At 38.2% G+C, this 106,603-nt stretch overlaps 5 protein-coding genes and 2 long non-coding RNA genes across 16 annotated transcripts in view; all 7 read right to left on the minus strand.

Moving 5' to 3' along the window:
• LOC148129934 (uncharacterized) overlaps positions 1 to 8,840 on the minus strand; it is a 14,079-nt gene extending 5,239 nt beyond the window's left edge. Inside the window, exons 1-4 of one of the 3 annotated variants that reach the window (XR_015750497.1) lie at positions 6,335 to 8,826; positions 3,081 to 6,032; positions 2,490 to 2,769; positions 1 to 702 (exon numbers count right to left, since the gene is read on the minus strand). The exon at positions 1 to 702 is cut by the window's left edge and continues 1,647 nt beyond it. This is a non-coding gene — a long non-coding RNA (uncharacterized LOC148129934). Of the gene's footprint in view, positions 703 to 2,489; positions 2,770 to 3,080 lie in introns of all 3 variants that reach the window. The other 2 variants (XR_015750496.1, XR_015750498.1) reach the window with 2 other exon arrangements.
• A 26,505-nt stretch (positions 8,841 to 35,345) lies between these two features.
• On the minus strand, positions 35,346 to 42,440 carry LOC113423278 (uncharacterized). Of its 5 annotated transcripts, none has more exons than XM_087970999.1 (5): positions 42,333 to 42,440; positions 41,227 to 41,283; positions 37,877 to 37,927; positions 35,785 to 35,825; positions 35,346 to 35,561 (listed from the first exon to the last, which is right to left on the minus strand). In XM_087970999.1, exons 1-5 carry the CDS (start codon positions 42,389 to 42,391, stop codon positions 35,422 to 35,424), a joined length of 348 nt encoding a protein of 115 aa, XP_087827125.1. In that variant the 5' UTR covers positions 42,392 to 42,440; the 3' UTR covers positions 35,346 to 35,421. The 5 variants fall into 5 exon arrangements, with proteins under 5 accessions (XP_087827125.1, XP_087827124.1, XP_087827123.1 ...); XM_087970998.1 differs by lacking the exon at positions 37,877 to 37,927 and adding an exon at positions 40,956 to 41,006; XM_087970997.1 differs by lacking the exons at positions 41,227 to 41,283; positions 42,333 to 42,440 and adding exons at positions 38,148 to 38,204; positions 39,253 to 39,359.
• A 3,105-nt stretch (positions 42,441 to 45,545) lies between these two features.
• LOC148129935 (uncharacterized) lies at positions 45,546 to 52,441 on the minus strand. 2 transcript variants are annotated; one of them, XM_087971002.1, is made up of 5 exons: positions 52,302 to 52,382; positions 51,439 to 51,492; positions 46,998 to 47,153; positions 45,893 to 45,949; positions 45,546 to 45,672 (listed from the first exon to the last, which is right to left on the minus strand). In XM_087971002.1, exons 1-5 carry the CDS (start codon positions 52,352 to 52,354, stop codon positions 45,618 to 45,620), a joined length of 375 nt encoding a protein of 124 aa, XP_087827128.1. In that variant the 5' UTR covers positions 52,355 to 52,382; the 3' UTR covers positions 45,546 to 45,617. The 2 variants fall into 2 exon arrangements, 1 of the variants encoding a protein (XP_087827128.1); XR_015750515.1 differs by lacking the exon at positions 51,439 to 51,492 and having other exon boundaries at positions 45,642 to 45,672; positions 52,302 to 52,441.
• A 1,563-nt stretch (positions 52,442 to 54,004) lies between these two features.
• Positions 54,005 to 60,291, minus strand: LOC148129936 (uncharacterized). The gene is made up of 3 exons (XR_015750516.1): positions 60,162 to 60,291; positions 57,408 to 57,431; positions 54,005 to 55,046 (listed from the first exon to the last, which is right to left on the minus strand). It is a non-coding gene; the product is annotated as an uncharacterized LOC148129936 (long non-coding RNA).
• An 821-nt stretch (positions 60,292 to 61,112) lies between these two features.
• On the minus strand, positions 61,113 to 66,652 carry LOC148129937 (uncharacterized). Its single transcript, XM_087970403.1, has 5 exons — positions 66,476 to 66,652; positions 65,393 to 65,455; positions 64,793 to 64,825; positions 64,332 to 64,394; positions 61,113 to 61,226 (listed from the first exon to the last, which is right to left on the minus strand). The coding sequence occupies exons 1-5, from the start codon at positions 66,533 to 66,535 to the stop codon at positions 61,113 to 61,115; spliced, it is 333 nt and encodes a 110-aa protein (XP_087826529.1). The 5' UTR covers positions 66,536 to 66,652.
• Positions 66,653 to 70,256: 3,604 nt separating this feature from the next.
• LOC148129938 (uncharacterized) lies at positions 70,257 to 83,547 on the minus strand. Of its 3 annotated transcripts, none has more exons than XM_087971016.1 (10): positions 83,392 to 83,547; positions 82,772 to 82,813; positions 82,296 to 82,358; positions 78,547 to 78,597; positions 77,723 to 77,752; positions 77,066 to 77,089; positions 74,800 to 75,323; positions 72,607 to 72,692; positions 71,393 to 71,518; positions 70,257 to 70,490 (listed from the first exon to the last, which is right to left on the minus strand). In XM_087971016.1, exons 1-7 carry the CDS (start codon positions 83,449 to 83,451, stop codon positions 75,234 to 75,236), a joined length of 360 nt encoding a protein of 119 aa, XP_087827142.1. In that variant the 5' UTR covers positions 83,452 to 83,547; the 3' UTR covers positions 70,257 to 70,490; positions 71,393 to 71,518; positions 72,607 to 72,692; positions 74,800 to 75,233. The 3 variants fall into 3 exon arrangements, with proteins under 3 accessions (XP_087827142.1, XP_087827141.1, XP_087827143.1); XM_087971015.1 differs by having other exon boundaries at positions 82,287 to 82,358; positions 83,392 to 83,531; XM_087971017.1 differs by lacking the exon at positions 82,296 to 82,358 and having other exon boundaries at positions 83,392 to 83,531.
• Positions 83,548 to 87,102: 3,555 nt separating this feature from the next.
• LOC148129939 (uncharacterized) lies at positions 87,103 to 97,820 on the minus strand. Its single transcript, XM_087971014.1, has 6 exons — positions 97,696 to 97,820; positions 95,111 to 95,179; positions 91,787 to 92,150; positions 91,393 to 91,682; positions 88,052 to 88,091; positions 87,103 to 87,334 (listed from the first exon to the last, which is right to left on the minus strand). The coding sequence occupies exons 1-5, from the start codon at positions 97,701 to 97,703 to the stop codon at positions 88,079 to 88,081; spliced, it is 744 nt and encodes a 247-aa protein (XP_087827140.1). The 5' UTR covers positions 97,704 to 97,820; the 3' UTR covers positions 87,103 to 87,334; positions 88,052 to 88,078.
• Positions 97,821 to 106,603: the final 8,783 nt, after the last annotated feature.

Here is a 106,603-nt window from a genome sequence, read left to right on the forward strand (position 1 = left end):
TAAATAATACTTGATTTTACAACATTTTGTGCCACCATTGTTAACCAAATTGCTCTTGTTTTTAAGTGATTGTTCAAGTTAATTGGGCTTCCCTCGTTGACTTTGCTTGTTGGAAGATGGCTAGGAAAGTTGCCCATGGTAAACACATGACACCAGGATACTGCAACCATCATAAATACATACCAATTAGCAAGCACCCAAATCTGGATCTAATGATTGTGGTGATGTTTTGATGATTATGAGAGCGAGTATTGATTGTAAGTCACCTTTTCAATGCCATTGTAACCAGTAGCTGTAAGTAACCAATAGCTGCCTGTAGTCATCCACAAAATCTTAACACTAATTTGCAGCTCTCTTAAATCAAAATAGTTTGCTGATTATCTTATGTGTGTAAGGCAAAACATATTCACACTCTGGTGTCTGTTCAGAAACATATCACAGGCTAATGTAATGAAAGTTAAACTTTCTAGGCAGCTCTGGGTGGCCTTGTAAGCCACTCAGAGCTGCCTCTAGGTGAAATGAGCAGCAAACAAATCTAATAAATAAATAAAAATCAATAAAATTTGACACATGGGAATGAGTATTTAATTTTAAAATGAAAATTCAGGCATATTTGTTACACTCCCAAAATATACTGGAACCTTCACATTTTTTCTAAATAAGTAGAAGATTAGCAATACTCACTGGGTTGTCGGTCTGAGCCTAAATTGAATTATAAAACAGTACAGTTATTCATCCATGCAATTGTTTCTTTAACTTTGAGTCATTCCCAAAAATGTAACATTGTTTTGCAGATCTCTTAAACGAAAGCAATTCGACCAGATCCCTTTTGTTCCTATTTAAGGACATGTACAGTAAACGAAATCCTGGGGTAATATAGAAAACCTATTTGGCATTAACACCATTAATTGGTAAATAGACACACTTAACTCTTTGTTTTCTAGGACCTAAAGTAGAAGAAAGAAATAGTTATATTTCTTCTAATAGGTTACTGGGTAGAATAGATCACTGGATCTATAGGTTACTGCAAAAAGCGATCATAGAAAAAAAAAATGGAAATTGGAAAGCTGCTAACCAAAATCATGAAAAGAAAAAGTAAGTTATTCCATGCTTATTCTCTAATTAACTTGAGAAGGTATGAATTAGTAAATCCATACCAGAATCAAAAAATTGATAAATTCTTTAAGCAGCTGGAGAAACCCAAGGATGCTATAAAGATCAAGTGTCTCCTGGTAAGGAGATTCCAGTGGGTAGTATATGACTACAGGTCATAGCAATGTAAGGAACAGATATATCTATTAAATAATCAGATTTCAAAAGTGTTCCCCTCCACCTTTGCATGATTATTAATCCAATTATGCATGCAAACATTAGGAAACTATGAGGAAATTATCCAAAGTGTGTGTGTGTGTGTGTGTGTGTGTATATATATATATATATATATATATATAGAAAATCTATGAAAACACACACACACACACACACATGGTTTGTTCAGATATTTTCCCACGTCATTATAGTTGTGCTTTTAAAGTTGTAGCAACGTTTCGGCAGAATCTCAACTGCCATCATCAGGCTTCTGTATAGTGTTCGTCTGTTCATAGATAGATAGATAGATAGATAGATAGATAGATAGATAGATAGATAGATAGATAGATAGATATTGTGTTCGTCTGACTCACAGACGAACACAATACAGAAGCCTGATGATGGCAGATGAGATTCTGCCGAAACACTGCTACAACTTTAAAAGCAGAACTATAACGACGTGGGAAAATACTCAAACAAAGCCGAATATCATACATGTAAGTACCTGCAAAAACTTAAGAACGTATATATATATATATATATATGAACACTATACAGAAGCCTGATGATGGCAGATGAGATTCTGCCGAAACGTTGCAACAACTTTAAAAGCACAACTACAATGACGTGGGAAAATACCCGAACAAAGCTGAATGCCATACATGTAAGTACCTGCGAAAACTTAAGAAAACACACACACACACACACACACACACACACACAAACACAGACATAAAAACAAGAGGTTTTTCTTAATTTTTGCTCCATCTTAAATCTCTTTTATTTTATTAATTTGCACACTATACTTGATGGCTGTGTCATCCAGCAAATTAGTAGTCTATCACACATTCCCCACAAGAGTCTTTCAGAAACATTACATCATCTCTTGTGGCTGCCATGTAAGTAATAACATGCAGTGTATTACTTGAACCTATGAAATGGGTTATCGTGTTTATCATTTAAACCAAGGGTCTTCAAACTTGGCAAGTTTAAGACTTGTGGACTTCAACTCCCAGAATTCCTGAGCTAACAGGAAGTCTTAAAGCTGTCAAGTTTTGAAGGCCCCTGGTTTAAACACATGGGAAAAGTGTTAGTTATGATCAGAAATCTCATCTCAGACATTCAAAGAAAGGACCCTCCCTTTTGGACAGTACCATTGCAAAATTGATAGGAAAACTTACAGATAATCGAGCACACTGAATGACCTGGAATAAAATATATATATATAATTATTCTTTTGTTTAAAAAGGTTAACAAAGAACATCAATAACTCCCTTGGAACATTGGTACAGTATATTAGGATGTAGAAATCAATATCTGGGTGATTCCTGGAATAGGGAATCCATACTCTCTTCTCTTTTAAACTGGACCCTACAAAGTTAGTTTAACAATTTCCATACAATGTCTTTCCAGCATTCCTTTTCCTAATTCTCACCTTGTTGCCCATCTCTTCTTAATTGCCTTGTGTTGTGAATCAATAAAAGTTAATAACTTAAATGCAAATCAGGGTTTGAAAACCTACACACTTGATTGGTCCTTATACAACAACTTTGGATTGGGCCAGAACTAGTCCCTGATTGGCCACTATTTGGACTATTCTTATTGGTTATTAGTTTGAACTTGTTGCTCATCTCATTGGGTAATATGCAGCTAACCCTATAAAAGGGTTACTGCTGCCCATAGCCTTGCTCTGTTCTGTTCTATTTACTGTTATTAAAGAGTTGAAGTCACTGGTCAGATGTCTGGTCTCCATTAATCTCCATACTTAACACCTTGACAATTCAGAAGTGAATAAATCCCAGAATAAGGACTCAAAGAAGTCAAGAAATAGAGAAGCATAGTTATTTTATGCTTGCTTGTCCTTCAATGTTTCTGCCCATTTATTACATTATGAAACCCAAAAAAGGATGCAAAGTTTCCCTGGCCAGCCAATCCAACTGACCTCTCCAGAACCCTTTCTTCACAGTTTCTGACCTATCTGGAGTCAGTCCCCACTTGTGTGACTTGTGAATTCTTGTTCTGACATTGAACTGCTTGAGCAATTGGGAGATGTAACTTTGCTTTCTACAGAATGTTTGAAAAAAAAATTGGGTGGTACTAGTGTCCACTAAGATACCCCATTGGGAAGACTTTCTTGACAGTTTTTCATTTTTATTGTTGTTGTTGTTGCTTGGATCCACTTGCAGACTTTCCTTGCATCCAAAACTACATACATTTGAATGTGTGTCAGGAAGAGAAGTTGTTTCAAGGAAGGCAATAATATAATTATTTTATTCCTTCCAGATCTACCCTATCTTTCAACTGTAGGAGAAAGTATTGGGTGGTCTAAGACTAATCAGAAAGGTTCATCTTCTGTAAGGATATAATGCAGTACAAAAGATATTTAGAAATGCAGAGGATTCAGCCATAATTACATGAGAACTTCGCCCATTTTTTAAGAATCTCAAGTAAAGAATTAGCAGCCATGTTGACTCAACGGGCAAAGCTAAGTGAGTTTCAACGTTGATTTGATTTTCTGATTATTATCTGTCTCTGCACATGCAACCTCTTTAGTCATTTTGTGATTCATTGTATTATTTGTCCTGCCATGGCAGTTATTAGCAGAAGTTTGCAGTACTCACTTTCTTTAATTGCTCCTTATAAATTGAACAACAAAAGAGTATAGTTATTCCTCATGGAATTATTTCTTTACCTTTTACTCATCTATAAAACTTAACAGAGCTTTGTAGATATTTTAAATCATGTTTTAAAATCATGGTTAGCAATATTCCTAAATTGAAAGACATGTAAAAAATCACCCAATTTTATGGCCCCATTAAATAAACATAAGCATTAATGAAAATAAAAACATTATTTCTCACATTCTTCTCTTCTTTATGCATGTAATGTTGTAACTGATGTCCTTATTTATTTTATCATCAATACAGACAGCTTTTTCAAATAAATGAAGATCATCTTTTATACATAAGGGAAAGCAAACTGAGGTGTTTAAAAACTTACTTTAGGTTATGGTGTAATGGTTGAACACATGAAAATATGTATACTTTTAAAATGAACACCCAATCATATTTGTTGCACTCCCAAAATACACCAATAATGTCCACAATTTCTAAGTACAAAAAAGTTTTACGATAATCACTGAGAATACTTATCCAGCTAAATTAAATAATATAACTGTGTAGTTATTCCTCCATGAAATATTTTCTTTATTTTTTGTCATCCTTAAAAATGTAACACTGCTCTACAGATCTCTCAATTCGTTCTATAGAGGTGAGCAATTTTCCTAAATTTACAGACTTGTTGAAATTACTAGGGCTTTTTTTACCATTTTTTCCCACCCGCCCCCCCAAAAATCAATCAATAAAAAACATGTTTAAGGATTATAATTTCACACTTTTTCCTCATTTCACTGCATAAAGTGTCATAAACTGACCTACATCGACATTTCATCAAGGGTATAGATAACTTTTCTAAAGCAATCTTAAGGCAAAGGATGTTCACACTACAATGTTTGTTCAAAAACATATCAAAGAAACAGTCTGTGTTTCTACAGGAAGTTTAAATAGGTAAATTCAAGAAATAGAGGTTGTGTTTGTATGTGATTAACTTGCTTACTTGTCACCTAGGATATCTTTATGGTTTGATATTTCAGGGGAATTCAAAGCACTTGATCTATTTATGGTTTCAATGTAGTATATGAATTCCCCCACCCCCCAAAAAAAATGCTTAATTCAGGAAGCAGGTTAAGCATGTGCAGTGAACACAACCCTCATGCGAATATGAGCCAAATCAATGTCTTCATATAGGGGGCCATTCATACTGGGTATTTACTTAATCATTAACTAGACACACTGATTTGGTGTGTCAATGTGACCTAAAATAACAAAAAGAAAAAGTTATTTTTGCTCTCATTTGTTCCTGAGTAGGTAATGGATTACTGGCTCTTTAGATTACTGAGGATACTGAAATAAATCACTCAAGGTTCATCAATGGGGGTGGGGAATGAACACAGAAAGAAAGAAAAAGGGCGGCTATAAAAATAAACAAAAAACATGAATTGCATGTGTATTCTCCGTTTAATCTAAGGATGTACGATCGGGTACATCCATACCAGGAATAAAAAGCTGATAAATTCTTTAAGCAACTGGGGAAACCTAAGGATAAAACTGAGGTCTGAAGCCCTAATCAGAAGGGTTCACCTTCTATATAGATATATATAGAAAGGATAGTTAGACATGCAAAAGGTTTAATAATAGTTGTGAGTAAGAGTGTTCACCCAACATTTTTAAGAATCTCATCGAAAGAAGTCGCACCCCTATGGACACAACCTCCAAACCTAACTTAGCTTTAATGTTGATGTTATTTTTTGATGCTTATCTATCTGTGAATATGCAACCTCTTTAGTTGTTTTGTGATTCATTTTATTACATGTTCCTCCATGGGAATTATTAACACAGATTTGTAATACTCACGTAGAGTAGTCCCTTGCCCTAAATTGAACAATAAAAGAGTACAGTTATTCTTTCATGCAATGCTTTTTTAAAAACATTTTTTATCATCCCCAATAACTTAAAATGGCTTTGCAGATATCTTAAACAAAGCTGTTTGACCTGATCTCTTTTGTTCTTATTTAAATCTTCATGACACATGATTTGAACATTTCTATTCAAGGCTTGGTGCATTGTTTACACAGCAGATATAAATGAAAATGGTCAAGATACTCCCTAAAATAAATATGTGAACAAATGAAAAAAAAACCCACTTTTATCTTCATACTTTTTTCCTCTTCTTGATATATAAAAGGCTATAACTGCCCTGTATATACTTATCAAAGGTATAGAGAACTGTTTAAAAGTAATCTTAAGTATGTAAAACATGCTCATGCTGTTGTGTTAATTCAATGATGTACTGTAAACTAAGGATGAAAGAGAAGATGGGGAGACCAATAGCCCATGTCTCTATAAAATGTTTAAGCAGGTCATTTCTGGAAGTAGAGGTAGCATTTGTATATGATGAACTTGCTTACTTGTCATCTAGGATTTCTTCATAGTATTTTTATTCCAGTGAACTCAAGACCCTTGATTATTTACGGTTCACTGTAGTATAATGCCTTATTCCAGGAAGCAAGCTTGACATGTGCAATGGATATAATCCTGACACAGTTGTTAGCCAAACTGATACTTTTCATATAAAGTACTGTTCGTATTTGGTTTTATTTAATTAATTGGTAACTAGAGACACTCACCATATCTCCGCCAAGCAACTAAAATAATAAAAATAAAAAGAAGTGGTTATATTTCTTCTTATAGGTTACTGAATGGGTAATACATTATTGGATCTGTACATGATTGAGGTTAGATAATTCAAAGTTAGTGAACCAAGGGAAAAAAGTGAACACAGAAAGAAAAATTGGAAAAGAAAAAAAAACTGAGCTGTTCTCCAAATCATGAAAACAAAAAATAAGTTATTGCATATTTATTCTCCATTTAATCTAAGGAGGTATGATCTGATAAATCCATATCAGGTTCAAAAAATTGATAATTTTTAAGGCAGCCTGGGAAAGCTAAGGATGCTGCATTGATCAACTTTCTCCTGATAATTAGATTTCAAGTATAGTAGATAGCTATAGGTTATAGCAATGTAAGGAATAATAATCTGTTAAATAATCTAATAATTATCCCTTCCGTCTTTGCATGATTGTTAATCCAATTTACATGCAAGTATTAGAGACTACTGAGGAAACTATCCTAAGTAAAAAACTAAACATAAACAGGAGGTTTTTTTAACCTATGTTCCTTATTAAATATCTTTTATTTACTGATTTTCACTATGATTGATGGTTGTGTTATCCAGTAAACTAGTAGTCTGTCATGGATTTTTGCAAGTCCATAAAACACATCAAATAATCTCTTGTGGCAGCTAATAACAAGTGTGTTGTTTCAAGAAATGGGTTATTGCGCTTATAAGTTTAAATTACATGGTAAAAACACATCCTTTGGGATAAGGATACAATTAGTTATTAGCAGAATTCCCAGCTCAATCATTCAAAGAAATTAACCTCCCTCTTGGGGGTACCATAGCAAAGGTTCATCTTCTAGAAAGGGATAATGTTTCATGAAAAAATAAGTAGAGGTGAAAAGGGTTCAGTAATATTTGTGAGTGAGAGGACTTTCTGCATTCACCCAACATTTTAAAGAAACTCTTATAAAGAATTAGACCCTTTTATAATTGGGCATAATTGGTTACTGGATCTGTAGGTTACTGAGGTTACGAAGGAACCAAGGTCCATCATGGTACTTGGATTCCTTACAGATCACCCCTTTCATTCAGCTGCAGCAGAAAATATTGGGAGGTCCAAATCCCTGCCTTTGCATAGAGCACTGCTAATATTTGGTTTTTATTTAGTTATATGTTAAGTAGTGACACTCACCCCTGCTCCTTTTGCGTTCTAAAAAAAGAAAGAATAAAAGAAAAGAAAAGAAAAACAGAAATAGTTATTTTTCTTCTGTAGGGCACTGAGGGGATAATAGTTTGCCGGATCTGTAAGCTACTGAGGTTACTAAAGTAAGTTACTCATGGTTAATCAATGGGGAAAAAAGTGAATCTCATATAAAGAATCTCATATAAAGAATTAGACGTAAATAAATATGGGCAAAACACTCCCTAAAATAAACTTCGGGATAAATGATAAAACCCCTTTTATAACTGGGCATAATTAGTTATTGGATCTGTAGGTTACTGAAGTTGCAAAGGAATGAAGGTCCTCCATGGTACCTTATCATGCATGAATATCTATCTATGCACAATGCACGTTCAAAATTTTTGGTTGCTTTGTAAGAAAGACTTATTCTACTCTTATAGGTTACTAAATGGATAATAGATTATTGAATCTGTAAGTTACTGGTGTTACCAAAGTAGGTTATTCAAGATTAATCGAGAAAATATCTGCAGCAGCAATATACAGTGCCGGACCAAAAAGGAAAGTTGCATGTTCTTAAAACAAAATTCATCCAGATACCAGCTTAGAGGTGGTATGCTAACAGATGGCCTAGAAGTAAATCTTTCTCCAACAGGAAGGTGTTTTTCCTAGACAAAGATTTTTCTACATCTCATTTTCATACTCCTGCACTTATTTTTTTCAATTAGAGAAACTTATTGTTATGATCCAGGAAGTACAAAGAAGACCAATAATTTTTAAGGTGCTTCCTGATTTGTTTGGATTTTTAGAATGAAATCTGCACAATGAGCTAATACTTTCCCCTTGTTCTCAGTTTTATATTCATACAAACAAACATCCACCATGAAAGTCAATTATTCCAGTCAAGCCAATTTGTTTTCATTTGTGAGCAAAACAATTCCCTGGATAATTCAGAGATTAATATGACCCAGCATGAGGATACTTTTGAGAAATACAAAAGCATAAAGATTTCACAATGCAATAAATGTGTAGAATCGTTGATCAACGATTCTGCACATTTATTGCATTGTTAAATCCAAAGAAGGGTGCCAATTATCCTTGGCTGGTCAGTCCAATAGATATCTCCAGTATCCTTTCTAAGTGACCTATCCGGGGTCAGTTGGTCCTCGTGTGTCTTGTGCAAACGTCTAGTCCAGACACAGAACTCCTTGTGCAATTGGGAGGCATAACTTTGCTTTGCACAGAATACTGGAAAAAGGGATTGTTAGTGTTAACCGCTAAGATACCCCATTGGGCAACTTGGCTTTATAGTGAGGTTTCTTTTTGGTTATTATTGTTTGGATCCACCTTCAGATTTTCCTCACACACAAAGCTACAAACATTTCAATGTGTGTTAGAGGAGAGGTTGTTGCAAGAAAGGCAATAAGATAAGATTCCTTTATTCCTTCAACTGGCAGGAGAAAATATTGGGTGGTCTGAGATTAAACAGAAATGTTCACCTTCTAGAAAGATAGAATACAGCAGAAAAGATGCTTAGAGATGCAGAGGGTTGAGCCATTGTTATAGGAGGACTTAACTGTCTTCACCCAACGTTTTAAAGAATCTTAAGAATTAGAAGCCATATTGACTCAACCTGCAAATCCTGGTTAATTTTAATGCTGATATGATTTTTTGGTGCTTATCTATCTCTGCACATGCAAAACATTTGGTCGTTTTGTGATTCATTTTGTTACATGTCACACCACTGGAAATATTAGAGGAATTTTGCAATACTTACCAAACTTTGTCCTCCCTAAATTGAACATTGAAAGAGTATAGTTATTTCTTCCATGCAATGGTTTTTTTTTTAATCTTTTAATCATTCACAACAACTTAATATAGCTTTATAGATCCCTTAAATCAGAGGTCCCCAAACTTGGCAACTTTAAGACTTGTAGACTTCAACTCCCAGGATTCTCCAGCCAGCATAGGTGTTTGGGGACCTCTGCCTAAAACCAAAGCAGTTTGACCTGATTCCTTCTGTATAGTGGTTAATCTAGTGTAAACTATTTGAATATTTAGGATATTTTAGAACATCTCATTTTCATCCTCCTGCACTTATTTTTTTAAGTTAGAGAAACTTATTGTTATGATCCAGCAAGTACAAAGAAGACCAATAATTTTTATAGTGCTTCCTGATTTGTTTGGATTTTTAGAATGAAATCTGCACAATGAGCTAATACTTTCCCCTTGTTCTCAGTTTTACCTTCATACAAACAAACATCCACCATGAAAGTCAATTATTCCAGTCAAGCCAATTTGTTTTCATTTGTGAGCAAAACAATTCCCTGGATAATTCAGAGATTAATATGACCCAGCATGAGGATACTTTTGAGAAATACAAAAGCATAAAGATTTCACAATGCAATAAATGTGTAGAATCGTTGATCAACGATTCTGCACATTTATTGCATTGTTAAATCCAAAGAAGGGTGCCAATTATCCTTGGCTGGTCAGTCCAATAGATATCTCCAGTATCCTTTCTAAGTGACCTATCTGGAGTCAGTTGGTCCTCGTGTGTCTTGTGCAAACGTCTAGTCCAGACACAGAACTCCTTGTGCAATTGGGAGGCATAACTTTGCTTTGCACAGAATACTGGAAAAAGGGATTGTTAGTGTTAACCACTAAGATACCCCATTGGGCAACTTGGCTTTATAGTGAGGTTTCTTTTTGGTTATTATTGTTTGGATCCACCTTCAGATTTTCCTCACACACAAAGCTACAAACATTTCAATGTGTGTTAGGAGGAGAGGTTGTTGCAAGAAAGGCAATAAGATAAGATTCCTTTATTCCTTCAGCTGGCAGAAGAAAATATTGGGTGGTCTGAGATTAAACAGAAATGTTCACCTTCTAGAAAGATAGAATACAGCAGAAAAGATGCTTAGAGATGCAGAGGGTTGAGCCATTGGTATAGGAGGACTTAACTGTCTTCACCCAACGTTTTAAAGAATCTTAAGAATTAGAAGCCATATTGACTCAACCTGCAAATCCTGGTTAATTTTAATGCTGATATGATTTTTTGGTGCTTATCTATCTCTGCACATGCAAAACATTTGGTCGTTTTGTGATTCATTTTGTTACATGTCACACCACTGGAAATATTAGAGGAATTTTGCAATACTTACCAAACTTTGTCCTCCCTAAATTGAACATTGAAAGAGTATAGTTATTTCTTCCATGCAATGGTTTTTTTTTTAATCTTTTAATCATTCACAACAACTTAATATAGCTTTATGGATCCCTTAAATCAGAGGTCCCCAAACTTGGCAACTTTAAGACTTGTAGACTTCAACTCCCAGGATTCTCCAGCCAGCATAGGTGTTTGGGGACCTCTGCCTTAAACCAAAGCAGTTTGACCTGATTCCTTCTGTATAGTGGTTAATCTAGTGTAAACTATTTGAATATTTAGGATATTTTAGAACATCTCATTTTCATCCTCCTGCACTTATTTTTCTAAGTTAGAGAAACTTATTGTTATGATCCAGCAAGTACAAAGAAGACCAATAATTTTTATAGTGCTTCCTGATTTGTTTGGATTTTTAGAATGAAATCTGCACAATGAGCTAATACTTTCCCCTTGTTCTCAGTTTTACCTTCATACAAACAAACATCCACCATGAAAGTCAATTATTCCAGTCAAGCCAATTTGTTTTCATTTGTGAGCAAAACAATTCCTGGATAATTCAGAGATTAATATGACCCAGCATGAGGATACTTTTGAGAAATACAAAGCATAAAGATCCAATGCAATAAATGTGAGAATCGTTGATCAACGATTCTGCACATTTATTGCATTGTTAAATCAAAGAAGGTGCCAATTATCCTTGGCTGGTCAGTCCAATAGATATCTCCAGTATCCTTTCTAAGTGACCTATCCGGGTCAGTTGGTCCTCGTGTGTCTTGTGCAAACGTCTAGTCCAGACACAGAACTCCTTGTGCAATTGGGAGGCATAACTTTGCTTTGCACAGAATACTGGAAAAGGGATTGTTAGTGTTGCTAAGATACCCCATTGGGCAACTTGGCTTTATAGTGAGGTTTCTTTTGGTTATTATTGTTTGATCCACCTTCAGATTTTCCTCACACACAAAGCTACAAACATTTCAATGTGTGTTAGGAGGAGAGGTTGTTGCAAGAAAGGCAATAAGATAAGATTCCTTTATTCCTTCAGCTGGCAGGAGAAAATATTGGGTGGTCTGAGATTAAACAGAAATGTTCACCTTCTAGAAAGATAGAATACAGCAGAAAAGATGCTTAGAGATGCAGAGGGTTGAGCCATTGTTATAGGAGGACTTAACTGTGTTCACCCAACGTTTTAAAGAATCTTAAGTAAAGAATTAGAAGCCATATTGACTCAACCTACAAATCCTGGTTAATTTTAATGCTGATATGATTTTTGATGCTTATCTATCTCTGCACATGCAAAACATTTGGTCGTTTTGTGATTCATTTTGTTACATGTCCCACCACTGGAAGTATTAGAGGAATTTTGCAATACTTACCAAACTTTGTCCTCCCTAAATTGAACATTGAAAGAGTATAGTTATTTCTTCCATGCAATGGGTTTTTTTTAATCTTTTAATCATTCACAACAACTTAATATAGCTTTATAGATCCCTTAAATCAGAGGTCCCCAAACTTGGCAACTTTAAGACTTGTAGACTTCAACTCCCAGGATTCTCCAGCCAGCATAGGTGTTTGGGGACCTCTCTGCCTAAAACCAAAGCAGTTTGACCTGATTCCTTCTGTATAGTGGTTAATCTAGTGTAAACTATTTGAATATTTAGGATATTTTAGAACATCTCATTTTCATCCTCCTGCACTTATTTTTTTAAGTTAGAGAAACTTATTGTTATGATCCAGCAAGTACAAAGAAGACCAATAATTTTTATAGTGCTTCCTGATTTGTTTGGATTTTTAGAATGAAATCTGCACAATGAGCTAATACTTTCCCCTTGTTCTCAGTTTTACCTTCATACAAACAAACATCCACCATGAAAGTCAATTATTCCAGTCAAGCCAATTTGTTTTCATTTGTGAGCAAAACAATTCCCTGGATAATTCAGAGATTAATATGACCCAGCATGAGGATACTTTTGAGAAATACAAAAGCATAAAGATTTCACAATGCAATAAATGTGTAGAATAGTTGATCAACGATTCTGCACATTTATTGCATTGTTAAATCCAAAGAAGGGTGCCAATTATCCTTGGCTGGTCAGTCCAATAGATATCTCCAGTATCCTTTCTAAGTGACCTATCCGGGGTCAGTTGGTCCTCGTGTGTCTTGTGCAAACGTCTAGTCCAGACACAGAACTCCTTGTGCAATTGGGAGGCATAACTTTGCTTTGCACAGAATACTGGAAAAAGGGATTGTTAGTGTTAACCGCTAAGATACCCCATTGGGCAACTTGGCTTTATAGTGAGGTTTCTTTTTGGTTATTATTGTTTGGATCCACCTTCAGATTTTCCTCACACACAAAGCTACAAACATTTCAATGTGTGTTAGGAGGAGAGGTTGTTGCAAGAAAGGCAATAAGATAAGATTCCTTTATTCCTTCAGCTGGCAGGAGAAAATATTGGGTGGTCTGAGATTAAACAGAAATGTTCACCTTCTAGAAAGATAGAATACAGCAGAAAAGATGCTTAGAGATGCAGAGGGTTGAGCCATTGTTATAGGAGGACTTAACTGTGTTCACCCAACGTTTTAAAGAATCTTAAGTAAAGAATTAGAAGCCATATTGACTCAACCTACAAATCCTGGTTAATTTTAATGCTGATATGATTTTTTGATGCTTATCTAACTGTGCACATGCAAAACATTTGGTCGTTTTGTGATTCATTTTGTTACATGTCCCACCACTGGAAGTATTAGAGGAATTTTGCAATACTTACCAAACTTTGTCTTCCCTAAATTGAACATTGAAAGAGTATAGTTATTTCTTCCATGCAATGGGTTTTTTTTAATCTTTTAATCATTCACAACAACTTAATATAGCTTTATAGATCCCTTAAATCAGAGGTCCCCAAACTTGGCAACTTTAAGACTTGTGGACTTCAACTCCCAAGATTCTCCAGCCAGCATAGGTGTTTGGGGACCTCTGCCTTAAACCAAAGCAGTTTGACCTGATTCCTTCTGTATAGTGGTTAATCTAGTGTAAACTATTTGAATATTTAGGATATTTTAGAACATCTCATTTTCATCCTCCTGCACTTATTTTTCTAAGTTAGAGAAACTTATTGTTATGATCCAGCAAGTACAAAGAAGACCAATAATTTTTATAGTGCTTCCTGATTTGTTTGGATTTTTAGAATGAAATCTGCACAATGAGCTAATACTTTTCCCTTATTCTCAGTTTTACATTCATACAAACAAACATCCACCATGAAAGTCAATTATTCCAGTCAAGCCAATTTGTTTTCATTTGTGAGCAAAACAATTCCCTGGATAATTCAGAGATTAATATGACCCAGCATGAGGATACTTTTGAGAAATACAAAAGCATAAAGATTTCACAATGCAATAAATGTGTAGAATCGTTGATCAACGATTCTGCACATTTATTGCATTGTTAAATCAAAGAAGGGTGCCAATTATCCTTGGCTGGTCAGTCCAATAGATATCTCCAGTATCCTTTCTAAGTGACCTATCCGGGGTCAGTTGGTCCTCGTGTGTCTTGTGCAAACGTCTAGTCCAGACACAGAACTCCTTGTGCAATTGGGAGGCATAACTTTGCTTTGCACAGAATACTGGAAAAAGGGATTGTTAGTGTTAACCACTAAGATACCCCATTGGGCAACTTGGCTTTATAGTGAGGTTTCTTTTTGGTTATTATTGTTTGGATCCACCTTCAGATTTTCCTCACACACAAAGCTACAAACATTTCAATGTGTGTTAAGAGGAGAGGTTGTTGCAAGAAAGGCAATAAGATAAGATTCCTTTATTCCTTCAACTGGCAGGAGAAAATATTGGGTGGTCTGAGATTAAACAGAAATGTTCACCTTCTAGAAAGATAGAATACAGCAGAAAAGATGCTTAGAGATGCAGAGGGTTGAGCCATTGTTATAGGAGGACTTAACTGTGTTCACCCAACGTTTTAAAGAATCTTAAGTAAAGAATTAGAAGCCATATTGACTCAACCTACAAATCCTGGTTAATTTTAATGCTGATATGATTTTTTGATGCTTATCTATCTCTGCACATGCAAAACATTTGGTCGTTTTGTGATTCATTTTGTTACATGTCCCACCACTGGAAGTATTAGAGGAATTTTGCAATACTTACCAAATTTTGTCCTCCCTAAATTGAACATTGAAAGAGTATAGTTATTTCTTCCATGCAATGGGTTTTTTTTAAATCTTTTAATCATTCACAACAACTTAATATAGCTTTATAGATCCCTTAAATCAGAGGTCCCCAAACTTGGCAACTTTAAGACTTGTGGACTTCAACTCCCAGGATTCTCCAGCCAGCATAGGTGTTTGGGGACCTCTGCCTTAAACCAAAGCAGTTTGACCTGATTTCTTCTGTATAGTGGTTAATCTAGTGTAATCTATTTGAATATTTAGGATATTTTAGAACATTTCATGACCAAAATCAATACAATTGTTTTGAAACAAAACAGAGGAATGATTGAGTCTGTCATCTGCAACCCAACAGGACAGACACAGACTTCAGAGAGTAATTAGGACTGCAGAAAAAACAATTACTACCCACCTGCCTTCAATCGTCAATACTGCACGAGTCAAAAAGAGGGCTGTGAAAATATTTATAGACCCCTCACATCCTGGACATAAACTGTTTCAGTTCCTTCCCTCAAAATGACGCTATAGAGTATTGCACACCAGAACAACTAGACACAAGAACAGTTTTTCCCCCGAAAGCCATCATCTGCTAAATAAATAATTCCCTCAACAATGTCCAACTATTAATCTTCTCATCACTCCTTATCACCCACCCCCTCCCACTTGTGACTGTATGACTGTAATTTTGTTGCTTGTATCCTTATGATGGTTATTGACTGTTTCCTAGTATGATTTGATAGCTTTTGTACCCTATGACTATTATTAAGTGTTGCACCTTATGATTCTCGACTCCTGACGAATGTATCTTTTCTTTTATGAACACTGATTCAGACCAAGACAAATTCCTTGTGTTTCCAACCACACTTGGCCAATAAAGAATTCTATGATACCAATTAATTTTCAAAGATAATAGTAAGCATCTAAATTGCAAATATTAATCTTGTTTACATTTCTTGACATTACCCATTTTAAATTACAAGCTGGGTTACTGGAATTGTTTACACAACTATTTTACTGCACTGGGCAGTTTGTTGTATCGTGCCAGGCATGTTCATGTCATGTTGTTCATTAAGGAGAACATATCACAAAACCATGCAGGTTTAAAAGTTAACACACAAAAATGGATATTTATCCCCAGACTGGAAATCAGGCATATTTATGACATTCATGAAATGTAATGATTCTGCACATTCTCTAAGCACATGGAAAGCTTATAATACTCACCAATAAGGCAGAGACCTAAATTTAAAAAGAAAATAACCCAGTTATTCTTCCATTCTGTTTTTCTTTTCCTTTTAACCATCTATAAAATGTTTTGCAAATCTCTTAAACTAAAGCCAGTTTGGTGTAGAGACTAAGATGCTGGCTTAGAAACCAGAACCCTGTGAGTTTTGGTCCTGCTTTAGGCATGGAAGCCAAGTGGGTGACTTTGGGCCATCACTCTCTTGCAGCCCAACTCATGTGACCAAGTTTTGTTGTTAAGTGAGTTTTCTCCCATTTTATGACTTTTCTTACCATACTTCTTAAGTGGATTACTGCAGTGATTAAATTAGTAACATGATTGTTAAGTAAATCTGGCTTCCCCCTTGACTTTGTGATCAACTTTCGTGGTCTCTGACAAACAACTATCTTAATTATGAATCAGTTGTCAAGAATCCAAATACAAATTACATGACTAGGAGGATGCTTCATGATCACAGGTGTAAAAAATGGTCATGTCACCTTTTCCAGTGCTGTTGTAACCTCCAACTAGCTAAACTAGCTATTGTATGTCAAGGATTACCTATGGTTTTCAAAACTTCCCATCTCCTATAGTATCTGCCCATACAATTTGAACTAGCAAAGTTAGTGCACTCCAGGTTACTTCAATTAAATGATGCCATTTATCAGGATGCCAGAAATGCACCTTGTCCTTAGCAGCCCCTGGTCTCTGGAATGAGGCTGGAACCCCCCAAAAAATCTTGGTGGTTCCCATCCTTCTGGTTTTTGAAGATCTTGGAGACTTGGCCTTTAGTGAGGATGGCTGAAACCCCTTTGGATACTATCTCTTGTTATTATTATGATTTTGTCATCTCTTGTCCCTTATTTTATAGTTGTACAGCATCATTGACTTGCAACAGTTACTTTTGTGACCATTCAGAGTTGCAATGGCACTGAAAACTGTGACTTTCCCCCCGTTTTTCATAGTTCCTTTGCAGCATCTCCATGATCATGTGATCAAAATTCCGATGCTTGGCAACTGGTTCCTATTTATGACCTTTGCTGTGTCTGAGGATCATGTGATCACCTGTTGTGACCTTCTGAAAAGCAAAGTCAGTGGGGAAGCCCCTTAATAACCATGTTACTAACTGATCAACTGCAGCGATTCACTTAACAACTGTGGCAAGAAAAGTCATAAAATGGAGCAAAACTCACTTTACAAATGTGTCACTTAACAATAGAAATTTTGGGCTCAATGGTGCTCGTAAATCAAGGACTTTCTTTATAGTTTTTATATTATTTTTCTGCATTTTTTTTACTTTGTGATCTACCCAGGAATTATTATTACTATTGGTATTCCTCATTAAAACAAAGCAAACAGGACTAAAGATGTGCATTTTATCCTTTTCTCTGCTGAACCTTTTAGAAAAAAAAGTCCAGCTTTCATGGCAGACAGGGCAACAGTCCAGAATAACATAGTCATTGAGTAGGGGTGCTGGGGAAGCCTCATACCCATCAGCACACAGATTAGCTAATTGGAATGGAGGCAGATGGAATGAAACAATATAGAGTCTCAACTGGTCTAGCTATACCAGCAGAGGGATAAAAACACTACTTTGAATGCACAGCAAGAATGTCTGGATGGAGATCACCTTCCCAACAGGCAAATGGTGTCTTGCCTTCTCAAAGCAATAAGTGACTCATCATTATGCTACGTAAGCAAGTGATAGAGATCAACACTAACTCACCCTGATACAGAACACCATTCTTCAATAAAACATGCAAAATTGTATTCCTGCATCTCTCACTGCTAAACATTCAGGACAGATATCAGAAGTATTCATTAAAAGACAGAACAGACTTACCAAAACATCATGTTGGCAAAGGAAAACGATGAGGAAAGCAGAAGCTACAGTCTGGAGATGCATCTTGGCTTGGCTTGGTTTGAGTTGACTTCACAACGATTCAGGAGTAAAGTCAATGATGTGAGGAAGGATAACTGCTAGCGTCTATATTTATAGCCAGTGTCTGGCTGAAAATTTCAAGGTTGATTGACCAAATGCAAGCCTTCTTTTGTTAAGGGGTCCAATCAGTTTTGTCAATAAGGAAAAGTCAACCTGTCTTAGGATTGTTGACAGAGAAGGAATTGCTGATGCCAAAGAGCCAGGGGCTAGTTTCAAGATTAAAAACTTAAAAGGCATTATTCATCTTAAACAAAGGGCCAACGTGATACAGTTTGACTTTTTCCATGTTTGGGCATTTGAGCTGCATGAATGAGCTTTCTCTATAGAATCAAGGGGAAACTGATCACAAAGATGTTCATAATACTGATCAGAAGGACATTCGAAATAGCAAAGTCCTAAAATTATATGCATAAGGAAGATTGATGTTTAGACATTCAAATACATTTAAAAAGACCATTTCATTTTTGTGTGAATGAACCCCCAAACAAATTTAGTTTGAAAATACAAACTAAAATTAACTCAGGAAATTACATTTGTTTGAAATGGTCTTAGGTTTCCTGCCTGAGCAGGGAGTTGGACTAGAAGACATCCAAAGTCCCTTCCAACTCCTCTTCTCTTCTCTTCTCTTCTCTTCTCTTCTCTTCTCTTCTCTTCTCTTCTCTTCTCTTCTCTTCTCTTCTCCTCAGCTCCATTCTGCTCCATTCCATTCTATTCCATTCCATATTTTCTATTCTATTCTATTCTATTCTATTCTATTCTATTCTATTCTATTCTATTCTATTCTATTCCATTCCATTCCATTCCATTCCATTCCATTCCATTCCATTCTTATTAAATTCTAATTCAGCATTGCTGAATTGGGTGTACTAGCTTGATACAATTGAAAACTAGACTTGGCCTTATTTGAACAAAAAAGTGTAGATGCCTGCTGCCTGTTTTCAACTCAGAAATGGATACTGGCAATAGTATGATGCTTGGAAATTCAGGTAGTCCTCAATTTACAACAGTTCATTTAGTGACTGTTTGAAGTTACGACGGGATTGAAAAAAGTGACTTATGACTGTTGTCACACTTATAACCATTGCAGCATCCCTTTGGCCATGTGATCAAAATTCGGATGCTGCAATGATTATAAGTGTGAATAAAAGTGGTTATACATGATCACCTTCTGTGACCTTCTGTCAAGCAAAGTCAATGGGAATGCCAGATTCACTTAACTTAACAATTTCAGTGATTCACTTTACAACTGTGGCAAGAAAATGGGGCAAAACTCACTTAACAAATGTTTCACTTAACAACAGAAATCTTGGGCTCAGTTGTGGTCATAAGTCGAGGAGTACCTGTACCTGAAATGTAAAGTGAAAGATGTATCAAAGAGAAGATGACATTTTCCTGGTCTGCTTCTGTTCCCTGCAAGCAAGATCTGCAAAAAGATCGACAATGGGCCACTATTACTATGCAGCAGAGCTGGTACTCAGCAGGTTCTGACTGGTTCTGGAGAACCAATAGCGGAAATTTTGAGTAGTTCAGAGAACCGATAAATTCCACCTCTGACTCCTCTTCTCTTCTTCATCATTCTCCTCTTCATCATTTTATACTATGCTTCCTTTGCCAAGCCCACCAAGCCACGCCCACAGAGCTGGTAGTAAAAAAAAAATGAATCCCACCACTGCTATGCAGGGTAGATACACTGCTATCGATATACAGCAGCAATCCAAAAGACAGCGGTTTTTTTATGGCACAGCGTTTTGAATACCTTACTTTTGTGGTTAGCTTATCATTCAGTATATTGCACTGATTGAGAAAATGGGTCTATTCAATGACCAGATTCACTATATTGTGTGAATGCCATCATTCTGGGTGATTTTGGTTCAGTCTGGGTTTGGGTGGCTGAGGCTTCCCAAGATGTGGCAAGCAGTCATGAATCGTGAGTTTTCTGAACTGCTTGCTGCCCCACTAGGCAAGGTGCAGGACAGTTAAAACGACAGACATTTTTTGGGGGGATGGGAGAAATAGGTGGGTGGGGGAAGTTGAAGGTAGTCCCCTAATTGAGATTTGGGGTCAGTGTGGAAACTTGGCTTGCATGAGGGTGAATATTCACTTAATGACCCCTGATTCTTGCTTAACATTAGCAATGGGGAATGCCAGAATTGTGGTCATTACGTCAAGCAGTGACATGACATCTTGTTTTATGACTGAATCACTTAGTGATGGAAATTCTAGCCCGATTGTGGTTGTAAGTTAAAGATTACCTGTATATATAACATTGTTTTTATATATCTGGATATATACCAAGGACTACATTATCAAATATAATTCCATCCATCTAATCTAATCACCAAAGAGAAAGTCTGTTGAGGATCCTGCCAAAAGATATCTTGGAGGGAAATATAATGACAGGCCTTTTCACTAATAGCCTGCATAGTCTAGAAACCTCCAAAAATACAATTGACCCTAACATTCCTTTGGTTTAGAAATGTCCTGAAGATTCTTCTACACCAATGGACCTTCATACTATGATTATCGAGCAATCATCATTTCCTATATTACAGATTCTTTTTATGTTATGTCTTTTGTGCTTTTTAAAAAGTATTTTATGATGGTAGACCACCCATAATTCTAATGATTAGGGGGACAGACAAATGTTGTAAAATAAATAATAGAATTAATGATAATTCCTTCCAGGAGCTGAACCACCTGAAACTTAACCAATGGCTCAGTTAAGTTTTATTTCATTGATTTGTTGAATTATATTACCATTTTTAAAAATGGTCCTTTATTATATTTATATTATTCATTAGGAAATTCAAGTAATTTCCTGTACTCTTTCCATAAGTTAAAACCACCATTGTTATAAGAATAATTGACTCCTTTTTAATCTCTAGCTAAAGGGTCCAGCTTTGATCAATACACAAACAACACAGGTAGGTTTGCAATTTTGGTCACAATAACCTCTCCCCAAAATATTATGGATGTGAGTTTTGTCCTCATTTGACTTGACTTACCTATCCACGTATGTGGATCATAATCTAATCAGATAGCCAAAAGGTTGAAGAAATATCTCTTATATAAGGGGCCAGGTCAAGCGGCCAAGACTTATTTAACAATATTTTCATCTTAACCCATCAATGAACCCCCTTGTCATAGCCAGTAAGAATTGACATTCTATTCATTCAAAATGGATATTAATCCTTTGAACCAACTTCTTACACTTGACATATCTTAAGATCCTTTTTTTCCAGAAACAAAAACAATCACTCATCCGGAAAATGAATATCAACAAGAGATACTAGCTTCCGAAGATTAAGCTTTGTTGACCAGACATCACATGAAAATATCTGTTATCATTATCAAAGAAAATGATGCCCCCACACCAGTTTGTGTGATGTGGCTTTTACTTCATATTCTGAAACTTAGAGGAATATGGTGGAGAGGGGAAGAAAGGAAAACACTTTCTATGTCTGCCCAATACATTGAATCATGACGTAATCCAGCAGTTTACATTCACATAGCATACAAACCCCCCCAAAGCTCATGATTTATCAAGAATAAAGCTTTCAATTTGTTAAATATGTTATATGAATACAGGCAAGAAGTGTTATATAAAAGATATATTTAAAAAAAGCTTGACCTGAAATTTTAAACAGACACTGGTGTATAGACAATATGTATATGTTTTCATAAAACATGCATTACTATGTTTCTAAGAAAGGAGCATTTGAATTCCAACCCATATTCTAGGATAGTCGCCTGGAAATATGAGATGGGTGGCAAATAAATTTGGTGGTGATGATGATGATGATGACAGACTTTACTAACCAGTCTATCAACTTATTCATCATCATCAATCATCATCATCATAGGTGGGTACGGAATGTTGCAAGTACATCAGATGGTTGAAGAAGAAAAAGGGGCTTTGGAAGAATATCTGAAGGATAGTGAAGAAGATGTACTGAAGGTAGTATACCAGGAAGGCCTACTGAGTACTGGAGAGACCAAACTGGCCTAGAAGAAAGACCAAATGAAGAACAGAAAAGAGACATGCTGCATGAACAATGTATTATATTTTTGGTAGTGGCTGCGAGATAATTTATGTTTGGAAAAGAAAGAATTATTTGTCAATGTCAATTTGGTTTCAAGAACGTTGCCAAATAGCTTTAATAAAGATGAGAAGATGGCAATATACCTAGTGCTTCTCTACCATTTCTTCACCATGGACCGCCTTTAAATAACTTCCGTGGCCACAGATTATGGCCATGGACCACCGAGACTTAACTCAGGATTGACTGATTGACTGATTCAAGGCTTACACAACCTTGAACTACGGCGGCTAAGATTGGACTTAAGCATAGTACATAAAAGCATATGTTACAATGTCTTACCAGTTAATGAATATTTCAGCTTTAACCATAACACAAGAGCACACAACAGATATAAACTTAATGTAAACCACTCCAAACCTGATTGCAGGAATACGATTTCAGCAACAGAGTGGTCAATGTCTGGAACTCACTACCTGATTCTGTTGTCACCTGCTCAAACCCCCACTCCTTTACCCTCAAACTAACCTCTATTGACCTCACCCTATTCCTAAGAGGTCTGTAAGGGGTGTGCATAAGCGCACAATCATGCCTACCATCCCTGTCCTATTGTCCCCAATTATTAGTTCCTATTACTTATATTTAAACTTATGTTTATTCTTATTTCTATTATATTGTAAGGATTTGTCAAAATAATAAATAGATAGATAGATAGATAGATAGATAGATAGATAGATAGATAGATAGATAGATAGATAGATAGATAGATAAATAAAGGACCCAGATTGTTGGGGGGTAATATGTTGACTCTGTAAACCACTTACAGAAGGCTGTAAAGCACTGTGAATATAAGTCTAAGTTCTATTGCTATTGCAATTTTAAACACTACACATAACATGTAATATTTGCAACTCTGTTCTTTATTTTGTAGAATCTGTGTGTCTGTATGCTTGTATATCTATCTGCCTAAAATATTTTAGGGCAAATTAATTCTATTAGAAATCAACAGTTGTTCCTCATTTTTAAAACTCCAAAGCAGTGTCTGATTCTCTGAAACTAACTGATTTTATTCCATGAAATGATGCAACTTGGAAAATGAACTTCAAGGTCATTTGGAGGAATGATATCTTTTCATATTTTTAGGTCACTCTCAATAGAACAGGCCTGGCAATGTTGCCTGTTTTTAATATATCAGTGTTGTTAGAGGTAAAACAAAAATAATACTGTGGTTATAGCTTATCCTTGGAGGTTGTTTTTTTTTGCTTGTTTTCCCACTTCTTCTGTTTTAGTAAGAACTGCTCATTTATTTAAGATAAGATGTCCTGGACAAATCATGATAACATTAAAGCATTAGTAGCATGATAATGTAAATGTGCAAATGCTATGCTTCACAACATCTCATGAAAGGACATAAGGTCACGGTACCTGTGACATTATTATGCTTCTGTCAAATCAAATCCAAATCAAATTAAACCCTTATCATTCCTATAGGTCAAGCAAATGAATACAGATAAAATAAAGGCGAAAAAAACTTTTCAGTTAGAAAGAAATTAATTAAACATTTCAGATGCAAGAGAAATATATGTATGAGAACAATGTACACGTTGATGTTCCCAAAATGATGCTTGAAGGTTTCTGCTCCCAGGACCCCTTTCTACTTTTAAGAATTATGGAGAACCCTCAAAAGGGCAGTTGGTTGTATGAGTTAAATACAACATACATCGTTATTTGCTATATTAAAAAATAAAATTTATGCATTCATATAATTTTATGTTTATTGAATGATTTAAAGCAATATTAAATCCACTGAATATTAAATCCATTGAATCCATTGAATATTAACATAAACAGAATCTGAAAAAGTGTTTGTCATTTTGAACACAAAATGAGAAGAGGGACACTTAATTTTTTGCCAGTATTTTCAATAACTGTCAAATAATTTTAATTTCTGTAGTCTTGGGGGACACCCAGTAATCTTTGGACCACAGTTTTAGAATCCTTGATGTAGGGGGAAAAATTTTTTGTAACACCTCAAGAAAATGACTAAAGGTAGTGCATCCAGCCTGGCCAGAAAAGTGAAATTTCAGGACTGCGATAGAGGAGAAATCGAAACTATTCCATATCCATTTGGAAAGATTGGGAACCAGATCTAGATTCATTTGAAGATCAGAATTGGTTGTGGATCCTTTTAAAAAAATCAACAATAGAAAATAATCACATTGATTCATATTCAACAGACACAAAGAACTGGAAACTCAGATGATTGATTGATCCCTTCGCTGGCTGGGAGGGAGGGCAAAAAACTTATATTTTACAAAGGGAAAACTTATACATAGATGGAAGGGAGAAAGGATGGGTAAATAATAAATGCCTTCAACCAGGGCCAAAATTAATCTTAATGAAACTATTTTGTGGTTTAACTATTTTCTATTAGCTCTTTATCTCCTCTAAAGTCCAATTTCACTATATTCTCATTCCTTTTTCTTCTATATCTCTCACATCGCTGTTTATTGCTGGCTGTTTCTTAGTCCCTCTGTAAATGTGTGTGTGTGTGTGTGTGTGTGTGTGTGTGTGTGTGTGTGTGTATGTTTATTTTTATGTAATCTATGTTTATTGACCATGTATTCTATGTTATAAAGGATGGCCCTCTGTTTTAGAAAGCTGTCCTTTGGATTTATTTAATTTAATGTCAATTTCTGGATTCAGCTCTTGAATTTCCCTTTGTAAAGCAAAGTTTTAAACACAGACAATTCCCTTTTTTTTAATCCTTCCCAATCTCTTTCAGATTTGCCCCCTTCTCAGATTTGTCCTTTACTTTTTGCCAAGAGAAGATGGTCACTGTATGTATATCTCAACTACCGCACTCAATAGAGACTCTTCCTTCCTTCCTCCCTCCCTCCCTCCTTCCCTCCCTTCCTTTTCATGCTTTCTGCATTTGTTCTGTCCAAATCTTTTTTTTTTGTTTTCCTCCCTCCCTCCCTCTCTTCTGTCTGTCTTTTTGTTTTCTTTCCTTCCTTTCTTCTGTCTTTCTTTTTGTTTTCCTTCCTTCCTTTTCATGCTTTCTGAATTTCTTCCGTTCAAGTCTTTTTGTTTTCCTCCCTTTCTTCTGTCTGTCTTTTTGTTTTCTTTCTTTCCTTCCTCCCTTCCTCCCTCCCTTCCTTTCTTCTGTCCAAGTCTTTCACCTCTTCTCTCTCCCCACCCTTCAAATTTTTGCTCCCTCTGAAGAAAGCAGACCCACCGAGAAGACCCCTTTCCCTGGCCCTCCTGAGATGGCAGCTGGTCAGAATGCCAACCTGCCAAGTGAAGACCCAGATTATACTGTATCTGCTCCAACACAGAGGCTGAATGTGTTTTGCACATCCTTTTCAAGTGCCCTTGAACCTCAACTGGCATTCAGAGCCAACATCCCTGCTCTTCAGCTTGATCAACTCCACACATGATGAGGAGACTGAGGTATTTTTTCCGAAGGGGTCAATCGATATCCCGGTATGGAGAAATTTTTATTCATAGTCTTAGCTACTAGAAACATTTTTTGTGCCTTCCATGAAATTTTAACTTGGTAAAGTCCCTTCTTTTTAGATATGTATGTATGCACTGTTATACAGCAAGCATCCATGCGTACTGTCTTTTCTAAAAAAAATTCTGGCACTTGTCTTGAAGGAAACAGACAAACAAACGTTTCCTTCATGCAACTCTGAGGTCAGGAAAAATACTCCCCTCCTTCCTCAATCTCCTCAGCTTCTGCCTCTTTTCTGGTCAACTCTTCAACTTAGGGCAGTCTAACTTTTAATTTTGCTGCTTTATTTGAGTCCTGGGCTTTGGCTCTGCTTATTCAGTCTCTTCCTCATAAGACCTGTGGTGGCAGGTCTCCCAGGCAGCCATCTTGTCCCTCTTCTTCTCTCCTCTTGCCCAGCATTCCTGCGTGTCATTTGGGCAGCTGCTCTTTGATGGACTGGTGCCATTTGGTGGACATGTACTGTTTGATGGGCAATGGATGTTTGATACGAAATGGTTCTTTGATGGGCAGGTGCAGTGTGATTGGCAGGTGCCATTTGATAGGTATATGTCATTTGATGGGCAGTGGCTGTTTGATGGGAAGCAGTTCTTTGATGGGCGGGTGAAGTGTGATTGGCAGGTGCCATTTGATGGGCATGTATTGTATGATGGGTGACAGCTATTTGATAGGCATATGCCATTTGATCGGCAGTGGCCGTTTGATGGGCAGATGCCCTTTGACAGCACGTATTATATGATGGTCAGTGGCTGTTTGATGGATGGGCACCTTTTTTTTTCTTTTTTTAAAAAAAGATTTTATTGGTTTTTAAAAACAAACATAAACAAACAAAACATAAAAAAATTAAGCTGCCTTGCATAGGTGTACATACAGTGTGCCGGTTGGTTTACAAATTGTTTTGTGCTTCCATTTCGCAGTCTTCAATTACAATTACATTACATATAACCTCATATTGTCAATCAAAAACTAAATACCTTAGTATCATTATTAATCAATCATTTGACTATACTTTTATTCATTCATGTTTTACAAGATGACCATAATTTACTTAATTTATTGTATAACAATTCATATTATCACCCCAAATCTATCCTAAAATCATTTTGTAGTTATAATAAAAAAAGAAGTATCATCTTTATGTATTTATTATTTTCTAAAAATCTACATATTTCATTACTGTACTTTGTTATCTAACCATTGATAAAAAAGATCCCAAATTTTATAAAATTGTTTATCCTCTTGTTCTCTAATTTCAAATGTCAATCTACTCATTTCAGCACACTCCAATATTTTCTTAATGATTTCCTCCTGTGATGGTATCTTCTCATTTTTCCAGTTTTTAGCAAATACAATCCTAGCCGCTGTTAATACATTTACAATCAGGTATTTCAAGTCTTTACTATAAATTTCAGGTAAAATTCCCAATAAAAATATCTCTGGTTTCAAGTCTATGTGTTTTTTTGTCATTTTCTCCAACCACATGTGGATTTTAGTCCAGTATTTTTTGGCATCCGCACAAGTCCACCACATATGGTAAAATGAGCCAGGTGTCTGATGATATTTCCAACATTTTTCAGATTTATTCTTGAACATTCTTGCTATTCTTGTCGGGGGAAAATGCCACCTGTAAAACATCTTATACAAATTTTCTTTATATGCTGTTGACATTGTCATTTTATAATTTTGAGACCACAATTTTTGCCATTTCTCTAGATCAATCCCATATCCAAAATTCTTCCCCCAAGCAATCATAGTTTCTTTAACTTGTTCTTCTAATTTAATTTCTAATAAATATCCATACAGTTTTTTAATCACCTTTTGATCAGTACCTGTCAAAATCTTATCTAAATCAGTCAATTTATCATAGAAACCTTCTGTTTTAGAATCTTTGTCATACCTTGAATGTATTTGCACATATGAAAACCAATTCATCTTTATATCTTGTTCCTCTAGTTTTTGCATAGATTTAAGTTCACCCTTTTCATTCAGTATTTCACCATATCTAACTGTTTGTTCCTTTTTGTATATTATAGGATACGAAAATGCTTCAATAGTCAATAACCAGACTGGAATTTTCAAATAACATTGTCTTTTAACCTTCTCCCAGTTTAACCACAGAGACTCCCGTATATAATGTCTTCTAAAATACCCCTGTGTTTTAGTTCCTTTGTACCATAAAAAAGCATGCCACCCCAACAACAGATCATGTCCTTCTAATGTCAACAATCTAGCATTTCTTAGTGTTATCCATTCCTTAACCCACATCAGATTTGTAGCTTGGTAGTATAATTCCCAATTAGGCAGACCAAATCCTCCTCTAATTCTAGCATCTTGCAAGAGTTTTAACTTTATTCTCGCTTTCTTACCTTGCCATATATATTTCAACACAATTTTATTTAAATCTTCAAAATAATCTTTTCCAAGCCTAATTGGAATTGTTTGAAACAGATATAAAATTCTGAGTAATATATTCATCTTGATTGTTGAGATTCTCCCTATTAGTGACAGTTGTAAGTTTTCCCATTTTGCCAAATCTAGCACTATCTGCTGTTTAAGTTTAATATAATTATTCTCTTTTAATGTACTACCTCTTGCTGTCAAATATATCCCCAAATACTTGATCTTATTTGTGACTTGAATTTTCAATAGGTCTGCCAGTTGTTCCTTTTGTCTTAATAGCATATTATCTTTGTCTTATCTTTATTTATTTTCAAACCAGCCACCTTTCCATATGTCTCTATCTTTTCTATCAATTTTGATGCTATTTCTAAAGGGTCTTCTAAGATGAAAACCAGATCATCCGCAAATGCTTGCAGCTTAAATTCTTCCTTTTTGATTTTCATTCCTTTTATATTATTTTCATCTCTAATCTTTCTGTTTAACACTTCCAAAGTTAACACAAACAACAAAGGTGATAATGGGCACCCTTGTCTTGTTCCTTTTCTTATATTAATAGAGTCTGTCAGCTCTCCCTCTATCATTACCTTTGCTGTTTGCTTATAGTATATAGCTTCTATTGCTTGGATGAATTTTCTAGCAAAACCCATCTGTTCCAACAGTAATAACATGAATTGCCAATTCACATTATCAAATGCCTTCTGTGCATCTAGAAATATCAGAGCCATTTGTTTTTCAGGATGTGCCTCGTAGTATTCCAAGGTGTCCAGGATTACTCTCATATTGTCTTTAATTTGTCTCTTTGGCAGAAATCCGTTTTGATCAGGGTGGATAAAATTATTTAAATATTAATTAAGTCTTTCTGCCAATATTGAAGCAAAGATTTTGTAATCTGCATTTAGTAAAGAAATGGGTCTATAGTTCTTAATTTGTAATGGGTCAGCATCCTCTTTAGGAATAAGCGTAATATAGGCTTCTGACCATGATTTAGGTATCTTCTTCTTTAACATAATTTCGTTCATAACTTCTAGCAATGGAAGATTCAACGATTCTTGTAATGTTTTGTAAAATTCTGCTGCAAGTCCATCTGGGCCTGGTGCCTTTCCATTATTTTGCTTCTTGGGTGCTTCAGTTAACTCCATCATCGTTAAGTTGCTTTCTCACATTTTTTCAGTCTCTTTAGGTATCTGAGGTAAATTAGCATTCTGTAAGTACTGCTTAACTCTCTCTTCATCAATATTCTCTTGCATATATAATTTCCCATAGAAGACTCGAATGATTTCCTTCTTCTCTTTGCTACTATGACAAACTTGGCCTTGGTCATCTATTAATTGCAATATTTTCCTTGATTCTTTCTCCTTTCTCAGTTTATATGCTAACCATCTACCTGGTTTGTTTGCGTCTTCAAAGTAGTTCTGTTTAGCACCTCTAATTTTCCTCTAATTGTACCAACAATTGTTCATATTGTTTTTTAATATGTACTTCTTGTAGACAAATTATATCACATTTTAATTTCTCCAATTTATGAAAGGTTTTCCTTCTTTTAACGGCTGAGTTGAGTCCATTTATATTAATTGTAATCATTTTTTCTCTTCCATGGTTATATTTTATAATTAGGTTTGGCAGCTCTCGTAGATCTTAATTCACGTTATTATTTGGCTTCCACCTTTCCACCTACTGTGCCTTCTTCTTTTTCAGTCGCCATTTGACAGTCCTCTTGGAATTCAATTAATGAGATCTCTTTTTCTGCCTCTTCCTCTTTCCTTTTTGGGCACCTTTTTCTGTTTAATATTATCTTTCAGCCAAAATTCTTGGGTTATACGTACCTTTTCTAATTACCCTGATATTATCAATTTAGTGTTGGATATTTGAACACCAGTTCCCTCGTTATGATTAATGACTGCAATAAAGTTATAAAGCATAAAACCAAATTATAAAACAAATACATTTATGAATACCTTTTCTTCATTTTTTATTTTCATTTCCAATATTATATTTAATTTTGAAGAAAAATCAAATAATCAGAATTCTTGTAACATTAATATCTGAAATTATAATTAATTTTGATAAAATATCTATATTCTATCATCTAACATACCTAAATAGTAGAATATTAAGAATCTAAATATATTATGTAAATATTATTGTATTGAAATACATTGTACCAAACCTGAAAAGATGGAGCAACAGATATCCATATGGCTTTAAAGATTTAATAATATGTTAAAGATTTAGGTAGTTCTATCTTAATACTTTATTTATAGATTTTTAATTTGTTCAAATGTAATTCATTTAATCTCTGTTCTCTATATTCTTTTCTGTTTTTATTAACACTTATTTAAATTGTATATTCTAATTATTTTATTTCATCTTTTTTTTAAAAAAAAAACACTCTTTGTAGCTTTATGATACTTTGTAGCTTTATGACACTCTTTATGACTTTATGAATCCACAAACCTTAAATTGGCTGAGGTTAAGAAATACTAATTTAGAATACTTCTAGCCTTTTCAACTAGGCCCTCCAACAAGAATCCTAGATTAGTGAAGTCAATAATCTTTTTAAAAATCATATAGACTTAAAGTACTGTCTAAGAATCAGTGTGAGACCAGACTGCCTAGAAGAAAAAAATGACTTTAGCCAAAGATTATAATTTGCCCTTCTTGCTTGCCTGCCTCTTTCCCCATGGATGCCTTTTTTCATGCAAATGTTTTATTTCCAGATTTATTTACCCTAACTGATTTCTTAACTTGTACCACAATTTCACTGCCATTTACTCTGGGTATGCTTTGTCATGTGAAGTATATGTAAAGGTGATCAGCTGGTGGTGTTCCATCTTCTCTTTTTGATATCCCTCTTGAATCTTTTTGAGGATTCACTCACTGCAATGCATGTACTATAAATTGGGGAAATATTTATGGTGACACACTTCAGTCATTGTCTACAATGATGCAAAGTTGGAAGACAATACTGTATCTTAGGAACCAATTGCAAAAGGCCTTGCTAGGAAACTCTTCTCTGGATGAATAACTTTAAATCATATTCTAGTTTCTCTTTAATTCATACAGGTCTTTTATATTCTTGGAATTATATTTGACTTTTCTTTCACTTATTCATGTACAGGCACTATCTTGCCAGTGCAACTGTGCATTTTTATACATAATGCTGCTTCTGCTTCCCTGTCATACATATTTATACTGTTCATTTACTGTTTTAGCAGGTTCAGTGCACTTTTTTGCTATGAGATTCTAATTTCTCATTTTTGGCAATTAGACAGATATGAGTAAGAGTTTTTAATTATTTGCATTGTGTTTAGAATAACGTTTCTGGATTTTGGACCCTTTTGGGATATGTGGATGGGCTTTAGGGGGTCCATAAAATATTTGCCCCAAAAGATTGTGTTTTTTTTTAAATAAATCATTCTTTTTATTGTCCTACCTTCAGGTGCTTTGGAGAAAAGGTTGATCCCTCTCCTTTGTGGCAGCCTCTTACATATTGGAAGACTTCTATCACCCCTGCTATCACCTTCTCCTTGCTAGACTAGGCATACCCAGTTCCTGCAACCATTCTTCATGTGTTTTAACCTCCAGTCTCCTAATCAACTTAGTTGTTCTTTGCACTATTTGTAGAGTCTCAACATCTTTTTTGTATCATGGTGACCAAAACTGGATGTAGTATTCCAAGTATGGTCTTACCAAAGCATTATAAAGTAATTAACACTTGACATGATCTTGATGCTATCCCTCTGTTGATGCAGTATTTGTATTTATCTTGCAGTGTGATATATTTCATACAAGCGTTCCTCTGACTTACAACTTGATGGAGCCTGTAATATCTGTTTACCATAAATAATCTTTCTTGCTGGTTCCCTTTTCCATAAACCTATGACTTTTTTAATCAAGGGAAGGAGATGCTTCATGTTTCTTCTTGTCCTCTATAGCTGATACTATCCCAGATTGATGAACATTATAATCATAGGGTCTATGTCCCCAACTATAGCAACCCTTACTCTATATCCAACAGTCCTGAGATACATTTCTGATTACACATGTATCCATTTGCTTTCCATGTTTATTTCCCTTTAGAATGTGAATATTGTAAACTCTGAATTGGTTATTGACCAAGTAGTATACTACTTGAGATTCAGAATATAGCTGTTTGCCAGTCTCATCTTCTCTATAATTTCATTCCTAGTTTTAATAATTGTGGAGCTGTTCCCTGAACTGCAAAGACTAAACTATTTCTGCCATTAAAAGGGATAAAAAGAAGCAGGATTTTATTTTAAAAAGGAGGGGGTAGAATGAAAACAGACAAATACATATGTTGTCTTGATTTGGGGTTGCTAATGATTTAGGATAACATTTTAAAAAAACATATTTTCATTTGCTTGGCATATATCTCCCTTGTCTATGGGATGCTTATGAGAATCCAAGCTGGGCAGATATAACAGAATAGCAGAATAACAAGAGTTGGAAGGGATCTTGGAAGTCTTCTAGTCTAATTCCTCTGCTCAAGAAGGAAATCCTATTGTCAATTCAAAACATTTTGTGTACACGTTTTATAGTTGACAACAGAAAGAAGGGAGGGGGGAGTTTCAAAGAGCAGGCAGCAGTGTGGAATCGAAAATACATTCCATTCATATTTTCTTCAAAGACTAGATGACTGAAGCTTCTGCCACGCAAAAATCTAATTGGAAAGCATGATTGATGACTCTTGGCTATGGACGTTTTTCATTGGATGATACACCCAGAGGGATGGTGGAGGGGAAGTAGGATCAAAGGTGACAGTGAATTACGTTATCTCAGAGTTGGCTACGCCCAGGTTAATGCCAGATGTAGAATGTTAACTTCAATTAAATCCTTTTTAGTTTTGGGAGTGTGGCTCGAGGCTCATGATTTTAATTGGAGTAACTGCCAGAATCCTGACACTTATACCATTTCAGTCAAGTAGTCTAATCTTTAGAAATTTTGGTTTGGAGACTCACAACTTCTGAAGACAAGTCATTCCATTAATTAATTGTGATAACTCTCATGAAATTTCTCCTTAGCTCTAGGTTGGTTCTCTCCTTGATTACTTTATATCCATTGCTTCTTGTCCTGCCTTCAGGTGCTTTGGAAAATAAGTTGACCCCCTCTTCTTTGTGGCAGCCCCTTAGATACTGGAACACTGCTATCATGTCACCCCCTAGTTCCTCTTTTCATTAAACTAGACAGTCCCAATTTCCAATTTCAGGTGGAAGATCTTGGCCTCCATCCAAAGCATTTGCAGACTCAAAAATGAATCCAAGCACAGCGATGTTCACCCTTAGCAAAAGTGAAAAGCACATTTTTCAGCCAGTGTGGATTTTTTTTCATTTATTATTTATGTATTGGAATTTGTCAAACAAAAATGAGAACAAGAGTAAGAGAATAAAAATATAATGACAGGGACAATAGGCACATGTGCACTTATGCACACCCCCTTTACTGACCACTTAAGTATGAAGTAAGATCCAGGGAAGTCGATTTGTGACTGAAATAGTGACAATTTGTAGCAGAGACAACTGAATCAGGTAGGGCATTCCGGACGTCGACAGCTCTATGACAGAAATCTTATTTTTTAAGCTGGGTCTCAACTATTCTTGACTATGAAAAGGAGGCAAAGAAATAAAAAGAAATATGTGTAGCACAATTCAAATATGGCTAGAAGAAATAATAAAACAACAAATTGAACTTCAACCAGGATTATTTTTATTGGGTATAATAAAAGGGAAATACAGTAAAACCGATAGGTATATTATGCTGCACATAATAACTGCTGCTAGGATCTCATATGTACAATTTTGGAAACAGGGAAATATACCACCAGAGGGAGCAGTTATAAAAAAAAATTAGAGCAGAAATGGACAAGCTGACTCTAAAATTAAAATAAAAGGAGGAATCGATATACTATATAGTCTGGGATGCCTTGTATGTATAGTTTAGGAATAGGACAAAAATAATGCTGTAATTAAGTAAAAAATAGGAAACTATATACTGTACATTGAATGTAAAATAAATGGAAAGTATATGATGAATAAGGAAAAGAATATGTAATTGTAATGTAATAGAAATAATTATGTATAAAAATAAGATGTAAATGATGTATTTGACGTTGGTATAATTGTGTATATACTTTTATTTTATATTTTTTAAACTGTTTGAAAATCGAATACAGTTTATTTAGAAAAAGAAAAAGAAAAGAAAGCTGTGTAGCCATCTCCTGGCCATGTTGAATGAGTGTAGCCAGAATTGTTACCACACAGCAATGGAATTGTTTCAGTTTTGAGAAATGAAGTATAAATTCCTGTCATAAATGAGTGTGTAAAGATGAGGCTGCATTTCCATGAAAATGAGAGTCAGGTTGTTAGTCACTAAATTATCCAGTTATTCAAGGAAAAGAAAAAAGATATTAATCTCAAATGTCACCCACCTCATGTTCTGTTATAATGAAATGTACATAGACTTTTCTTTACCTACAAATCAGGAATGAGCAATTGTCTTCTGGACATAGTATAAGAATATAATTATTCATTTCTAAGTGGTGGGGTGCTATAGCAGCAATGTACCAGGATCAAAAAAGACCTTTTTTTGTCTAAAGGACTTTAAGGTTACATTAGGAAAGTCACTTAATATATCTATTAAGTCTATAAGACATAGTGACCTAAAAAAGAAACATGGGGTTAACTATGTCTGGGGCAGTGGTGGGATTCAATTTTTTTTTACTACCAGTTCTGTGGGCGTGGCTTGGTGGGCGTAGCATGGTGGGCATGGCAGGGGAAGGATACTGCAAAATCCCATTCCCTCCCCACCCTATTAACCTGCTTTCTAGCTCCATTCTCCTGTGCAGGGCAACAAAAGAAGACCCAGCCGATCAGCTAGGACTCAATGGGAGGCAGAGTAGATGGGGGCATGGCCAGTCAGAGGTGGTATTCCAAACTTCTCCAAACTACTCAAAATTTCTGCTACCGGTTCTCCAGAACTGGTCAGAACCTGTTGAGTACCACCTCTGGTTTGGGGCTTTAAACTCAAAAGTATAAATAAATGATGGGTTTTTCTTTTATCAGAATCAACATAGTATCAATATGCCCTGAACCCCACTAAAATGATAATCTTCAAACACAGAAATAAAGACAACACTCCATGATAACGCTGCATAGGCATATATTTTTAAATGTTTATTTTTTTAGACTAATCTGCATTCACAATTAAGAGAAACTACATTAATCAACAGAAAGAAACATAATTGCTGGAGCCTTCTCCAAAGAAAGTTGCAGTTCCCCGTTGATTAGGAAAAAATTATGAAAGGTGGAAAGAGAAAATGTGGCTCCCATTTTATTCTCAGCACTTGCAATTGATGGATCTAGAAAAAAACCCAAGATGAGTGAATGTGCAATATTTAGTATAAATGTACCCATTTTACCCAAATTAAAAATACTTCAGAATTTTTGCCTTCAGTCTCCCTTTACCCTCAATGACAATGACCCTAAATAATCCACATACCCAAAAGCAAGTTATTGTAAAGCCCTGAGAGAAATATGCACAATGTAAATCTCTATTAAACCAAAAATATCTTCTATACCCACCAGAGTCCATTTTCCCTGTGAGATGCTTTGATTTACATTGCCTGGAAAAATAAAAGTAGATAAGCAGTTCAGCAAGAGTTAACAACTGGAGGATTGATTCTCTTCTGAGCAATCTTGGAGAAAGTTTATGGTTTAACTGCTACAACTGGTGCAGTGGTGGTGGTGGGGTAATTAATCCATTTCTTTGGGGGAAAATAGTTGAAAAAATAAGCAACAAACTTGAAATGACACATAGGTGTCCTTACATGGCATCTACTTACAAATTAGGATTCTAAAACACAGGTGGGACATTTGCTCCCAATGTGTGTGCACTAGATAATTTTGCATTCTTTTTTTTGAAGGTAAATAGCATCAACATGTGCTTATAATGTATATTACCCAATATACATGATATACCCAATTATACTCACCTTTTGTGGAGCTGGCATTCTAACATTGTCACAATCATCACAATGACGTAATCCCCAATTATAACTTCAAAAAAGGCTACTATCATCTTATAGACAACAATCTCTCATCCCTTGATTGGCAATCTCTATTCACTGAATGCAATACTGTTGAAGACCATTACAACATATTTTTACTTGAAGTCAAAAGAGTCATCAAACTATATGTACCAACAACAACTCCCCCCCACCCAAAAAAACAATTACCCATAACAATAAGGAAACTTCAATCCAAAAAGAGTTCACTCTGGCAGAAAAACAAATCTGGTCACATTGCCAACTTCAAAAGCCGATGCAAAAATTTATGCCACCAGATAAAAACTGAATGCACCAATTATCACATTAAACAAGAGGAAACCTTCTATGCACCAATTCCACCCGCGCTTTTTACAATTTTGTAAACAATAAGCTAAAAGACTCAAGGTCCATCCCACCCCTGATAGGACCTAATGGTAAAGACTGCAACGACGACACATTATTTGGCTCAGTATTTGTAAACAGCAATAGATTATGCCCAGTATTTCCTAGCCGAACCACAGAAAACTATAATGATCTAATACATATTGATTTTACAGAAGACAATGTTGAAAAAGCACTATGCAATCTAAAACCATCTCTATCTATTGGACCGGATGGAGTTTGTGCCTACTTCTTAAAAAAGCTATCCACTGCCATAGCTGAACCTCTAAGCATAATCTTTGAAAAATATTTCAGGACCAGCTCCTTGCCTAACCTATGGTCACAAGCCACGGTCATTCCCATCTTCAAAAAGGGAGACCCCAGCCTTGTTGAAAATTACAGACCAATCTCCTTATGCTGCATCACCTGTAAAGTCATAGAATCAATTATTAACCAATCCATTATCCTCCACTTAGAGACAAACAACCTACTCTCTAATAAACAATTTGGTTTCAGAAAAAAACTATCCTGTAATCTGCAAAACATATGGACTACACAACTCGATCAGGGCAAAACAATAGACGCAATCTACATAGACTTCTGTACAGCCTTTGATTCAGTGGTACATGACAAACTACTCCTAAAACTAATGGTATCTCTGGACACCTGCATAACTGGATAGAAGCATTCCTGTCAAACAGACAAAAATGGTCAAAATTGGGAGTGTCCTATCAAATTCTGTACCTGTCAATAGTGGTGTCCCCCAAGGCAGTGTTCTAGAACCAACACTCTTCATACGCTATATCAATGACCTCTGTGATCATATTAAGAGACTATTATTATGTGACTATTATTAAGTATTAAGATTATTGATGAATGTATCTTTTCTTTTATGTATACTGAGAGTATTTGCACCAAGATAAATTCCTTGTGTGTCCAATCACACTTGGTCATTAAAGAATTCTATTCTATTCTATTCTATTCTATTCTATTCTATTCTATTCTATTCTATTCTATTCTTTCTCCATCATGTTTATACTTTTGAAATATGGACACAAACAACTCTCTTTAGGAATGATTGCTATTATTGACATTAAGATATTCTGAGAGACTAATCCTCAAGGCAGTCATCAGAAGCTCAACTGACTTGCTGGAATCAACAGATTTTACCCAGTATGAATTCCTCTTGGGATGTTGTCCAAAGGAAGATACTACAGAAGAAGTCAATCCAGTCTTATGCAACTCACCTGGCTATTTGCAGGAGGAAGGCCTTTGTTACTGTCAGAGGAATCAGTAACCTAATAAAGAAGGAAATAGATTCTTTGAATGATCCTTCCAAGTATTTAAAAAAATAATCCTCATAGAAGCCAACTACTTGAATCTGTGAATATTTGAGCATTAAGATATTTTGCAGAATAAAATGCACGAACATCCACAATTAATATCAGTAATTAATCTAGACTTGTAGTCCAAAGGAAGATATTAGAGAAGAAGAATATCACATCTAATGGAACTTACTTGGATACTGTCAAGAGGAGGAGGAGGACCATTGTAACGATTGGAGGGGTCACCAAGCTAATGAAGAAGTAAATAAATCCTATGAATGTTCCTTCATATTAATTTAAAAACCAAACTTCATGGAAACCAAGTACTTGGGTCTGCAAATGCATTAAGCATCCAAGATATATTTTAGTCTAATATATGACAACAGGAGCAACTTCATATTTGCCCTAACAAATTTGTGGAAAGTAGAAGGAAGAAAGAAACTAATTAACTGCTGGGCAGATATATAGGTAAAGGTAAAGGTTCCCCTTGCACATACGTGCTAGTTGTTTCCGGCTCTAGGGGGTGGTGCTCATCTCCGTTACAAAGCCGAAGAGTCAGTGCTGTCCGAAGACGTCTCTGTGGTCATGTGGCTGGCATGACTAAACGCTGAAGGTGCACGGAACGCTGTTACCTTCCCACCAAAGTGGTCCCTATTTTTCTATTTGCATGTTTACATGCTTTCGAACTGCTAGGTTGCAGAAGCTGGGACAAGTAATGGGACAAGCTCCCTCCATTACATGGTGCTAGGGCAGGGGTGGGCAACTATGGTCCTTTTATGAATTATGGACTTCAACGCCCAGAATTCCTGAGCAAGCTATGCTAGCTCAGGAATTTTGGGAGTTGAAGTCCACAAGTCATAAAGGGGCCATAGTTGCCCACCTCTGTGCTAGGGATTCAAATTGCTGAATTGCCGACCTTTCTGATTAACAAGTTCAGCATCTTAGCCACTGAGCTACTGCATCCCTGGGCAGATATATAGGGTAGGTCATTTTCCCAAAAGCGTTCCTTTGGCAAAGCTGGATGGTCACTCTGGAAGATGTTGTAAGTCTCCAGAGATTAACAAATGATACCAAGATACCAGAGTAGGGCAGAAATTGAGGTATCTGTGTATATTGACGTATGGAGATTTTTCTATTATGCCGTGCTTCTGCTATGGAACTGATTCTCAAATCAATCATGAAGAGCACAAGTGACATTTTGGAATTAACAAATTTTCCTAAGTCACAGAAATTAGTCTTTATTTGCTGTGAAAAAAAAGATACCAGGGAAGAAGAAAATCCAGTGTTATGGCACTCACCTGGCTACTGACAGCAGGAGGAGGAGGAACACCATTGTAAGGACCAGAGGGAACTCCATTGTAAGGACCAGAGGGAACAACGACCTAATAAATAAGTAAATAGATCCTGTGAATGCCCCTTCAGATTATTTTCAGAATTAAAACTTCATAGAAGCCAAGCCCATAGACATGTCACAGAGTAACTTGAGTGAACAACAGTGAGTTAATTCTCTCTAAACAAATTACTTACTACATGGGAATGTAGTAAGCATGAAAACATATCACAGAGTAACATGTAAGCAGGAGAAACTTAATATTTGCCCTAAACAACTTTGTGAGAAGTAGAGCGAGCAACAAAGAAATATGTTATGTGACAGAGAGATATGTAGGAAAGATCAATTCCTTTCCAGTGGTGTATAATTTCTCCATACTAGCTCCCAACTATTCTTTTAGTGATTTAAGATCTGTCCACATTTGTATTTCTTCAGCAAAGCTGGAGCTGGATGACTCTGGAAGATGCTATAAGTCATCAGAGTTTAAAAATATGTATGTGCATTGACCTATGGAGATTTTTCTGTTATGCCATGCTTCTGAGAGCCTGATTCTCAAGTCAATCATGAAGAGCGCAACTGACATCTTAGAATTAACAAATTTTCCTAAGCACCAGGAATTAGTCTTGATTTGCTGTCCTAAGAAAGATACAAGGGAAGAAGAAAATCCAGTGTTATGGAACTCACCTGGCTACTGAAAGGAGGAGGAGGAGTGTTAGGAATATAAGTCACCTAACAGGTATTTGGGTTAGAAATATATAAACCAGGATAAACATTTTAGTACTATGTCTTTAAGAGATTGCAAAAACTGCAATTGGGTGTGGTTTTTCAAACGACCATAAGATGGAGCCAGAAACCTGGGTTGTTTTAGTCTTAGTCTCAGAAGAGAGTGTGTCTGAGTGAGTATCTCTGTTTCCTTCTGTTGGAAAGTATTGCCGTTCCTCCATTTCTTCTAATTGACTGATATTACTGGATTTAATGTAAGTCTGTTACTGAACTGTTTTTTGACACTGGACTTTGATATTTGGATTATCCCTGGATTTAAAACTGACTGATTTACTTGTGAATGACTTTGGATTGCTTATTTTGGACTTTGCTTAAACCTTTCTGGAAGTAAAAACCTACATTTACTGTACAGTGTATCTGTGTACCGTGTGTGTATTATTCAAACACCAACACTCTTCATACGCTACATAAATGACCTCTGTGATCATATTAAGAGACTATTATTATGTGACTATTATTAAGTATTAAGATTCTTGATGAATGTATCTTTTCTTTTATGTATACTGAGAGTATTTACACCAAGATAAATTCCTTGTGTGTCCAATCACACTTGGTCATTAAAGAATTCTGTTCTGTTCTATTCTATTCTATTCTGTTCTGTTCTGTTCTGTTCTGTTCTGCTCTGCTCTGCTCTGCTCTCTGCTCTATTCTATTCTATTCTTTCTCCATCATGTTTATACTTTTGAAATATGGACACAAACAACTCTCTTTAGGAATGATTGCTATTATTGACATTAAGATATTCTGAGAGACTAATCCTCAAGGCAGTCATCAGAAGCTCAACTGACTTGCTGGAATCAACAGATTTTACCCAGTATGAATTCCTCTTGGGATGTTGTCCAAAGGAAGATACTACAGAAGAAGTCAATCCAGTCTTATGCAACTCACCTGGCTATTTGCAGGAGGAAGGCCTTTGTTACTGTCAGAGGAATCAGTAACCTAATAAAGAAGGAAATAGATTCTTTGAATGATCCTTCCAAGTATTTAAAAAAATAATCCTCATAGAAGCCAACTACTTGAATCTGTGAATATTTGAGCATTAAGATATTTTGCAGAATAAAATGCACGAACATCCACAATTAATATCAGTAATTAATCTAGACTTGCAGTCCAAAGGAAGATATTAGAGAAGAAGAATATCACATCTAATGGAACTTACTTGGATACTGGCAAGAGGAGGAGGAGGACCATTGTAACGATTGGAGGGGTCACCAAGCTAATGAAGAAGTAAATAAATCCTATGAATGTTCCTTCACATTAATTTAAAAACCAAACTTCATGGAAACCAAGTACTTGGGTCTGCAAATGCATTAAGCATCCAAGATATATTTTAGTCTAATATATGACAACAGGAGCAACTTCATATTTGCCCTAACAAATTTGTGGAAAGTAGAAGGAAGGAAGAAGCTAATTAACTGCTGGGCAGATATATAGATAAAGGTAAAGGTTCCCCTTGCACATACGTGCTAGTTGTTTCCGGCTCTAGGGGGTGGTGCTCATCTCCGTTACAAAGCCGAAGAGCCAGTGCTGTCCGAAGACGTCTCTGTGGTCATGTGGCTGGCATGACTAAACGCTGAAGGTGCACGGAACGCTGTTACCTTCCCACCAAAGTGGTCCCTATTTTTCTACTTGCATGTTTACATGCTTTCGAACTGCTAGGTTGCAGAAGCTGGGACAAGTAATGGGAGAAGCTCCCTCCATTACATGGTGCTAGGGCAGGGGTGGGCAACTATGGTCCTTTTATGAATTATGGACTTCAACTCCCAGAATTCCTGAGCAAGCCATGCTAGCTCAGGAATTTTGGGAGTTGAAGTCCACAAGTCATAAAGGGGCCATAGTTGCCCACCTCTGTGCTAGGGATTCAAATTGCTGAATTGCCGACCTTTCTGATTAACAAGTTCAGCATCTTAGCCACTGAGCTACTGCATCCCTGGGCAGATATATAGGGTAGGTCATTTTCCCAAAAGCGTTCCTTTGGCAAAGCTGGATGGTCACTCTGGAAGATGTTGTAAGTCTCCAGAGATTAACAAATGATACCAAGATACCAGAGTAGGGCAGAAATTGAGGTATCTGTGTATATTGACGTATGGAGATTTTTCTATTATGCCGTGCTTCTGCTATGGAACTGATTCTCAAATCAATCATGAAGAGCACAAGTGACATTTTGGAATTAACAAATTTTCCTAAGTCACAGAAATTAGTCTTTATTTGCTGTGAAAAAAAAAGATACCAGGGAAGAAGAAAATCCAGTGTTATGGCACTCACCTGGCTACTGACAGCAGGAGGAGGAGGAACACCATTGTAAGGACCAGAGGGAACTCCATTGTAAGGACCAGAGGGAACAACGACCTAATAAATAAGTAAATAGATCCTGTGAATGCCCCTTCAGATTATTTTCAGAATTAAAACTTCATAGAAGCCAAGCCCATAGACATGTCACAGAGTAACTTGAGTGAACAACAGTGAGTTAATTCTCTCTAAACAAATTACTTACTACATGGGAATGTAGTAAGCATGAAAACATATCACAGAGTAACATGTAAGCAGGAGAAACTTAATATTTGCCCTAAACAACTTTGTGAGAAGTAGAGCGAGCAACAAAGAAATATGTTATGTGACAGAGAGATATGTAGGAAAGATCAATTCCTTTCCAGTGGTGTATAATTTCTCCATACTAGCTCCCAACTATTCTTTTAGTGATTTAAGATCTGTCCACATTTGTATTTCTTCAGCAAAGCTGGAGCTGGATGACTCTGGAAGATGCTATAAGTCATCAGAGTTTAAAAATATGTATGTGCATTGACCTATGGAGATTTTTCTGTTATGCCATGCTTCTGAGAGCCTGATTCTCAAGTCAATCATGAAGAGCGCAACTGACATCTTAGAATTAACAAATTTTCCTAAGCACCAGGAATTAGTCTTGATTTGCTGTCCTAAGAAAGATACAAGGGAAGAAGAAAATCCAGTGTTATGGAACTCACCTGGCTACTGAAAGGAGGAGGAGGAGTGTTAGGAATATAAGTCACCTAACAGGTATTTGGGTTAGAAATATATAAACCAGGATAAACATTTTAGTACTATGTCTTTAAGAGATTGCAAAAACTGCAATTGGGTGTGGTTTTTCAAACGACCATAAGATGGAGCCAGAAACCTGGGTTGTTTTAGTCTTAGTCTCAGAAGAGAGTGTGTCTGAGTGAGTATCTCTGTTTCCTTCTGTTGGAAAGTATTGCCGTTCCTCCATTTCTTCTAATTGACTGATATTACTGGATTTAATGTAAGTCTGTTACTGAACTGTTTTTGACACTGGACTTTGATATTTGGATTATCCCTGGATTTAAAACTGACTGATTTACTTGTGAATGACTTTGGATTGCTTATTTTGGACTTTGCTTAAACCTTTCTGGAAGTAAAAACCTACATTTACTGTACAGTGTATCTGTGTACCGTGTGTGTATTATTCAAACACTTGTAGCCACTGAGCTACTGCATCCCTGGGCAGATATATAGGGTAGGTCATTTTCCCAAAAGCGTTCCTTTGGCAAAGCTGGATGGTCACTCTGGAAGATGTTGTAAGTCTCCAGAGATTAACAAATGATACCAAGATACCAGAGTAGGGCAGAAATTGAGGTATCTGTGTATATTGACGTATGGAGATTTTTCTATTATGCCGTGCTTCTGCTATGGAACTGATTCTCAAATCAATCATGAAGAGCACAAGTGACATTTTGGAATTAACAAATTTTCCTAAGTCACAGAAATTAGTCTTTATTTGCTGTGAAAAAAAAGATACCAGGGAAGAAGAAAATCCAGTGTTATGGCACTCACCTGGCTACTGACAGCAGGAGGAGGAGGAACACCATTGTAAGGACCAGAGGGAACTCCATTGTAAGGACCAGAGGGAACTCCATTGTAAGGACCAGAGGGAACAACGACCTAATAAATAAGTAAATAGATCCTGTGAATGCCCCTTCAGATTATTTTCAGAATTAAAACTTCATAGAAGCCAAGCCCATAGACATGTCACAGAGTAACTTGAGTGAACAACAGTGAGTTAATTCTCTCTAAACAAATTACTTACTACATGGGAATGTAGTAAGCATGAAAACATATCACAGAGTAACATGTAAGCAGGAGAAACTTAATATTTGCCTAAACAACTTTGTGAGAAGTAGAGCGAGCAACAAAGAAATATGTTATGTGACAGAGAGATATGTAGGAAAGATCAATTCCTTTCCAGTGGTGTATAATTTCTCCATACTAGCTCCCAACTATTCTTTTAGTGATTTAAGATCTGTCCACATTTGTATTTCTTCAGCAAAGCTGGAGCTGGATGACTCTGGAAGATGCTATAAGTCATCAGAGTTTAAAAATATGTATGTGCATTGACCTATGGAGATTTTTCTGTTATGCCATGCTTCTGAGAGCCTGATTCTCAAGTCAATCATGAAGAGCGCAACTGACATCTTAGAATTAACAAATTTTCCTAAGCACCAGGAATTAGTCTTGATTTGCTGTCCTAAGAAAGATACAAGGGAAGAAGAAAATCCAGTGTTATGGAACTCACCTGGCTACTGAAAGGAGGAGGAGGAGTGTTAGGAATATAAGTCACCTAACAGGTATTTGGGTTAGAAATATATAAACCAGGATAAACATTTTAGTACTATGTCTTTAAGAGATTGCAAAAACTGCAATTGGGTGTGGTTTTTCAAACGACCATAAGATGGAGCCAGAAACCTGGGTTGTTTTAGTCTTAGTCTCAGAAGAGAGTGTGTCTGAGTGAGTATCTCTGTTTCCTTCTGTTGGAAAGTATTGCCGTTCCTCCATTTCTTCTAATTGACTGATATTACTGGATTTAATGTAAGTCTGTTACTGAACTGTTTTTTGACACTGGACTTTGATATTTGGATTATCCCTGGATTTAAAACTGACTGATTTACTTGTGAATGACTTTGGATTGCTTATTTTGGACTTTGCTTAAACCTTTCTGGAAGTAAAAACCTACATTTACTGTACAGTGTATCTGTGTACCGTGTGTGTATTATTCAAACACCAACACTCTTCATACGCTACATAAATGACCTCTGTGATCATATTAAGAGACTATTATTATGTGACTATTATTAAGTATTAAGATTCTTGATGAATGTATCTTTTCTTTTATGTATACTGAGAGTATTTACACCAAGATAAATTCCTTGTGTGTCCAATCACACTTGGTCATTAAAGAATTCTGTTCTGTTCTATTCTATTCTATTCTGTTCTGTTCTGTTCTGTTCTGTTCTGCTCTGCTCTGCTCTGCTCTGCTCTGCTCTATTCTATTCTATTCTTTCTCCATCATGTTTATACTTTTGAAATATGGACACAAACAACTCTCTTTAGGAATGATTGCTATTATTGACATTAAGATATTCTGAGAGACTAATCCTCAAGGCAGTCATCAGAAGCTCAACTGACTTGCTGGAATCAACAGATTTTACCCAGTATGAATTCCTCTTGGGATGTTGTCCAAAGGAAGATACTACAGAAGAAGTCAATCCAGTCTTATGCAACTCACCTGGCTATTTGCAGGAGGAAGGCCTTTGTTACTGTCAGAGGAATCAGTAACCTAATAAAGAAGGAAATAGATTCTTTGAATGATCCTTCCAAGTATTTAAAAAAATAATCCTCATAGAAGCCAACTACTTGAATCTGTGAATATTTGAGCATTAAGATATTTTGCAGAATAAAATGCACGAACATCCACAATTAATATCAGTAATTAATCTAGACTTGCAGTCCAAAGGAAGATATTAGAGAAGAAGAATATCACATCTAATGGAACTTACTTGGATACTGGCAAGAGGAGGAGGAGGACCATTGTAACGATTGGAGGGGTCACCAAGCTAATGAAGAAGTAAATAAATCCTATGAATGTTCCTTCACATTAATTTAAAAACCAAACTTCATGGAAATCAAGTACTTGGGTCTGCAAATGCATTAAGCATCCAAGATATATTTTAGTCTAATATATGACAACAGGAGCAACTTCATATTTGCCCTAACAAATTTGTGGAAAGTAGAAGGAAGGAAGAAACTAATTAACTGCTGGGCAGATATATAGATAAAGGTAAAGGTTCCCCTTGCACATACGTGCTAGTTGTTTCCGGCTCTAGGGGGTGGTGTTCATCTCCGTTACAAAGCCGAAGAGCCAGTGTTGTCCGAAGACGTCTCTGTGGTCATGTGGCTGGCATGACTAAACGCTGAAGGTGCACGGAACGCTGTTACCTTCCCACCAAAGTGGTCCCTATTTTTCTACTTGCATGTTTACATGCTTTCGAACTGCTAGGTTGCAGAAGCTGGGACAAGTAATGGGAGAAGCTCCCTCCATTACATGGTGCTAGGGCAGGGGTGGGCAACTATGGTCCCTTTATGACTTGTGGACTTCAACTCCCAGAATTCCTGAGCAAGCCATGCTAGCTCAGGAATTTTGGGAGTTGAAGTCCAAAGTCATAAAGGGGCCATAGTTGCCCACCTCTGTGCTAGGGATTCAAATTGCTGAATTGCCGACCTTTCTGATTAACAAGTTCAGCATCTTAGCCACTGAGCTACTGCATCCCTGGGCAGATATATAGGGTAGGTCATTTTCCCAAAAGCGTTCCTTTGGCAAAGCTGGATGGTCACTCTGGAAGATGTTGTAAGTCTCCAGAGATTAACAAATGATACCAAGATACCAGAGTAGGGCAGAAATTGAGGTATCTGTGTATATTGACGTATGGAGATTTTTCTATTATGCCGTGCTTCTGCTATGGAACTGATTCTCAAATCAATCATGAAGAGCACAAGTGACATTTTGGAATTAACAAATTTTCCTAAGTCACAGAAATTAGTCTTTATTTGCTGTGAAAAAAAAAGATACCAGGGAAGAAGAAAATCCAGTGTTATGGCACTCACCTGGCTACTGACAGCAGGAGGAGGAGGAACACCATTGTAAGGACCAGAGGGAACTCCATTGTAAGGACCAGAGGGAACTCCATTGTAACGACCAGAGGGAACTCCATTGTAAGGACCAGAGGGAACTCCATTGTAACGACCAGAGGGAACAACGACCTAATACATAAGTAAATAGATCCTGTGAATGCCCCTTCAGATTATTTTCAGAATTAAAACTTCATAGAAGCCAAGCCCATAGACATGTCACAGAGTAACTTGAGTGAACAACAGTGAGTTAATTCTCTCTAAACAAATTACTTACTACATGGGAATGTAGTAAGCATGAAAACATATCACAGAGTAACATGTAAGCAGGAGAAACTTAATATTTGCCCTAAACAAGTCTGTGAGAAGTAGAGCGAGCAACAAAGAAATATGTTATGTGACAGAGAGACATGTAGGAAAGATCAATTCCTTTCCAGTGGTGTATAATTTCTGCATACTAGCTCCCAACTATTCTTTTAGTGATTTAAGATCTGTCCACATTTGTATTTCTTCAGCAAAGCTGGAGCTGGATGACTCTGAAAGATGCTATAAGTCATCAGAGTTTAAAAATATGTATGTGCATTGACCTATGGAGATTTTTCTGTTATGCCATGCTTCTGAGAGCCTGATTCTCAAGTCAATCATGAAGAGCGCAACTGACATCTTAGAATTAACAAATTTTCCTAAGCACCAGGAATTAGTCTTGATTTGCTGTCCTAAGAAAGATACAAGGGAAGAAGAAAATCCAGTGTTATGGAACTCACCTGGCTACTGAAAGGAGGAGGAGGAGTGTTAGGAATATAAGTCACCTAACAGGTATTTGGGTTAGAAATATATAAACCAGGATAAACATTTTAGTACTATGTCTTTAAGAGATTGCAAAAACTGCAATTGGGTGTGGTTTTTCAAACGGCCATAAGATGGAGCCAGAAACCTGGGTTGTTTTAGTCTTAGTCTCAGAAGAGAGTGTGTCTGAGTGAGTATCTCTGTTTCCTTCTGTTGGAAAGTATTGCCGTTCCTCCATTTCTTCTAATTGACTGATATTACTGGATTTAATGTAAGTCTGTTACTGAACTGTTTTTTGACACTGCACTTTGATATTTGGATTATCCCTGGATTGAAAACTGACTGATTTACTTGTGAATGACTTTGGATTGCTTATTTTGGACTTTGCTTAAACCTTTCTGGAAGTAAAAACTTACATTTACTGTACAGTGTATCTGTGTATTATTCAAACACTTCTCTCAAATACGTCTCCCTGTATATGCGCTCATTCTCCTAATGGGGAATTACCTCAACAAGGAGGAGGACCATTGAAAGGACCAGAAGGAGCAACAACCTAACAAATAAGTAAATAGATCCTGTGAATGTCACTTCAGATTATTTTCAAAATTAAAACTTCGTAGAAGTCACGCTGTTGCTATAATGCATGCATTAACCATCAAGACACAACTCAGGGTAACATGTGTGAACAACAACGAGTTAATTTTTTTAACCTAAATAAATTTGTGGGAAGAAGGAGCAAAAAAGAAGTTGTTATGTGATGGAGAGCTATATAAAAAGGCCACTTCCCAACCAATAATCTATAATACCTCCATAGTATATTTAAACTATTGTTGAAGTGATTTAAAATCTTCCCACAATTTTGTTCCTTTGGTAAAGCTGAGGTTGGATGAGTCTAGAAGACATAGTAAGTTTAAAAATGACACCAAGATACCAGACTAGGATAATAATCAAGGTGTGTATATGCATTGTCCTATGTTATTTTTCTGTTATGCCATGCTTCTGAAAGACTGATCCTCAAGTCAATCTTGAAGAGCTCAACTGACATTTTGGAATTAACAAATTTTCCTAAGCCCCAGAAATTAGTCTTGATTTGCTGTCCGAAAAAAGATACCAGGGAAGAAGACAATACAGTGTTATGGAACTCATCTGGCTACTGACAGCAGGAGGAGGAGGAGGAGGAGGAGGAGGAGGAGGAGGAGGAGGAGGAGGAGGAGGAGGAGGAGGAGGAGGAGGAGGAGGAGGAGGAGGAGAAAGAATTCCATTGAAAGGACCAGAGGGAACAACAACCTAGTAAATCTTGTGAATATCCTTTCAGATTATTTTAAAAAGTAAACCTGATAGATGCCAAGCTTTTGGGTCTCTATACTCTATGATGCAGCGGTAGAAGGTCACCAGCAGTTTCTCACTCAGTTATTGTTTTCTGAGAAGTCTCAGGTAGTATAATTTCTGCTGGGCCCTTTTGACCAGGGCTGCAATGTGGGCACCCCAGGTCAGGTCCTCTTTTAGGGTAACACCCAGAAACTTAAAACTGGCCACTTGCTCCACTTGGTCTCCATTGATAAGCAAGGGCTGGGTCCTTCTGTAATCCACTATAAACTCCTTGATCTTATTGGTGTTGAGGACCATGTTATTGTCTCCACACCACGAAAGCAACCACTCCACCTCATCTCGGTAGGCAGACTCATCCCACCCGGAGATAAGTCCCACCACTGTTGTATCATCTGCAAATTTAGCACTAACATGAGTGGGAATGCAGTCATGCACATAAAGAGTATAGAGTAAGGGACTCAACACGCAACCCTGTGGTGTACCAGTGTTAAGAATAAGGGCTGAAGAGGTATGATACCTAATCTGACCCTCTGTGAGTGGCCAGACAGGAAATCCATAATCCAAAGGCTGATTGAATTAGAAAGCCCAAGGTCCAGAAGTTTAGACACTAGTCTATGTGGAAGAATTGTGTTAAACGCAGAACTAAAATCCACAAAAAGCATCCTCACATAGCCCTCCCATTGTTCTAGATGAGTCAGAGCAGTGTGAAGAGTGATGGCTATAGCGTCCTCTGTAGATCTATTTTTTCTTTATGCAAACTGGTGTTTATCAAATGTATGCGGAAGACCAGAAATGATGTGCCGGCAGACTAATTTCTCAAAGCACTTCATAATGATAAGAGTGAGTGCCATTGGTCTGTAATCGTTGAGGTTATTGATAGGAAACTTCTTTGGTAGCGGAACAATGGTGGAAGCCTTCAAACAAGATGGAATAGTGGCACCTCTAGGTCAGGGTGATAAAAGATGTCCCAATTTGTGTTCTCAAAACAATCCTGAAGTTGTTGGGAAGCATCTTCTGGCCAAGATTTCACACTCTTTATTATAGGCAGAGCCCGTCTCCTAAAGGGGATGTAAGCTGGTGCTAAAAGCAGTGACATATGGTCTGATTGTTCCAAATGTGGTAATTGTATAACCTTATAGCCATGTTTGATGTTGGTATATACTTTGTGCAATATGTTTGCTCCTCTAGTAGCACACTTAACATGCCGATAGAATTTAGGGAGCACTTCTTTTAAATCAGCTTGATTAAAATCCCCTGCTATGATATGCACAACATCAGGATACTTATTCTGCTGATTACTAACAATGTTATACAAGAATCCCAAAGCTATGGTAGTATTGGCATCAAGTGGGATATAGACTGCAGTAATCAAAACCACGCTGAATTCCCGTGAAAGATATATGGGTCTACATTTAAGTGTCATATACTCCAGATCCATGAAGCAATGGCTGTCTACAGTCTTTGTATTGATACACCAGCTTTTGTTCACATAAAGGCTTAAACCTCCCCCTTTGATCTTGCCAGAATCTCTACTCCTATCCTGCCGGTGAGCTATGTAGCCTTCCAGCTCAACAGTTGCATCTGGAATGAGTGAATGAAGCCAAGTTTCTGTGATTAGCAAAACACAGCAATTCTTGATGAATTTAGTCTTTGCAATCTGTAGCCTTAATTCATCCATTTTGTTAGTCAGAGATCTTGCATTGGTAAGAAATATAATTGGAATTGAAGGCTTGTGTGGAAACTTACTCAGCCTAAAGAAAACCCCAGCACGGCATCCTTTCTTTCTCTTCCTGTTCTTCTTTCTCCGCCTCTTCCTCCTTCCTACAGGGATAGTGATGGCTCCCCCGGGGTCCTAGTTGCCTCCTTCGATATGTTATGAGAATGTATAAAATCATCCATAATAGCCTTTTCACATTTCAGTCCATGTGTGTGAGAGATATATGAAAAGCCACTTCCCAACCAGTTATGTAAATCTCCATAGTACATTCAAACTGTTGTTGAAGTTATTTAAAATCTGTCCACAATTGTGTTCTTTTGGTGAAGCTAGGTTGGATGAGTCTAGAAGATGCTGTAAGTCACTCAAGTTAAAAAATGACACCAAGATACCAGAGCAGGACAGTAGTTGAAGGGTTTGTATATGTTGACCTATTGATATATTCCTTTTATGCCCTATTTCTTGGAGATTGATCCTCAAAGCAATCATCAGGAGCTCAATTGCCATCTTGGAATCCATAGTACCTGCAAATAGTCTGGACTTGCACTGCAAAGAAAGATACTAGAGAAGAAGAATATCAAACCTCACCTGGCTCCTGGCAACAGGAGGATACCCATTGTAACGATTGGAAGAAGCACCAACCTGATAAATTAAGTAAATCATTTCTGTGAATGTCCTTTCAGATTATTTTAAAACATAAATGCATTAACCATCCAGATGTATTAACCTACAGAGTAACATATATTAAAACGAGCAACTTAATTTTGCCCTAAACAAATTTCTGAGAAGAAGGAGCAAGAAAGAAATATGTTATGTTATGGATAGATATGTAAGAAAGGCCATTTTCCCACCAGTGATGTATAACCTCTCCAAGCCGTTGTTAGTTATGTAACAGCTGTCAATATTAATGTTCTTTTGGCAAAGCTGGGATGGGATGACTTTGAAAGATGCTGTAATCAAGGTATCTGTATATATTGAATTTTTAAATAACCTTAAGAAAGACAAATTCTCAAAGGAGTCATCATCAGCTCAACTAACAACTAGGGGTCCATACATTTTGCCAGGATCTTAAATGCCATTTTAAAAGTGTCATTTTCCATAAGTGACACAGAATCTCTCCATAGTAGCATCAGGCCATTGTTGAAGTCCTGTAAACTTTCCTTTGGCAAAGCTGAGGTTGAATGACTCCAGAAGGTGTAATAGTAACCAGAGTTTAAAAATGACACCAAGATTCCAGAGGATGTCAGTAATCAAAATGTCTGTATATATTGAACTCTTGAGATATTTTTTGTATGCCCTGCTTCTGAAAGACTGGTCTTAAAGGCATTCATTAGGAGCTCAATTAGCATCTTGGAATCAACAGATTTTCCCCTATACCAAGAATTAGTCTTAACTTCCTCTCCAAAGGAAGATAGCAGGGGCTGAAAAAAATCCAGTCTCAGGCAACTCACCTGGCTGTAGATAGGATAAGGACGACTGGAAGAATCAGAGCCAAACCGATCATCAAACTAATAAAAAGTAAATAGATTGTTTGAATGTTACTTCGGATTATTTTAAAATTTAAACCTCAAGGAAGCCAAGCTCTTGGCTCCATGCAGTAAGCATGAAGACATATTACAGTGTAAATACCGGTGCAAATACAGATATTTACTGTAATATGTCTTCATGCTTACTGCATTGCCAGCTGCTTACTAAATTGCCAAACTGCTTCTTTCATGTGGGATCAAAAAAGGAGTCTATAATGTGATAGAGATACATGTACAAAGATCCTTTTCTCACTATTAATGTAGAGCTTCTCCATAGTATCTCCAATATTAGAGTTACTAACCTCATTTGTTTCCCAAAATCCATAGTAAAGGAAGTCCAGCAACCATATTGAAGCCCATGAATGTAATTGGAAATAATTCCAAATAATAATTCCATTTGTATTTCTATAAGCAACAAACTCTTTAGTATAAATGTAAAGAGTGACAGGCCCTATCACAGAGCAAACCCTCTGTTGTTTTGAAATCATCACACAGAGCTAAACACATAGAAAACATTGAAATTTTGTCCTCTTCAAAAGTTTGGGATTTGAGGCCAGAGACATCTGCATTTCCAACCTTCCTCATCTATCCTTCAGCAACTTGAATCATCAGGAAAGGATTTATGAATTATTAGCTGTATTGGGCTAAACACAAATTAGGATCCAGTTTTGACAAATTATGACTGTGATGATGGAAAATCTAAACTGTAGTCTAATGGGGATAAGCCTAATGTTTGAAATTAATACGGAAGAGGGGAGCTGTAATTAATATCACTGTAACCTCTGAAACTGAGATTTTAAAGCCACAAAAACTTTAGCTATTCTTGGGGAGTTAAACTTGGGGAGTTTCTCACTTCTGATGAAGTGAAACAGCTCTTTCAGGAGGTAGGAAATGGAGGTCACTCTCTGCCTTTCCTGGTTCACCCCTTCACCTTAATAGTGGCATTCCTGTTAGCGATGGCAGATACAAAGGTGTTCAAGATGGGGTGAACAGGGAGAAAAGGGTCGTTGTGATTCTATGTATACCCTCTTGCACCAGGACATTGCTTAACAAGTACTCTAAAGTTTCTCTTAGCAGTCCAGCTATGTTGACTGTTCCCAGAACTACGTGCCTTTTTATATTCCTGAAATTAAAAAAAATACTAAGTTTATTAATTTAATTGCTAATAGTTCTTCTTCACTAAAAAGCCCTTCAGCATTCATCTGAACAAACCAACCATATATTTAAATTTTCCAGCAATAAAACCCAGAAATACATTCAATTTTTCCCCTGAGACTTACAAAATCCTTGACTGCTGCCAACGCATTCTAATGTAAGAAAGAAAAACTTCAAGAGTTATTTGGAACTATATTTTCCACTACTGATCCTTCAAATAGGAGAAATGAAGCCATTATTTCTATTAACTACCACTCCCTTATGTCTCCAGGACAATAAAAATCAAAGCTGTTCTTCATCCCCAACTACAGAGTTTGCTTGGAAGTTTTATGGAAGAGACTTCCATAAATAAACTTCCAATTTACCATGCATTCCTGATATTCCCTGATCCTCAATCATTCAGATTCTAAACAAGGCCCTGTCTGCTTAGTTTAATATGTTGTGGTTATTATTTTAAATCCTAGTGGGATTTTGTAACAACCGATTCTGTGGGCATGGCTAGGTGGACATGGCTAGGTGGGTGTGGTCATGTGACTGGGTGGTCGTGGCTTTTTTTTTTTTTGAAGCACCCCATTTTTGGGGCCTTCTGGACCTCGGGGAAGCCTCGGGGGGGTGTTTTTGCTCCCAGAAGGCTTCCCTGTGGCTCTGGAAGTAAAAAAACCAGAGTCTGGAGGGAGCATGCAGCACATACACCCCACGCTCCATTTTGGGCCCTCCTGGGCCTAAGGGAAGCCTCCTGGGCAAAGCAGTAAGTAAGTGAGGGGAATCCTGGCACAGCTGATCATAGGAACAGCTGATCATCGGGAGGGGGGAAAAAAGAAATACCTTAAGGAGTGACTGGGCAAGGAAGAATGTAGTCAGTGATGTTGTGCATGCGTGCAATGTTGCACATGTGCGATAAGGACTGACTGGACAGGGTGGGGAGGGGCAGGCAGAGAGGGGCGGGGCCAGCCAGGGGCGCGATTTGCCAGTTCTCTGAATTGCGCAGAATCATAACAACCAGTTCTATAGAACCAGTCCGAACTGATAGAATCCCACCCCTGGTTTTATATGTGTGCAAAATAAAGCCAAGAGAGCTGTACACACCTGCTGCATTATAGCTCAGTGCTATCTGTGAATCAGACCAATGTCTCTTCAACACTGGACAAGGCTTGGAATTAACCTTAATGCTTCTGTTTAGGAATATATTATTTCAAATGTTCCGCCTGCATTTGTATTTGGTAAACTAGGCTAAGAGAAGGAATTATTCAGATTTCCATCTCGTCTGTGGCTGTACTGACATCCACTCTGCCAGAATGAATGAATGGAAAAATTAATGAATGAAAACTATAGTAGATAAAATGCAGCAGTGTTAATCTAAGACGGATTAAAATATAGACAGCATCACATAGCATCAATAAAAAAAATTACACAATAAGATTTGAACTCGGTATTTTTGCATCAAGTTTGTTGTCTGGTACAGAAAGCAGGAAATAATAATAAATATATCCATATACTTACATCCATCATAGCGAGCTACCAAAAAACGAACATAATATTTAGAAAAGATTTTTTGCTCTTGTTTAATTACTGAATTACAAACTAAAAATAACTTTGTAAAGATACAGCATGACCAAACTTTTTAACACATTTCATGTTTCTGCCTGAAACAGTTGCTAAATGATGTTTATTTGTTTAGGCTTGTCTAAATTGAGCAACATTCAATGCATTTAAATAATTCTTCTTAGATAGCCAATTTCAGGAATGAGATATGAAAAAGTCCTGGTGCTTCCATAAACGATGTGAAACAAAAAGAATGCCATGCTTTCTTTAATATTATTTTACACATAGGGGAGAAAATATGGAAGAAATGATGCAATTGTTCAATTAAATCTTGAATAGAACAGAACAGAACAGAATAGAATAGAATACCTTTATTGTCATTGCATTCAAAATACAATGAAATTTGAAAGCTACTCCAGCGCAGTGCCCCAAACATCACAACACAATCACACTACACAGTATTTAAAAATTAAAATAAAGTAATAACAATAATAATTAAAAACCTAATCTAAAACCTATTTAAAACATATATTAAGTTAGATAGTTTAAAAATGCCACTTTATACATAGAACTAAATCACAAATGTACTGTTTGATTCAAGACAATTATTGCCTTGGAAAAGAAACTGTTTCTCAGTCTATTAGTCCTCATTTTAAGACACCTATAATGTCTCCCTGATGGTAACAATTCAAAATATGAATGACCAGGATGAGAATGGTCTGTGGAGATTTTTTGTGCTCTAGAGAAGAGTCTGGTCTTTACAATCTCTTCCAAAGAAGAAAGAGAGCAACCTATGATTTTTTTGTACTGTGTTTATAACCCTCTGGGGCATCATCTTATCCACTGCAGAGCATCTAGCATACCACACTGTTACACGTATGCCAAAATGCTCTCGATGGTAGAACAGTAAAAAGTAACCAGCAACTTCTCACCCAGACCGCTCTTTTTCAGCAGCCTCAGAAAGTGCAGGCGCTGTTGGGCCTTCTTTGAAGTGGCCATAGTGTGGACTGACCAAGTAAGGTTGTCGGAAATATGAGTTCCTAGAAATTTAAAACTATGAACTCTTTCCACACAGTCTCCATTGATATATAGTGGGAGAGGCTCAGCTTTGCATCGTCTGAAGTCTATAATCACTTGAACTGGAAACTGGGTGTACTGACTTATTCAATGTTTCTTGACCTCTTTATTCTTTTATCATCTAGCCAAAACTGCTATGCGAATCCTTCTGGAAAGCTGGAGATAGGCTGTGTTAATGTGGTGACAATTGGTTTATTATTTCAGGGCAACATTTCCTCACAATGCAATGAATGATACATACAACTCAAATGGGGGCAGAGGACACAATCCATATTTATAACAATGTCCAGGAAGAGAACTTCTATTTTTTTCCTTTTCAAAGCATAAATCACAACCTTTTCTTTTATCAAAATACATTAATCTACAGTTTATTTTGTTTTTTATTATATTTTATATTATATTTATCTGTTTATTTTACCTGCCATGAAAGAAAATAATTGGATCTATCTAAATATTTTCATATTTTTTTTTAAAGGGCTCTTTAAATGCAGAGCCTGGGCAAATTCTTTTACAATTAAAGTCTTCACATTAATTGATTTATGTAAAGAAACCAGAATTATTAGCTTTAGGATAGTATTTCTTCTGATTTTACAACCTAGTAGTTTTTATTTATTATTCTTGGTCTTTTTTTATTAAACAAAAATTTTAGAAACATTTGTTGCCTTAGAATTCAAATATGGAAATTAAAAAAAGTTTTGGAGAAACCATTACTCTATATCTATTTTGACTAGAAAACTTATATGAAATTATCATTTTAAAGTTTTTTTTAATTGGTTGTGTTGGTGGATTATAATTTAGCATGCCTAGTGGTTTAGAATTCAAAGAACAGAATTGATATTCTTCCTGAAAACAGGAGATATAAAATGGGTAAAATCCATTAATTAACAAGTATATTGACAGCTCTCTGCAGATTTGGAAATACTGGCTCAAAAAAATTAGTTTCCATCTCCTTTCTATTAATATCAAGTATGGATCATGGCTCTTTCCCTCCAAAACTAGCTTTTAACCTTTTAATCTTAAAATATTCTACCAGATCCCCAAATTTTAACATTATCTACCTTGTAGGGAAATCCTATAATTGAAAACCAGATAAAATTTGCACTCTGATCTGATTTTGTACTGTTCAAATATTAACTGATATTTATTCACTGTATCAGTTGTTGGAGGAAGACATGTAGCCCCTTATTCATTTCTGTAACCTCTTGCCTCAGTACTGGACACTGAATCAGGAAAAGAAAGGACTTGCTTTTTACTTACTGGTTTCCGTGCAAATGAAGCAGCCTATGAAAGAGAAGACACTGATTAATCAAAAGAAATTCCAATCCAATCTACTTACGCAATCCCAGTTAGTTTGCTGCTTTCAGATTAAGCAACTACATAAATGTCCCAGTCTGTGCCTGAAATCACCAAAGAAAGACAACAAGAGTCTGACTCCCACTCCTTTTCAGTTTATTGGGAAAGGGAATTATCATCCTTTCCACAAGGTCTATGACAATTCACCACAGCCAACTTGCCATAGCTAACTCGCTGCAGGACAACTCACTGTGGGACAAGAATTACACTGATATCACAGAAATGATGGAATAGAATCATTAAAGAAAGGATGCAATAGGAGGGACAGAATCAAATGTGAATGGCAAACATTAAAATATTTTTATTTATTTTAAATAATTAAATAGAATTGTTAAATTGTCCCGCGGTGAGTTGTCTCGCAGCGAGTTGGCCATATTGAGTTGTCCTGCAGCGAGTTGGCCATGATAAGTTGGCCGCAGCGATTTGGCTATGGCAAGTTGTCCAATTTCCCTCTCCACAGCCCTTTAATTTCCCCTGTTCCTCCTATCATTCTAGCCTCAAAATTAAGATTTTGGAAGATCTGGGTGGAGACATCGCCCGATAGCTAGAAAAAGGGTTCACCTCACTCCATGGGACTTCCCTCAGAAGGATGTTCAGAAGGTTACGAGAATAATTACAGAATTAAGCCTGTAAAAGCAAAATGAGTGCACAGGAGCCCGAGCAAAGGAGGTGGTTGAGAGAAAACTAGGTATTGCTGAAGTTAAATAGATTTTAGGAATTTGCAGGGGGGGGACATGGCCTCACATTGCAATGAAGTTTGTCTTTGCAAATTTATGATTCTTTATTATTTCACCTTTTGAGCAGGTGATAAACGAATGGATGGGTATCTTCAGGGAGGACCAGAAAAGTGTTAGCTGATGTCAAAGCTCTATCTTTATGTCAGACATAACCACCATCTTGACTTTTTACAGTTCTAATATGGTTAATCTTTCTCTTCCTTTTATGCTTTCCCTCTCATGCTTTCATGATATACTTTCATGCATACTGAACACACTCAAAACCGTAGAAATGGTGGTAGACTTTAGAAGAAACCCTCCCATACAACCACCTCTTACAATACTGGACAACACCGTATCAACAGTAGAGACCTTCAAATTTCAAGGTTCTACTATATCACATGACCTAAAATGGACACCTAACATCAAAAACATCATCAGAAAAGCACAACAAAGAATGTTCTTTCTGCGCCAACTCAGGAAGCTCAAACTGCCAAAGGAGCTGCTGATCCAGTTCTACAGAGGAATTATTGAGTCTGTCATCTGCACCTCTATAACTGTCTGATTTGGTTCTGCAACCCAACAGGACAGACACAGACTTCAGAGGATAATTAGGACTGCAGAAAAAGACAATTGCTATCAATCTGCCTTCAATCTGTATACTGCACGAGTCAAAAAGACGGCTGTGAAAATATTTATAGACCCCTCACATCCTGGACATAAACTGTTTCAACTCCTACCCTCAAAACAACACTATAGAGCACTGCACACCAGAACAACTAGACACAAGAACAGTTTTTTCCTGAATGCCATCACTCTGCTAAACAAATAATTCCCTCAACACTGTCCAACTATTACGAAGTCTGCACTATTATTACTGTTAATCTTGTCATCACTCCTTATCACCATCCCCTCCCACTTGTGACTGTATGACTGTAACCTTGTCGTTTGTATACTTACGATTTATATTGACTATATCCTAGTATGATTGATTGCTTATTGTACCCTATGACTATCATTAAGTGTCATACCTTATGATTCTCGACCCCTGATGAATATATCTTTTCTTTTATGTATCCTGAAAGTATTTATACCAAGACAAATTCCTTGTGTGTCCAATGACACTTGGCCAATAAAGTATTCTATTCTCTCATGATTTGATTCTTGTTTATGTTACAGTTCTATATCCAGTGCCTACACTGGCTGGAGTTTGAGATGTTTGATTTGGTTACTCCTTTAACATATTTTCTGGTTTGCACAATGTGCTAAACAATGAAGAAGCAATTGGATTGTGTTCACACAAAGTACTAAATTATAAAAAATGGTAACTAGCCAACATTTAACCAAAAAAGCATTCCACATCATGCATATGAAGGTGCTCAGCCTTTACCTGGCCTGGTTAATCATATTTGTGTGAACTCAGCTGGTGAAACATTCTTCTAACAAGACATGCATATGATTATAATTATGAGCACCCACCAAGAAGCAAATGAAATGACAAGTATAAGGAAGAAACATATTACCATTAATGATACAAATCTATAAATATTATAATAGTCTGCTTCTGTATGAGAAATGAAAAATAATAAACTTCCAGATGCTATGCTTGGAAGCTATTTTGTTTCAAATTCAAAATACTTTTCTTTCTGTCAACCACAAAAACTGAAAAGACTGGAAACTGCCATTTAAAATCACCTAATTTAGAAAAGGACAAGGATGAGTAGTCTGCACAGCTTTACCATCACAGAAGTAAGTACAGATGAAGAGTATGAACTGAAAGAAAAATCACACACATCACCAATGCTACCATTTCAGTTTGAAAGAATTATTCCATCATTTGTAATGCAATTAACCTATATCTCTGCCTACTCTGTATTCCCCACCCCCCAAAAAAACCTCTGTTTCCCCAACCCTCAAAAACTACTCTTTACAGAATACCTACCCCAGATTTGGGAGCAGGACTAAATGGGTCTCTGATTTTCAGGGACAAATAATTTTTTTTCGGTTCTCTCAAATGGGTATAATAAAAGCAGGCAAAGTCATACTCACTGATGAGAAAAACTGTTTGAAATATGACTGCAAAAAGAAGAGAAACATGGATTTTTTTTTCTTGGTGAGATAGTTTTAACAGACATTTAAATAGTATAAAATGCAAACATGCATTCTCTCTTATCTAAGCATATATATGTGTCTGTGTGCACTCAAATCTTTACTACAATTCAGTTACATTCATATACATATGTATGGAAAGAGACAAAGAATTCTAACACAATGCATATTAAAAAAGCAAGCAAGGCTTTGATTACACCATCATGGTCTCCATCTCAGTCTTTTTTTTTTTTTTTTTACTATGCCTTTTGGATACTTTTAAGAGTGACCAACCACTGATCACTTTTCTAGCAGCTGTCTTAACCCACAATCCCTTTAAGTTGAAAGTACCTTGGTACTCATCGGCAATTGGTTTCGGGAGATGTGGTGAATACTAAAACTAACAAGACCACATGACCCACTATTTTGGCCAGAAGAAATAGTGAGTCATGAGACAGCCAACATCAGCAATGTGTGTCGACTACCATGAGAAAGATGGGTGCCAGAACAAATACTGAATTTGACGAGTTTTGAAGCAGTTGAATGTTGAGGCATGACTGTAATTGAAACAGAATTTGGAAACCTCAGACTATAAGAATGATGGTGGCAACTCTAAAAAGACCATAGAAATGTTTTATGAGTTGATATTTCTATGGTCCTTTTAGAGTTGCCAACAGAAAGGGAAGGGGGAGCAGTGTGGCAGTTTGGAAACTGAAAATGCATTCCATATTCAACTATTCAAAGATAGTAACTAGGTGACTGAAGTTTTGCCGCACAACAAATTGCTCAACAAAGACAAAGAATATCAGGCAGGGGAGGAAACTATACTTACAGATGGAGGTGGAGGTGGAGGTGGAGGTGGAGGGTACTGTGGATTAGGGTTTCCATAATAAGTATTGACCCTGTAGCCAGTGTTCCCCTACAGAAATTCAAAGCTACATTAGAAATCAGAACTTTCAGCAACAAAAAGAAGGGAAGAGATAGGAGATGAATCTAAAGAGACCCACAATTAAATCTACATATATGGATGACCTTAGTATCCTTCTTGTGCAAGGCTCTGGCACATCCCAGATAAATAATGTTTAGATCCTGCATTTTCTCTGAAAGCTGGGGTCTTGCCTCATTTTATCCTTATAATGACTCTAAGAAATGTTGCTGCAGATAATCCTTTATAAAGAACTGCCTCAGACACCTGCATTTAAAAACTTCAAATGAAATGACAGCTACCAGTGCTAATTTTCAAAATTTGTTTCTTAAAAGTGGCTTTCAGTTGTAACATCCAGCAGCAGCATGGAGTGAAGTGAAAATATCACATAGTTCTGCCTTCCCTTTCTGTCCCCAATGAGTATCTCTCTTCTGGCTTCATCCCAATCCCAAAGGGCTGCTCTTCACAGTATATCTATCAAAGATTTGAGAACACTATTCCTGAATGCCGGGGTCTAAAGTTCTGAAAATGTGGACAGCTGTGTTTCTCCTAAAATGACCAATGCATGGATGAGAAATCCCCAATGAAGGAAGAGGGGTTCCTCTCAAAATGGGTACCATACAAGCAAGTTAATCTTATACTCATTTCTGGGTGAGAATAGCTGACTTGGGCAGAAGCAGGGAAATTATATGACTTCTACAAAAAGAAGAAAAACATGAACTTGTTACATGATTTAATTCTTTGGGGTATATGCATAAATTGTAGGTTTGGATCAAGACCAGCCAAACCAGGAAACAAAGATAAATATAAAAGACATTTCTATATCTGGAAATGATGGTTTATCTGTCTGTCTGTCTGTCTGTCTGTCTGTCTATCTATCTATCTATCTATCTATCTATCTATCTATCTATCTATCTATCTATCCATTGTAGATAAGTTTTCAATGCGGTCCACAAAAGTAGCAGGGAGCAGTGCTCAGCTGTCGACTGTCAGCCACATTTGTTAGCACATGGTTTGACTTTGGAAACCCTGTTAGCTTCAAATGAAAGGGTTATCCTTAATGCTATGATTATCTCGGTTATTTCCCACTCTAATTTAACACTATCATCTGTCTATCTATCTATCTATCTATCTATCTATCTATCTATCTATCTATCTATCTATCTATCTATCTATCTATATTTCTATCTATCTATCTATCTATCTATCTATCTATCTATCTATCTATCTATCTATCTATCTATCTATCTATCTATCTATATTTCTATCATCTATCTATCTATCTATCTATCTATCTATCATCTATATTTATCTACCATCTATTTATCTATCATCTATCTATCTATCTATCTATCATTCTTTCTATATCTATCTATCTATCTATCTATCTATCTATCTATCTATCTATCTATTTTTCTATCTATCTATCTATCTATCTATCATCTATCTATCTATCTATCTATCTATCTATCTATCTATCTATCTATCTATCTTTCTATCATCTATATTTATCTATCATCTATTTATCTATCATCTATCTATATTTCTATCATCTATCTATCTATCTATCTATCTATCTATATTTCTATCATCTATATTTATCTATCATCTATTTATCTATCATCTATCTATATTTCTATCATCTATCTATCTATCTATCTATCTATCTATCTATCTATCTATCTATCTATCTATCTATCTATCTATCCCTATTCATCTATATCTATCTATCTATCTATCTATCTATCTATCTATCTATCTATCTATCTATCTATCTATCTATCTATCTATCTATCTATCTATCTATCTATCTATCTATCTATCTATCTATCTATCTATCTATCTATCTATCTATCATTCTATTTCTATATCTATCTATCTATCTATCTATCTATCTATCTATCTATCTATCTATCATTCTATCTATCTATCTATCTATCTATCTATCTATCTTCTATCTATCTATCTATCTATCTATCTATCTATCTATCTATCTATCTATCTATCTATCTCTATCTCTATCTCTATATCTATCTATCATCTATCTACTCATATCTGTTTACACTTTTAGATGTTTATTTATTCATTTATTTGCTTACATATATAAATGAATAACTAAATCATGGTTTGGGAATGGGTTATCTGTGGCACTGTCTCTTGCCAATTATATCCATCCAACCCACTAGAACTAGGAGGCAAGGAATGTAGTGGGTCCAGTAAGTATATCTGTCGGGACCCAGAGGAAGGGCCTTCTCCGTGGTGGCTCTCTCCCTTTGGAATATCACCCCTTCAGAAATCAGACTGGCCCTTACTTTGACATTCTTTCGTAAGGTCCTGAAGATTTGGTTTTGCCAACAGGCCTAGAGAACCCACAGTGGAATGGAGCCCATCAAGTGCTCTTTTGACTCTGTGTTGTCACCAACAAGGATGGAGGGTTTATTGTTTTTTTTTTTATATATATTGGGTTTTTACTGCTTGTAAGCAACCCAGAGTCACTGAGTGGGTAGTCATATAAATCTTCCAAACTACTAAATATGTATAACTATTTGAAATAATGCGTAGGTACCCAAAACCTGCATTCTACAACTCCAGATATATCTCTATGCATAATATTCATTCCCATAAAATGTTCTTATGAGGAGCATTTTTTTTTAAAAAAGAAAACCTTAATGTTCAAGTTTTATAAGAGGAAGGTCTTTTAAAATCAAGTTTGTGTAAACCTAGGCTCTCTTAGGTATCTGACTGAAATAGCCAATAACCATGGAGTCGATTCCTTTCTTATAATCTCAAAAAAATGTTACTTATTTTCAAAATATGATACATTTTCTAAATATACAGTATGCCCTAAATAAATACACTTCCTCAGTAAATAAAATAGGGGCCAGTGACTGATGTGGAAGAAAAAACTGTTTAGGATCATCCATTTGATCACTGTCTCTTTAGGTGGGATGAATTTTGACTAATTTTTCTAGCTGTTGTCTTAACCCAGGAACCCTTCTAGGTGACAAATATTTGAAACCTCCTATTCTTCAAAAGGAAAAAAAAGGGGTGGGTGGTGGTAAAGAAGGAAAGAAGGGAAAAATATAACACCGTACTTACAGATTCAGGGGGCTGTTGATTATAGTTTGTGGAAACACTGTAGTCCTGGGACCCAGAGTACCCCTATAGAAATGCAAAAAAATACATTTATACACCTGTTTTTTCTCCAATAAAAAGAGGGAAGTGTGTGGGAAGGGATTCAGAGGGGACCCAAATGTGGTTCCCCTCAATGTCATTTGTATGGGAGAGTAAAGTTCTGAACCTCTGGGCGGCTGTGTTTCTCCTAAAATGTTCAATGCATGGGTGAGGCATGCCCTGTGAATGAAACTAATGATTTCCTGCAGGGTCAGTTCCAGCAGTGATGGGCCTTTGGGTGAGCAATATTTGAGGTTTGGTTGTGCCACTTTGGAAGGCGGACAGAAGTTGACCAACCAACTGTCTCTTTGTGAGTGTGTAATCTCATTTGTCCAGATTTCCAACATCTATCAAAGTGCATTAAAACAAGAAACACTTTTACTTACTGGGGGTGGGGGTGGAAGCTGTGGCATGTTATTCTGTAAGAGAAAAACAATAATCACCAATTAACTAATCCTGTCTTAGCCTGACACACACAGTTCATACAGTGATAAATCTATTCATGGAAGGAAACCAAGGGATGGAAACATTTAACGTTGCTAAACATAACCAAAGGGCTTGAATACTATCACTGGCCTGGCTTTCCAGTTGACTGGAAGCCAAAACCAGACAAAACATATTTGACCCCAATATGTGAGCCCAATCAATTTTTGTTGCAAGCCACAAAACTTAAATTTGTTATTAAGAGTATGCAAAAATTCGGATCAGAATAAAATCATTGATTTGACTCAGATCATCAGTCCAATTACCATAATGTTTGTGGCATTCTATGAGATTGAACAATTAGATTCAGAAAAATGATTCCAATTTAGAAATGGATTTGAATAGCGTAAGACTGGATCTACCCAGTGAAGTTTTACAAAGCCCTATTTGTTAAGTCTAATAGTTAGTAGGACACAAGAGTGACTAACTTAGTATCGGATTAAATCCTCCTATTATTCAAACCACCTAACAAAGGAGAAATGAAAAGATCACACTGTACTTACAAGATCAGGGAGCTGTTGGTTATAGTTTGTGGGATCACTGTAGCTTTGGGAGTAAGAGTACCCCTATAGAAATGCAAAAAGAAATAAAATAAAAATACATTTATACACATGTTCTTTCTCCAACAAAGAGAGGAAAGAGGGAATTCAGAGGAGGCTCACATATGGTTCCCCTTAATGTCATTTGTATGGGAGAGTAAAGTTCTGGGCAGCTGTGTTTCTCCTAAAATGTTCAATGCATGGGTGAGACATGCCCTGTGAATGAAACTAATGATTTCCTGCAGGATCAGTTCCAACAGTGGTGGGTCTTTGGATGAACAAGATGTGAAGCTTGATTGTGCCACATTGGAAAATGGATAAAATTTGATCAACCAGCTGCTCCTTTATGGCTGAGTAATCTTGTTTGCCAGCTTGTCCAGATTTCTGACAGTAATGAGAAGTATCAAAGTGCATTAAAACAAGAAACTCTTTTACTTAGTGGAGGTGGTGGATTAAGAATATGATTCTGTAAGGGAAAAACAATATCCCCAATTACTCAATCCCTGTTTTAGCCTGCAATGAAGCTATTGATGGAAGGAAACCAAGGGATGGAAATATTTAACCTTACTAAACTTAACCAATGGGCCTGAAAAATATTAGAGGAATTTGTGGCCTGGCTTTCCAGTTGATTGGAAGCTAAAAGCAGACAAAACACATTTTTATACAATATGTGACTAATTAATTTTGTTGCAAACTACAAAACTCATTATTAACTTATGCAAAAAAGTTTCCCATCAGAATGATGGGAATCATTGATTTGAATTCAGATAATCAGTCTAATTAAATACTTGAAATCACTTTAAAAATTGTGGGATCCATGTGGACTGTCCAATTTGATTCAGAAAAATGAATGCCTTTAAATATGCCTTTGAATAGGGTAAAACTGGATCTCCTCAGTAAAACTTTATCAAATCCTTATTTGTCTAAGATTTTAGTAGGACCCAAGAATGAGCAGTTTAGTCTTGAATTAACCCACAGGGTTTGAGCCACAGAGCTGTTTCTGCCACCCCACAAGTTACCTTTCCTAAAATTCAGGTTTCATCTCACCTGAGCATCTGTGCTGAGCACAGAAATCAACAAGATAGCACCCACGAAGGACAGCTTCATTTTTCTCAACTTGAGGTTTCCTTCACCAGATGAGAAAGTGATCCAAGTCGGAATGGGAGGGTTGAGGATGGATCTTTATTGACATATCATCACAAGCCAGACTGCCCAAACTGAAAGCAGCAATTGATGATGTCTTCAAATTACCTTATCAGTAGGGAAAGGTTAGGATTCATTCATCACATGGAAGGATCTACTGCCAAATGAAACATTCCTCTGCCCTCTAAATCATTTTTCTGAGAATAATTTGACTTGCAAGAACATATTGACCAACTATCATCCTCTAATTATCTAATGATAAGTGGAATGGAAAGTTTCTGAAAGGTCAAAAAGGTTTAAAACCTTTTTTCCTGTTTTGACATGTTTCAGTTATCTTTCTTTCAAAGTCATATGTAATTTGATTATCTTATCTTTGATTTATTTCCCTTCTCATTGAGTGGAAGGGCTTAAAGGGAGTGCGATGGTATCTTTTAAATAGCTGAACTTCAGTATGGATTGCTACTCTGAGAAAATTTAAAACATTTTAAAAGGATATGAAAAGACTAACTGTACTGTTTCAAAAGCCAGATTGATTGATTGATTGATTATGTGCCATCAAGCAGCCACATAGGTAGATGTATAGACTCCTTCAGGAGTTTTGTCCCTAACCTGGTCCTTCAAGTCTTACAATGTGACCCATTGAACCGTCTATCCACCTTGGTCTTTCTATTCCCGTTAGTTGCGGTTTGTGCCGGTGTATTGGTGTAATTTTGGCTCAGAGTGAGAATTATGTTTTGATTTCTTAGATAATCCATTTGTTTGTTTTCTTGGCTGTCTATGGCAGTGGCCCCCAACCTTTTTTGTACCACGGCCCGGTACCGGCATCACAAAATGATCCACGATCCGGTACCGGCATCAGCACGCATGACAAGGCGAGCCGAGTGACCAGCCAGCCAGCCGTCCCCCGCTTCTCCCTGCCACCTTCAACTCCTCCTTTGTACCTTTGTCGATGGGCTTCGCTTCGGGACTGCTTCGGGACGGTCGCTCGGCTCGCCTTGCCTTGGGTGCTGAAAGAATCCTCGCACCTTAGTTTCGTTCGAAGCCCCCCCCCCTTCGATGAAACTAAGGCGCGAGGATTCCTTCAGGACCCAAACGCCACTTTCCAACCGGAAAAGCTCACCCGGAAGCACTTTCTCGTCAAACAAGATGGCGGCGCCCAGCAAACCGGCGGCCCAGTAGGAAATGTTCCACGGACCGATACCGGTCCAGGGCCCGGTGGTTGGGGACCCCTGGTCTATGGTATTCCGGGTTTTTTTTTCCATCACCAACATCAGAAGTGTCAAGACTCTTTCTATCCTGATTCTTCAAAGTCCAGTTTTCACTTCCATTTGTTGTTGTTGTTAGTTGCTAAGTCATGTCTGCCCCATCATGACCCCATGGACAATGTTCCTCCAGATCTCCCTGTCCTCTACCATCTTCTGGAATCCATTTAAGCTCATGTCAACTGCTTCAGTGACTCCATCCAGCCATCTCATTCTCTGCTGTCCCTTTCTTCTTCTATTGCCCTCAATCGTTCCCAGCATTAGACTCCAGTGAGTCCTTCCTTCTCATTAGGTGGCCAAAGTCTTTGAGTTTTATCTTCAGGATCTGGCCTTCTAAAAATCAGTCAGGGTTGACCTCCTCTAGGACTGACCAGTTTGATCGCCTTGCAGTCCAAGGGACTCGCAGGAGTCTCCTCCAGCACCATAGTTCAAAGGCCTTAATTCTTTGGCGCTCAGCCTTTCTTATGGTCCAACTTTCACAGCCATACACTGCAACTGGGAAAATCATAGCCTTGACTATACGCACTTTTGTTGGCAGGGTAATGTCTCTGCTTTTTAGTATGCTGTCTAGATTTGCCATAGCTTTCCTCCACAGGAGTAAGCATCTTTTAAAATCTTGGCTGCAGTCCCCATCTACGGTGATCTTGGAGCAGAGGAAAATAAAATCTGTCACTACCTCCATTTCTTCCCAATCTATTTGCCAGAAATTGAGACTTCCATATTCACATCCATAGAATTCACTTCCATAGAGTATCATATACATGGCTCTGATCCTTTGTAGGTATAGACAATGATATATTTGTAGGTATCTTTTCCACTATTACTTTTCCAAGTGCTAAGCTGTGGTATGTATCTTGAATGCTAAATGGGTTTTATTTTTCTCCTTATCTACTTTGTTTGAGACAGGATGCAAAAATGGCTCCCGGTTATAAAATACACAGAGCAAACTTCAAACAAATAAAGTTCAAAAGGGAAATAATGTTGGCGGAGAAATAAAAGTGAAATGGTTTAACTGACATGATTTTTAAATTAAAAATAGTTTGTGGCTCATTCTGATACCAAAACAAAGTCACTCTACAGAGTTACTAACTGAACTGCTGCATAATATTTTCACTTCTCACTTTTGCCTTTTGTTTTATTTTTGACTATAACATTGTGAAATTATTTATTATTATGCACTGTTGTTTTATTCCATTCACTTGATGGGAGTATATTCAATATTGTAAAGCAATAGCCGACTGGTTGTCAGTGCTTGTATCCTACTGAAATTTATTAAATCTATAAGTGGGTAAGGAAAAGCAAGTACAGAAATTGTTCTTTGCCTGGACCTTGATGAGTACCTGAGCAGTACAACATATCAAATATTGTTTGTCTTGGCTAGGAAAAATGGATGGAAATCAAGACAATTGAGACGTGGCATATAGCGCACAGACCTCTACAGGAAATTTTTCAGAGACACCCCTCCAATGCAAAAAATGATACACAGAAAATGAGCCTGTATAGATACACCAATTTACACAACACACTTAATAGCAATAGCATTTAGACTTATATACTACTTTACCGTGCTTTTACAGCCCTCTCTAAGCAGTTTACAGAGTCAGCATATTACCCCCAAAACAATCTGGATCCTCATTTTACTGATCTCAGAAGGATGGAAGGCTAAGTCAACCTTGAGCCTAGTGAGATTTGAACTGCCAAATTGCAGTCAGCTGGCAGTCAGCAGAAGTAGCCTGCAGTACCGCATTCTAACCATTGCACCACCACGGCTCTCTAATCAAGTTAAAGGTTTGACATCTGACATTATACCATGTATTGAGGACAATGAGTTTTCACTTTAGGGCTTGGGGAGGGGATCAGAATCAAAGCATTCTCAATGCCAGTCATAAGTGTGCAAAGTGGAGACTTATGCATGTGCAGACAACATTTCCATGAAAACTGGAGACAGATTATTAAACCCTGAATTATCCAATTACTGAAGAAAAGGAGAGAATACTAAATTCAAGATACTTCCCCATTTCTTATTGCTGGTATGGTACATAGAGTCTTCTTCATCTCTCAGGGATCAGGGAATCAGGGATGAGAGCAATTGTCTTTCGGACATAGAATGAGACTGTAACTAGTTATCTCTGAGATCAAAGGGGGCAAAAGCAGTTTATAATTTGCAACTTCTTAAGCAATTCAAGGATCTTTGGGAACATTGCTAAACATTTATTAAGCCTGTTAGACACTGTAGTCTCTAAGGTAATGAAATGTGGGATAAATATGTTTATGGCATTAAGATCAAAGTATGCTTAGATGATGGGCTTGTAGTCACATTTTCATATATTAGAATAAAGCAAACATTGATGTGGCCTGAACTTCACTATAATATTGGAAAATGATAATTTTCAGAGCACAATGATAAAGACAATATCCCATGATAATGCTGCAAATATTTATTTGTAAATGTTTATTTTGGTAGCATAACCAGTGTTCACAATTAAGAGAAAATGCCCCCAAATCAACAGAAAGAAATATGATTGCTGGAGTCCTTCTCAGAAGAAATTTTCATATTGCCTCTGATCCTTGATTAGGAAGAAATTATGGAAGCCAGAAAGAGAAAGTGTGGGAGAGTGCACCGGATTTTATACTTGGCAATTTTATTCTGGTTGGATCTAGGAAAAAAAATGTGAAAGTGAAATATTTGGCATAAAATAGTATGCAACTGATTGTCATGCATCTTTTATATGGAGGCAGGTAATAGTTTAGAATTCTGCCTTCAACCTTCCCTTCCTCTCAATGACAAGGCCCCTCGATAATCTACTATTCATCATTTGAAATCAAGTTCTCATAAAGTTCTGGGAGGAATCTGAACAATATAAATCTCTATTACAGCAACAAGTTTATTTCATACTCACTGGCATACATTTTCCTACTGAGAAGCTTTGATTCTGATTTCCTGGAAAAACAAAGGAGAAGAGAAGAGAAGAGGAGAGAGGAGAGGAGAGGAGAGGAGAAGAGAAGAGAAGAGAAGAGAAGAGAAGAGAAGAGAAGAGAAGAGAAGAGAAGAGAACTGGAGTGTTCATTCAATTGTGGACATTACTAGAAAAAGTATTATTGAATTTGTAACAAGCATATGGGTATTGGCATTTAACTCTTTAAAAACAAAACATCCTCGTACTATTTCGAAGTGCTAAAATGGCAAACCCTAATGGTTTGAGATTGGAAAGTGGTCCAAGTTGTGTACCACATAAAAATTGGGCTAGAGGTTTAGCTTAGTGTACTAGACAACAAGTGTAGTTGCCATAAGTCCTTTATGTCCAATAGCTTGAAAGATTAACCCCAGATATCAAAAGCATCGTACCTGCTTGATGGAATGGTTTTTAATAATCCAGGTACAATTTTTAGAGCAATTTGGCAAAGCCATTATTTTAGTTTTAGAGTGATTGATTTCCAGCTGGTTCTCTTTGCAATAATGTATGAAGGGATTCAAAGATATGCATCATCTACATAGAGCTCCCCCAGCAAAATCTTCTTCATTACAGGCCTTCAAGAATTGCCACACTTTGATACTTACCTGACCTTTAGAGGCAGAAGTCTTTTCACCAGAGTTTCCAGCAGCAGACCCAGGTTCTCCAGAGGCAGGCAATGTGGAATTACCAGGGAGTTTAACACCAGAGGAAACAGAGGCGGGAGGGGCAGGCTGTGCAGAGAAAGTAGGGTCAGATTGTGGAGGGGAAAATGATGCAGGGCCCAGCAGGATATTGAGGACTGGGAACGGCAATGGTGACAAACTCATTTTTTGTACGGGCAGCCGGCAAAGTCTGTGTAGACAAAGGTGTAGTCCCTGATCTCATTTGGTTTCCACATTCCTCATTAAAAGATATCCACCAAAACATATTGAAGCCAATGGGTGTATCTCCTTCCACTGGCTGTCCTGCAAAGGCAGGTGACATGAGTTTTCTGCTATCCTGGGACGTGTCTTTCTTCCCTCCTACTGTGATTATGATCCCCCCAAAATACTTATGACCCCAATTTGGAGTTCTGGTAGCTGCCCTGTCACATGATCAGCTTTTGGGCACTTAGCAATTGGCTTGCATTTAATTGCGTGTGTTTATTTGTGTCCTGCCTTTATTATTTTTACAAAGTAAATAATAAGTGTGTTGACTAAGTGAACATAATCCAACACACTTTCTTCCTTCTATTTTCCTCACAACAACAACCCTGTGATGTGGCTTGGGCTGAGAGAGAGAGTGACTGGCCCAAAGACACCCAGATGTTTTTCATGATTAAAGTGGGATTTGAACCCCACAGTCTCTTGCTTTCTATCCTGCTGCCTTAACCATTAGACCAAACAAGCTCTCACAACTGTTTCCTCTTACATCTGTTTACAAAATCTCAGAGTCATATGAGTGTGATATATTTCCAGTTTCTGGTTAAAAAAAAAGATGCTGATTGCAGACAATAGATTTGCTTTATGACCATGGCTTTCACTTAATATTATCTTTATAATGCTATATTTCATTAATGACCACCACACAAAAAGGATCATAAAATCAAGCACAGTCACTTGGAGACCCACTTAACAACCAGCACAATTTATGACTGTAAACCCAGATTCCATTATTAGGGGACATGTTTATAGCAATTGGAAACAATGCCAAGTTTTGCCATTTTTGTCCTCTCTACATTTAGGGAAAGAATATTTTCAATATTTTAGGGCCAACAGAACCTTCTCCCACCTTCAGGTGAATAGGCCTGCAAAGGAACCTGTCACCAGTTCATACTCACTGTGCCAGAAGCGGGTGGGACAGCAGACCCAGGTGGTTGAGCAGGGAAAGATGAAGATTCTTGAGTAGTGCCTGCAACAGGATAGCCTTGGGGAGGACCAGAGAAGTCTTGGGGGCACCAAAGTAGCCTTGGGGAGGACCAGAGAAGCCTTGGGGAGGACCAGAGAAGCCTTGGGGGCACCAAAATAGCCTTGGGGAGGACCAGAAAAGCCTTGGGGGGCACCAAAGTAGTCTTGGGGAGGACCAGAGGAGCCTTGGGGAGGACCAGAGAAGCCTTGGGGAGGACCAGAGAAGCCTTGGGGGCACCAAAATAGCCTTGGGGAGGACCAGAAAAGCCTTGGGGGCACCAAAGTAGCCTTGGGGAGGACCAGAGGAGCCTTGGGGAGGACCAAAATAGCCTTGGGGGGCACCAAAGTAGCCTTGGGGAGGACCAGAGTAGCCTTGGGGAGGACCAGAGAAGCCTTGGGGAGGACCAGAGAAGCCTTGGGGGGCACCAAAGTAGCCTTGGGGAGGACCAGAAAAGCCTTGGGGAGGACCAAAATAGTCTTGGGGGGGAGCAGGGTTGTTTGAGGGATCAAAAGAGAAGCTTCGGAGACGACCAGGGTGCCGTTGACGACAACGCTGCAGAATGAAATAATCAGAACAGAAAAACCAAAAACAGCTACAAATCTCAATTATTTTCCACAATCCTCATTAAAAGGAACCCAATAGCCATGTTGAAGCCGGTGGATGCTTCCAGGGGCTACCTGATGTGAGTTTTCCCCCTGTCCTACTTTCTGCCCTCCCACTCTGGTGGATTACAGTTCCTACTAGCATTATATCCTGCACCTGCATGGAACTTGAATCTTGAACATTTATCAGATACAACAATTGACTTCCACAACATATTCTAAGAGTTGGGATTATTCCCAGTTTCCCTCTGAGTTCCTGTAAGCAATAAACTACTAAGTATAATCTTAGAGAGTAACAGACTTACTATAGTGCTAACCTGGATGGGCTTGAACTAATTTCAGTGCAGGGAGCTGAGGGCATAGAAGAATTTGGGAAATTGAATCATCTGGATTTTGGCACTGTTGAGAGAAACAGATATAGGCCTCCAGCCTTGCCTAACTATCTTCCAGCAAATAAAGGTAAAAGTTCCCCTTGCACATATGTGCTAGTCGTTTCCGGCTCTACGGGGTGATACTCATTTCCATTACAAAGCCAAAGAGCCAGCGCTGTCTGAAGACATTTCCATGGTCATGTGGCCGGCATGACTAAACGCCAAAGGCACACAGAACACTGTTCCCTTCCCACCAAAGTAGTCTCTATTTTTCTACTTGCATTTTTTACGTGCTTTCGAAATGCTAGGTTGGCAGAAGCTGGGACAAGTAATGGGAGCTTACTCCATTACGCAGCGCTAGGGATTTGAACTGCCGAACTGCTGACCTTTCTGATCGAGAAGCTCAGCGCCTTGGCCACTGAGCCACCGTGTCCAACGAATAGAAACTTAAAATTTCCCTGCACTGAAAGAAAAGTCCCAGTGTATGAGTGATCAGTTGTGTTTGACTAAACAAGATTCAAGGTCCAGGATGACCATGGTTCTAGATCCAAAAGAGAACCATAGTTATGATCCAATGAAAAAGTCAAACAAAATAGTTGAAATTCATAGATAAGAGAAGAGTGGGCTATAATTTAAATCACTGTATCTAAGATCCTCTTTGGGCAATAAAAATTGTATTTAAATGTTCTATATGGCTCAGAGAGCTTCTTATTTTTGATGATGTGAAGTAGCTCTTCAGGAGGTAGGAAGTGAAGGGGATTCTCTGCCTTTCCTGGTTCACCCCCTTATGGAGTCCTCTTCACCCTAACAGTGGCAGGGCCAATTCCATTCCTGTTAGCAAGCAGCAGATCCAAAGGTGTTGGTAGGAGGTGGAAAGGGGAGAGAAAGGGCACTGTGATGCCATGTCTACCATCTTGCCCCTGGACATTGCTGAATGGTTACTCTTAAGTTTCTCTTAAGGCCAGTCATATTGAATGTTCCCAAAACTGTGTGCCTTTTTTCCTTCCTGAGACAAATGCTATCACATGGTTTCTAAGTTCATTAATGTTGCTGTTAATTATTATTCTTCACTAAAAAGAGTATCAGTATTTTTCTAACCAAACCAACCAAATATATTGGAATATATTCCCTTTTTTTTCTCATGAAGCTTACCCAATGCCTCTTCCGGTTACCTTGTTTTTTGCGGAATTTAACAAACTTCTAATATAAAGAAAGAGAACATTAAGAGTTACTTTGCACTGTATTTTCTTCCACCTCTCCTTTAAATAAGAGAAACGTAGCCATTTTCTATTAGCTAATATGCTTAAAATAATTCAGAATGACTAATAATTTATCTACATTTACTTTATATCTGACAACAATAAAGAGACATCCTAGGCATTTAAAATTTCCATCAATTACTTTAACAAATTGACTACTGTAATTCAAATAACAATTCTTTTTAATATACACATGAAAGTCATTTTTCTTAGACTAAGAGAGGAAAAAGTAATTTTCAGGCTAATTAAAGATTTGAGCTGGATCTTTCTGCACCAGTGTTGTCATCTGGGATTGAAAGCAACTAAAAAATATATATTTCCATATACTTACAGAGAATCGTTGCATCTACAAAAAACGTACATAATATTCAGAAAGGATCTTTCACACTTGTTTAATTGCATCTCCTTTTCTATCAACTGAAAGTAATTTTTTTAAGTCATGCTTTCTCGATTTTTTTAACACACTCCATATTTCTGTACAGGGAGCCCTTCTTTAGCAACCATAATTGAGAAAAACAACTCAGTCACATAAAATGTGACAGCAACTGTGCTTACAATTTTATTTCAGCTGTCCTTTGCTCTACAGCATCAGACATATACAACCCCCAAAAGATGGATGAGCCCAAATAATGGGGAAATTTTCTAGAACGCAACTCAACCAGGCAGCTGGTGTAAAAGGGAAAAAACTTAAAAGCCCTTTTCCACACACACACACCACCCTTTGGAACGTTTATCTCTGCACCAGGATAATTTGCAAGAAGGGAATTAATGTTTGTATTTGCATTCATTGGAGAGAAAGGGGTTAGAGGAGAGTAAGGCATACAATGTGGAATACACATTGAAAGAGATGTGCTAATGGCTCACATGGCTGCAAATACTGTGCATAAAATCTGATCTCTGATCTAATTTTGCATTGCTAATCCATCAAATCCAAGTCATTACACACACACACAAACATATTGTATATATTCCCTTCTCTAGATCTGTTCTTCATTCTTTTGTATAAAGTTAACTGGCCAAGCTTAAAATTAATAAACCAGGGCCTCCACAAATTACAATTTCCGCAAGCCTTCTCCAATCTCATGCAACAACATTGACTATTGCTCTGAATAGAAAGCCAATCCACCCTTTTTTCTTGGTATCCAACAGCCACAATCTTTCGTGATCAGGACACTGATACCTGAGCATGTCACCTGGGTATATAATCTTGGAGAATATAATGTGGCTGGGTGGGTTATCCTGATTGATCTGGAGTCACCAAGCTCAGGTCTTTTTTTTATTATTATTATTATTTGACTGTTTGACATGTTGTAATGTGCCTAACATCTTTGGGAACATGGCCAAACAATAAAGGAAGAAGCAAATAACCTCACAATAACCTCATATGCAGATATGAGAATGGTCCAGGAAAGATTGCACCCCTGGATTTAGCTCAGGGGTGGTATGCTATCTGTTAAGTATGGTCAGTGGGTCCCATGAATAGACGAGGCTTGAGTAGTGAACAACAGCTCTTTATTTAACAGAAAGATTCTGAGACAAAAACCTTAGCGCGCGGCAGCTCTTTTTATAGAGCTGGTCGTGGCTAGGCAGTCAATGACAACTCTTTGAGTTTGCCGCGCTTGGTTTCAGCCAATCGCGGCAAACCCTGTATGAGCCAATCAGGAACGTTCAAGCCATCCAATCACGATCCGGCTTTTCTGGACCAATAGGAACGCAGGGTTTCAAGCCTGCTAATATGGAACACTATCAGTTTGGCCCAGTTCAGCCGAACTGGTAGCAAAACCTCCTACCAGTTTGGATGAGCCAGTAGTAAAAAAAAAGCCTCCAACTATTAGCTGAGAGGAGAAAGAAGAGAAAAGCTCGGGTTTAGCCCTCCCACCCGCGTTTGCGCTTTCCTCTTCTCTATCCCCTCATCTGATTGGTGCTGGAGGTCTCAGCTGGCGTGTGGAAAGGTGTGTGTGTGTGTGTGTGTGTGTGTGTGTGTGTGTGTGAGGTCACCAAACTGCTAGTGGAACAGATAGGATCCCATTGCTGATTTAGGTTCTTCTACTTCAAAAGAAAGCTTGTTGAACTTTTGCAATGTGATACATTTGAGATTCCAGAGCAATCAAAGGCAAACATCTAGTAAAAAACTAGTAAAAACAAGATAAGATACTTACCATCTTTTTAGGTCTAAAATGATCCTATGGATGAACGACACATGCACAAAGACATAGAGTGAGGGAACAAATACTTTTCTTTCATCTTCCCCATAAAATGTGAAAAAGCCTGGGAAGTAAAGACTGTAATCCTCTAATCTGGAAAAGGGCAACTAAAGATGACTTGTTAATTGCAGCCTGCATAGCATTGGAACCACAAGAGTAGGAACAGATGAAAAGTAGCATGATGCCACAGAAAAACCTCACATACACACCCAATGCTATTTGCCTTTCAAAGGGCTCTTCAATCTTTTGTAATGCAGAGTTATCCTATATCTCTGCCTACTCTTGTGTCCCCCAAAAGCCTTTGCCTATCCCAGGGATTAGCAACCTTAAACACTCAAAGAGCCATGAAGGTCATAATTGGAAGCGCCCCATTCAATTCTGGAGCCGGTCTTCATTTTGATTTTTTTCCCCACTGTGTTTTGTGGATACTCTTGATAGTTGGTAATGACCAACCAAGACTGTTTTTCCTAGCAACTGTGTTAACCCACATCTGCCCAAGATGTGACATAATTCATACAGAATTTGGAAACCTCAGGCTATAAGCAGAAAGTCTCAACAAACATTCCTCAACAGAGATAATTAATTTCAGGCAAAGGAGAAGATCGTACTTACAGGTGGAGGGTATGGTGAATTAGGGTACTCCTACAGAAATTCAAAGATATGTTACAAACCAATTCTTTCTTGAACAAAGACCAGGAAGAGTTTGGGAAGGGATTCTAAAGAGACCCCCAACTAAATCCACGCATGACCTTAATATTCTTCCTAGCTGAAGCTTACAAAGATCCAGATAGTAGTAGTAAATAATGTTTAGATGCTGTATTTTCTCTGAAACCTGTGTTTGGCGTACACTAAGATCTTGTCTAACATTATCCTTGTAGCAACTGTAAGAAAAGAGGCTACAGATAGCCTCTTTTGTTTAGCAACTGCCTCAGACAATGAATTACAACAATAATGAAAAAAATACAGTAACTTTGCAAACAATGCTAGAATTTACAATCTCAACAACATCTTATTGCCATTCGCCTGTTTGCCATTACATTCAGTGAGTATGCATTGTCCCATGTGTCAAATGGTTACCGTAGTCACAGTGATATGATTTTTCATTTAGCAATTGCTTTGCTTATTGGCTCTAATGGCAGTCATTGAGTGAGGACTATCTGTACTAATTTTCACATTGTTATATGATATTTCTTGGTTATTAGATTCTGTGGTAGCAGAATCTTATATTTCAGTTATATTATAACTTACATAAGCCAAGAGTGGCATTTACGTGTGAGATGGGCAGCATATAAATTTAATAAACAGAAGAATAAATATGCCTATATAGAGCCAAATATAAAGAGACAAAGAAAGCCCCCCGATAAGTTTCTTGTGGGTCTTTCAAGTGGGTATCACTAAAAATGGGTTTCATATAAGCAGGCAAAGGTTATACTCACTGCTGGGCCAGAATAGCTGGCTTGGGCAGAACCAGGGGAGCTATGAGGCATCTGAAGAAAGAAAAACATGAACTTTTTTGGGTATGCATAAGCTGCAATTCTGTATGAAGTCCACCCAAACTAGGAAACAAAGATAAATGTAAAAAAAAACCAGTGTTTTTCTATATTTGAAAATCATAGATTGTCTATTCTATCTATCAATCTGTCAGTCCATCCATTCATCCATCTATCATCCATCTGTTATCCATCCATCCATCATCTATCATCTATCCATCCATCCATCCATCCACAGGCACATATCTTTTAGATGTTTATTCATTCATTTACACATGCATATAATTTTATACTTATAAACATTTAAGGGAATAAAAAGATATACAAAAACCTGCACTTGAAAATCCCACATCTATGTGGGTACGTAATGTTTATTCCCCCAAAATGTTATAATAAATTATACCCACACATCAAAAGGCAGGAAATTTTAACTTAACACAAATAACTAAACAATTCCATAAGCAGACAATTTTTAAATGATTAAACGAGGCTGTCAGACCTGAGTAGAGTATAATTTATCACTAAAAACCTCATTTATTTAAGTAACTAAAGAACATTATTTTTAAAAAAAAATAATAAAAACTCTTTGTGTTCAAGCTTTATAGGAGGAAAGTCTTTTAAAATCCAACTTTGTGTAAACCTAAGCTCTCTCAGGTATCTCATTGAAATAGCAAACAATTGTGAAGTCAATTCCTCTCCTATAATCTCAAAGGATGTTGCTTGATTTTAGAATATGATATACTAGCTGGATATCCATGCTTTGTGACGAAACTTTGTGATCAGGCTATGTAGGAGAAATTTGGTTCACAATCCGTTGGCTCAGTGGTGGTCGGTGATTGAAACACGTAAGGGAATATTGCTCCTGCTGCCTTGAGTCCAAAAGCAATTACATAGGTGGAAGGTGTAGACATTTTGGTGAGGTACCGACGTTTAGTACTGTAAGGAGCCCCAGGCCGCTCCTGAGGGCAGGAGTGGAATGTCTGCCAATTTAAAATGAGGTAACAGAATGTGAGGCAACTGGCAGTTGGAACAGAGTTATTTTCAGGTGGGGAGGGGGCAGGGGTGGTATTCAAAATGTTTAACAACCAGTTCTGTGGGTGTGGCTTAGGTGGTGGGCGTGGCTTGGTGGTCATGTTATTGGCTGGGTTTGGCCAACTCAGTATCACTCACATCGAGGCACGCATCTCCTCACCTGGCCTCTCATGACTGTGGGGATACTGCAACAGTCGTAAGTGTGACAAATGGTCATAAGTCACTTTTTTCAGCGCCATTGTAACTTTGAATAGTCACTCCACACAAGCAAAGTACCAGCAAAGGAGGGGAAAAAACCTCCAGAGAAGTTCCAGAGACAGGAAGTCTAGTCCTGCCAAGAATGTAATAAGGGTTAACAGAGAGGCAGTTTCTGTAAGCAATACCAAAATGTTTCCTTCCTGCCTTCCTTACAGGATTAGGCCAGTAATTTCTTCTAACCACTGGTTCTCCCAACTGCTTAGAATGTTAACAACCGGTTCTGGCAAATAGGTGTGAACTGGTAGAATCCCATCCCTGGGAGGGGGAGTAGAACTCCTTAGCATCAGAGTGTGTTAATTACTTTATTAAGAAATACTAATGATCTGATTGCCATTTAGAAAAATCCTTTCTTAGTGAGAAGCTAGAAGCGAAGAGGAACATACGTTCCAAATTTCAAGTTTGTAGGCTTTACGATTCTGGAGATTTCGTGATGAGTGAGTGGTACTTAGCTGTTAAATACACTGCTCAAAAAAATAAAGGGAACACTTAAACAACACAATGTAACTCCAAGTCAATCACACTTCTGTGAAATCAAACTGTCCACTTAGGTAGCAACACTGATTGACAATCAATTTCACATGCTGTTGTGCAAATGGAATAGACAACAGGTGGAAAGCAGAGGCAGTTAGCAAGACATCCCCAATAAAGGAGTGGTTCTGCAGGTGGGGACCACAGACCATTTCTCAGTTCCTATGCTTTCTGGCTGGTGGTTTGGTCACTTTTGAATGCTGGCAGTGCTTTCACTCTAGTGGTAGCATGAGACGGAGTCTACAACCCACACAAGTGGCTCAGGTAGTGCAGCTCATCCAGGATGGCACATCAATGTGAGCTGTGGCAAGAAGGTTTGCTGTGTCTGTCAGCATAGTGTCCAGAGCATGGAGGCGCTACCAGGAGACAGGCCAGTACATCAGGAGACATGGAGGAGGCCGTAGGAGGGCAACAACCCAGCATCAGGACCGCTACCTCCGCCTTTGTACAAGGAGGGACAGGAGGAGCACTGCCAGAGCCCTGAAAAATGACCTCCAGCAGGTCACAAATGTGCATGTGGCTGCTCAAATGGTCAGAAACAGACTCCATGAGGGTGGTATGAGGGCCCGACATCCACAGGTAGGAGTTGTGCTTACAGCCCAACACCATGCAGGATGTTTGGCATTTGCCAGAGAACACCAAGATTGGCAAATTCGCCACTGGTGCCCTGTGCTCTTCACAGATGAAAGTAGGTTCACACTGAGCAGATGTGACAGATGTGACAGGGTCTGGAGACACCGTGGAGAATGTTCTGCTGCCTGCAACATCCTCCAACATGACCGGTTTGGCAGTGGGTCAGTAATGGTGTGAGGTGGCATTTCTTTAGGGGGCCACACAGCCCTCCATGTGCTTGACAATCTGGTGGAATGAATAGAAGAGATGATTCCACCAGACTGTCAATTATTTGGAAGCCTGCATTCACAAACAAAAAAATCTCCACACCACAAGCCAGGCAAACACCTGGGCACAAACAGACCCGCCCCCCACTGATACCTCCAGCTCAAACACACCCCAACCAGGCACCCAGCTGAAACCTAGCTTCCTAATAAATGATAGTCGTCCATTTACTTGGAGCCAAGCTGCACTAAAAGCCTCCAATACAGGAAACACAATGTTGCCAGCCAATCAAGACAAAAAAAGCTACAAAACAGAAAGAAGATATTAGAAACACCAATCAAGCAGAACACAGCAAACTCCAAGACCAATAAACACAGACCAAGACTCCCAACCAATCAGGATGAAGAAAAAACCATTCTGGCACAGCAGTAGGCTAGCCCCAAATTTAAAACTGAAACAGCTGTGAAAGTCTGACTCATAGACGAACACAATACAGAAGCCTGATTGATGGCAGATGAGATTCTGCCAAAACGTTGCCACAACTTTAAAAGCACAACTATAATGACGTGGGAAAATACCCAAACGGGTCTTTTCCTGTGTAAGATTGAGAGTATCTTGGCGATGTTTCGACAAGGTCCCACTTGCCATCTTCAGGCTGGTGCTTTCAGCTTCGTGCTTGCACAAGTCAAAACGTCACCAAGATACTCTCAATCTTACACGGGAAAAGATCCAAACACACTAAGACCTGCATATACATATATATATAGGTAAAAATACATATGCCTTAAATAAATATACTTCCTCATTAAATAAAATAGGGGCCAGGGGCTTTAATGTGAATGAAAGAATTCTTTTAGACCATTCATTTGATTGCCAGCTGTTTCAAACACAATGGGAAGAATTCTGACCAAGTTTTCTAGCTATTGTCTTAACCCAAGAACCCTCCTAGGTGACAAATATTTTAAACCTCCTATTCCTTAAAAAAAAAAAAAGAGTAAATAAGTAACAAAAGGCAAAGGTAAAGATCATACTGTACTTACAAGATCAGGGAGTTGTGGATTATAGTTTGCAGAAACACTGTAGCCCTGGGACTCAGAGTACCCCTATAGAAATGCAAAAAAAATACATTTATACACCTGTTCTTTCTCCAATAAAAAGAGGGAAGTGTGTGGGAAGGGATTCAGAGGGGACCCACATGTGGTTCCCCTCAATGTCATTTGTATGGGAGAGAAAAGTTCTGAATGTCTGAGCAGCTGTGTTTCTCCTAAAATGTTCAATACATGGGTGAGACATGCTCTGTGAATGAAACTGATGATTTCCTGTGGGGTCAGTTCCAACAGTGACGGGCCTTTGGGGGAACAAGGTATGAAGCTTGGTTGCACCATGTTTGAAGATGGATAAAATTTGACCAACCAACTACCCCATTTGTAAGTGTGTAATCTCATTTACCAGCTTATCCAAATTCCAGCAGCCAGAAGTATCAAAGTGCATCAAAACAAGAAACTCTTTTACTTACTGGGGGTAGAGGTGGTGGAGGTGGAGGATTTGGAATATGATTCTGTAAGGGAAAAACAATAGTCACCTATTATTTAATCCTATTTTATCCTGAGACACACAGTCACACTGCAATGAATCTACTGAAGGAAAGAAACATTTCACCTCGCTAAACAGAACCTAAGCCCCTGAACACTACTATGGCCTGGCTTTCTAGTTGATTGGAAACCAAACCAAACAAAACACATTTGAACACAATGTGTGTGAGAAATAAATTTTGTTGCAAGCTACAAAACTCATTATTAATTAATGCAAAAAAGCTTCCAAACGGAATAGAATCATTGATTTGAATTGTGATAGTCTAAGTAACAACTTGAAATCACTTTAAAAAGTGTGGGGTCCAATTGGCATCCAATTTGATTCAATTCAGAAAAAACAATTCCATTTAGACATGCATTTGAACAGAGTTTAAACTGGATTCTCTCACTAACACTTTACAAAATCCCCATTTGTTATGTCTGAGATTTCAGTAGGACCTGAATGTGACCGGTTTAGTCTGGGTTTAACCCATAGGATTTGAGTCACAGGAGTGTCTCTGACAACCCACAAGTTAGCTTTCCTAAAATTCAGGTTTCCTCTCACCTGGGCATCTGTGCTGAGCACAGAAATCAACAAAGCGGCACCCACGAAGGTCAGCTTCATTTTTCTAAGCTTGTGGTTTCCTTCCCCAAATGAGAAAATAACTTAAATATAAATGGATGGACCTTTATTGATGTATCAGCACAAGCCAGACTGCCCAAACTGAAAAGAGCAATTAATGAAGCCTTCAAATTACCTGTTGAGAAAGGTTAGAAGGGTTCATTCACAAGGAAAGATCTGCTGCCAACCAAAACATTCTTCCACCCTCTATATTATTAATTTTTTTTTGAGAATGACCTTGACTTCCAAGAAAATAATGATGAAATGCCACCTGTAATGTATATGATGATAATGGAAAGTTTCTGAAAGGCCATTTGCTGTTTAAAACCTTTCCCCTGGTTTTGACTTAAGATTATCTTACCTTAATCCTACTTTCGATTATCTTTCTTAGATCGATTGATTTTAGGCTATTCATTTAGTGACCAATCGAAGTTACAATGGCACTGAAAAAGTTATTTATGACCATTTTTCACACTTAGGACCATCGCAGCATTCCCCATGGTCACATGACCAAAATTCAGCCGCTTGGCAACTGGCATATATTTATGATGCTCACAGTGTCCCAGGGTCAGGTGATCACCTTTTGTGACCTCCTGAATGGGGAAGCCAGATTTGTTGTAATAGAAATTACTGGTATATATTGTTACATAAAAGTAAAAAGTTGCGGTCTACCACTGCACCAACAGGAGTCGGGAGTCAATGTTTTTCTTTTTCTTCTACTTTCTCCTTTACACATTTTTCTCTTCCCCCTCTCCTCTCTTATTTTCATTTTTCTTTATACTTCTCTATTTTATATTTTGATAAATTAATAAAATATTTATAATTAGATATGATGCAAGGAGGAAACAAGAATGTGGCGATAGAATAGAATAACAGAGTTGGAAGGGACCTTGGAGGTCTTCTAGTCCAACCCCCTGCCTAGACAGGGAACCCTATACCACTTCATACAAAGGTTTTCCAACATCTTTTTAAAAACTTCCACTGTTGGAACATTCACAACTTCTGGAGGCAAGCAGTTCCACTGGTTAATTGTTCTCACTGTCAGGAAATGTCTCCTTAGTTCGAAGTTGCTTCTCTCCTTGATTAGTTTCCACCCGTTGCTTCTTGTCCTGCCCTCAGGGGCTTTGGAGAATAGCTTGACTCCCTCTTCTTTGGGGCAACCCCTGAGATATTGGAACACTGAGAAAATTTGTACTATATATATCTATTAAATCTTAAAATACACTGCTCAAAAAAATAAAGGGAACACAAAAATAAGACATCCTAGATCTGAATGAATGAAATATTCTTATTAAATACTTTGTTCATTACATAGTTGAATGTGCTGACAACAAAATCACACAAAAATTATCAATGGAAATCAAATTTAGCAAGCCATGGAGGTCTGGTTTTGAAGTTACATTCAAAATTAAAGTGGAAAAAAACACTACAGGCTGATCCAACTTTGATGTAATGTCCTCAAAACAAGTCAAAATGAGGCTCAGTAGTGTGTGTGGCCTCCACGTGCCTGTATGACCTCCCTACAACACCTGCTCCTGATGAGGTGGCAGATGGTCTCCTGAGGGATCTCCTCCCACACCTGGACTAAAGCATCCCCCAACTCCTGGACAGTCTGTGCTGCAACGTGGGATTGGTGGATGGAGCGAGACATGATGTCCCAGATGTGCTCAATTGGATTCAGGTCTGTGGAACGGGCGGGCCAGTCCATAGCATCAATGCCTTCGTCTTGCAGGAACTGCTGACACACTCCAGCCACATGAGGTCTAGCATTGTCGTGCATTAGGAGGAACCCAGGGCCAGCATATGGTCTCACAAAGGGTCTGAGGATCTCATCTCGGTACCTAATGGCAGTCAGGCTACCTCTGGTGAGCACACGGAGCACATGGAGCACATGTGCGGCCCCCTAAAGAAATGCCATCCCACACCATTACTGACCCACTGCCAAACCGGTCATGCTGGAGGATGTTGCAGGCAGCAGAACATTCTCCATGGCATCACCAGACCCTGTCACATGTGCTCAGTGTGAACCTGCTTTCATCTGTGAAGAGCACAGGGCGCCAGTGGCGAATTTGCCAATCTTGGTGTTCTCTGCCAAACGTCCTGCACGGTGTTGGGTTGTAAGCACAACCCCCACCTGTGGATGTCGGGCCCTCATACCACCCTCATGGGGTCTGTTTCTGATCATTTGAGCAGCCACGTGCACATTTGTGACCCGCTGGAGGTCATTTTGCAAGGCTCTGGCAGTGCTCCTCCTGTCCCTCCTTGTACAAAGGCAGAGGTAGCGGTCCTGATGCTGGGTTGTTACCCTCCTACGGCCTCCTCCACGTCTCCTGATGTACTGGCCTGTCCCCTGGTAGCGCCTCCATGCTCTGGACACTATGCTGACAGACACAGCAAACCTTCTTGCCACAGCTCGCATTGATGTGCCATCCTGGATGAGCTGTACTACCTGAGCCACTTGTGTGGGTTGTAGACTCCGTCTCCTGCTAACACTAGAGTGAAAGCACCGCCAGCATTCAAAAGTGACCAAACCATCAGCCAGAAAGCATAGGAACTGAGAAGTGGTCTGTGGTCCCCACCTGCAGAACCACTCCTTTATTGGGGATGTCTTGCTAACTGCCTCTGCTTTCCACCTGTTGTCTATTCCATTGCACAACAGCATGTGAAATTGATTGTCAATCAGTGTTGCTACCTAAGTGGATAGTTTGATTTCACAGAAGTGTGATTGACTTGGAGTTACATTGTGTTGTTTAAGTGTTCCCTTTATTTTTTTGAGCAGTGTATTTTTAAAGAGGGCATTTCTGGATATTTCAAATAGGGACCTAAAAATTGCAAGTTCTTGTAAAAGCCACAACAAGGGCTCGTTGCCTTTTAAAATGCCACAGTGGTAGTTAGTTTTCAGATTAAAGTTGGTACATCAACAAATTGATGTTATTCAGGTTATATGAGACTCCCCAGAGAATATATTTTAATGTCAAATAGTGGCCTTCTAGATCTAGTTGACTTTATGTTTCTTAAGACCACTCATTCTTTTAATCATCAAAAGCAAGAGACTGCAAAGTACAATTTTAAATATGACAGGCCTCAACTTCTCTTCTTTTTAGCGTCACACAAACTCTTATGTTTAACTCTTGGGTTTTTCCCCCCTTACCAGATAGATCTAAATATTTCTTTCAACCATTGTTTAAAGAGTAATTCAGAAGTCATGATAGCTATTTTTTTCAAATAGAAAAGGGTATTCAGAGGATTGTAATCATGTTTTGAATAACAGAGTTGGAAGGCACCTTGGAGGTCTTCTAGCCAAACCCCCTGTGCTCAAGCAGGAGACCTATGCCATTTTTTAAAAAAGCTGTCTGATCTCTTTTTAAAAGCCTCCGGTGATGAAGCGCCTACACCTTCTGAAGGCAAGCTATTCCACTGATTGATTGTTCTTGCTGCCAAGAAATTTCTCCTTAGTTCTAGGTTGCTTCTCTCCTTGGTTAGTTTTCATCCATTGATTCTTGTCTTGCCTTCTGCTGCAATTTCATTTTTATTCGTTTCATTTATCATTGTCATTTATCAGAATCAACCAAGTATTGTTCTGGCCTGAATTTCATCATAATATTGGAAAAATGAGAATTTCCAGAGCACAATGATAAAGACGATACTCTGTGATAATGCTGGGTATATTTATTTGTAAATGTTTATTCCTGTAGAGTCACCAGTCTTAACAAACAGGAGAAAATGCCCCAGATGAGCAGAAAGAACTCTTAAACGCTGGAGCCCTTCTCAGAAGAAAGTTTCATTTCCCCTTTGATCCTTGACTAAGAAGAAATTATGGAAGCCAGAAAGAGAAGGTGTAGGAAGTGGCTCTGGATGTTATTCTCAGCAAATGTAGTTAGTGGATCTAGAAAAAAAATCAGAGTGAAAATTAGATATTTGATATAAAAAGAATATGAAACTGATTCTCATGCTGATAGAAGTGAATATTTGTAGCTTAGTGTTGAACTGTGGACTTCATAATCCCTTGTGGGGTGGAGTCTGGCCAACTGAATGGAGCTGAGTGTTTACTGGCTGGATGCCCTTCCTATCACCAATGTGGAGTTTTATTTAGCAGATATATTCTCAATGTGACCAGAGAGAGAAATATTTGCCTCTACCTAGGATTGAACTCACAAGCCTCCTGATTGTGAGGCGAAAGCTCTACCTCTAGGCCATTGCGCTACCCAAGCTAGGTAATATCATTAGTTTTTAAAAGGGAGTGGAGGTTGCTCTAATTTTACATACAAATGACTAGTGATTAAGTGGCATTTTATCCATCCAGAATAGAAGGCAACTAATATTTCAGAAATTTGCTTTCCAAGCTCCCCTTGTTTTCAATAACGATGGCCTCCAATCATCTAGGTCAGTGTTTTCAACCTTGGGGACTTGAAGATGTGTAGACTTCAACTCTCAAAATTCTCATGCTGGTTGGGGAATTCTGGGAGTTGAAGTCCACACATTTTCAAGTTCCCAATATTGAGAAACACAGACCTATATATTTGAAAGCAAGTTATCATAAAGTCCTAGGAAAATCTGCACAATGTAAAGCTCTACTAAAGCAAAGAGTATCTTCCATACTCACTGGCATACATTCTCCTAGTGAGATCTTTTAATTAAATTGCCTGGAAAGAATAAAAACAGAAAAAGAATTCAGCACATAAATAACTGGAGTTATGTATTCTGCTGTGGACATTAAAAGGAAAAAATATTGCATAATTCCTACAATAGATATGATGGGGAGTAATTGTATTCCATTATTTGGTGAATTGATTCATATCCTGTTCATATCCTGCAGAGCAGCTTTGGGCAATTCCAAAAGGGGCAAGAGATATAAATGAGACAATGCACAGTCGACATGACTCTTCCATCATCTGCATTTGCAGTCGTATGCATAAGCAGTCATGGAAAACCTGCATATGGGTATCAGCATATAAATCTTTAAAAACAAAGCATCACCATCATGTTTGGACAAGCTAGAATTGCAAAGTCATTCTGACTTGCAGTTCCTAAGGAAAGGTGAGTGAAAATTTTAGAGCATAAGAATTAAATCAGCAATACAGTTGTCCTTGATAAGGGCAGGGAAGTCTGCTTTACCAATGCTAATTGGGACCAGAAACTGTTGTGGCCCTCCAGCAGACAAATCAAAGGAGGAGGAGTCAGGGTCAGCATCAAGGCCACCTGGGCTCTGAGCTGGAAGAGGGAATGGAGCTAGCAGAGAGGGAGACAGAGTCAAAGCAGGTTCAGTGGGTGTGGCTTGGTGGGCATGCTTTGCACATGTGCACACACTTTGTGTGCGCACACCAAACGCACACTTTGCGTGAGTGCAGAGGCATTCCAACTCACCTCCCGCAAACTTGCACTTTTAAAGCAGCTGCGCTTCAAAAACAGGGAATAAAGGTGAGTATGGGAGCCCAGGCAGGCAGGTGGACCCAACAGTAAAGTGGCAGAGAGAACCAGTTCCGTCTCCACTGCTCATCAGTGCTACCTCATCAGGGCTGAACTGGTAGAATACCACCACTGTTCAAGTGGATATGTCAGACTTTCATACTTGTAGAGTTGTAATTGCAGGAATGTTATTATCTTGATGGCAAACCTCAGGTAATGAAGGTTCCAAAGCAAATACAACTCAGGCAAACAAAGTCACTAATGTAAAGGAGGATTAGAGAGAGGAAGTAAACATGTGTTAGACTTTAACTAGAGATAATTAATTGTGTTAATTACTATGCTAAACAGTAACGAAAGTTAAGCAATAACCAAAGTTAACCAATATTGGAGGATTACTAAAAATGTGTATAAATGCAAGACTAGACTCCAATAAAGTTCATCATGATTCATTTGATCATGATCAAACACCTCAACTGCCTCGTCATTACAACAAGTGGCGCCTGAACAGGGACCCTCTTACTTCGTCCGGCAAGGATTTGGTGCACCTTCAACCCTTTGTGGTTTCTTCAACCTTTTTGGTTTCTGTAAGTATGGGGTCTTCGCTTTCTGAGGAACAAAGGAAGCATGTAGATGAATTAGGCTATTTGTTGAAGAAAAATAATACTGAGGTACCACAGAAAAATCTCTTAAGGCTGGTCCAGGAGATTGCAGCTCAGTGCTTATGGTATTCAAATGAGGGGTCTTTAAAATTAACTGATTGGGAACATATAGGGAAAACATTGCATACTGAACCTAGAGCAGAAATAGAAGTTTTGCAGGTGTGGCATTTATGTAGGCATGCAATTGAAAAATTTGGTCACAATGAACTTTCTCTTTTAACACCTCCATCTTCACGTTATACTAATGTTGTCATTTATCCTCCTTCTTCACCTGAATATATGTCTTCAATTCCCTCAGCTTCTGCAGATACAGGGCAAAAGCCTCCTGACTCTATTGTTCAGTCCTCTTTTCAGAAAATGGTTGAGAATTGTAAACAGGATGCCTCTGTCTCAGGAACAGAACTTGCAGAATTACTGTCTGTTTGTCCAGTACAATATCATCCTGGTCAGGGGCCACAGCTTGGACTGCAAGTAGCAGAATGGGAGGGTCTGCCTTATCAGATCTTAGGAGAGTTAAAAAAAGGTAGTTACAGACTATGGGATTAGTGGTAATTTTACAAGAGGACTTGTAGAAGGAATAAAAAATGGTTATACAATGATTCCTGAAGATTGGAAACAAATATTACCTGACTGCTCCAGCAGTCTCTCTCACTCCCCCCCAGCCACAGCTGGTAGCCCTGGGATTGATTTAATCACTCAAGAGGAAATTGAGTTTAAATTTCCCTTGGAAGTTAAAATAGTTCCATCTCAATTTAAAGGACCTCTTCCTCCAGGATTAGTTGGCTTAATTTTGCCTCATTCTTCTGCACACAAAAAGGTCTGTTTTGTTGTGCCTGGGGTAATAGATTCAGATTACACTGGTATCCTCATGATTCAGATTTGGGTGAATCTTCCTCAAATTCTTTCTTGTAATTCTTCTGTTGTTCAATTGTTTCTTCTTCTATATGAAAATCCATCTCCTGGTATAGGTAATCATGTGGATGCAGGATTTGGATCAACTTCTTTATCTGTAGGCTTACTTCATCAGCTGAACTCCTCTCTCTTCCTTAATAAACAACCATGTCAAGGGTTATTGGATACTGGAGCCGATGTTACTGTCATCTCCTCTTTACATTGGCCAGTACAGTGGCAAAAAACAACAGTTTCTTCATTGTGGGGAATAGGAGGTTCTACAGCTGCTTGGCAGAGTGTTCAAGAAATTAATGTTACAAAATCTGCTGGTAAGGTTTTTTTTCCTACAACCATACATTCTAGATATTCATACTAATATTTGGGTCTGTGATATCCTTTCTCTTCTTAATGCTCATTTGATTCTTGATGATGGCTCTTCCTCTTAAATGGCTCTGTTCTACGCTATTGGGTGGAACAATGGCCATTATCAAGGGAAAAACTTGCTGCTTTACAACAATTGGTTCAAGAACAATTGGCTGCTGGTCATATAGAACTTTCTACTAGTCTTTGGAATACTCTTGTTTTTGTTATAAAAAAGAAAAATGGGAAAATTTGTTATAAAAAAGAAAAATGGGAAATGGCACCTCCTGCAGGATTGGTCTACCAAATCCTAACTTAATTCCTAATTTTTATAAATTATTGGTAGTTGATCTTAAAGACTGCTTTTTTACTATACCTTTGCAGCCTCAAGACAAAGAAAAATTTGCATTTACTGTTCAAGTTTTTAATAATACCATGCCCACAAAACGATATCATTGGTGTGTGTTGCCTCAGGGAATGCTTAATTCCCCTACACTTTGTCAATATTTTGTGGATAATGCTCTTCAACCCTTTAGGAATGCTAGACTAGACTCCAATAAAGTTAATCATGATTCATTTGATCATGATCAAACACCTCGACTGCCTCATCATTACAACACATACTCACTGTGCCAGAGGGAAGTGGGACAGCAGACCCAGATTGTTGAGTTCTTGGAACAGAGTAACCTCGTGGAGGGCCAAAATTGCCTTGAAGAGGACCAGAGAAGCCTTGGGGAGGACCAGAGAAGCCTTGAAGAGGACCAGAGAAGCCTTGGGGAGGACCAGAGAAGCCTTGGGGAGGACCAGAGAAGCCTTGGGGAGGACCAGAGTAGCCTTGAAGAGGACCAGAGGAGCCTTGGGGAGGACCAGAGAAACCTTGGGGAGGACCAGAGAAGCCTTGGGGAGGACCAGAGTAGCCTTGAAGAGGACCAGAGGAGCCTTGGGGAGGACCAGAGAAACCTTGGGGAGGACCAGAGAAGCCTTGGGGAGGACCAGAGAAACCTTGGGAGGACCAGAGAAACCTTGGGGAGGACCAGAGAAGCCTTGAGGAGGACCAGAGAAGCCTCGGGGAGGACCAGAGGAGCCTCGGGGAGGACCAGAGAAGCCTCGGGGAGGACCAGAGGAGCCTCGGGGAGGACCAGAGGAGCCTCGGGGAGGACCAGAGGAGCCTCGGGGAGGACAAGAGGAGCCTCGAGGAGGACCAGAGAAGCCTCGAGGAGGACCAGAGGAGCCTCGGGGAGGACCAGAGGAGCCTTGAGGAGGACCAGAGAAGCCTCGAGGAGGACCAGAGGAGCCTCGGGGAGGACCAGAGGAGCCTTGAGGAGGACCAGAGAAGCCTTGGGGAGGACCAGCGTTGTTTTGAGAATGACCCTGTTGGCGCCGCCTCTGCAGAATGAAACAATCAGAACAGAAAAACCAAAATAGAGTCACTCATCACCATTGTTTCCCACAATCTCCATTCAAAGGAACCCACCAACAATATTGATGCCCATGGATGCTTCCAGTGGGTCTCTGACAGAGACAGATGACATGAATTTTCCTCTGTCACACGATACGTCTCTTTCTGTCCTCCCACTGTGGTGGATGACATTTTCTGGATTTGCCTGGAACCCGAATCCCAAGCATTCGCCAGGTACAACTGACTTCTACAATATATCCTAAGAAATTATTCCCAGTTTCCATCTAGGTTCCTGTAAACAATACAGTAGAACCTCTGGTCACGACCATAATTCGTTCCATAACTTTGGTCGCAACCTGATTTGGTCATGACCCGACCAAATAAGCTACAAATAATTGTTTATCATTGCAAACAGATAAAATCTGGGCTCTTATCTAATTTTATACTGTTAATTCATTGATACAATTCAGGGTATCAGTTGTACCATAGAGATGATCTATATCCAGGAGTGGGGGGGGGGGTGCTGCAAAAAAAGGAAGAAGCCACACCCACCCAGTCACATGGCCAGGCCCACCTAGCCACTCCCACCTAGCCACTCCCACCTAGCCACACCCACCTAGCCACTCCCACCTAGCCACACCCACAGAACTGGTAGTAAAAATATTTGCATCCCACCCCTGGGTCAAACAGATTTTAGATATTTTCAGGAAAAGACAACATGTCAAAAACTGCCGTTGCGAATCCATTATTCTTTATCACTTATGTGTCCTGCTTCATTTAAATAGGTGATGAAAGAATGGGCATCTGAAGGCAAGATAAAAAAAAGTCAGGGTGGCAGCTCTTGTCCGAACGCTTTGTACATCTGCTGTGACCACCTACTCGACTTTTTGGGGTTAATATACTCACCAGTTTTTCTATTTGATCCCGATCTTATGGACAACCAAAACACACACAAAGACCTAGAGCAGGGGTGTCCAACCTTGGCAACTTTAAGACTTGTGGACTTCAACTCCCAGAATTCCTCAGCCAGCAAAGCTGGCTGAGGAATTCTGGGAGTTGAAGTCCACAAGTCTTAAAGTTGCCAAGGTTGGACACCCCTGACCTAGAGTGAGAGGGCAGATGCATTTCTTTCTGTCCCCATAAATTATTTTAAAAAAGCCTGGAAACTGAAGCTTTGGGAAAGGGCAGATAAGGATGACTGCATGGGATCAGGACCACGTGAGTAGAAAAAGATAAAATTTTCTCCTCCTAGCATGAACCTACAGGAAAAAAAATGCACCCTGCCTAATGCTGTTTGTATTTGAAACAACTCTTTGATCTTTTGTAATGCACAGTTATCCCAAATCTGTGCCTGCTCTCTGGGTCCTCCAAAAGCCTATCACCATCACCTTTTAATGACCTCATAATTCCTTGCAGGGTAAAGACTGGGGAACTGAATGTAGCTGTGTGTTTACTGGCCAGATGTCCTTCCTGGCGCGCCAATGTAGAGTTATATTCAGAGGATAAAATCTCAACGTGCCCAGAGAGAGAAATATATACCTCTACCTAGGATCGAACTCACAACCTCCTGATTGTGAGGTGATAGCTCCACCTCTAGACCACCGCACCACTCGTCCTCCAAAAGCATCTGCTGCCCCTCAATCCTCTACCCCAGGGGTCCCCAACCACCGGTCCAGGGACCGGTACCGGTCCGCGGAACAACTCCTACCGGGCCGCTGGCTTGCTGGGCGCCGCCATCTTTTTTTGATGAAAAAGTGCTTCCGGTGAGCTTTTCCGGTAGAAAGCTCACCGGAAGCACTTTTCATAAAAAAGATGTGGCGCATAGCGCTTCGGTGAGCTTTTCGGGTAGAAAGCCATTTCTACCGGAAAAGCTCACGAAGCGCTAGCGCCCATCTTTTTGATGAAAAAGTGCTTCCGGTGAGGTCACCGGAAGCACTTTTTCATCAAAAAGATGGCGGCGCCCAGCTGATGCCGGTACCGGGCCGCGGCGCCAGCTGATGCCGGTACCGGGCCGCGGCACCCAGCTGATGCCGGTACCGGGTCACGGCGTAAAAAAGGTTGGGGAACACTGCTCTACCCAATCCCCTACCCAATCAATCCAACCCCCCAGGGCTACTCTTCACAGTATCTATCCCAGATTGGGAGTGGGACTGAAAGATGCCCCATGATTTTCAGAGCCAGATAATTATTTGTGTGTGTGGGGGGTGTCTCTCAAATTGAGCAAGCAAAGGTTATGCTCACTGCTGAGCCAAAATCTCGAGGGTACCCACTGCAGAAAGAAGAAAAACATAGACTTCTTTTTTGGTGAAATAGTTTTAATCGAGATTTAAATGGCATAAAATGCAAGCTTGTATTCTCTCTCATATAAAGGTATACATACACGTGGGTATGTGTGCATATTTATATCCACAAATCTTTTTTTTTATGTCAATTCTATTCATATATGCATCCACTATAAAGGCTCAAAGAACTTTAACCTAAGTACATGTTAGCAATAGCAATAACACTTAGATTTATATACCATTTCACAATGCTTTACTCTCTCTAAGCAGTTTACAGGGTCAGCATATTTCCCCCAATAACCTGGGTCCTCACTTTATCAATCTCAGAAGAATGGAAGGCTGAGACAACCTTGAGTCAGTGAGAAGCAAACTGCTGGCAGTCGTCATAATTAGCCTGCAACATTGTGTTCTAATCACTGTGCCATGACAGTTCATCCACTGGGCCACCATAATGCACATGAAAAACAGCTAAAGCTTTGATCGTACCATCCTGCGCCATGTAGGTACGTTTAATAATGACCAAATGCTGATGACTTTTCCTAGCAGCAGGCTTAACCCATAATCCTTTTGGGTGGGAAGTAATTGAAACAGCATTTGGTAATCTCAGATGGTGATCAGGAATGCCTAAATCAAGAATATCAGTCATGGGAGAAGACTATACTTACAGGTGGGGGTGCAGGGTACTGTGGATTAGGGTTTCCAAGATAAGCATTGTTCCTGTAGCCAGGGTTCCTCTACAGAAATTAAAAGATATATTACAAACTATTTTTCTTCTGCAACAAAGATAAGGAAGAATCAGGAAAGGAAATTCTAAGGAGATGCATAACTAAATCCATGCATATGAATGACTTTAATATCTTTCTTAAGCGAGGCTTACAAGCATCCTGAATAATACTAATAAATAGTGTTTAGGGGGGGGGGGGGGGTGGGGTGTTGGTTGGGGTTTGGGTTTTTTTTTTTTTTTTGTTGGGGGGGGGGGGGGGGGGGGGGGGGGGGGGGGGGTTTGGTTTTTTGGGGTGGTGGTTTGTTTTTTTTCCTATTTTTGGTTTTTTATTTTCTTCTTATTACCAATAGGGGGTTTGCTGGGGGGGGCGGGGGGGGGGTTTGTTTTTGTTCTTTTTTTTTTTTTTTTTTTTCCGGCCCGGGGTGGGGGGTTTTTAAACTTTTTTTTTTTTTTGGGTTTTTTTTTTTTTTTTTTTTCTTTTGATGTTGAATTTTCTCTGAAAGCGGTAAGTGGTGCACACTGGGGTCTTACCTAATGTTATTTTTGCAGCAGCTATAAGAAAAGAGGCTACAAGTAGTCCTGATTTAGTGACAGTGAATTACAACAATGATGACAACATAACTTTGCAAGCAATGCCATTATATTCACTTAGCATACATTGCCCTGTGTCAAACAGTAAGAATAGTCACACTATAATAGTGCAATATGAATGCAATATCAGGGGTTTTCAATTCAATGTATAGAATGTGAAGCAAACTACTATGAAGTCGATTCCTCTCCTGTAATCTCAAAAGAGGGTGTTTGATTTCAAGATATGATACATTTTCTAAGCAAATATATGCCCTAAATAAATTTACTTCCTCAGTTAAATAAAATAGGGGCCAGTGATTTTGATGTGGATGAAAAAACTGTTTTGGAACATCCATTGGGTCGCCGGCTCTTTCAGACACAATGGGGTGAATTCTGACCAATTTTTCTAGCTATTGTCTTAACCCAAGAACCACACTAGGCGACAAATATTTGAAACCTCTTATTCTTCAAAAGAGATGCGGTGGCTCGGTGGCTAAGACACTGAGCTTGTCAATCAGAAAGGTTGGCAGTTCGGTGGTTCGAATCCCTAGCACCGCATAGCAGAGTGAGCTCCTGTTACTTGTCCCAGCTTCTGCCAACCTATGAAAGCATGTAAAAATGCAAGTAGAAAAATAGGGACCACTTTGGCGGGAAGGGAACAGCATTCTGTGCACCTTCAGCGTTTAGTCATGCCAGCCACATGGCCACAGAAATATCTTCAGACAGTACTGGCTCTTCGGCTTTGTAACGGAGATGAGCACCACCCCTTAGAGCTGGAAACAACTAGCTTGTATGTGCAAGGGGAACCTTTACCTTTATTCTTAAAAAAAGAAAGGGTAAAGAAGGAAAGAAGGGGAAAAAATAACACTGTACTTACAGGTTCAGGGGGCTGTTGATTATAGTTTGCAGAAACACTGTCGCTTTGGGACCCAGAGTATCCCTATAGAAAGGCAAAAAAATACATTTATACACCTGTTCTTTCTCCAACCAAGAGAGGGAAGTGTGTGGGAGGGGATTCAGAGGAGACCCACATATGGTTCCCCTCAATGTCATTTGTATGGGAGAGTAAAGTTCTGAACCTCTGGGCGGCTGTGTTTCTCCTAAAATGTTCAATGCATGGGTGAGGCATGCCCTGTGAATGAAACTAATGATTTCCTGCAGGGTCAGTTCCAGCAGTGATGGGCCTTTGGGTGAGCAATATTTGAGGCTTGGTTGTGCCACTTTGGAAGGCGGACAGAAGTTGACCAACCAACTGTCTCTTTGTGAGTGTGATCTCATTTGTCCATATTTCCAACATCTATCAATGTGCATTAAAACAAGAAACACTTTTACTTACTAGGGGTGGGGGTGGAAGTTGTGGCAAGTTATTCTGTAAGAGAAAAACAATAATCACCAATTAACTAATCCTGTCTTAGCCTGACACACACAGTTCATACAGTGATAAATCTATTCATGGAAGGAAACTAAGGGATGGAAACATTTAACTTCGCTAAACATAACCAAAGGGTCTGAAAACTATCGCTGGCCTGGCTTTCCAGTTGATTGGAAACCAAAACCAGACCACATATTTTAACCCAATATGTGATATGTTGCAACCTACAAAACTCACATTTGTTATTAAGAGCATGCAAAAATTTTGATCAGAATAGAATCATTGATTTGATTCAGATCGTCAGTCTAATTACCATAATATTTGAAAATCCTTTGGAAAATTGTGGCATTCAATGAGATTGAACAATTAGATTCAGAAAAATGATTCCATTTAGATATTGGTTTACACAGGGTAAGACTGAATCTCTCTAGTGAAGCTTTACAAAGCCCTTTTTGTTAAGTCTAATAGTTAGCAGGACACAAGAGTGACCAACTTAGTCTGGGATTAACCCTCGAGGTTTGAGCCACAGGGTTTTCTCTGCCATCCCATAAGTTACCTTTCCTAAAATTCAGGTTTCCTCTCACCTGGGCATCTGTGCTGAGCACAGAAATCAACAAAGCGGCACCCACGAAGGACAGCTTCATTTTTCTCAGCTTGAGGTTTCCTTCCTCGAATGGGAAAATAACTTAAATATGAATAGATGGATTAAGGATGGATTTATATTGATGTATCACAAGCCAGACTTCCCAAACTAAAGAAACCAATTGTTGAGGCCTTCAAATTACCTTATCAGTTGAGAAAGGTTAGAAGGGTTTATTCATCACGCAAAAGGACCTAGTGCCAACTGAAACATTTCTCTAACGTCTGTCATTTTTCTGATAGCGAACTTGACTTGCAAGAAAATATTGATGAAATGTCACCTCTAATTTATGTGATGACAAGCAAAGTGGATACTTTCTGAAAGGCCATTTGTGGTTTAAAAGCTTTTCCTGGTTTTGTCCTATTCAATTATCTCATCTTAGCCTTTTGGTTATCTTATCTTAATTCCTGTGATTTCTTTTCATTTTCATTGGGGGAAGGGATTTGAGGGAAGAGAGATCTCTTGCTATCTTTCAAGGACCTTGAATGCAGATCTTAGTCACATCTCACCTTAATTGTTGCCATGCAGTTTTCATGGGGCTGCCATTGAGAAGCATATGGAAGCTCCAATTGGTTCAAAATGCAGTGGCCCAGATGGTTTTGTGCAGGCCTAGATGTGCACATGTGACATGTCTCCTGCAGGAGGACCATTGGCTGCCATTTTGCTTCCTGGTCCAATTCAAGGTGCTCGTTGTTATCATGGGAACTGGTTATTTGAAAGGCCATATTTTCCCAGTCACATCTACCCAAACCACCAAAGCAGCAAAGCAGGGAAGGTTATGGCCTCCATCTCCTAAGGAAGTCCACATAGCAGGTCCCAAAAGCAGGTCCATGGTGGCTCTCTCTCTCTCTCTCTGTTTAACATTGTCCCTGCAGAGATAAGATTGCAGAGGTAGTATTCAGCAGATTCTGACCAATTCTGGAGAACCGGTAGCGGAAATTTTGAGTAGTTCGGAGAACTGGTGGTAACCTTCCCCCAGGAGTGGTTAGGGAATGGAGCAGTACCGTTCTCCTGGAGTGGGGTGAGAATGGAGATTTTACAATATCCTTCCCCGACACGTCCACCAAGCCATATTCATTTATTCCTTCATTTGTTTGTTTGTTGTTTGTTTGTTTTGTCATGTTTATGTGGTTTATATTAGGTGGAGACCCTTTGAGAGCTGTATGCAAAGAAACTTCATTTTAATATATACCAATTAGTGACAATACAGTTATTCTAAGTCTAAGTCTTCTAAGTTGTTTCAGAGTCCACTACAACCTTTAATAAATGAGCAAGTAAATAAATGTACCTAGTAACTAAATATGATTTCTATTTCAATAAATATAGAGAAGTGACCTCAAAATGGATAAAAAGTTATTTTGGGTTTTCAGCCTGAACCCCAATTGTTTTGGATGCTGTATGAGTGAATTATATGAAAGGTATCCTCAGGATGTAGTCCAAAACATCAGGATGGTGGCTAGGGGGACCAAAACTCCATCTATTTGCCTTTAAAAAGCAGGCAAAATTTTGATCACACTGTCATGGCTTCCATCTTGAATCTTTTTAAACTATAGACATCACATTGTTCAATTGAAATTAGAATTTTTGTATGTTATAAAATAAAATAAAAACTTTAAAAAAAAGAAAATACAAAGGCAAGGGAGATCATATTTTCAAGATACTGTGGAATAGAGTTTCCAAAAATAACATTGTCCTTGTAGTCAGTGTTCCCCTACAGAAACTCAAAGTTACATTTCAAGCAAGGTCTTTCTGCAATAAAGAGAAGGAAGAGTCTGGGAGGGAATTCTAAATTCTTAATATTCTTCCTATAAGAAGAGAAATCAAGTCAATTGAAAAACAGCACAAAACAGCTAACAAAATCTCTTTTTCAGAGAATCCCAAGTACAAAAACCGACACTGCAGAAAATGAGTCTGCATAGGCACACCAATCTTGCATTTACGCAGCATGCATAGTCAAGTTAAAGACTAATGAAAATAAAGTATGTGCTAAATTCAAGTTTTCATCCTAGCTCTCCTTGGGGGTGGGGTCAATTAACATGTTATGCAAATCCAATCTGGATGACTTCTTTAAGATTCAATGCAGAGCACAAACCTGATTTATTGTATCCTATCAGTCAGTCAAACTCACACCCACACGCTCCATGGTGTGGACTGACTGATACAGGAAACACTTAATACAGAATTTGGAAATTTCTGAAGGGCTCGTAATCAAATGTTCTCATTTATCAGATTCAACTAAACCCTGATGTGACCCTAATGTCACTATGATATTGCTAAAGTGATAATTTTCAGAGCACAATGAGACAACAATGTCTCACAATGAGACAATGAGAGACAACACTCTGTAATGATGCTGCATATATTTATTTGTATGTATTCTTGTAGAGTTTCCAGTGTTCACAATTAAGAGAACCTGCCCTCAAATCAACAGAAAGAAATATGATTGCTGGAGCCCTTCTTAGATGAAAGAGACAATTCCCCTTTGATCAATGATTAGAAAGAAATTATGGAAGCTGGGAACAGAAAGTGGGCTCTGGTTTTACTCTCAGGAAATGTAGTTCGTAGATCTAAAAAATAGAAGATGAGTGAACGAGAAATATTTGACATAAAAACAGTAGGCAATTGATTTTTACTCATTCCATAATTGAAGGCAGCTAATATTTCAGATTTTTGTGTTCAGCCTCCCTTTACCCTCAGACAGTAACCCAAATAATCTACGTATCAGAAAGCAAGTTATCATAAATCCTGGCAAAATCTACAATATGTAAATCTTTACTAAAACGAAGAGTGGCTTCCATACTCACTGGGTTACATTTTCCTAGTGAGATACTTTGACTTCTACTTCCTGGAAAAATAAAAACCAAAAAGTAATTCAGTGCTAAATAACTGGAATGTTCATTCTATTATGGATATTACTATTAAAAGTGCATTGTTTAATTGTTACAATAGACATGATGGGGATTAATTATATTCCATTGTTTGGTAAATTGATGCAACTCTAGAATATCCCAAAGAGCAGTTTTAGACAATTCCAAAAGAGGCAGGAGATATAAATGAGGCAATACACAATCAACATGACTCTATGCCTAACCAATCATGGAAGAATAAGCATATGGGTATCAATATTTAATTCCTTAATAAATATATCCTTATATTGCTTAAAAGAGCTGACTTGTAATCCCTAAAGAAAATGGAAGTAAATTTTTAGACCATAGCAATCACAGCATTAATATGGGCTGTCCTCACTTACCAATGATAATTGGAATGAGAAACTCTGATGCTAAACAATGCATACTAAGGCACATCATCAATGAGCATACAGACTCACAACAACAGTTGTGGCAGTTTCTGCCATGGTTAGATGAATTCCATATAGTTCTAGCATCCCATAATCACATGACTGCCATTTAACGCCTCCTACCATTTTCCCCACAGACTATACTTGTCAGAAGATGCTAACAAAGGTCACAAATGATGATTGTGTGTCTAAACGATGCTACAATATCTATAACTATGTGGACCTTTGAACAATCATTGAGAAAGTATATGTGAAACAAGGATTTCCTGCATTTTGTTTTCTGCTTTTGGGTTTTGGCTCCTGGTAATGGCTTGTACTAAACCGTGTAGTTTTGTTTGCATGGTTTTTCAGTTTTGCCATTGGCTCCTTCCTGAGGCTGAGGGAGGGGGAGTGGACTGGCCCAAAGACACCCAGCTAGCTTCATGCCTAAGGCAGAACTAAAACTCACAGTTTCCTAGTTTTTAGTTCAGTGTTTTAACCCAAGTGACTCTCTCCCTGTACACCATTATCTTTCCCCCAGTCAACTAGACTGAACCAAAGATATTTCCCCAGAAATAGAAAGTAAAATTGCTCACTAGCTCAGTTATATAGGAGCCTCAGTGGCACAGTGGTTAGAGTGCAGTACTGCAGGCTACACCTGCTGCCTGCTAGCTGCATGCAATTTGGCAGATCAAATCTCACCAAGCTCAAGGTTGACTCAGCCTTCCATCCTTCCGAGGTGGGTAAAACGAGGACCCAAATTGCTGGGGGAAATTATGCTGACTCTGTAAACAACTTAGAGAGGGCTGTCTAAGTGCTATTGCTATATCCTTTGGAGGCTAAAAGAATAGATGCTTATCAACATACCCTGAAATATCATTTCATCAGACATCATTTGTTATACAAGGACAAAGTCCAGCAATTACTGGTATTTTAACAGGCTGTATTAAAAATGTTCCCAAAAACATAGCAACAAATGGAGCTTTTGGCTTGGTATTCAAGGACTGCAAAGGAAAAATGAAATGCTGCTCATACTTTAGAGCAGGGCTGTCCAACCTTGCCCTTGAAGCCTGGCGGACTTCAACTCCCAGAATTCCCCAGCCAGCTTTGCTGGCTGGGGAATTCTGGGAGTTGAAGTCCGCCAGGCTTCAAGGGGCCAAGGTTGGACAGCCCTGCTTTAGAGTAATAAAACATGAAAAATGGGGCAAAAGGAACCCCCACCTGTGGTTGGTTCAGTGAAAACTTCTGAGATGTCTGGAAAAAGAAAAGTGAAAATTCTCATCAGTGTAAGAGTTTGGAAGTGTTGTTTGCTTTGGGGAGAACAAGTTTCTGAATTATAGAAAACATTTAGGGCAATTTTTATGAAAGGAATATTTCCCTGGGATTCTAAAGAAGATGATAGGTGAAAGCTGAGGAATCAGTACAAGAAAAAAAAGTAATTACTCCTGGAACAAAGTAGTGAAAATGTCGGTAAATATTTACCTTTCCTAAATTCAGGTTTCCTCTTACCTGAGCATCTGTGCTGAGCACAGAAATCAACAAAGCGGCACCCACGAAGGACAGCTTCCTTTTTCTCAGCTTGTGGTTTCCTTCCCCGAATGAGAAAATAACTTAAATATAAATGGATGGATCTTTATTGATGTATCAGCACAAGCGAGACTGCCCAAACTGAAAAGAGCAATTAATGATGCCTTCAAATTACCTGTTGAGAAAGGTTAGAAAGGTTCATTCACAAGGAAAGATCTGGTGCCAACCAAAACATTTCTCTACTCTCTCTCTCTCTCTCCCCTGCCCCAAGAAAATAATAATAAAATGCCACCTATAATATATATGATGATAATGAAGAGTTTCTGAAAGGCCATTTGTTTATTTATTTATTTATTTATTTATTTATTTGATTTGCCAATTGTTTACAAGATAATAAGTATAAGTGTATACATAGTTGTGAATACATGAAATGGGTACATATAAGAAAAATAAAAGAAGAATAAGAGAAACAATAGGACAGGGACGGTAGGCACGTTGGTGCGCTTTATGCACGCCCCCTACAGACCTCTTAGGAAAGGGGTGAGGTCAATAGTAGACAGTCTAAGGTTAAAGTTTTTGGGGTTTGGGGAAGAAACCACAGAGTCAGGTAGAGTATTCCAGAGATTGACCACTCTGTTGCTGAAGTCGTATTTCCTGCAATCAAGTTTGGTGCGGTTAACTTTGAGTTTGTATCTATTGTGTGCTCTTGTGTTGTTATGGTTGAAGCTGAAGTATTCATTGACAGGTAGGACATTGCAATGTATGATTTTATATACCATGCTTAAATCAGACCGAAGACGGCGTAATTCAAGGTTTTCTAGTTCTAGAATTTCAAGTCTGGTGGCATAAGGTATTCTACAACGAGTAGAGGAGTGGAGAACTCTTCTTGTGAAATATTTCTGGACTTTCTCAATTGTGCTAATATCAGATACGTAATGTGGGTTCCAGACTGATGAACTGTATTCGAGTATTGGTCTAGCAAATGTTTTGTATGCTCTGGTTAGTAGTGTGATATTACCAGAGAAAAAGCTACGTAGGGTTAGGTTAACAACTCTTAATGCCTTTTTGGCTATGTAGTTGCAGTGGGCTCTAGCACTTAGATCATTAGAGGTGAGTATTCCAGGGTCCTTTACAGAGCTTGGGTCATCAACAAGATCTTGACTATTCAGCTTGTATTTTATTTTCTGATTTTTTTTGCCAATATGTAAGACAGAGCATTTATTTGTTGAGATTTGAAGTTGCCATTTGTTTGACCATTTTGATACATAGTCGAGATCTTTTTGTAGGGTAGCAGTATTGTCTGTGGTATTGAACAGCTTTACATCATCAGCGAAAAGAACGCAATTGCTCTTAATATGATCACAGAGATCATTTATGTAGAGCTTCTGCCAACCTAGCAGTTTGAAAGCATGTAAAAATGCCAGTAGAAAAATAGGGACCCCTGTGGTGGGAAGGTAAAAGCGTTCTGTGCACCTTTGGCATTTAGTTATGCTGGCCATCTGACCACGGAGACGTCTTTGGACAGTGTTGGCTCTTTGGCTTTGTAATAGAGATGAGCACCACCCCCCGAGAGCCGGAAACAACTAGCACATATGTGCAAGGGAAACCTTTACTTGTACCTTTAAGTAGGCAAAATAACTCACTTTTTCAATATGCTCCCTGTTTATCTGCCAGTTGTATGTCACACATTTTCTGCTAAATAACACCACTTTAGATTTGGTTTTATTGGTGTTTAAAGAATTAAAAGTATAGTAGGTTAGGGGTCCCTAATCCCCAGTTGGTGAACCGGGCTGTGGCATGGAAGAAACCAAGCCATGCAAACAAGTGAAGCCCCATCCGTAGGATGCAGACAGCATGAGAAACCATGCCCTCACTGGCCCATGGAAACACCTCTCTCCACGGAACTGGTCTTTGGTGCCCAAAAGGTTGGGGGCTGCTGCAATAGGTATTTAGCTTTTGAAGCAGGCATATTTGGGAATGTGCCCTTAGAACTATATCATTGGCAAATAAAAGGATATTAATAAATAAGTATGGATCTTTGGCATAGGAGCATCTGCAGTATACAGGAATACTTGTACAACAGTCCTTCCCCAATGGTATTGGCTAACCCCACTTATGCTACCAGAAGGGGTCTAATGCAGATCCCATCAGCCAAGGAATTTTGGTTGGTGGGATCCAGGAGAAGGACTTTTCCTGCCATGACTTCAACCCTTTGGAACATCTTGCATCAGAAGGTAAGAAGGCTATTTGCCTTCAGGAAAAAAAACCTTAAATTCTAATTATGCCACCTGACATAAGGCCCAGGAGGAGAAGTGGTTGGATGGAGGTGGTTAGTGCACAAACAGAGAAGACATCCTCATTTCTCTCCTCCAAAGCAGTACTCTGATATCTCAGGGGTTGCCACAGAGAAGAGATAGTTAAGCTATTCTCCAAAGCACGTGAGGGCAGGACAAGAAGCAATGGATGGAAACTAATCAAGGAGAGAAGCAACTTAGAACTAAGGATAAATTCCTTGACAATTAGAACAATTAATCGGTGGAACAAATTGCCTCCAGAAATTGTAAATGCTCCAACACTGGAATTTTTAAAGAAGAGATTGGGCAACCATTTGTCTTAAATGGTATATGGTTTCTGCCTAAGCAGGGGATTGGACTAGAAGACCTCCAAGGTCCCTTCCAACTCTGTTATTTTATTCTATTCTTTTGATTACTGTCTCCCTTTAAGTAGGTCATTCAGTCCCTTAAGTTCTTCTCTTCCTGCTCTTTCACTTTTTTCCCTTTCCAACCTATCCTTTCCTCCCCCCCACCACTCTTTTTCCTCCTTTTTCATGAACCACAAACTTTCCTCTTGCTACTGCCTTATCAGTTCTGTGGCTATATTGCCCCAAATATCTGGATCTAGCCCCATTTCTGGATGATCTACCTAATGCATTGGTTTTACCACAGGTCTAGGCTGGATACCTGCTTCTACCAAGGTGGAAGCCTCTTTTAAGTGAGAAATTTCCCTTCTGCTTTCCATATTAGGTGTGTTTTTGGTGTAGTTCTAGTACTCTGGATTCCTAGCCAGAATGTTGGCTAGTTTTTGCAAAACATGTGCTTTGTGAGAGCCAGACTTCTTTTCTTTTACAATGTCTCTTTTAACCAAGGCTTGGGTTCATTTTTATAGAGTGTGCACTGAACCGCTTGAGTTTAAGTCACTTCTACTTGTGTGGTTGCCCTCTTGAGTTGAATATCCCATTTTTTAGGTATCTGTTTTATGAACATTCCACCTTTTGCTTATTCATAGGTTCTTTTCTGTATATCCAGGTCAGGTTGTCAACATAACTACACAGATCTCTAGGCAACATACACCTTAAAGCACTCAAAGGCTAGTACTCATATCACTCTTTTCCCAATTCTACTACCCTCCTATTCCTTCACTACTTCTCTTTGTGAGATCTACTTCTGCAGAACAGTAACTTTTCTATTTGCCTTAGGCTGTTTTGGATGCTTTTATTTCCCAAATACAAAAAAACCTTTCCCTCTCATTGTTACATCAACACCACACAAATACCAACACTGCCACACACACCTGCCCACAGTCAACTTCAAACTGAACCTGGCCACAGCCATCTTTCTGTTCCTCAGCTGCCACACATGGGGAAGAGGGGGAAGGGGTTATAATGCATTACTAGACAAAACAAAGTGCTTTCTCCTGAGAACCAAGGTCATCTCTACTGGCAACATATAAGGTTGGGGAAGGAGTAACTGAAGAACCCACTAATTAACCCAAATTGGCCAAGGTGACCTATGACACTTAGGGATGGGGTTATTTCCTAGTTTAATTATACTGAAACTGGGGGGAAAATTTAGAATTGGTTTTCCATTGAAGCTGTGCCGATATAACATACTCAGTAAAGAAAACCTTTGAGAAGGAGCCAAGTCTCAGAGTTTTGATTTGCTTGGGTTCATTAGTCAAAGATTTGACACCCACATTTTGCTAGGCTGGCTAAAGAGAAGTCTTAAAGGGTCAGGACACCAGCAGCCCAGCTGCTGGCCATTTTGCAGAA

The sequence above is a fragment of the Notechis scutatus genome, chromosome 8, assembly GCF_049901735.1.
Source record: "Notechis scutatus isolate UNSWTSFEM ecotype Mainland chromosome 8, rNotScu1.2, whole genome shotgun sequence".
Classification (NCBI taxonomy): Eukaryota; Metazoa; Chordata; class Lepidosauria; order Squamata; family Elapidae; genus Notechis; species Notechis scutatus.

What these genes read in the sequence shown, in the direction of transcription:
- LOC113423278 (XM_087970999.1), bottom strand. Translation starts at nt 42,391, where the DNA reads ATGGAGTTCCCTCTGGTCCTTACAATGGTGTTCCTCCTCCTCCTGCTG. An exon ending in CTCCTGCTGTCAGTAGCCAG is followed by an intron (nt 41,284 to 42,332) that starts GTGAGTGCCATA and finishes CTTCTTCATTAG; the next exon opens with CTTGGTGACCCCTCCAATCG. An exon ending in CTCCTCTTGCCAGTATCCAA is followed by an intron (nt 37,928 to 41,226) that starts GTAAGTTCCATT and finishes CTTCTTTATTAG; the next exon opens with GTTACTGATTCCTCTGACAG.
- LOC148129935 (XM_087971002.1), bottom strand. Translation starts at nt 52,354, where the DNA reads ATGATCGGTTTGGCTCTGATTCTTCCAGTCGTCCTTATCCTATCTACA. An exon ending in CTTATCCTATCTACAGCCAG is followed by an intron (nt 51,493 to 52,301) that starts GTGAGTTGCCTG and finishes TTAATTTATCAG; the next exon opens with GTTGGTGCTTCTTCCAATCG. An exon ending in CTCCTGTTGCCAGGAGCCAG is followed by an intron (nt 47,154 to 51,438) that starts GTGAGGTTTGAT and finishes CTTATGTATTAG; the next exon opens with GTCGTTGTTCCCTCTGGTCG.
- LOC148129937 (XM_087970403.1), bottom strand. Translation starts at nt 66,535, where the DNA reads ATGAAGCTGTCCTTCGTGGGTGCTATCTTGTTGATTTCTGTGCTCAGC. An exon ending in ACCAACAGCTCCCTGATCTT is followed by an intron (nt 64,826 to 65,392) that starts GTAAGTACAGTG and finishes TTTCTCTTACAG; the next exon opens with AATAACATGCCACAGCTTCC. An exon ending in AGCTTCCACCCCCACCCCCA is followed by an intron (nt 64,395 to 64,792) that starts GTAAGTAAAAGT and finishes GCATTTCTATAG; the next exon opens with GGGTACTCTGGGTCCCAGGA.
- LOC148129938 (XM_087971015.1), bottom strand. Translation starts at nt 83,451, where the DNA reads ATGAAGCTGACCTTCGTGGGTGCCGCTTTGTTGATTTCTGTGCTCAGC. An exon ending in CTCCACCACCTCTACCCCCA is followed by an intron (nt 82,359 to 82,771) that starts GTAAGTAAAAGA and finishes GCATTTCTATAG; the next exon opens with GGGTACTCTGAGTCCCAGGG. An exon ending in TCCCTGATCTTGTAAGTACA is followed by an intron (nt 78,598 to 82,286) that starts GTATGATCTTTA and finishes TTCTTTCTTCAG; the next exon opens with ATGCCTCATAGCTCCCCTGG.
- LOC148129939 (XM_087971014.1), bottom strand. An exon ending in AGTACCCTGCACCCCCACCT is followed by an intron (nt 92,151 to 95,110) that starts GTAAGTATAGTC and finishes TTCATTCTGCAG; the next exon opens with AGGCGGCGCCAACAGGGTCA. An exon ending in CTTCTCTGGTCCTCCCCAAG is followed by an intron (nt 91,683 to 91,786) that starts GTTTCTCTGGTC and finishes GTCCTCTTCAAG; the next exon opens with GCTACTCTGGTCCTCCCCAA.